Raw genomic sequence first — 144,179 nt, 5'->3', positions numbered from 1 at the left:
AGCCACTAGGACCCAACCAAGTAAACACAGAGACTTATATTGCTTACAGACTGTATGGCCGTGGCAGGCTTCTTGCTAACTGTTCTTATATCTTAAATTAATCCATTTCTATAAATCTATACCTTGCCACGTAGCTCGTAGCTTACTGGCATCTTCACATGCTGCTAGTCATGGCGGCGGTTGGCCTTCCACTTCCCAGAAGTCTTCTCCTCCTTGTCCCGCCTATACTTCCTCCTGCCTGACTACTGGCCAATTAGTGTTTTATTTACTAACCAATCAGAGCAACACATTTGCCATACAGAGCATCCCACAGCACACACACACACACACACACACACACACACACACACACACACAGGGGGTGAGGATAAACCAGGTAGCTTCAGATACTAACTGTATTAACTGCCATGAAGGCAGTAATAGAGGGGAATGATAAATGAGTAATTGAGAGGGAGAAAGAAGAGGGCTTTAAATGAGACTTTTAAGGGATAGTGTCACCTCTAAAAACTGAAAGAGGAGAGGGAGCCAGTCATGAGAATCTCCAGGAAAGGGACAGCAAAGCCAGAAAGAGCTTGATCTGCTCCAAAATAGGAGAGAAGTTGGCTCCATTATTGTGAGCGGGGAGACAGGGAAGATGTCGCTAAAGAAGTAAGCAAGGGTCAGGCTGTGTAGGACCTTCGTAGCCATGGAAACGAGGACTTGTAAGGAGGGGAATGACGTGATCTGATTTATGGTTTTTAAAGTCCAGTCAGGCTGCTCAGTAGAAAACAGATTCAGCGGTGTCCTCATGGAAACAAAGGCCAGTGAGCTGTGGCTACAGTCCAGGCAAGTGAAGACAGAGCCTAGATCCTGAGCCATGGGTGTGGACCTGAGCAGACATGGGCAGACTTTTATAATTGTTTTGGGTGCTAGGCTGTGCTAGAGAATTAGATGTGGGGCACAAATGAAAATGGATGCAAGGTTTGGACTTGGATCATGGTGCCATAACCTGAACAGACATCCCATATTTTAATTGTGTTCAAGAATAATGTAGCAATGGTGTGTGGTGAGAGGCAGGAGCCAGGGGAGGAAAAGGTGAGTCAGAGAGAAAGGAAGCAAAGTCAACCAGGAGGCTACCGCAAAGGTTTCTGGGAGCATTATAAGTCCATTTGAAATGTGTGGCCATGAAGTTCAGGCAAAGCCAAGCAGCCCAGACATGAGGTGCTCTCCTGTAATTTTCCGTTGTGTGGGAGCATGTGATGGCCTGGTCCAGCTACCAAGGAAGGTCTTTGTTGATAGGTAAAGTAGGAAAGAAAAAGAGTCGGGAACATTTGAACTTGTGTAATCAGAATCACAAGATGTGGAACCTACACAGGATCAGAAAATAAAGGAAGGATACTGAAGAAGCTGACAGATAATTTAAGTAAGACAATAGATCAGAATGGCCCTATGCAATATGGAAGCCATACTTTGGCCATAGAGCACTCGACAGGTAGAGGCCTGAACTGAAATGAGTCTAGTATAAAGTGTACATGTTTTTTAAAGGCAGCATGAAACATGAAGACATAAAACATACCATTGATAATTTTTATATTGATTATGTATCAGCACAATTATATTTATATCTACTGGGCTCAATAAAACAGACGATGAAAAATAATTGTAATGGATCATTTCATACACCCTAATGTTCTTGGAAACTTGTAACCAACCGTGGTGACTTCTGTTTCCACTGGGCAAGGACAAGCTACAGGTGTCCCTGCATCAGGAAAATGTCTCGAGGAGAGGTATGTAAGTGAGAAACGCAGACTTCGGATTTCAGAGGCTGTCTAGTTAACATCATTGGCAAGTATGGCTACAGGAAAGGGTGGCAGGAGTGTTGTGAAGAAAATCATGAGTGGGTGGGAAGGCCAGTGAGTGGAGATGCCAACAAGATGGATGAGTTATCCTCAGGAATGTGGAAAGCACTGGACATGATGGGAATAGTATAGTGGAATGGTGGCCAGGCAGTCTGGAGTGTTTGATGGTTGAAAGGATGGGAGCTGGTTACTTTGAAGAGACACTGTTGGCACTGTTGCCTTCCAGTCTAATCAGGCCACACAGCAACTGAGCACTTGAAGTCCAGCTGATCTGAACTGAGGTCTGCCCCACCCCCACCCCACCCCACGCCGAGGCTCTCACTTGGAAAGTTCCCAGGGTTATTTAAAGTAAAAGAAAGGTGAGAGTTTTAAAAGCAAATGGGGAGCTGGGGTGCATGAGGTGGGAGGGAAAAAAGGACCTTACACTTAGGCTAGAGGTCTACTGCCTAAAGAGGAAATGTAAGAAGATGCTTGGAGAAAGAACTGAATTTAAGGGGTGAGGGAGCAGGGCGGGGGAGGCTCTGGAATGGGAATTCTGGAAAGTACTGAGAGATTGATGGAAGCCGGATGTGGGAGACACGGAAGGACTGGTGCGGTCAGGGGCATGGAGAGCTGCATCCAGTCTGATGGCAAATGCTCCGGAAGACTGCCTCCTGGGCATGCGCAGTGAGATCACCTGTGTGTGGCCTGAGAGGCCAGGCCCTAGAAGCCAAGAGCCTGTCAACAGATGCCACCGCTTGGTCTCAGTGTGATAGCATGGAAGGAGGAGACAGTCTCTGCTGCTCTCGCTGATTCTGAGAGCTACTGTAAGGTTAACTGTTGTTAATATTTTTTTAAAGGGTGATTATATAATGAGAAGTGCTGGGGGTAATTAGAACTTGGGGTGCTGCTGCTGTTGTGAAGATGGGAGAGCTTTCCATTAAATAGGTCAGGCAGGAGAGAGACTGGATATGACGAGTGAGAATGCCTATGGATATGCCGGGAAAATGCTGCTGAGGGAGCCCTTAGGAATGCTTACTCAGGACAATTTGCTCCCATCGAGATCTGGCTGCTTGGTGATACAGTTTTAATGATGAATGTTGAAGAGTTGATGCACCCAAAAGAATTCTGAGGAATCTATACTAGTTAAGTAGTTAATGAGGCCACCAACAAGAATGAAACAGGTTATGTACTGCACTCACCACATACTTTTATATTTCTTTCTTTGCCTTTGTTTGGGATTTGTTTGTTTGTGTGTTTGTTTGTTTGTTTGTGGGAGATGATCTCATGTAGTCCAGGCTAGCCTCCAACTTCCCATGTAGCTGAGGATGACTTTGAACTCCTGATCTTCCCGCTGCCACCTCCCAAGTTCTGAGATTACAGGTGTGTGCCACCATGCCTGGTTTCTATGGTGCTAGAGATTGAGTACAGGGCATTGTGCATGCTAGGCAAGCACTCTACCAACCGAGTCACATGCCTAGCCCATCATTACATGGTTCTATGATTTTATCATTTCTATTATGTGCACATATTATTTTTATAGGCAGAAATATACATAGCATGTAATTTGAAGTTATGCATTTCCCAAACAGGAAAAAATATATGTATAATATTTGAAACTACATATAAATCCTTTAAAACTCCACATAAAAGGGTTTGAGTTTGAAATATAAGAGTTGGCAAGCTCCCTGTAAAGCCTAGTGTATCAGTCAGGGTTCTCTAGAGGAACAAAACCAATAGAATATACACAATTACAGAAGGGGATTTATTACATTGCTTCCCCAGGCAGAGGCTGGATAGTCCCACAGTGGCCCTCTACAGGCTAGAGAGCCAGGAAACCAGGAGCTGCCCAGACTAAGAAGCTGGAAGCTTCAAAACTAGAGAGACCAAAAGTAAAACTCAATGCAACAAAAAGTGCAATGCCAGAGACCTGGAGAGGAGTAGCCTGTGTAGCCAAAGACACTGAGATGTCTGCAGCTGATGCCTCAGCCAGGACACCTGCTTGTGTGTCCCAGAGAGCTTTCTGCTTCCATCTTCTGACCCATCCAGGCTCCTCAGCTTACTGGATGGAACCACTATCTCTGGAGACAGTCTCACAGACACCAGAAAGTGTGCTTACCCATTTCCTAGGCTTTTCTCAGTACAATCAAGCTAACAACTACAGTAACCTTCAGGCCAGCTAGTACATATTTGAGGCTTTACTGGCCGCACAGTCTGTGCTGCTGCTACTCAACTCTGCCACTGAAATGGAAGTAACCATAGCCAGAGCGTGAACTCATGAGCATTGTTGCAAGCTGATAAAAGTTCATAATTTTTTCAAAAAGAGGCATTTGATGGTTTGAAAGAAAATGGCCCCCCAAAGGAGTGGCACTATTAGGAGGTGTGACCTTGTTGGAGGAAGTGTATCACTGAGGGGGCAGGCTTTGAGGTTTCTTTGTTCAAGCTTCCCTCAGTGTGACAATCAGTTGACTTCCTGTTGCCTCCAAGATGTAGCACTCTCAACTCTTCCTCCAACACCACATCTGCCTTCGTGCTGCCATGCTCTCCACCATGATGATACAGGACAGAACCTCTAAAACTGTAAGCAAGCCACCCCAATTAAATGTTTTCTTTTGAGTTGCCATGGTCATGGTGTCTCTTCCCAGCAATAGAAAACCCTAAGACAAGACAGCAAGCTCGTTTATCCAACCAGCTGTTATTTCTCGATCTTCCAAGTGGTGGGTGCACAACATGAAACAGTAGCCAGGGGAAGAGAAGTAAAGAGACAAAGCCACCGGTGTTCTCCCATCTGCTCAGAGTATTTTCATAAAACACCAGGTGCGGTTGTGCTATAAGCTACAATTTTAAAGAGCACAAAGAGGTTAAAAAAGCAATGTGGAAGGGCTGGAGAGGTGGCTCAGCTGTTAAAAGCACTGGCTGTTCTTGCAGGATCCCGGTTCAGTTCTAGCAACCACATAGAGGCTCACAATTGTCTGTAACTCCAGTTCCAGGAGATTCAACACTTTCTTCTGGCCTCTGAGGACCATCAAGCACACACATGGTGCATATGCATACATGCAGGAAAATACACATATACATAACAACAGATAAATAGATGAAAGTTTGAGGTCAATGGCACCATGATTTCAGACAGCCTGGAGTGACAGGTGATACCATAAAATTAGCTTTGGAGCTCCCTCAAGCCCAAAGCAAGAGGGAAACAAGACTCTTCCAATATCCTGTGAGCACATTAGAGGAAAAGTCTCAGTTTAACGTCCATCACCTTTAATAAGAGCCCTGGAGGCCACCTCAAGGGCCAGGACTAGCACTGTTCCTTCCCTACCAGACTCCTAGCACTGGCACCACAGTTCTCAAAAGATATGACTGAGTAAACAAAGTCCATCCTTCATCTAGGACTAATTTATCCTCCTGGGTTTTTTAAGGGATTTGAGAGCTGGATATACAATCCAGAGCATTGTGCATGGCAGATATGTGCTCCATACTCTCAGCTTTTTTTTAAATATTTATTTATTTTTCTTTTTATCTTTTTTTTATTCTTCTCCCATATAATACATCCCAGATGCAGCCTCTCCTCCCTCAACTCTTCCCAGCTCCCCACACACACCTCTCTTCTCCCCCAGATCCTCCATTTCCCTTCAAAAAAGAACAGGCTTCCCAGGGATGTCAAACGAACATGGCTTAACAAGATGCAATAAGACTAGGCACAAATCGTTATATCAAGACTGGACAAGGCAACCCAGTAGGAGGAAAAGGGTCTCTCTCAAGAGCAGGCAAAGGAGTCTTTGAAGCAGTCCCCACTTCCACTGCCAGGAGTCCCACAACAATTCCAAGCTAAATAACCACAGCATGTATGCAGAGGATCTAGCACACACCCATGCCCTTCAGTCTCTTGATCTTCTCAGCTTTTAATCTCACACCCTTCCAGCATTCTTGAACATCTGGACACAGTGAGGGTCTCTTCCCAAATCTAGCATGAAAAAAAATAAAGTAAAAAACATTTTCTTTCTCCCCAAGGAAAGAAGTTTTAAAGTTCTAAGATAAAAGGTCCATAAATGTGCTGAGTAGAATTCTAAGATCTCAAGATGCTCTTTTCAGAGCCTAGGGCCGTAAAGAAGGTAAGACACCATTCCCGTGAGTGTATTCCTTACACGGTTAAAGAGGTCTTTGTCACTGTCTCTATCTGTCACCTTTTCTATCAACTGACTTTGAATGAATCAAAAGGTAGATTATCTGTGGGGCTGATATAGTCACATGACATAATCACGTGAAGAACTTAGTGTTTTCTCAAGCTACATTCAGAAAGGTAAGTCATAGGTTCAAAGAATAAGAAAGATTGAATGTCCCACCAATGGTTTTGTATATGCAGTGCCTATGAATAAGAACCAGAGAATGGGAGCCTGCAGGTGACAAGGACCCTGGGTGGCAGGCAGCAAGATAACTGGGAGCTCGGTCCTACACTCACAAGCAACTCCCAACAACAGAGTGAGCTTAGCTCTGATTTTTTTTTCTCTAACATCCCTCTAGATATGAGCTCCGGGGAAGCAACCTTACAAGGCCCTAAGCAGGAAATTTAGCTGTGTCCACCCCAAACTCCAATCTACCAAACTGTAAGGTCTTAACTGGGTGTTTTCATGAAGTTTGTGATAACTTGTCCCACAGCAATTGAAGTTACTGCCATCAATCCCCGTCTAATGGGTAGAAAGACACAGGATTCCCAGAAAGTAAAAGTTTCCCATACTGGAGCACAACGATGAGACTTCACAAGGCAGGGCATGTCTGTCCCAGACTCGATGTCCACTCATAAACTTGCATCCTCGAAGGTGGTCTCATTCCTTTGTAAGCCCCCTTCGCATGAGACAAAACTGAGAGCCAATCTGTAGCCATGCCTGGGAGGAGAAGACTTAGAAGAAAGGACACAGAGACAGGCAGTATTATGAGACAGGGAATAAATGCTAAGAAATGAGCCACTGGGGTCTCTAAAAAGCCAGAGAGGAGCCTGGGCCCCAGCAGTGATGCTGACACTCTCTAAATTCCCAGATACTCTGCAGTACTTAGCACACCACAGGGTAATTATATAGACTAAATGTCCCCAGGCCACACAAGCCGCATCGCACAAATGAGGTCGCATCAGCATTTATATCCATAATTAGCTATCTCAGATCTCTTCTTATTGACTGAGTTAGTTTAGGTCACGGGATAGATTGCTGGAACAGAGAGGCCCAAATACATAGTGGTTCAAGCAGAATAGGAATTCCTTTTTCTCTCATATAACATCACAGGAAGGGATAGTGTGGTCCTAGGCAGGGAGTCAGCTCCTCTCCATAGGGTCCCTCAAGGATTCAGGTTTCTATTAACTTGTTCCACTTTCCTGTGTGGTACTGTTTTTACCCTTATCAGGGCTCATGTACCATCACCACCACCAAGTCCGCATTCAGCCCCCTGAGATGGAGAGGAAAGGACATAGAAAACAATGTTTACTCTGAAATAAGTGACCTGTCACTTCTGCCCACATTCCATTGACAGCTATGGTCACTCTAGCTGCAAGAGAGGCTGGGAAATGTAGTTGTCTCTAATAGTCTAAAGAGTCCTTGTTTTGGTTTAGGTATGAGATATCCCTCAGAGGGGCCTACCTATGTCCTGAAGGGTTGGCTCCACAATTTATGCCATGGGGAGGTACTGGAAAGTTTTGAAGGTAAAGCCTAGCCAGAGGAAGCAGGTCACTAAGGGCTGTTTCCATTGGGGTCCCTTCTCTGTCTTTCTATATCCTGGCCATGGTGATATGCTCTCCTCCCATAATGGACTTAAATGCCTCAAACTAAAATACATTCTTCATCTCCTTTTTATGCCATGTTTTGATCTCTTTGACAAACCTGACTAATGTGGTCCTATTACTCAGAAAAAGGAGAGAGGTGATTTTTAGGGCAATAAGGAGTCTCTGCCATATAGAGCACCAACACAAGGTTTGTTGGGAGTCTCTGAAAGATATTCCACATGTGTGTGGACAGCTCCAGGGTAGCATGGACCCAGCCCAGTTGTGTCTGCTCCATCACTGTTCTGGGGAACTATGCCAGGTAGAAGCTGTTCCCTGGGCTCCAGGTCTGTGACCATCTTCATTGTGACACTTCAAATGGAGCCAGAGGCAAGGATTTGGTGCCAGTAGATGATCTGAGAGGGGATTTCAAGAAGGAGGAATTAGAGGGAGAATGAGAAGGAAAGGAGGAAGAGCCAATGAATCCTGTGTAATTGACATTGGTCTATTTTCTGTTGCTGTAATGAAATACCTGAGACTAGGTAATTGGTAGAGAATAGAGATTTATTAAGCTCATAATTTGAAAAGTTGGGTAGTCCAAGAGCATGGTGCTGGCATCTGCTTGGCATCTGGCAGGAGTCTGCGTCTTGCATCCTAAGGTGCTAAGACAGAACAACTGAATTAGCTTGAGTTTTATGATGCTTAGTGCTCAGTGTCACCTTGACAAAAATCTAGAACAACCTGGCAGCAGAGTCCCTGGGCACGCCTGTGGGCTTATCCTGATTATGCTAAATGAAGTGGGAAGACCAGCCCACTGTGGGTGGCACCACCCCCTAGGCTGGGCGTCTTAGACTATGTAAGAATGGGAAAGAGTGCTGAACACCAGCATGCACCCGGAAAACAGTTGCTCTGCTCTTCTGACCTCAGATGCAATGTGACCAATGGCTTCAAGCTCCTGCTACCTTGAATTCCCCAACAGGATGAGTTGTGTCTTGAACTGGGAGCTAAAAATAAAACCTTTCTCTCTTGGGTTGCTCAGCTCTTCATATTTTATCACAAGAAAAGAAACTAAAACAGGCCTCCTTTGCCCTTCTCATGAAGCCACTGTTGCCGTGGAGGGAGGAACCCCAGCCCCAGGACTTCCTCTAGCCCTGATATCTCAAAGCCCCATGTTTAAACACCATGAACACAAACGCTAGAAAAGGCCCAACTTGTGGACTTTTGAAGGACACATTCAAACCACAGCATGACAGATTGCCAATTTGAGCAAAAGGGACTCAAATACTCAGGGATACTTTGTGTCCTTCTGGAAAACAAAAGACTGAGAAATGTATCTCCAATAAACACACTCCACTGCTTGAGGGAGTGCCTGAGCAGTCTGCCTGCTCCCTGCCCAAGAGTGAAGGCAGAAAGGCAGAGAGATAAGGCAGGCACTTGAGGGGGGATGCTGTCAGCTGGCATAAGGACCACCTACCATTTCTGCTGCTAAAATCTGAAGGGCCAAGGGGTGCAGCATGAAACACCAAAAGTAACAGAGAGAATCATGCATAGAACCAAAGTGACAGAAATGTGAAGAGTGTCCCTCACATCTACACATACCCAGTCTACGGGCTGGGCTGGAAATAAATCATCTTTTCTCTGATCCTAGAAATGAATCCTTAAGGTTAATTTATCAGGGTCAATGAGGTGGCTCAGAGGGTAAGGGTACTTGCCACCAAGCCTGACAACCTGAGTTCACATGTAGAAGGAGAGAACCAACTCCCAAAAATTGTCTTCTAAACTCCACACTCAGCGTGCCGTGGTACATGCACACATCCACATATAGCTACATAAATAAATGTAGTAGGGAAAATGACCTCCCCATAATTCTCTTGCTCTCACGCATCCCATTCACACGAACAATGCCAGGGGGTTCCTAGACTCTGTGTCTAATCTTAGCTGAACATTCACTACTCAACCCCCAAAGTCAGGTTACCCTTTAATGTGTCTTGTGCAAACTAAGCAAACTAAGCAAGAAACAGTATGGACTCTTGATAAACACTAACTAGAGTTATTTTTCACTCAAGTGTTTGTGACCACTGTTAGCTACCACAAAGCAAAGGGTGTGTAACAGAAAAGCTGATACTGGGGGCTCCAGACATAGCTCAGTAGTAGAACGTGTGCTTAGCAGGTGTGCGGCCCGGGCTTCAGTTCATGTCACACAAATAGAAAAAGAAAGCTAGCATTATTTTGGACTGAGGTCCAAGATTTCATTTATCAAATGGTGGAGCCAAGATTTAACCCCAAATTCAGGCAAACTGGTTCCCAGTCAATAGACTAAGCTTCCATGACCTGTACCCCTCTAGGGGTGTTTGCTGGTGGATTTTACTTATAATAAAAGAATTGTGGGCATAACCCTAATGTGAAGGGCCAAGGAAGAATGCTTGGGAGTGACAGGGTCACTCCCCTACCCATTAGCCCCTACTCCAAGCAAAACCTGACCCTGAGCACTGCAGACACCACCTTGCCAGTTACCACAGTCAAGTGCTCCCAACAGATGGAGACTGAGTGGCAGGGATGAGGCTGGGCCTCTGCAAACACTGAATAATGGTGCCAGAGTTTGAGAGCCTTGGAATGAGCTATTTCAGCTTGGTTAGCTTTTTAGGGCATTGCGAAGAAATTAGATGTGGAGGGGGCAGGTGCAGCAGGGAGCAGCCGCTGGGTCTGGAAGGCTGCCATACCACCTGCGATGGGAGAGAGCCGAGGCGGAAGCTCATTAACCATCCCCGGATCATTACCTCCTGCTCCCCAGGGGCACAATCACTGAGTGTGGACTTTCAGTTCTAGAGGTCTCTCTTCAAGGGTCCCTGTGGGCTGGAAGCAGGGCTCTCTTCCCAAGAAGGGATGGTGCAAGGGATGGCAGAGAGAGCCATTGGTAATTACTGGTTGGCAGGGTAACAAAGCCTGGTGTTTCCTGTAAATATTGTCTGCCCAGCTGGGGAAACTGAGGCTGGGGCTCAGAGGGGTAAATTAACTTTTCTAGAGCATACAGTTTGAAAGTGGCAAAGGCAGAGATCCAAGAAATTCCTCTGGGTCCCCAGACCATAGTATTAACTGTTACACTGGCTGGGGTCTTATAGAATAGATTACAATGGTTCCTGTAGCCAGTGAGGGTATCCAGGAATGGGCAGAACTACCCTCCACTGCAGGAAGAGACAGGAGGGTGAGTGACGCGGGAAAGCCGGTCAGGGTGTGGGGCTTATGGCAGGAGGCATTGGTGGTCCTTGTTCAGTAAGTAAATCCATTCATCTGTGTTCATGGAGCGTCTCTATTTGCCAGGCCCTGGAGATGGGGAGCTGAGGGCCACTGAGTCCCAGCTCTTATGGAGAAGGTAGGAGACAGTGTTAAATTCTGTGCCAATAACCTCAGAGGGTGCCGAGAAGGAAACAGACACGCAAGATGACACACCCTGGGAAGGTCCTGCAGGGGGGTGACCAGTGTCTGGAGGCTATATGGTGAGTGGTTACCCCAGGAAAGATGCAGGGAACTGGCCATCAAGACAGGGACCAGCCAGAGCCCCAACGCAAGAACCAACTGGATGCTTTGAGATCTGAACAGAGGCCTCTAGGGAATCTGAAGTTACTAAAATGAGAAGCATCAAGTGGATGGGCAGTCCCTTTGTCACTGCCCACCCCAAGACCAGATGTCCCTTCTCTGCCTCCTCTGCCTCTGTCTCCCTCCCACCCCAGGGGTTGAACCCAGACCTCTGTGAGGCAAGTGTTCTACCTCTGAGCTACATCCCAGTCCTGTTTCTGATTTTTTTTTTTTTTTTTTTTTTTTTTTTGGTTTTTCGAGACAGGGTTTCTCTGTGTAGCTTTGCGCCTTTCCTGGAACTCGCTTTGTAGACCAGGCTGGCCTTGAACTCACAGAGATCCGCCTGCCTCTGCCTCCCAAGTGCTGGGATTAAAGGCGTGCGCCACCACCGCCCGGCTCTGTTTCTGATTTTTTTATTTTGAGTCAGAGTTCCTGAGTTGCTCAGGCTTTGAACTCACTGTAGCGCGGGAACTGCTTGAACTTCCTGCCTCGGCCTCCTGAGTGGAGGCCGAAGTTCTAAGTTTCTTGACCAGGTTTGCTGAGCCATCTCTGAACTTCAGACGCCTTGTATAGGTCTGGACACAAAGCTGGTGTTTAACTGGACAGTCTTTCCTACTCACTCCTCAATGGCAATGTGGTGACTGTGGGCAAAGTTTGAGTGCCAGCCCCTCTGGCCACCCTGGAGTCAAAAAGTTACACATAGCTTCCAACGAGATGAGAGCCACAGTCTAGCCAGGCTTTGCTCTGGGTAGGAGGTTGTTAGAGTCTTTACTTGCCTACAGCTCCAGAAATCAGCAGAATTCTGGGCCCTCTTCTGCGTAGACCGTTAGCTCTCAACCTGTGGGTCGGGACCCCTTTGTCAACCCTCTGTCTCCAAAAATATTTACATTATGATTCATAACAGTAGCCAAATTATAGTTATGAAGTAGCAATGAAATAGTTTTTATGGTTGGTGTCAGCACAACATGAGGAACTGTCTTAAAGGGTCCCAGCATTGAGAAGGCTGAGGACCGCTGTTCTAGACTCTTCTCTCAGAGCCTGGCTCACTTACACAGCTCTCTTGAACCCTGTGCTCTGGGAATCCTTCCCTGATCAGTCCACCTTTAGCTCCAGCAACTTCACCTCCCTCCTGCGTCACTTTTCTGCATTCCATCTCACTGTCCCTTTCTGTTTACGTTTTTCTGCATTCCATCTCACTGTCCCTTTCTGTTTACGTTTTTCTGCATTCCATCTCACTGTCCCATTCTGTTTACGTTTTTCTGCATTCCATCTCACTGTCCCTTTCTGTTTACGTTTTTCTGCATTCCATCTCACTGTCCCATTCTGTTTACGTTTTTCTGCATTCCATCTCACTGTCCCTTTCTGTTTACGTTTTTCTGCATTCCATCTCACTGTCCCATTCTGTTTACACTTTTCTGCATTCCATCTCACTGTCCCTTTCTGTTTACGTTTTTCTGCATTCCATCTCACTGTCCCTTTCTGTTTACGTTTTTCTGCATTCCATCTCACTGTCCCTTTCTGTTTACGTTTTTCTGCATTCCATCTCACTGTCCCATTCTGTTTACACTTTTCTGCATTCCATCTCACTGTCCCATTCTGTTTACGTTTTTCTGCATTCCATCTCACTGTCCCATTCTGTTTACGTTTTTCTGCATTCCATCTCACTGTCCCATTCTGTTTACGTTTTTCTGCATTCCATCTCACTGTCCCATTCTGTTTACACATTTCCCTTGCTGGCTTCCTGCTCTGCATCACAAGAACATACGCTCCACAAGCAATGGTATTTGTTGCAGAAAAAAACGAATAAATGAATGAATGAATGACATCGGAGCAATGTAACTTCTCATGGAACAAGAGCTAAATCATACTGTGTCCCCCCAATGAAACTGTTCTCATTTCAATAATCATATCCAACATTTGCTGGCTAGCATTTCTAGAAGAAAGCCATTTCAAAGAGTACACTAAGTTTTTAAGCTTCTGCCTTGTCATTTTTAATTCCTCTTGGAGGGTCTGGGGACATGCTGATCTTTCAGAGTTTGCAGCCTTAAACAGGGTTGTGGCTTTCCGTGTGCAGGCTTCATCTATGGAACAGAGCCATCTAGTGAAAACCTCAAGCTCCATCGCCTACATATTTGTAACTTTCCTTTTAAAAGGCTGAGTTTAAATTAAAGTTCAGTCTTTTGTGTGAAAATGACTAGAGTGTAGACGCTTGGGAAGTCTCGGTGCCTAAGCCACAGATCCCACAGTGGGAAGTCCTGGGCTCCTAGTTATAAAGGCTCAATTGATTTAAAGTTGGTTTCCATCTGGATATGAGGTTTTAGCTGAGGTGCTCGAGGGCCACATGCATAGTATCTTTCAAATTTTCTCAGCAGGGGTTTAAAATCCTGAAATGATGAGTAGTTGAATATGAGAAGATGAGGGACACCCCATATAAGCAGCATGCTGCCTGTTCCTTCAGTCCTTGATAACACCCTGCTCCTCCACCCCCTCCACTCAGTAACAGCTACTCAGCAGGAGACTAAAGGCCCAGGACTCTTAGGACAATACACTATCCTATAGCCTCATCTTTTTCACATGATTGCTCAGAACTGAGCACATGACCTATGCCTGACCAATCAACAGACAGTATCCCACTGGCAGTGACCAGAAGCCCTCATAAGTCCCAAATCAAATCTCATTGAACTGTGACTAAATCAGTCACCATGGCCAGGAGCTTATGGGTCATTGTTGGACAGACTTGATCTATGCTCTCCTCCAGAGTCAGAGAGAGGTGGTCCCACTTGGATGTAATGATTGGAGGCTTGTTTCCTGACTCATGAGTTCATGTTCTACTTTCCCTTAAGTGCCTGAGAATCACAAGCTTTATTTATTTATTTGTTCATTGAGATGGGGGTCTCACTATGTAGCCTGGGCTACTCTAGAATTCAGAATCCTCCTGCTTCAGCCTACCAGGTACTGGGATTGCAGGTGTGTGTCACCAGCCCTGGGTGCATGACAGATTGTTGTCAAGGCCTCCTGAGACCAGCATCACCACTTCTGAGCATGGATAAAAGTAGGTACATCAGTATTTGATTTTTGGCTATTTCATTCAGTGGCTTTGAACCTTGGAAACAGTATTTAATATTCTGTGCCGCTGTTCTTCTGAAAATGGGTATGGCATTCATTTCTACCTAATGAAGCTGTTAGGAGAGTAAATGAATGTAAGACAGTGTCTGGTAGGAGTATATCTGTCACCTTCATTTGAATCTTAACAATCATTCTCTTGGGGAGATCATTCTTGAATGCTATGGTTTGGGTGGAGTCTAGTGCAAGTCACCTGGTTATTCCAGGACTGAATAGAAGGAGTGAGCACAGTGAAGTGGGAAGGGCTGAAATTAACCAGAAAGATGTGAGTGAAATGGAAATGAAATGAATGGTGTAGCCAGCCAGTGGGGAAGAAGTGGCGGAACATGTGTTAGAGTGGTGTGTAAGAGGAGATGGTGGAGGAGCGTGAGTTAGAGTGGTGTGGAAGAGGAGATGGTGGAGCATGAGCTAGAGTGGTGTGGAAGAGGAGATGGTGGAGGAACATGAGTTAGAGTGGTGTGGAAGAGGAGATGGTGGAGGAGCATGAGTTAGAGTGGTGTGGAAGAGGAGATGGTGGAGGAGCATGAGTTAGAGTGGTGTGGAAGAGGAGATGGTGGAGGAGCATGAGCTAGAGTGGTGTGGAAGAGGAGATGGTGGAGCATGAGTTAGAGTGGTGTGGAAGAGGAGATGGTGGAGCATGAGTTAGAGTGGTGTGGAAGAGGAGATGGTGGAGCATGAGTTAGAGTGGTGTGGAAGAGGAGATGGTGGAGGAGCATGAGCTAGAGTGGTGTGGAAGAGGAGATGGTGGAGGAGGATGAGTTAGAGTGGTGTGGAAGAGGAGATGGTGGAGGAACATGAGTTAGAGTGGTGTGGAAGAGGAGATGGTGGAGGAGCATGAGCTAGAGTGGTGTGGAAGAGGAGATGGTGGAGGAGGATGAGTTAGAGTGGTGTGGAAGAGGAGATGGTGGAGGAACATGAGTTAGAGTGGTGTGGAAGAGGAGATGGTGGAGCATGAGTTAGAGTGGTGTGGAAGAGGAGATGGTGGAGCATGAGTTAGAGTGGTGTGGAAGAGGAGATGGTGGAGGATGAGTTAGAGTGGTGTGGAAGAGGAGATGGTGGAGGAACATGAGTTAGAGTGGTGTGGAAGAGGAGATGGTGGAGGAGCATGAGCTAGAGTGGTGTGGGAGAGGAGATGGTGGAGCATGAGTTAGAGTGGTGTGGAAGAGGAGATGGTGGAGCATGAGTTAGAGTGGTGTGGAAGAGGAGATGGTGGAGGAGCATGAGTTAGAGTGGTGTGGAAGAGGAGATGGTGGAGGAGGATGAGTTAGAGTGGTGTGGGAGAGGAGATGGTGGAGGAACATGAGTTAGAGTGGTGTGGGAGAGGAGATGGTGGTCAGTGGAATGGAGGAAAGAAAGGAAAACTGGCACAGTGGGGTAGGACATGATGGGGCCAGCCTCCTAACAGAACATGGGTTCTCCCACTACAGGCATTTGGTAAACATGGCATCAGATAGAGGCCTCAAGGTTGTCCTCCTCAGTAAGACCAATAAGAAGTTCCAGAAGGACAGGGCACTGTCCTGTTACAAGTATGAGTGCTTGCGCACATAAAGCTCACCTGGCCTCTACTCAACCTGTATAAAGAACATCTCTTAGGATCCACTAAGACCCTGAACATCCAGCGGAGCCCTCAGTAGAGTACATGTTGCCCATGAAAACTTTCCAGCTTATCAAGGACAGAATCCACAGTGTGTCGTTTGGTGAAGGTCAATACAGGTTAGGATAATGGCAGCTGGATGACTTTTCCTCATCATCCACAATTTCCACAGCCCTGATTTAGACTATTTTGAAGATAGTCTGACAACTGGAAGGAGAAGCAGACTCAACGGCAGAATCTCAGGGAAAAACGTACCTATAGATAAAGGCTTGCTACTCCATAGACACACCTCGGGACACCTCATCCCATTCCTTCTCCCTAACAAGGATCAAGATAACCAGAGCAAAGCTTAGATAAGATTCCTTGGGTCTCTGGTAATCTGTAGAGTTGTTGGTTCCCTAATGACTCTTGTGGCTGAGCAGAGCTTTGGCTGGTGGGTAAGTGCTGTGAGGCACATAGCAAGCAGGGCCATTTCCTCCTGGGACTATTACAACTAACAGAAGTGATCCCACAGCATAAGCACCTGAGAAGTAGATATGATGCTCCATAGATCTAAGCAGATCAGGGGAGGATGCTTCAGCCTTAACACAGGGAGAGGATACAGTATAGAGAAGAAGTGATGGTACCCCTTTTTATCATCAGGTTTCTGCCTCTCTCTCCATCCATTGCTTCTGATTTTCTGTGCTTATTCCATTCTAAGACACAGTATCTTGATGTGGTTGGGAAAGGAGCACTCAGAATGTTTTTGTCAGTGGTCCTCTTTGAACAAAAGACTCTCTTAATATCCATGTTAATTCTTCTAAAAACAGAATTTGGGGGGACTCTATATAAATACACAGCAATGTGATAACCAAGAACTGGACATTGGCACAATTCTCCATTCTTTGGAGACCCTACAGTTTACATGTTTTAGTGTCCTGTGCACGCAAGCCTACAACATACATTGATTTGTGTGACCAACAGTATAGTCAATATCTATCCCCATAGAGCCCCAGTGCTGCCTTTCACATCCACGGGCCCCTGCCTCCTCCTGAGCTCTCCTCTCAGTAGCCACCATTCTTCCATCCTCCATTTCTGACATATCAAAAATGTTGCATAATAAGAATGATGCACCATGAAGCCTCCATAGACTGACATGGGTTTTTTGCACTCAGCATAACTTCCTTGGAACTCAGCCTAGTCGTTAAACATGTTGGTACCTTGCTCCTTACTTGTTTAGGTTGCTGAATGGGAATTCACAGTGCTGATGACAGTGTGGATGGTCCACAGTCCATTTAACTATTTGCCTATGGAGACCATTTGGATTGTTTCCAATTAGGAGCTTTATAAATGAAACTGCTATGAACATTTTTTTTCGAGACAGGGTTTCTCTGCGTAGTTTTGATGCCTGTCCTGGATCTTGCTTTGTAGGCCAGGTTGGCCTTGAACTCATAGAGATATGCCTGGCTCTGCCTCCTGAGTGCTAGGATTAAAAGCATGTGCCACCACCGCCTGGCTCTGTTATGAACATTCTTACACAGGATTTTGTGTGAGCATCAATCTACACCTCTCTGGGGAAAAAGAAAATGGGACACTTGTGATTTTGTAGGAAATTGTCATCCCCTTTTTGAGAGCATGTCATTCTATTTTGCCACGAGCAATGACCAATGTTCCTTGGCCCTCCACACCCTCAACAGCATTTAGTGTTATCACACTATCTTGTATTTTGACCATAACAATAGATGTGTAGCGTCATCTCATTGATACCTAGTTTGCATTTCCCAATGACTAATGATGTTGAATATCTTCTCACAAACCTTTGCAAGGAAATTAATCTTGAGATCATTTTCCCATCTAATAGACGGAGGGTTAAAAACTAGGATAATAATACTTACTGTACAGAGGTGATGGGTGAGTTCTAGAAAAGAACACACTGTATGACTCTCCAAGAAACACTAGGAGCTGGGGAGATGCTCCGTGGGGAAAGCACTGACTATGCCAACACAAGGGCCTACATTCAAACCCTCAGAACCCACAGAAGAGCCAAGTGCAGCTGTGCTTGCCTAGAACTGCAGCGCTGGGGAGCAAGGATACAAGGCTCCCTGGGGCTCGTGAGCAAGCCAGCCTATCAGAACAGTGAGCTTCAGGTTCAGAGAGAGCTAAAGGACCCTGCCTCAAAAAACTCTCTAAGATGGAGAGAGGTTAAGGAAAGACATGCTGATGTCACCCTTTGGCTGCACATGCACCCACACAGACGGGCAGAGGGGAGTGAAGAGGTATGAACTGTAACTAGTTTGGGCATGGTGGGCAGGGCACACCTATCATCCCAGCATTAACAATAGGATCATGAGTAGCTATGGGGAGGGGTTCCTATAAGAAACATTGCTAGTCCTGTAGAGAAAGGTAAAAAAAGAAAAGGTGCAAAATCTAACAGAACCCCACCCCACTACTGCTGAGAATCCTCTCCCTACACCTCACTGTATTCTCACTATACTATAGGAAGAATATCATTACTTAATATTACAGGGTTTCCACAAGGATGAGACAGGTAAAGACTTGGGAAGAATTAACCCAGGTGAGTGTTCAGTTCTCTATTCCCTGGTATTTAGTCTATCAGAGGCTCCAATTAATCCTTGTTCTCTGTATTAGTTACTTTTCAAAATACGTGACAGAAGCAGCTTCCGCAAGGAAGCACTTACTTTGGCTCACATTGCAGGGGATGCAGCCCACCGTGCCAGAGCGGGTGTGGCACTGGGTGGCTGAGTGTGCAGCAATAGGCACCTGCTGCACAGCTTGCTCATACCTTTGCAAATCAGGAAATAGTGAACTCAGACCAGAAATGGGTCAGGCTGTCACTACTTCTGGCAGCCATGCCTCTCATCTCAAAGGTTCCATCCACAACCTCTCAAAACACCACGAGCTGGGGACCAAGTACTCAAACACACAGCCACTTTCACACCCAAACTATAACTGCCCAGCTGATATTTCCTGTCTCTCCAGCCATCAACCTCCAGTCACCAGAGCCTCTGCTGGGACAGAGCGTGGAACCCCAGAGATAACTGTTCCTTCAAGGATCATTGTTCCATCAGGGTGCCCCACTGTTTCCAGAGAAGAAACAAAGGGCTTGGCTGTGGATCAGGGTGAGATCACATTTATCTGAGAAGCTTCCAAATGAAAACCAACATTTGTACTTATTGCATTTCACCTCCAAATTTGATTACATTCCTCTCCTGCTGTAAATCTGCCTTCCTTTCTGCCAGCTTATTATTAAAGCCAGGATGGAACTGGTGGAGTGATACGTAAAATTTCCATCTTGGCTTTGACATTCCAGGAAGTTACGAACCAATTACAGCTGCTGAGCCCGGGGCCCTGATGAATCGCAGAGCACAGCAAGGGATGGAAGAGGCCAGGACCTGGAGGGAGGAGGACAGTGAGTTAGGAAACACCGGCCAATTAAATAAGACCATCCATTTTAATCTGCGTGTCTTGCTTTATATTCTCTGTAAACAGAAATGTGAATGGGTCTTGTGCATTTATGTGAGTGTGGTGGTGGTGGTGGGGGGGTCTTGAAGACAATGCAGACCTTTAAAATGGTTTCACAATCTGAAAATTCTGAAATTTGAAATATCCCAGGAAAGAAACAAACAATATGATGACTTGCCCGAGTGTCAGCAGTTCTCATGTAGATGTCAACAAAAAGCCACTGACACATACTTTGGGGTTTGTGGGTCTAATGATACCAGTTCCAGCTCTGGGAACAGACTGACACCTCTGTGGTTGGGCTCTGGCATCACCTTCAGGAAGGGCCTGAGCTTGACCAAAGTGCAAGAAACTTTGTCGTGCCTCTGCTCCCTCATCAGACAACAAGCACAACAGCCTGTTTCTGCTGACTAAAGACTGAAACACATAATGTCATCAAGATGGCAAGCACGGGGCTCAGCCAGGTGTTCAATGGTGTTTGGACAGGGAACCCCTGGTTGGATAAATGGCCCCAGACACCTAGTTCAAATAGACTCAAATTAATCATGCCTGCCTTCCTGAAGAGGGCTTAGCTTCCAAGACAGTCAGTTGAATTTGACTTTCTCTGATGAGCTTGCTTGTGTTCCTCTCCTGTGGGCAAACGCGCAAAGGAATTCAGTACCATGGCCAGCCGGGTTACTGACATGTAGCCCCTTCTCTGGCCACCTGCAGCACCTGCTTTTCAGCTCATGGTTCAAAGACATTCTGCAAGCTGTAAATTTGATTTAGTGCCAGGCCACAATCCTATGGCTCTGGCTCTCATCATAGAGGTCCTTTAATTCCAAGTTCTTATTTCATGTCTCCAGTTTGGGGCAGGACTTCCTGCTCTGTCTGTAGGCGAGATGCTGGGGTGGGAAGAGTGAAGCGGGAGCGCCATGGATGGAGAACTGACGTAAGTTCTCACCATGTTGGGTGAGGCAAAGAGACAAGTGGGAGCGTGCCTAACACAGTCAATGGCCAGGAAAGTCAAGACCAGAAAGAAGCAACGTGCAATGGGTGAATCAGTGTGGTTCAAGAACAAAACCATGAGCAGTAAGTGGACACAGCACATCCTTCCTGGGACAAGAGACATTCAGGAGAAGATATGCCATTTCAAAGGATCTGAGACAACCCACCAACATGCTCATCTAGGAAGCAGGAGCAAGAAACAGAACAAGGCTCAGTTTAGTGGGTGAGGAAGAGTGTGGCAAACAGGTAAACATTTGTTTATCTTTCCCCTCCCTCCATCAATCTCACCTAGGATATGGGGAGTAGAATTCTAGCAAAAGTAGTTCTGATTATGAGCACCATGGGGGTTCCCAAGAGAGAGGAAAGCCTCGGGGTGTTCTCTCATTCCGTTCTTACATTTCTCACACTACAACAATGGCTGGGAGGACAGGACAAAACTGTATGTGCCTAGGGGAGAGATCTCTAATGAGTCATAGGATGTACCTGGGAGAGTCTCAGAAGATGTGCTAGCTGGTTGGGGGGGAAGGGGGAGTCCAGGTCTTGGTCTTCAATCCAAAAAAGACAGAAAGCAATAGCCAGGCACAGCATACCTCTGCTTGGCAGCAGTCAACACCTGCTAATTCATTTGCAACATTTGACTCCTAGGAACACCTGCTCCTCTGGTCCCTGTGCATCTGATGTTGTCCTTGAAACCAGAATACCAGCTTCCCAGGGAGGAGAGAGCAACAAAAGCAGCTGTCAGAAGTCCCAACTGACCCTCCCTCCCCCTCCCAGCTATGTACCTTTGCTGGAGAGGGCCAATGCACAGGCTGCTTCCTTCCTCCTTCCCCCCACACCTGAGGTTCTATGTGGCCTGTGTTCTGAGAGATCAGATTGGGGCTTCAGGCCAGAGGAAGGAATCGCTGCTTGATTCTCTGATTCTTTACACTCCTGCTTCTAAATCTAGACTAAGTCATATCGGGAAAGGTTTCCTAATTGTCCCTATATCTCTGTTTCTCAAAACATGGCCTCGGGGGAGCAGCCCCTGGGATCTTCCTTGAAATGCCAGCTCTTAGCTCCATCCCAAGCCTACTGAAACTGGGCTGGAGTTAGGGGCCAGTCTCTGAACAAACCCTCGTGGACTGAAGCTCCATGAAAAATCCATATCTGTCTGACAGTCTCCAGACTGATCAATTGATTAGAACTTAGCAGGTATGAAGACTGGGGAGATGGCTCAGGAAAGTGCTTACCACACAGGCATGAGGTCCTGAGTTCACTACCCAGAACCCACATTAGAAGTCAGGTGTGCTGTGTGCACTTGTAATCCAGGTGCTGGGGAGGCATACGCAGGAAAATCCCTGGAACTCACTGCCAACCAGCCTAGTCTAATTGATGAGCCCCGATGTCTAATGAGAGCCTCTCTCAAACAAATCAAATCAAATCAAATTGTCTGCTCCTGAGGACTGACACCAAGGCTGACCTCTGATACCCACACCCACACATGCACATCAGAACTTAGTAATTATGGAAAGTCTGGATGTTGCAGATCAAGAGATAAAATTATCTTGGGCTATCTTTAATTCTCTGAAATGCCACTTATCAACCACGTTTTTTCAGAAAGTTTTGAGAATTTCATGCAATGTATTTTAATCATAGTCACCCCTCCCCCAACTCCTCCAAAACCCACCAATCCCCTCCTCTAACAACCCAATTTTGTCTTCTTTTTCTTATTTTTTAAGACTCAAGTCCAGTATGTGCTACCTACATACTGTCTTATATGTGGCCATCCACTGGAATGTGGTTGACCTACCAGTGGCCATTGAAGAAAATGGGCTCTCTCCCTCCCAGCAACTATCAAATACCAATAGATCCTCAGGTAGGGGGTGGGACTCTAGGCTGGAGCTTGCTCAAGTTTTGTGTATACTGCCACAACCACCTTGAGTTCACATGTACGGCACTGTTTGGTCTGGAACAGACTGTTTCAGAGCTTCTGGGTCTTAAATTCTTCAGAAATGATCCCTAAACCTTGGCGGGGGTAGGGAAGGTGGAGAGGGTGGGGGGTAGGGAGGATGGAAGGGTAATACAAGTGTCTCCACCTTGGCAGAGAGGGGGTGGTGACACAAGTGTCCTATTTAGGGCTGAGCACTCCACAGTCTCTCATTCTTTGTACCTTTTGCCAACTGTGACTCTCTGTGTTAATCACTGTACTGTAAAAAGACACTTCCCCAATGAGGGTATAGAGATGGATAGAATGATAAGTCGTTAGGATTTGGTTTAGTACTAAGCCCATTCGTAGTCAAGGTTCTCTAAAGGAACAGAACTGATAGAATGGATAGATAGATAGATAGATAGATAGATAGATAGATAGATAGATAGATGAATAGATGATAGATAGATGGGGATTTATTTTATTGACTTACAGTTTGTGGTCCAACAATGGCCATCTCACATTATAAAAGCCAAGAATCCAGTTGTTGTTCAGTCTATGAGACTAGATATCCCAGCAGTCTCCATCTGATGCTGGAGGCCTTGAGGGTTCTTAAAGAGCTGCTGGTCTTCAGCCTATGCTGGAATCCTGAGGAAGTTGGATCTAATATTGGTGAAGGAACACAGCAGCAATGAACATGATAAACAGACATCTCTGTATGATGTAGAGTCCTTTGGGTATATGCCCAAGAGTGATATAACTAGATCACATGGTGGGTCTTTCTAGTTTTTGAGGAACCGTCACACTGATTTCCATAGTGGCTGTACCAGTCTGCAATCCACTAACAGTTAATAAGTGTTCCACTTTCCCCACACCCACACCAGCATTTGCTGTCATTTGGGTTTGCTCTTGTTTATCTTAGCCATTTTGAGTGGGGTAAGATGAAATCTCAAATTAGTCTTATTTGCATTTCCCTGATGGCCAAGGATGTTGAACAGTTTAATAGTGTTGCTCAGCCATTTGTATTGCACCTTTTGAGAACTCCCTGTTTAGTTCCATGCCCCAGTTTTTAACTGTGTTCTTTGTTTTCTTGATGTTTAGTTTTCCTTTTGGCTCTCAGGTAAAAACCTTTTCAATGTATTCATTTAACAAACCTCTAGTTTCCACCAAGCCCAAAGTAAGAATGTCTTCAGATGGTATCTGAGACCCATACAGAAATCTCTCTGCTTAGCTGTGACTTGCCTGTCTGATGTCCCAACCAAGGGTTTCTGGTAAATGTACTGATGTATAACTTTATTTTCTTCTGTGACTAAGGAAACTGCATGTAATCTCCCTCAGCAGAACGGGTCATGAGGGCAAATTAAATCCATTTCCTGGGCCGTGGTCACTCATATGTGGCTCAAAATAAACTCTCTTCCTCCCTTTAGAGCAAGCCCTGTGTCTGCAAGGACATCCTCCCCAGGTGATTTGGAAGCACACTGCAATGGGAGAACATCTTTCTACAGGAGCGACAGAAAAAGGAGAGCTAGACCAGCACTCCGATTGGTCACCCTGACTGATGGTCTCCACTTTAGAGCAGTGGTTCTCAACCTTCCTAATGCTGTGACCCCTTAATACAGTTCCTCATGTTGTGGTGATCCAACCATAAGATTATTTTCATTGTTATTTCATAACTATAATTTTGCTACTGTTATTAATTGTAATGTAAATATCTGATATGCAGATGGTCTTAGGTGACCCCTATAAAAGGGTTGTTCACACCTCCCCCAAAGGGTCACAACCCACAGGTTGAGAACCACTGCCTTAGAAGTTTGTCCTGTTGGTGACCCTAGCTGGTAGTCTTGTAGATTAGGGCCATATTTTTTTCCTACAACAAAGAATTTATATTTGAACAATCTTTCACGTGCATCTTCATCAACCCACACAAGGATTTCTCCATAACACATTCTTAGAAATAGAAATGCTAGAGTGGATAATGTACACAGTGAGATGTTAATATGCATGCAAAATGGACTTGCTGAAAGGGCGCATCAACTGGCATTCCCAGCCTAGGAGATGAAGAGCCGTGCCCCACCTGCCAGCCTCTCCAGCATAAACTAAGTATTCTCAGGGTTCTCATTTGCTCTTCCAATCTGAAAGGTGGAGATGATGCTGTGTGTTGATTTGCATTTCTTTCAGTGGGACCCTGAGCACCTTTTCTTATGGAGATCAGCTGTTTCATTACTGCTTTCTGGTTATCTTTGTTTGCAACAATCGGGGATGCCTGACTGTAATTCTGAAAAGAGAGAAAAGGGGAGAAAACACTACCCCCTCTCTCCTGTGAAACACAATCGTTCTAAGGACACAGAAGTTTGGAGATCGCATGTAGGGTGAGAGGTTTGCACAGAGTAATGACATTCCAGAGCAGGGGACATAGAGTGCTACAACTGCAGAAGTCCCAGACAAACCCTGGTGAGGTGTCACTGCGTTGAATGATTTGATCAGGGCACAAAACAAGACCAACCTCTTGTTGGGGCTCCCAAACCACTGACCCCCAGCCCAGACTTCCCTCTTTGGTTCAGGAACCTGTCCTACAAACACAGAGATATTAGGTTTGAGTAGCTGCTGCCTCCGTCTGTCTCTCCCAACTAGATAAGAAGCTCCACCAGGCAGTGGTGGCTCAGCCTTTAATCCCAGCACTCAGGAGACAGAGGCAGGTGGATCTCTGTGAGTTCGAGGCCAGCCTGGGCTACAGAGTGAGTTCCAGGAAAGGTGCAAAGCTACACAGAGAAACCCTGTCTCAGAAAAAAAAAAAAAAAAAAAGAAGAAGCTTCTTTGCTCATGGCCTTCGGCACACAGCCTTATCACTGATCCTGGCAGAGGTGGTACCTAGATTTGGACCAAATATGTCACCACAGGGTTGAGGAGAGAGCAGAGCCAACACTACAGCAGCCACAGGTGCCTAATGCACAGGAAACGGAAAGTTATCCAACAATAAACCTGCACACACAAACCCGACACACCCACACATTCACACACCTCAGACTAAATGTACTTGTGTCCACTCACCCCATGACAATGGCTTTTCCAGTGTAATCTACTTTCAGCTACCATGGATTTTGGAGTGGGTAGACTAAACTCTAATCACCCTGTCTCATTACCTTTGAGCCTTATTACATCGGAAAATAGATCTTTCTAACCAGTGTTCTCCCTGACCGTGTGTGTGTGTGTGTGTGTGTGTGTGTGTGTGTGTGTGTGTGTGTGTGTAAATGCATGTGAATATACAGGTACACACACCATATTAAAGCCAGAGGAGAATGTTGGATATCTTCTTCTATTGCTCTTATTCCCACTGAACTGGAAGCTGCCTGGTTGGCTTAGGCTGTCTGGCCAGCAAGCATCCAGGATCCATCTCCACCATAGACTGCTGGGGTTACAGTCACTTTCAGCCATGCTTGGCTTTTCTACATAGGTTCTAGGGAGTTGAGCTCGGCTCTCATGGTTGCACAGTGAGTACTCTTGCCCACTGAACCATCTCCCTGATCCCATTCTCATCTCATAAATGGAGCCAATTCCACAGCCAGTTGGGACCTGTCAAGAACATAACAAAGGACAACAAAGAGGGTTGGTCATCCTTTCTCTCATGAGGGTAAGAGCCAGAACCTGGACAGAATGCCACAATTGCCACAAGATACAAAATTCCATCCACTTCCGGGCTGTGAACCATCACCATGACATCCAGTGGGAGCTAAATACACTACATGCTCTCTCCCTCAAGCCCCTAGCTCTAGCCCAAGGCTGAGTGTACTGAAACAGAGTCCCATGTTCTGTGTGATAATGGCTGTGTCTACCTATATTGTGCAAATTCACACAAAGACACTGTAGTGGCTGGATGTAAGTCCTGGTGTTACTGTGGCCCTTCTGGTCTCTCCTGTCCCTTAGGACATAGAGACCAAGGACTTTCCATGGGCTTACTTCAACAGGGCATCTGAAGGGCAGACCTTTTACTCTATGAATCATAAATTACTTGCAAAATTCAAAGCTGCTTCCTGATGGTGTGGGGGTCTCTGTGAGTCAGGACACAAGGCAGATAGACTTCCATTGAAGAAAGTGCTTGACCATCACTGTGGATTCAGGAGCACCCAGATGGGGTTATTCACAAGGCCAGTTTCTGCCTCCCAAACTGAAACGCCTTCACCCTGCTTTGGCCTTCTGCCTTTAGAGATCACCAGAGCTCAGCTGTGGAGTACTCAGGGAGGTCTCCGGGCCAGGCACCAATCTTCTCTCAGCCCAACTGAGAGAAGAATGCCAAGTGCCCGCTTTACTCCCAACCCTACAAATATCCAACCCAAGGGAGAGCCCGTCTACTATATTCTGAGATAATTTAGATTTATTTAAATTAAAAAAACAATTCTGCAGCCATGAAGCTGCAGAGAGAAATGAGGTGTGAATGACTCCATAGAATAGGCGAAAGCCATGGCTCAGGAAAGAAAGAAATCAAGAAGGGGACTTGAAGTCTGGACACTCAGTCGGCTGGGTAAGCACTTGACAGGCAAGGACCAGAAGCGAGGTCTCCGAGACCATGTGACCAGGATGGATGGCTCTTATTTGTATTTTCTGTGTTGAACTGAATGAGTGATTCTGGAGGGAGAAGAGTTGCTAGCAATTAAACTGCACTATGCTGATACAGAGCTCTGTGATAGGTCGGTGAGATGTCTCTGAGGGAGGGACACTTACCAATAAGGCTGATGACCTGAGTTCAGTACTTGGGACCCACACGGTGGAAGGAGATAACTGACTCCTACAAGTTGTTTTCTGACTGCCATATATATCTCACACACACACACACACACACACACACACACACACACACACACACACACACCAGTGACTGCTCACCCAACAAGACTGTGGAGTAATTCTGCAGCTTTCACAGTATGGACTGTTCCTCTCAGAAAGGTATCAGCCCTGATAGCCCTGTGAGGCCCTTTAACCTGCTCACAGTGCCACAAATATAGCTCTGCCCTACCGCACCCCAAAATGTAAAGGTCGTATGGGCTCCTGGGGCCCCTGGTTGGCCATTCTGCAAGCTGGTATGTAGGATCTTTCCTAGGCCAAGTGATCCCGGGATGATTCACCTGCCTCTGTCCTCTGGAAATCTCACTTGCTTTGTTTCCTGAAGCAGCAGATCACAAACACAGGGGGAACCAAGAGTCAGACTGCAGATATCAGCAGAGGCAGTTAGTGTGGGGTTCCAGTGTGGAGAGACCCAAGGCTTGAATTCCAAGGAGGCAGAAGATATTGTGGTCCTAGATGAAAAGAGAAGATGTGGGGCTTGGGGGCAATGTTGAGTCTGTAAGAATAAGGACCTGATTCAGATATCCCAGCACCCACATAAAAAGCCAGGTGTGGATGCTCACACTTGTAACCAAAGTGAGCAGATCATTGGAGAACTCTGACTGGCCAGCCTAGAAATGATGTACTGAAGTAGAAGATGTGGTGACAAAAATGAGGTAGAGAGAGACTGAGGAAGACGTCAGATATCACCCTCTGACCTTCATATATGAACATACATGAGAGAGAGGGGGGGGAGGGAGCAAAAATTGGTGTGTGGGGTTTTCTATCCACAGCAATGTTTCTGATGGGAATTTTTCCACATGTGACAACTATCTCAAGTTGTGACCCATCCCACGGTCACCGTCTTAGTTTGCTTTCTTTTCCTGGGATAAACACCAGGACCAAAAGTAACTTGGGGCGGAAAGTGTTTATTTGGCTTACATGTCCTGATTACAGTCCATCATGAATAAAAGTCAGGGCAGGAACTCAAGGCGGGTACTCGGGGGCAGGAACTGAAGCAGAGACCATGGAGGAAGACTGCTTACTGGCTTGCTCTCCATGGCTTGCTCAGTTTGCTTTCACTTATACCACCTAGGACCACTTGCCTAAGAGTGGCACTGCCCACAGTGGACTGGGCCCTCTCACATCAATCATTAATTAAGAAAACGCCCGCACTGACTCGATGAAGGCCCACCCTCCCTTCACTGTTTGTCAAGACATTGGCCTGGGAACCAAACTGAGCCAATTCCTGACCAGCCTTGGGCAACCATGGCTTCACCTTAGTTCACGGCTCCTTTGACTGTTCTATGCCCCATATAACACCCTAGACTGGTCAGGAGCAGTTTTGTCCAGAACTTACAGTTGTCTGCCAGTCCTCTCTCTCTCTCTCTCTACACACACACACACACACACACACACACACACACACACACACACACACACACATACACACACACGAGGAACAAAAGCACTGTGTGAGTTAGGACAACAGCTCTGCCTGTAAGAGACCCAGCATCAGGGGATATTTAAAAGTAAGGTATTCCTTTCTCTGTCATGAACAGGCCAGCTGGTGGCTAGCAGGGTGGCTGTGTGACAATTGAAATGTCAGCCTCCCTCTGTCTTGCTCCTCCTGCCTTGCTGGGTGGCTCCAACTCTGTGACCCCAGGAGGCTGCTCCAGATAACAGCATCGTGTCTGCCCCATGGACAGTAGAAAATGTGAAAGTGGGACAGGAATCCTGCTTTACCTGTGGAGTCGTAACTCAGAAGGCACACACATTGCTGCTCCCCATAGCCCACGGGCTAGACCTAGATTCGTGGCCACACCTGGATAGCAGCAAGGTTGTTTATGGTAGTTAGAGTCAGCAGCACCCTCACGGTGTTGAAGATGTTTTGTGAATGGTGGAGCCATTCATATCTTGTATGGTTTGGTGACTGATGAATGGAGAAGGAAAATATGGTACAAATGTACAGTGGAATACTTAGCCATGAAAAGATGAAATCTGTTTCTATGTTGGATCTGGAATGTTCCTCAAAGGCTAATGTGTTCAAGGCTTGGTCCACAGCATGTGGTGCTACTTGGAGGTGGTGGAACCTTTAGGAGGAGGGCCCTGGTAGAAGTAAGTTAGGTCACTGGGGATGCGCGCCTGAAGAAGTACTGAGCTCTCAGGCCCTTCCTGTTTCTCTCTCACTTCCTGAATACCACAAGGTAAGCCGCTCCCTTCCTCATGTGCTTCCCCATGAGAGCCTGTCTCCTCACAGGCCCAAAAGCAATAGGCCAATCGCATGGACTAGAAACTCGGAAGCTGCGAGCTGAAATAATCTGTGCTCTTTGATTACCTCAGATGTTTTGTCACAGGAACAAGAAGCAGACACACACACCCGCTTCTCTCGGCAACACGGCTGGGAACTGCAGGCTCTTGTGTTAGATGGAATAAACCAGGCACAGAACACAAACACTGTCATTGGCGTACAAGCGAGGAGTCCAAAAACATTAGTCCTGTAGAAGATGAGTGTGGAGTGGTGGGTTTTGTTTAAAAGGCTGGGAGGGTTGAAGGGAAAAGAAACTTGGCCAGGGTACTAAGTTTAGCCAGGAGAAGTAAGTTCTGCAGTGTTACTGTATCCAAAGAAAGACGGCTGTAGATAATGCTAAGTTGTAGCAGGCTTTCTAGAACCGTCAGCCCCCAAATCACGACACAGAGACGTATTATTCATTATGAATGCTCAACCTTAACTTATGCTTGTCCCACGGGTCTTATTACTTAATTTAACCTGTTTCTCTTCATCTACACTTGCCTCGGGGCTTTTTACCTTTCTTTCTCTCTTTCTTTCTTTCTTTCTTTCTTTCTTTCTTTCTTTCTTTCTTTCTTTCTTTCTTTCTGTCTGTCTGTCTGTCCTACACCATGTATGGCTGCTGGCTGCTGCCTGGCTGGCTGGTCCCAGGTGTCTCCCTCTCTTCCTCCCTTGTTCTCTTCTCTCCAGCCTAGATTCCTCCTCCTACTTATTCTCTCTGCCCACCAGCCCCACCTGCCCCTCTGCTGTCTAGCCATTGGCCACTCAGCTTTTTATTAGACCAGTCAGGTGCCTGAGGCAGGAAAGGCAACACATCTTCACATAGCTAAACAAATGCAGCATAAACAAATGTAACACATCTCTGCCTATTTAAAGTAATATTCCACAACACTAAGTAGTGTGCATTTCAAAAATGATGATGGAAATTCTTTGTTCTTACCCCAGATGGTGAGTATTATGGACTCGTCCTAATTTGGAGATTATACAATGTATAAAAACATCACATGGCACTGCATAAGCATGAATAATCACTATAGCACAATTAGAAAGATAACTAAATAGGAAGTTTTAAAAACAACATGGGTTAAAAAAAACAGGCCTAGTGGTATGTACTTATAATCCAGTGCCTTGGAGAAGACAGGAGGTCCCCTGGGGCTCACTACTTGGTGAGCACCAAAACAATGAGAGACCATGTGCCAAAATAACAAGCTTGACCTCTGCCCTCTACATTCATTCCCACATGCAAGAACAGGTACCCACATCGACACATGCATACACGAATGCACACATACATATACATGATGCACCTGATGACAGGTTGGGAAATTTCTAAGAAAGGCAGCTGTCCTGAGTTCAAAAGTGCTTCATAGGCTGGCATTTGCTGTGGTAACCCCCAAAGGCCTCAGTCTAGTACCCCATGAATCAGGCTGCAATCTCATTTTTACCTAACACAAGGACTCACTTTCCAGGGGCAGACTCTCATGAAACTAAGCTGGTGCTTATGTCATAGCTCTGAAATATCCACCGACAGTGAGGAACACAATTGCTTAGTCAGCTCATCCTTGCTATCAAGCAAGGCACATGAGAAGCCACATGATGATAAGTTTGTGGATTAAAAATAAAACAGAACAAAATGAGTTTGATTAACTTCAAATATGGTGGCCATGATGAGCTCCACCAAGGCCAGGGCTCTGACTCTACACTGGGCTGCTGATTGTTACTGAGGCTTGGGAGAGAAAAGATGCTCCAAGCAAAACCCACTGTCTTTCTATTGAAAGAGCTTTGCCCTCAAGTCTAAACTTTTTGGCTCATTCTAGAGACAGTCCAAAGCCCCACTCAGAAGTAATGTCGCCCCCCCCCCCTCCCTCTAGGATTAATCCTTGCTCTTGTGAAGGATACGGAGGTTGTAACTGTCAACTTACTTATCACATGACAGGTCTTAGATTAGTTAAGAGACAAACAGCTGGGCATGTTTGTAAGACAAGAAGATAACACCCTAAAGGGCCTGGCTCTGTCCCATGGGCTAGGACCCCGGGATGAATAAAAAGAAGAAAGCAAGCTGGGTACCAGCACCTGTCTGCTTCCTGACTGGACTCAATGTGACCAGCTGGCTCAGGCTCCCAACAAGGGTCAAGAGTGTAGAGCCTGAATGATACTGGAAGAGCCAGGAAGGTTCTGTGTCACCTGGCCCCGTCCAGGATGGTTCCACCCATGGACCACAGCTTTCATGGTAAAACAGCACCAACAATCCCGTATGTCTGAATCCAAAGGGCTTCATAACCTTTTGACCATGACCATGAAGATCAGGAAGCAAGAGTGGGGTGCTGTGGCTGTCACCCAAAGTACCACACTTTGGTCGCAACACTTAGGCCTCCCTTGAGAGGTCCCCTCTTTAGTGCTCATAGCCTTAGGAAAGAGGAGCAACTTCTTGACTACCGCCATTGATGGGATGTCATAGACACATGGTGCCTCTAAGAGCCATGTGACCACTACAGAGGGAGAGTTCTCTGAGAGTGAGGCCAACACACAGGAAAGCAGAGTCAAAGGTGAAGGCGACAGATTCCTCTGAACAGCATTATAGCACCTCACTCTAGCCGCACCTTGCAGTAGATCCATCCAGTCTAGATTTTTCTATTACCTAAACCTGGTGATCTCATCTTGCTCAAGCCAGATTAAGTTGGGTTCTCTGATCCTTGAAACTCCAAAGGCCTACTTAGAGTGGAACTATGTCCAGACCCTACCCCTTGACACTGCCCATTCCATGCCTGCTCGGCAGGGTTTGGTTTTTAAGGCAGGATCTTGCTATAGCCAGGCAGGTTCAAAATCACAATCTTCCTACCTCAGTCTCTTGGGGCCTGAGATTACAGGTGTGTGCCACTCTTCTAGGCTACATCAACTGTTACAGAGGAGGAGACACCAAGAGGAAATAAAGGAAAAGGAACCTGAGTTGTCCCCTGTGCGTCCCCAGGGGCCTGGGCAGGAGTCCTGGCTACAGGGATTTAGCAACGGATGGTGTCTTTATCCCTGAGTCCCGTGTGTGACTACGACACCCCAGCAGGTCTTTAAGCAGTTGCAGCAAAGCAATGCCTCCCCCAAAGAGTCTGAAGTTATTTTCAAATCCTCAAAGCTGAGCCAGCAGGGGGATTTTATTAGACATATTTACTCTATAATCCAGCATCTCACAAGGCATCCCGAAGTTTCATTTAAGCTGCTTTTCCCTCCCAGGCAGAATTCTCACGGTGGCTCTTAGACATAAAAAGATAAAACATAAAATAAATAAATAGATAACACCCACAATTCCCTGTCACTCTTGTCCAAACCAGCTTAGCAAACAGGCTCCTGTCTGAGCTCCATCTCACCCTCTTCATCTAGCCGATGGATGCACCTGCCTTCTGCCTCTTCCTCTCGTTCTGAGCTGAGCCTTCTTGAGACTGAGTCTTCATCCACCACCATCAAAGCTTGGGATCATCATGGCTCCAGGTCTTCAGTTCAGGGCAAAAGTGCACTCCTATGTCTCCATTTTCTGAACCTTTATAATGGTTCCTTACTGGACTGCAGCTTAAATGGCTCACCACATGTCCAATCACAATAGAACCTTTCACCATTGGCTTGCCTAACTCTCTCAGCCCTAGTTAAATGTTGTTTTTCATTGAGTAGGTTACACAGTGACGTGACTGGCACTGAGGAGAATGAGCAAGGGAACTGAACCTGGGCTCCCTTTCTGTTGCCCTCCTTATCACTTGGGGCCAAGCATGGAGGCAGAGCCTCTGAAACAGTGTTGGGGAAAGGATTTGAGAAATGACTTCACATCAGATCTTGGAGAAGGAGAGGGGGTTTAACTGTGACTCACAGGAAATGATGCTGCCTTGTAGCTGTCCTAAGAAGGTGCTGGTTCTCAGTGTTTAAAGTTATTTCAGCAGTTAAGAGTGCTTGTTGCCCTTCTAGAGGGCCTGAGTTAGGTTCCCAGCACCCACATGGAGTGACTCACAACTGTCTGAAACTTTAGGCCAGGAGGATATGCCACCTCTGGCCTCCGAGGGCACCTTACTCCTGTGCACATACTCACACTCAGATACACGTGGTTAACAATAATAAAACTGAATCTTTACATCGAAATTAAAAGCTATGTTAGCTGGGGAGGGTGGTACCTGCTGTAATTCCAGCACTTGGGAGGTTGAGGCAGGAGGACTGTTAAGTCTAAGTCCGGCACAGGCTCTGCGACAAGACCATGTCTGAAATCAGAGCAGAGATGGAGTCTGACTCCTCTCTTTCTCTCCAAGCCCCTCTCTGTAGCATGACTTTCAAAGGAGGTGGGAGAGGAAGAGGGGACTTGATGGGTTATTTTGTTTTTTAAAGAGAGGACACAAAGTTGAGAAGATGTGTGGAAATGGGGAGTGAAAGAAGAGGAAAAAGAAGAGGAGAAGGAAAAGGAAAGGGAGGAGGAGGAGGAGGAGGAGGAGGAGGAGGAGGAGGAGGAGGAGGAGGAGGAAGAGGAATACCTTCCCTTTTGGAGATAGAGTTGCGAGGGCAGAACACAGAATGAGCCTCAGCTTCCTTTCCTAAGTGCTGGTTCCTCTAAAAGACAAAATTGTGAAAGAGAGGGACATTTGCATCAGCATTGTGAAAGGGTGCTTTACAGTACAGAAGAGAAAGCTGAACCAAGTGATATCTCTGACAGAAGGAGGGAGGGAGGGAGGGAGGGAGGGAGAGAGAGAGAGAGAGAGAGAGAGAGAGAGAGAGAGAGAGAGAGAGAGAGGGGGAGAGAGAGAGAGAGAGAACAGGGAATGACCAGGGTGTCACTGGCCCCAATCAGCTTGGAAACGCTGTAGGATTCTGGGGATGCCTTTGGCTTCTTGAGGTTGACAACAATCCAGGAGACATTCCTGGGAGAAGAGGAGGGAAGAGAAGTGAGAAAGGATTATAGCATCGATTGGCCAAGGTCACATGGTTCACCAACTGGCCAGAATGAGCAGGAAGGATCCTCCAGCAAGATCCACTGCAGAACCCTTTCAGTCATCTAACTTCCTCACAGGAAAGTCATTGTTCTTTCCTTGGCCTTCACATCTGAGAGCCTCATTTGATTCTAACATTTTGTATTCACCAAACTTTCAAGGCACATACATTTTAGATCTTGAGGGCTGCGTCAAACCACCCACTGAAGAACGCCAATTTACACTGCCCTCTTCTCATACCTTACATTGAATCTCTCTGTTTGCTCCCCCACCGCAGGGGAGTTAAACTTTCCAGAGACGCATCTATTTTATTTTATTGATTTAAAGTTCTGCTTCTTGATTTGATTAATCAATCCTGCTGGCTTTTTGCTTCGTGATTAATGTGCAACTCTTATCTGCATTAATTGCTTCCTCCCTCTGTACTTTCATTCTGCTGTTCATTTTCTACCTATTTTGACTTCTTAATTCAATTATTTTCCATTTTTAAACATGTAGGTATGCTTATTTTAGTAACAGCATTTTTAGATTATAGATTTCTTTAAATATCATACAATTTTTATACAGGGTCCCATTGTCTTAAATATCCAAATAGTCCACCATGGAAGTATTGATTTCCACTTTAATAAAAAGCATATTTTATGTTATTTAATTTCCAAGCAGCCATCATCTATCTTCAGCCATGCTCTTGCTATTTAATGTGCTCAGAAGTAACATTAATACATTCTTTTCTGGACTTTTTTATTTTTGAGATTATAATGTAATTACATCATTTCTCTCTTCCCTTTCCTCCCTCCAAAGCCTCCCATATACCCCTCCTCGCTCTCTTTCAAATTTATGGCCTTTGTTTTCATTATTTGTCATGGTGTGATGGTGTGTGTGTGTGTGTGTGTGTGTGTGTGTGTGTGTGTGTGTGTCCCCTAAATATAACCTTCTCGGTCTCTATAATGTTACTCATACGTATGTTTTCAGGGCTGACTATTTAGTATCAGATAACCACTTGGTGTGCTCTTCCCTGAGGAAGACTATCTCTCCCACTCTCACCATTCCTTAGTTTCCTGTAGTTTATATTGGGTTGAGGCTGGGCTTTCCCCCCAGCCACAGGCCATGTCTATTGTCCTTGTTCAGATCACATTTGGGCAGTTGTGTTGGTGAAACATTATAGGCACAGCTTCTGACATTACTAGGAGACACGCTCTCACAGCAAACTCCCTGATCCTCTGTCTCTTACAGTCTTCCTATCCCCTCTTCTGCATGGTTCCCTGAGTCTTAGAAGCAGAAGCTGTTTTGTAGATGTACCCACTGGGACTGGGCCTTTGTAAAAAGTCTTCATTGGGAAAATTGTTATGGATTTCTCTGTAAACGGGTACAGATACTAAATTAGTCAGAATAGGGCAAGTATAGCCACAATAACAACCAACTTAAAAAATGACAGTGGCTCAAATAACAAAGATTAATCCTGCTTGCGGTCCCTGTTCACAGAGGACAAGATGGAGATTCTCATTACAGTCACCCAGGGACTGACAGTGCACCTCAGCACAAACACCTCCATATTCAGAGAAGAAAGAGCCTGGCACGTAAAGTCACTTCTACATCCATCTCATTAATCAAAGAAAACTCAGATGCATGACTTAGGCAGAGTATAGAGGCCTGATCCTGCAAAAGGAGGTTCTTTTTTTTTTTTTTTTTTTTTTTTTTTTTTTTGGTTTTTGGTTTTTTGAGACAGGGTTTCTCTATATAGCTTTGCGCCTTTCCTGGAACTCACTATGTAGTCCAGGCTGGCCTCGAACTCACAGAGATCCGCCTGGCTCTGCCTCCCGAGTGCTGGGATTTAAAAAAGGAGGTTCTTGAGACTGTGCACAGTGGATGTTTCTGCAAGATTGTGGCGATGCATCCTACTAAATTCTAGGGACTGTCTGGCAGTGTTAGTTGTGACCCACTCCATTCAATTTCCAGTCCCTTGCTTCTTATCCAGAAGTGACCACTGAGACTTAAACACAAGTAGAATCTGGGGCTAGCCACACACCTCAGTGGGTTGAGGTGCTTGCTACCAAGGCTGACAACCTGGGTTTGGTCCCCAGGATCCGTATGGTAGAAGAACTGGTTTCTGTAAACTGTGTACTTCACCCATGCATGGTAGGATGTATGTCTTCATACACCTACACAAAATAAAATGTCACTTTAAAATATTTTCAATAAGTGGAAATGATTGGGGTTCCTGGGGGTACTTTACTTGTTTGATATTGAGGCTGCTTCGCCTCCCTGTGGGAAGAAAGCCAGGAGAATCTTTCAACTGTTTGCCTTGACTTGCTGAGCTTCTAAACCAATACCCAAAGTGTCTACTCCCAGATTCTTGTATGAAGAAAAAGTAAACTCATGTTTGCACAAAGCACCGTGACTGGGCCTCTCATGTTCATCTGAAAGCATTTCCACCTGATAAAAGAACTCAGTGTGTAAACAAGACATACAATTCCCATCTTCAGTGAATAACAATCCTTTGGAGGTATTCTGTGGATGACTCAAAAGAATGCTAAATACACACCTGTAACTACAGAGCCGAGTGTCTATGCCTCCAGCTTACCACTGATGCATTAAAAATATGAAACCAGATTCCTAGAGTGTGGCAGTTGTTGAACTGGGTGACTGGCAAATAATGAACTATTGTGCTTTCTATTTATATGTGAAATTTTTCTATAAAAATACATCATTCATTTTCTTTACAAAATATAGTTTTCCAATAAAACGTTTTATCAAAGCTGTATCCATACCAACCCTATTTTAGCCACCTTTCTGCATTGTTATTGATTCATTACTGTGTTTTAAAATACCTTTTAACAATCGAGGTATAATTCACCCACTTAAAGTGTACAGTTTGTTACAGTTTTTAGTGTAGTCACAAAGTTGTGAAGATGTCACTTGTCTTAGGGCTCCTATCGCTGTGATGAAACACCATGACCAAAGCAACTCGGGGAGGAAAGGGTTTATTCAGCTTATGCCTCCACATCACAGTTCATCATCAAAGGAAGTCAGGACAGGAACTCAAGCAGGCCAGGAACCTGGAGGCAGGAGCTGATGCAGAGGCCATGGAGGGGCGCTGCTTACTGGCTTGTTCCTCATGGTTTGCTCAGCCTGCTTTCTTATAGAACCCAGGACCACCAGCCCAGGGATGGCACCACCCACCATGGCTAGGCCCTCCCCCATTGAGAAAATGTCCTACAGGCTTGCCTATAGCCTAATCTTATGGAGACATTTTCTCAGTTGAGGCTCCCTCCTCTTTGATGACTCTAGCTTGTGTCAAGCTGACATAAAACTAGCCAGTACAACTGATCCCTTGTCAACTTGACACAAACACATTACTATTAAGTCACAATCCTTCCTTTCTTGTTTATCCCCAAGATGACACATCAATATCATACCACAACATAAAACACTTTACAAACTTAAAAAGACCCAGTCTTTACAAATTCAAACTCTTTAAAATTCAATCCTTTTAAAATTCAAAGTCTCTTTTAAAACCTAAAATCTCTTTTAAAATTCAGTCTCTCAACTGTGGGATCCTGTAAAATCAAAAATGAATTAAATGCAGCCTTACTTCAAGAGGGAAGAATCAGAGCACAGTCACAATCTGAACAAAGCAGAACCGGACTCCAACAGTGTAAATAACCCAATGTCCAATATCTGAGATCCACTCACGATCTTCTACACTCCTCCAAGGGGCTTGGGTCACTTCTCCGGCTCCTCCCTCTGCAGCACACAGAGCTTGTCTTCAAGGCTCTGGCTGGCTCCACTCCACTGCTGCTGCTGCTCTTGGTGGTCCTCCCACAACACTGGCACCTTCAAAAAGCTGGGATCTTCTGTGGTAGCTGGGCTGCACTTTCATCAATAGTCTCTCCTAAGCTCTCTTCATAGCTCCAAGCCTCAACTGCTCTGCATGACCCCATCAATCCAATATCTTTAACTGTCCCTGAGGCTGCACTTTCACCAATGGCCTTTCCTGGCCTTGCATAGTGCCAAGCCTCAGCTGCTCTCCAGGACCCCTTCATGCCTTCAAAACTAATACTACCTGAGTGACTCTTAACACTACCAAGTTTGGCTGCCAGCTGGAGGTACAACCTTGGTTGCCTCTGGAATACAGCTTCTAAATGCTGACTCTCAGGAAACACTTCCCAGAAGATTTTACCTCAATGATGCTGGTCTTGTAAATCTCTGCTAATTTCTTAGCTCCAGCTAAGCATCATCAATTGTCCCAGTAACTCAAAGATTTCATTTCAATGGTGCTGGTCTCTTGTTAATCACGACCGACTCTTTAGCCCCAGCTGGTCAGAATAACAGGATCTAAATTCAAAATAGCAAACAGTCCTAATAGAGTCTTGAAATTTCCCCCTGAAACTTCACAAAGCCTGGCTTCCATCTCTGGACTGCTTATCTTCCAAGATCCTGTAGAACATCTCACTGAGTTCCCAATACCCAATGGCTCTTCTAGCCCAAAGTTCCAAAGTCCTTCCACAATCCTCCCTAAAACATGGTCAGGTCTGTCACAGCAATACCCCCACTACACTGGTACCAAATTGTCTTAGTCAGGGTTTCCATTGCTGTGATGAAACACCATGACCAAAGCAACTCAGATTGGAAAGGGTTTATTCAGCTTATGCTTCCATATCACAGTTCATCATCAAAGGAAATCAGGACAGGAACTCAAGCAGGGCAGGAACCTGAAGGCAGGAGCTGATGCAGGGGCCATGGAGGGGTGCTGCTTACTGGCTTGCTCCTTATGGCTTGTTCAGTCTGCTTTCTTATAGACCCCAAGACACCAGCCCAGCGATGGCACCACCCGTAAAAGGCTAATTAAGAAAATACCCTACTCTGCCCCTTGCCTGGTCAGCACAGTAGAGCTAACCCCGTTGGCAGAGGCACGGATGAGAAAGCCCTGATTGTGTGAGAGTGGGATAGCTGCCATATCCCCTTATCATGTGTGTGGTGAGGGTGAGGAAAAGATGCCCTCTTCTCCTTGCTCTTGCCTCCTGTGGTGGACATGGGAAATGACCCTTCCCCTTACCAGCTGCAGTACTCAGGAAAGTGGACTGTGTACCTCAGCTGGTAGTCAGTAGAGCTGACTCTGTTGGTGGAGGTGTGGGTGACCCAGCCCCGAAGTTGTGAGCATGAGAGAGCTGTCCCCATTACTCATCTGTCATGATGTGGTGGCACGGGTGGGGGAGAGATGTTCCTGGCTCCCACCCATCAATGTATAAGGCAAGTGGAAGAGCTGACCCTGAGGTCCTAAGAGCAGGAGAGCTGTCCCTGCCTCTCATCACCTGCAGCACTTGGAAGAGTGTCCCCTACACCTCACCTGGGCAACACAGTAGAGCTGACCCTGGGGATGTATGTGTGGGAGAGACCCTGAGGACACAAAGAACTGGCCCCGCCCCTTACTCATGGCTGCAAGGGGTGAACTAGCCAGGGTAATGCTGGAGAGCTCACCCTGGTGGCGAAGACAGGGGAGAGCTGGAGGGCTGACCAACCCTGCAACTATCCAGGCCCAGAACTAGGGTTATGTGTTGGCCCACCCCAACATCCACCCCATCTGTGACCTGCAGGAGCACAGGGGTAGGGGGTAGAGGGGTGGGGATGGGGTCAGTCCAGTGGACCCAGGTTTGCAGGATCTCCACAGCACAGGACAGACAGCAATGGGATGTCCAGGAAGAGTCCAAGTGAGGGCCCAGCATAGATGGTGTAGCAGAGACCAGGGGCCTTGAATCAGACCAATGATTCTTTGCGATGAACACCTGCATGTAAAAATGTATGGATAAAGGGGTTTACTGTGTGACTCACCGTCACACTGCAGCGTCCATGACGAAAATTTCCCCTTTTTCCTGTTTTTTGTGTTTTTGTTTTTGACATTTTTTTCTCTTAAAATTTATTTTGTTTTATTTTGGGGCATGGGAAGGGAGATAGGTAGGATCAGAATGCATGGTGTGAATAACAAAAAGAATAAATAAAAAGAAAGTTAAAAAAAGAAAAAATGCCCTAAAGGCTTGCCTAAAGCTGGACCTTATGGAGGCATTTCCTCAATTGTGGCTTCCTCCTCTCTGATGACTCCAGCTTGTGTCAAGTTGACATAAAACTAGCCAGCACACAACTCTACTCTATTTTTGAGTGTTTTCATTACCCACAAGAGACCCTGTGTGTTGGGACTGGAGAGATGGCTCAGTGGTTAAGAACTCATACTGCTCTTGCAGAGGACCTGAAGTCGGTTCCCATCACCCACACAGCAGCTCACAACCATTCTAGTTCCAGGGGATCTGACCGCCTCTTCTGTCCTCCTCAGCCTCCTGCACTCACAAACCAGCACATGCACATGGGCACACTTAATTAAAAATAAATAAATAAAACATTTAAAAAAAACTAACCTGCATCCCTTAGAAATACACCCTCTCCCCCTCACAGCCCTCTGTGACCACTGACATTTTGTCCCTGGGTCTGCCTGGCTACAGATTCATCAGTTTTCAGTCTGTTGACCTTTCTCCATTGTTTTCCCATTCTCTGCTTCACTAATTTCTGATTTCTACTGTTCATCTCAGCTTGCTTTTGACTTAGTATGCTATTTCCCATATCTTGGATGAAAGATTGTGATTTTGATATGAAATCTCTTCTGTTTTATCTCTTATATTTTCATTTAATTATTGTTTATTTCTTTTGTTGTTAATGCTGATTTGAGACAGGATCTCATCTGATCCACAGCAATCCTCCTGCCTCAGCCTCCTAAATGCTGGGATGAAGATGTGAACCACCACACGCAGCTTTCTTCTTTTAAAAACATGGGTGTTCACAGGCAAAGCTTTCTGTTTTAGCAACATTTCACATATTATGTACATTGCCCCAACTTTTCACTGATCTCAAAGGATGTTGCAACTTCCTGTGGTCTTGTAATTTACCTATTCAGTGTGGAGGAGTGTGCTATTTAGTTCCCACATATTTGTGAAATCTCCAAATTTCTGTTATTGATTTAAAATTTTTTTAAAATTACACTGGGGGTGGGCGGGGTGCACAGGCCATGGCATGTCTGTGGAGGTCAGAAGACAACTTTCAGGAGCTCATTCTCTCCTGCCACCACGTGGGTCTCCCAGCTGGAACTCAGGCTGCAAGGCTTCAAAGCAAAATCTTCTTACCTGCTGAGCCACCCACTAGGTGAGGTGTCTGGGTTCGGTTTGTTTTTGATTGGTTATTCGTATTTTGGCCAGGGTCTCACTAACAAAGCTTGCTGTCTTGAAGTTGTAATTTCCTATCTTGTTCTTGTTCTCACAGGGATTCAGAGATTATAGCTGTGTACCAACTCACCCTTCTGTTACCAACTTCTAATCATGCCACTATGGTGAGAATATATCCTATGAGTCCAATCTCTTTAAACACTTTACAGGGTGCTGTGTGTTCTCTACTAGAGAACACCCCTGTGCGAATGGGAGAACACGGACCCTGCTATTGCTGGGTGGAGTGTTTCACAGCTGCCTATTAGAGGCTAACTCCAGAAGACTACCTCTAAATCTAGCAGTCGAGATCAACAGTGTTCTCACACTTCAGTTTCCATATTGATCTTCTATCTAGTTGTTCCATTCATCACAGAAAGTGGAGTATTGATGGTGCCCTTATTACCCTGATTTGGGCAGTACACAATGCTTACCTATATTGAAATGTCACATTGGACCCCAGGGGGAAAAATGCACAACTCTTGTCAATCAAAATAAAACTTTGCAAAGACAGGATACTAAAGTCTCCAAATCATTTTTGTTGAATTACCTATTGCATTTCCAGTTTGCTCCATGTCTAGGCCATGCACTTGGGGGCTCTGTGGGCAGGTGACTACATGATTGGCACACTCTCCAGCTGGGTCAGTCCTCTCACCTGGATGTCTCCCAGACTCTGCCTTCTGTGTGAAAGTCTATGGCGGATCTGTCAATCTTGCTGCTCCAGCTTTCTTCCTATCCTCCTCCTGTCTGATGACTTCCACCTCACATCCGTCTTTGAGTCCAAAGCATCTCCTGTCAACAGAGCCATATGTTTCTCATCCAGCCTTACAGTCTGGGTCCTTGTGTTCTTCTTGGATTCTCTACTCCGTTAACTTTTATGGATACAGCTAAAACCACAGATTCCCTGAATGTTAACTTCCTTGTTTTGTTTCGTTTTTCTGGAAAAGTTCCCTCAAAGAAGCCACTTAGACGTAGGTGGCATTTGCTCTTGGATGTTTGGGAGCCTTTGTCTTTTATCTTTATGCAGAACATATAGTTTGACAGATATACACTCTACGGTCATTATCCTCCTCCTCCAAATGCTGAGCCTTTTGGTAGTCAGCACGCTGGGAGCAATAACAGACCACATCACCACTTGTTCCTTTAACTGTCTCTCACACACCACCTAATTGAGCTTGCTTTGCTTTGTTTTAGTGTTTGAGGCAGAGTCTCGTGCAGCCCAGGCTGGCCTCACAGTCGCTGTGTAGTTGAAGATGAACTTGATTTTCCGATCCCCCTACTTCCCCCTCCCAAGCACTGGAGTTGCAGGCACATGTAGAAACCATCTGTTTCCTGCAATTCTGGGGACCAAATCCAGGGCATCATGTCCAAGAGGCAAGGACGCTACCAACTAAGCCACATCCCTAGCCCCTTGTTTTATTTTTTGATACAGTGTCTTGGTGTGTACCTCACACTGGCCTCAAGCCTGAGATGCTCCTGCTTCCAACATTGACATACTGGGATCACCGGCCATGCTCTGCTTGGCTACCTAAATGTGTATATCAGCCAATGTAGACTTAAACACTAGCCGTACTTACCTAACTCAAATGCTCACCTGGTTTAGTGGTGTATTTAGAACTTATCACAGTCTACACAGGATGTCCACACAGAACTACAGGGTTTCACAAAAGTAAGGTCAAGAAAGGTCAATGCCAGTCGCCAAAAATGGGCTTCATTAGCAGTCCTTTGCATTGATGGACTGTGAGTCCAAAATAGAAGGGAATGCCACATGTCAGACCATTGGACTGTTTATTTAACTGACTTCAGTCACAGAAAATTGAGGGACATATGTCCTTTGGAGTACAGCCCATTCTCCGAGTCAGTCTGTGAAAAAAGCCTTTCTCACTTTATTAGTTCATAATGCCCTGTCCAATTAGCTACCTGGAAGGATAGATGGCCGCTCTCTACCACTCTCTAGAATATCCATCCATGCTTGGAAGTTCAGGGCACATCCCTCTGGCTGCTCTGCCCCTCACTGGTTTAACAAATGCTGTGAGGCTTCTGGATTGTGGTTATCTGAATGCAAATGACCCCCATAGGCCCACAGGGAGTGGCATTAGGAGGTATGGCCTTGTTGAAGTGGGTGTGGCCTTGTTGGAGGAAGTATGTCACTGGGGTGTGCTTTGGGGTTTCAAATGTCCAAGCCAGGCCCAGTGGGCCTTTCTCTTCCTGCTATATTTGGATTCAGATGTAGAACTCTCAGCTCCTTCTCCAGCACCACATCTGCCTGCCTGCTGCCATGCTTCATACCATGGTGGTAATGGACTAAACCTCTGAACTATAAGCCAGCCATGATTAAATGTTTTCTTTTACAAGAAGGTGGTCATGATGTGGTTATGGGTCTCTTCACAGCAATAGAAACCCTAAGACATGTTAGAGTTGGGTGACTTCTTTCATCAAACCTTCGGTCAGCATCTTCTCAAGGATCTGTCTCAGTCGGCTGCTGCCTTGGGGGTTGGAGTGTGGCTCTGTCTCTTGCTTAGAGCTTTCCCTTTCATTTACGTTAGAACAGTTCAATGAGCTACTGGAGGACAAGTATCAGACGCATGGATGAAAGTCATCACGTGCCCTGTGAAACCTTTTCTCCAGCTTATTTCTTTGTAGTTCCATCAGGCCGGAAAGTCAAATATAAGAATTAAAACAGTGCTAGAGCTCTTCCCCATTACATAGAGAACAGATACTGATAGCTGATACTCTAACTTTTTTTTCAAATAAACCTAAACAAGGTAGAAAATACAAATATTTTTCTGTTAATCATGTGAGTCAAGGTGGTGACTTGACTAGTATCTTTCTCTCTACTTGACTGTAAGCGACAGTCCCAGTTAGTTTGGGCTCTCTACTTGAGACGACCTGCAGTCACCTGAGAAGGGAGTCTCGACTGAGGGATTGCCCAGGGTAGGCTGGCCTGTGGGCATGTCTTGATTGCTAATTGATGTAGAGGGGCCTACCCTACCTGTGGGCAGCACCATTCCCTGGGCTGCTGGTCATGGGCTGTAGAGAATACTAGCTAGGCAAAAAGTGAGCCAGCAAGCAGCATTCCTCCATGGTTTCTACTTCAAGTTTCTACCCTGATTTCCCTCGGTGAGGAACTATGAACTGGATCATGTTTAAGACAGATAAATCACCACCCCACCCCCACTTTTGGTCCGAGGGTTTTATCACATCAACAGAAAGGGAACTAGAAGAGCTCCATAATGGCAAAGAACACACCTGTTTCGCCATATCTTCATATCCTTTACCACCTCCTCAGTGTCCAGCATACAGGGAGTAGTCCATAAAGACCTGCTGAATGAATGAAAAACTCTTTGAGAAAATACTGGGTAGCCAGGTAGCATCTACAAGGAGATGGAGGCTTTTATTGGCACTGTAGTTCTGAGTTCTGACCACAAGAACTGGGCCTGGAGGGGCCGCAGATCATTATTAACTGCTAACAACAGAAAGCGAAGGGGCCAAGGACTCACATTCTGTGTCCCCACCCTGGTGACACACTGAAACCTTGAGCCAGCAGAGAAAAAACCCACAGGTACCATAGAGTCAACAGAATGTGCAAAGCCATGGCTATGGGAAACGCCTTAAATCAGAGGTGCCTGATGCTTATGGTTTGATCTGAAATGTCTCCACAGCTTTCATTTGAATGCTTGGTCCACAGGGAAGGGTGCCCAACCTGTGGCCCAGAGATCACATGCAGCCCCAGATAGCTATGAGTACAGCCCAACACAAAATTATCAGTCATGAAGATTCTTCTGTGGTTTATTTTATTTTGTTGTAATTTTTTGTAATCCGGTTGCATGGTTCTTGAGTGTGAACTTTGGCGATGACACCATCCTATCACAATGTCAACAGGTTGAACATCCCACCTAGCAGGACCCTGTGTAGCTCTCAGGAGGTGGTGGAAACAGGTCACTCTGAGAGAACTTTTCACGGTTATATCCACCCTTGTTCCCACTCCACATGAGGTACTTCCACCACATGCTCCTACACTGTGAGCTCCTTCCTCCATGCTTCCCTTGCTGTGGAGGGCAGAGAGCTCCCTGAAACAATGAGCCCAAACCAACCGTTCTTTCTTTCAGTTGTTTCTATCTGGTACTTTGGTCACAGTGGAGTAAAAGTTACTAATGCAGGACTGGAGAGACATTTGACAGCAGAGGTGAAGGGGGCTGAACTGGTTACAGAATCAGAAAACACCTTAGTGGAATCTAAGATCCATCAGGTAGCAAAATTTCTCCTATTCATTTCTCTCCCTTCCCCCTGCCACTCCCTACCTCCTTCTCCCTTCTCTTCCCGGAATTCTGGAGGGTGATAAAAATGAGTGTCAGATGAAGCATAGATGAGACACGCACAGGCTGTGCTACAAAATAGCCAGTGATATGGTAATGTAAATCAAATAATTAGCTTTTAGTTTTCCTCTTCGGTCCAAAAGGGCACAGTCCAGAGCTGCAGGGCTGCACTGCCCACCCACCCCCGACAGGTGCCTTCCATTGCTGCCCTGGGCAGTTTCTCCGGGTATCAAGAACTGGGGAAGAGAGGAGGTGGAGGACAAACTGCTTCCCTCTTAAAGACACAATCTGGAATTTGTCCGGAGAACTTCCTCTTACATCTTACTGGCTGGAATGTATGGGTGACACTACTGACCTGTAAGGAGTCTAGGAACTGGGGCCTCTAGTTGGGTAAAGAGTGGAAGGTGAAAGATGAGATCATTAATGCAGAGAAGTCAACGTGTCCCCAATGCCTCCTTCACACTTTCTGAGTATTAACAAAAGGTCCTATTTCATAGGCCAGAGGAAGAAGCAGGATGCCCACCCCCCTTCTGCAGAGTCCTTCTGGATCGCACATCACTGTCCTCCATCCTCCATTACTGTTGTCTATCCCTCCTGTGAGAGCCTCTGCCTCTGCCATCACCTCCTCCCGTACTTGATGGGACTGCATTCCAAAACCCAAACAGAGGTGCCAGCAGGGAGAAGCAGGGGTTTCAGCCCGAACCTGCTCACTGGACCCACGGCATTAACCAGGCTTCTCTGCAGACCAATTCGATCAGAACCTCCCAATTCAAGTTCTGTAATTTAAAGTTTGTGTTTATTTTTCTTTGTGTACATGTGTGCTTGTCTGTATGTGCACGACACACATACAGGTCCCCTTGGAGGCCAGAAGAGGGTGTTGGATCCCCTTGGACTGGACTTACAGGACTGTGAGATACCAACATGGGTGCTGGACCCTCTTCTCCAGCCCCAAGGTTCTGTCAGTTTTCATTCCCAACGGAATTCTAATGTGTCAGAGGAAAGATTCCTGAGGTACTCACATTAAAAAAAAAATACAACTAAATTTCTGCTGTGGGATGGTCTGTATGTCAAATGTGTTGCTGATTGGTCAATAAATAAATCACTGATTGGCCCGTGGCCAGGCAGGAAGTATAGGCGGGACAAGAAGGAGAATAGGGCTGGGAAGTGGAAAGCTGAGTCAGGGAGACACTGCCAGCCGCCATCAGGATAAGGAAGATGTAAAGTACCGGTAAGCCACAAGCCACGTGGCAAGGTATAGATTAATAGAAATGGATTAATTTAAGCTGTAAGAACAGTTAGCAAGAAGCCTGCCACGGCCATACAGTTTGAAACCAATATAAGTCTCTGTGTTTACTTGATCGGGTTTGAGCGGCTTGGGACTGGCGGGTGAGAGAGATTTGCCCTGACTGTGGGCCAGACAGGAAAACTCTAGCAACAAATGGCGTCCAACGTGGTGGCAAGAGTTTCCACCTAAAAACTGAGAAAAAAGATTCTAAAACGGAGCTAAAAACAGCTTCCTAATTGTCTCTCTCAAATGAGCGGCAGCTGCCGGTTTGAGCTACTGGCGGGTTGCTGGCGTGCGCGCTCGACTTGCAGTATGGCGGGAATGAGGCCTCTGCAAGTGGCACATTAAGCTACATTGTGGATTTAGCCTTTGCTAGTACAAAACAAAAACAGAGGTTTCTGGGCTACACGCTGCTTGGATAAAAGCATAGACCCACGATGGCTCCCAGAGCTGGCGGTTAGCATACTGCCGCCATGTTGGGAAGCTGAGGTGGGCGGAGCCAGCAGCCACAGCTGCTGCAGCTTAAAGCAATAGATTCACAATAAAACAGATTCAGATGTAAGAGTTTAAAATGTGTATAAAATATACGTAGGCTTGAAAGATATTAAAAAGCTAATATATGCAGTTACAGAAACAAATACATAGTTTTAAAAAATAAAGTCTTTAAAGAGACAGTAAAATTAATATAAAAAATAAGCCACGTAGAGATGACTATTACACAGAGAGTCTGGATTGTGTTGTCTTTGGGATTCTTAACTACAGAGAGATATTTGATTGTAAAGAAAGCTGAGTTAAACCAGTATGTATATTTTAAAGATACTTTGACTTCAAAATTTGGATGTAAGGATATGTTGCTTTGGAAAAGAGTCTCTTTTGTTTCCACAGAAAGCCAGAGGCTATGGATTTGCTCAAGATTAAGACACATCAGGTTTGACCAGCCAAGACCACCTGAAAGGTCTCCGATGACACCATGGCCCAGATGATCCAACATCCAGAACCGTTTCAAGGCAACTGGCTCAGATGATACAGCCTCACGGACTACTCCATGATCCTAAAATTTTCTTTGTTTCCCCAGAAGATACAGCGCCCCCCTCCAGCAGGAAGTAGTAAGAGAAGCTACGCCCAAATTCCCAACTATACCAAGCTGACTTTGGAGATGTATAAAGGTTAAAACCTTCCTTTTTAAGAAAAGAAAAGGGGAGGTGCTGTGGGATGGTCTGTATGTCAAATGTGTTGCTGATTGGTCAATAAATAAATCACTGATTGGCCCGTGGCCAGGCAGGAAGTATAGGCGGGACAAGAAGGAGAATAGGGCTGGGAAGTGGAAAGCTGAGTCAGGGAGACACTGCCAGCCACCATCAGGATAAGGAAGATGTAAAGTACCGGTAAGCCACAAGCCACGTGGCAAGGTATAGATTAATAGAAATGGATTAATTTAAGCTGTAAGAACAGTTAGCAAGAAGCCTGCCACGGCCATACAGTTTGAAACCAATATAAGTCTCTGTGTTTACTTGATCGGGTTTGAGCGGCTTGGGACTGGCGGGTGAGAGAGATTTGCCCTGACTGTGGGCCAGACAGGAAAACTCTAGCAACAATTTCCACAAAGGACATAAAAGGGTTGTTCCTTTTTATTTCAAGAGGGGAGTGCTTTGCTTCGCATTGGTAGACGTGAGGGCTGATCATCTAATAAACTTTGTATCGTATGTACTATGTTCATCCTTGATAAGGAAGGGAGGTGGGAGGGCTTTGTGTTTCTGGGTAGGTCTTTGGAAGAGGGTGTGTGTGTGTGTGTGTGTGTGTGTGTGTGTGTGTGTGTGTGTGTAAGCCAGAAGTCAATGTCAGGTGTCCTCAATCTATCTCCACCTATTTTCCAAGACAGGTCCCTCACTAAGTCTGGAGCTCCTCAGCTCAGCTAGATTGGCTTGCCAGTTAAGCCCCAGGTTCCCACCCACTTAGGCCTCCCAGCAGTGTGACTCCAGGCACGTGCTCCATACTGCTTTTGTGTTTATGTGAGTGCTGGGGACCCAAACTGAGGTCCTCATGCTTGTATGGCAAACACTTTGCTACGGGATCCATCTTCCTAGCCAGATGGTGTAGACGTCTCCCCAAACCTTTCCCAAGTCAACAAAACCCCAATTCTCTCCTCAAAGCTCCAGTCTTACGACTTTTCAATCCTGCACTAGGCTAAGTCTCTGTGTGGTATGTCCCTTCTTTAACCACTCACCTTGGATAAAGACTATGGTAATACCTAATCCAATTAATACATTTGTCTTGGTATTCTACATAATGAAACAGAACCACAAAACTGATAATTTGCTTCAGGTCACAAAATGCTAAGGCTGGGATTTGAACACAGAGTGCCAGGCCTCAGGCTCCATGACTCCAGCCACTGTGCCAGAGCATTCCTTATGCAAGAATTGGGTGGCTCCTTCAAATTCTATGACCTGAGAAGAGGAGGGATACAAAACTGCATCGTTTGGCGCAATGCTTTGTGGGGCATCTAAAGACGCTGAGAAGTTTAGACTCGACATCCCAAGGTCTGAAGTCACAGGTGATGCTTAGCTCCACCCAGTTCCACCTGTTCCTCAGGGGATTCTACTCTGGAGCCCCCAAAACATCCCTGCACCGGTGTGATTCTGAGAAGGGGCTTCCTTCTGCCTTTTTTTTTTCTGTACACAGACAGCTCAGCAAACACAAGCCACCCATCTGTGACCACAAGGGCTTCGGCTCTCGCCTGCAGGCGGGCAGCAAGGTCCTGGCACACAGACGGAGTGGCTGCCCAGGGGCAGGGCTCTCTGCCCTCAGCCCAGAGGGAGAGGCTAGCTGCTGAGGCCCATTAACCCCGACACGGGGGCTCAGGGAGGCTTGTTGGAGGAACACGAGAGTAGCCGTTAAGTAGAAAGCACTGTGGGCGTCACCCTTTTGTTATTCCTTATCTGCACTGTCACTCTGACAAGCTTTACCTGACACAGGGGCATTAATTTTTTATGCTACCCGGCTGCAGACACGTGGATTAGATTGGGGCTCTGATGAATGGAATTCGGATACAGCTGGGAGTCCAGAGATGCCAGGCTACAGGTCACATCATGCTCCACCTCAGCCTCTTGTCCCCAAGACGCTGCTGGCTGCTCTTTACATGCGCTCCCGTAGCTCCACAGAGCCAGAGGTGAGTGCTGAGGAGAGGGACTGCAATATCCTCGGCTGGTAACAGGAAAGTTGATTAAGAAAAATTCACTCCCTCTATCTGGCTGCTGATCTCCTGTTTATCTTCATTTGAGCCATCCTGGGTAGATGTGTTTTAATTGCAAGCTACTTCCATTCTTTTTCCGGAAGCAGGCAGGGCATACATTATAAAATAAATAAATGATTAAGAAACATCTAATTATTGTTATTAGTTTCTTACTTGGAGGGACTTCCAAGCTGCTGCTTATTAAAGTCATTCATCAAGGAGCCACCGTGCCCTTTCCAGAGGCACTGCTCCCAGGACCAACATGGGACTGGCTGTCTTGGGCTGCACGTGAGGCTTAATAAACATGGGCAATATTGATGGCTGCGAATTCCTCCCTCAGCCTAAGCTCCAGCATGATGGATTGATGCTTCCTAAACATGGAGACTATTTCTCCGGCCATTCATCAACCCCACCACAAATACAGGTGTCAGCCTGAGCCCACGTCAGACTCTAACCACCTCCCCCAAGCACAGGGAGAGAAGCCTGCATTTCCCACCCGGGGACCTCATCAATTTTTCATGCACCGCAGTCCCTTGACTTGTTAAATATTTATAACAATGTCATTATTTACCAAACAAGCTACCCAGCTGTGTCAGAGCCCCCCAGAGAAAGACTGGGAGTATGGAGAAGGGCCCTTCCTCTGAAGAAGCTTCTGGGTAAGGGTGGTTGGGCCCGGCAGGCAGGTCTCTCTGTCTTCCTCCCAATATGTGTCCTGTGGAACCTCTAAGACCTGGGGACAGGTGATCACAGGATGGTGGTTAGCCTCCAACTGGAGGCCACAGTACTGAAACTAAGGGGAGAGCAGTTGAGTCACAGCTGTTCCTACCAAGGACCCACCTGGCTCCTGGGGCTGTCACACTGACCTTACTGTCCCCAGATCTATCCTTCAATCATTCTTCCCTAGGACAGCACTGTTGTGTGAACTTTCCTGGCTGTGGAAGAAGATAAACCTGAGGACGGCAAAGAATCCCAGTCATTCCGCAAGGCTTCCCTGAGTGCTAACAGGGCAGGAACTAGAATGACATGATGTGGTTGCCTCTCCAAAGTGTCCCCTCCAGGTGCCTTCATGACAAATCCCATCCCCTAGTGAGAATGCCAGACACTTCCTTCACCTTGCTTGCTATTCCGCTATAGGCGCTAGACCAACAGTTCTCAACCTGTGGGTCCCAGCCCCTGTGGGGGTGTCAGATAACCCTCTCACAGGAGTCACCTAAGACCATCCTGCATATCAGATGTCTACATTACAATTAATAACACTAGTAAAATCACAGTTATGAAGTAGCAATGAAAATAATGTTATGGTTGGGGTCACCACAACATGAGGAACTGTACTAAAGGGTTGCACCATTAGGAAGGTTGAGGAAACATGAGCGTGATCCAGATCCTGCTCAGTGGGAAGGGAAGGCAGACTCTTAGAGAGCTGGTTCCACTCTGAGAAACATTTTACTTCCTTGTGGGTGAGGAGATGGGAAGGAGTTAGAGGAGGGAAGACTGCGACCAGTGTGTATTGTATGAAAAAAAGTTTGGTTTTCCTTTTTTTTCTCTTTTTTGAGAGAAAAAGAAAAATGAAAAACCTAGAAGAAAGGTCCTACTTTTCTCATCTGGGTGTTGTCACATTTTCAGAACTATGGCAGTCACTCAGGACAGATTTGAAGACAAAGCCACTAGGAGGAGCAGAGAGAAACATAAATCCCTCAGTCCTTGAGGACAGAGGTGAAGGAGCATGCTTCCTGGTACCTGCCATACCTCTGGGCTTCGAATGAAGACAGGTTTGGTTTGGTTTGGTTTCTTTTATTGAAAACAGGTTTTTTTAATAGAATATTTTCCCCATCCCTAACCCCTCCCAGTTCTTCCCCATCTCCTCCCCCCCCCAAAAAAAGCAAGCATCTAAAGAATAATAATAAAATACATTTTTTAAAAAGACAAATCAGAATAGGACAAAGCAACCAAATAAGGAAAAAGTACCAAAGAAAAAACACAAAAAATACAGATAGACACAGAAATACACACATTTGCACCCACGGGAATCCCTTAAAAAACACAAAACCAGAAGCTATAAAATATTTGCAAAGGACTTGTAAGGTGTGAAAAAAAAAATCCCTAACTTAACATTATGAGACAAAGACTTCTAAAGATGCCATTGAGTTCATCTTGTGTTGGCCATCTGGTGCTGGGCATGGGGCCTGCCCTTAAGAGTGACGTGTTTCTCCAGTGAGACAACTCCTTTGGAGAAAACTAGTTTTTCTTTCTTTTCTTTCTTGTTTTTGTTTTGTTTTGTTTTTCAAGACAGGGTTTCTCTGTGTGAGAGCCCTGACTGTCCTGTAACTCGCTCTGTAGACCAGGCTGGCCTTGAACTCACAGAGATCTGCCTGTCTCTGCCTCCGAAGTGCTGGGATTAAAGGCGTGCGCCACCACCGCCTAGCTGAAAAAAAACTAACTTTTTACTTGTGAGATAGCTTCTCGGTTAGGGAGGGGGCATGTGTCCACTTCTCCAGCTCTAGGACCCCTTCTGGTGCTGTCCCGTGCAGGCCCTGTGCATGCTGCCTCAGTGTCTGTGAGTTCATACATGTGCCAGCCCTATTGTGTCTAGAAGGCCTTGATTCCTTGATGTCCTCCATCCCCTCTGGCTCTTTCCACCTCCTCTTCTGTGAAGTTCCCTGAGCTCTGAGAGAAGGGATTTGATGGAGACATCCCTTTTAGGTCCAAGTATTCCAAGGTTGAAAAGAGGCTTTTAAGCTTGTCCTTTACCCTTCAGAATGCCATGTTAATAAAAAAAGCATCATAGGCAAGATCCACACAATGGATGATGAGTCCAAGATCTGAGGGAAAATGGGATGTTTGCATGGCCAAGCTATATAATACTGATGAAAGAGAAGCTAGCCATTTCATAATAATGGAACTCACCAAATGGTCATGGTCATGATAAATGCCATGTTATGCCTTCAGAAGCACCAAGCAAAGCACTCTGCTTCTATGGGATTCTCTCCTTAAAATGCAGAACCTTAATCAGTTCATGAGAATATATGAGACAAGCCCTAATTTGAAGGAAATCTTGTACAAGTGGCTTAGACACTTCAAATGTCAAGGTCATGAAAGATTGAGAAACCACAAGACAACTAGCTATGTCATGGTATCAGAGATGGGTTCCTAGACACCTAAAATTAAAAAATAAAAAAGACATTTAGGTGTGTTGTGGAATATTACTTTAACTTGGCAAAGATGTGTTACATTTGTTTATACTGCAGAATATTACTTTAACTGTGTAAAGGTGTGTTACTTTTGTTTCTGTTGCCTTTGTTAATGACATAAAAATAAACACATTTGTTTATGCTGCATTTGTTTAATTATGTAAAGATGTGTTGATGTTTCACCTTGCCTGCCTAAGGCACCTGATTGGTGTAATAAAAAGCTGATGGCCAGTAGCTAGGCAAGAGAGGAATAGACGGGGCTGGCAGGCAGAGGGAATAAGTAGGAGTTGAAATCTAGGCTCTCAAGGAAGAAGAGAACAAGGGAGAAAGAGAGGAACATGCCCAGGGTCAGAAGCCAGGCAGCTGCCAGCCAGCCATGGAGAAGCAGTGAAAGTAAGATATACAGAAGTAAGAAAGGTAAAAAGCCCCAAGACAAAATGTAGATGACGAGAAACAGGTTAAGTTATAAGAGCTAGCAAGAAACGAGCCTAAGCTAAGGTCAAGCATTCAAAACTAATAAGTCTCTGTATCATTTGGGAGCTGGTTGATGGAGCCAAAAGAAAAAGCCTGGTACACAGGTGAAATCCAACTGGAGTCTGTATTACAACAAAGTTAATGTCTGGCTTTGACCTTTGTACTGTGGTTGGGTAGGCTGCCCCCAGGGGAAGCATAGCAAAAGATAGGAGAGAAATCACTGAATAATTTTTACATCTTTGGGGGAAATCTGAATGTTTCTTTACTATTAAAAAAAAGATACACTCAAGAATACCCTCTAAATTCTGTTACCAAATTGTACAAACTTCATTAACTTCTGGATTTGCTGTAGTAGAAATTCTCGGGGATTACACAGGAGAGGGTTGTCTTGAGTCTTGAAGGAATCCCCTTCTGGAAACCATATCACCACATATACTTGTATATGTTACTACATTTTCCTATTTGTCAAGTACTGGTGTGACAGATGAGTAAAATCACAAGCTTTGAAATAAAACAGTTCAGATTTGGTTCCTAGCCCAGATCTAACATGCATTGTCCCTGTGCCTTGCCATTATTTAATCTCTCTGGGCCTCTGCATAAAACTAAAATAACGGAAACCTTCCTTGGTTAGACAGTCAGTTACCTATTGTTAAAGACCTCTGCAATGGCACTTACCAGGGGACAAATGATCAGTGTTTGTGGTAACTACATCCCACTGTTAAAGTCAGTGAACAAATCAACAATTTCCAAGTCCACAAAGTCCTCTCAAATAAAACGCAGTGATGAGCTGAAACACACTGCAGAGTAGAGGCTTGGTGGTCCAAGGACTTGAGGTCTCTTTTGAGATGAGGAAGAACTTGCCATATGAACATCAGAGAGAATAGTGTCCTGGCAGAGAGAGCATCAAGGCCTTAGCCCCAGAAGCAAAAGGCAGATTCTATCAGGACTGATGAGAAGGGGTTCCAGGATCTGAGTCTTGGTGCTCCCCTAACTGCCCCGCCCCCTCATGATAAAGTCTAGTTCTGCATGCAAAGATATTAAGAGGGGGGGTCTTCATGGGGTGACCATCCCATGAACAGAGAGTCCTTATTAATGAGATACTAGTGTTATCAGACACTGAATATTTTATAACTAATACATTGAAGAAAATTGCCCTTATAACAAGTGACTAGCTTAGCTGGCTGGTGGTGGTACACACCTTTAGTCCCAGCATTCAGGAAGCAGAAGCAAGTGAATCTCTGTGAGTTCGAGGACAGCCTGGTCAGAGCCAGTTCTAAGACAGAAGGATACACAGAGAATGCCTATGTCAAAGAAACAAAAATTAAAAAAAAAAAAGGAAAAGTAATGTTGCTTCTTTATCCTTTCTACACGAAAGGACAAGTGATAGGAAATACCTAAAAAAAAAAAAAAACCCTCTTATCACTGTATCTGCTGATGCCTTGATCTTCCTAACATCCAGAACTAGAAGTGAAACATTGCTAGTGTTTATAAATTACTTAGCTTAAGGCATTTTGTTATAGTATCAGGGATGGACTGAGCCAGATAGGGTTGGGTAAGTAGACAGATGTAGATGGAGACACAGGACCTTGGACCAGAGACCATGACAACTGGAATATAGGTTCATCGGTAGAGACAGAGGAGAGACTTGGCACACAATACATAATTAGGGAAGAGGAACTGGATGGAGCCCACACATAGCTTAGCTATAAAGAAGAGATTTCAAAGAAGAGCAGCATCAAGGATTTTCAGGAAGGAGGGTGTTATTTACAGAGACAGAAAGGCTATGGTCTAATAGTGTGTGGAGTGTTTTGGTATAGACATCCACAGTTTTAAAACACAAACTTACCTGGACTCGTTTCCTCGGGAAGCTGATCCAAGTAAAATCAACTGTTAGCATTTTCTATGTCTCTTGGAGAGGTGACTAAAAGATAAATTCTTCTAAGGAAAGGGTTTATTCTGTGGTGAGGATTCTGGCTTGCTCACTGATACACTTGGCAGGACTCCACATGTTCTTGTCAAGTGACCAATGGAATGAAAGTCCAGTCTACAGTCAATGACCTTAAGTATGTGGAGTCTTTTAACCATCAGATCAGTTCCCATCTTCCAGCCCAGGAATGAATGGTGTAGGTTTCCCTGGAGGGAGACACCAACACCATCCAGAGCCTCTGTGGTATGTTCTTACACACTGCTTAGCATAAAATCAAAAAACATGTCTCAGTGAGTAAAGTTCTTGCCACCAAGCCCGGGGACCTGAGAGAACACACAGGTGAAAGTTGTCCTGACCTCAAACATGTAGGAGCATGTCCCTGCCACCACCAAACCAATATAATGTGATATAAGAGAAAAAAGAAAGTGTGCCGAGAAGTGGGACAAAGGTTATAATAGAAGAAAATGCACATGTGACTAGATACCAGTGTCACAGACATAAACTTTCAGCTGACTGTGTCACGTATGGAAACCGGCAGCCAAGTGAGGAACAGTGCCCAACACCTAGACTCTATAAACAACCCATGGAACTGAAAAAAACCAGAACTGAAAAAGAAACCGAACACCAATCACCTAAATTAAATTGAAAACACAATGAGATCGTTTTAACGGCAAATTGGACATAGCTAGGGGTTGACAGGCTTTGCAAATGAAATAGAGGATGCCCGGTTTAACTTAATTCCAGACAAAGAAGAGAAGCTTGGTAGAAATATGCCCCATTCAAAACTTTAGACATTCTAAAATGTATCCACTGTTCATGTGAAGCTCCCATTTAATAGGATGCTTCTTCATTTACCTGGAAAGATCAAACCCAGCTAGAGAAGACTCATGCTGCTGGAAATATCCAGAATAAAGAATGAAGTTTTTAAAGGATGAACAAAAAATTCCCAGGAAGGAAACAAGTGAAAGAGACATTTGAGACTTGATGACAAGTCTAAGTCACATGAAGCTGGAGTCCTAGAAGACAAACACGTGTCAGAAGAGATACTTAAAGCAAAAATGGTGCTTCCAAGTCAGATTCTTGTTATGGGGAATAAAAAACAAGAAACCCGCACCTTTGTCCATCAGAAGAAAGCTGATGGAAAATGAACTCCTTCAAAGAGTCCAGGAAGAAGCACCCACCCCATATTGTCCAAACAATAAGACTGATCGCAGACTCACCAAGGAAAGAAGCCCATGGATATCTAAGAACATCATCTCCAACCCAGAGTTCCACCCCCAGTGACAATCCCCTTCAAAGCTAAAAGCAGGGTGGGGATGTAGCTTGGCGGTAGCGTTTGCCTCACACCCAAAAAGCTGGGAGTCCCACCCTCTATACACTGGGGAAGGGGCTGGAACCCGAACAATACACAGCTATAAACCAGGCAGACGGAGGAAGAGGACAGCAGATAAGCATGCAGAAAAGTGCCAAGTCGGGTGTGCTGAGAAGAGAGGAAGGTAAGTCATACTCTTGAGATGATGGCCAGGATGGGAGAGGAGAGGTGCGGCTCTGTGGGCCAACAAGGAGAGGGCTGGGGTAAGCAGAGATGGTTCTGTTGAGGACAAGCAGGGCTGTGACAGAATTGGTTTGCACGCTGGCTTAGTGTGTCTACTGCTCTGATAAAACACCATGACCAAAGCAACTTCGGGAGTTAAGAGTTTATTTCATCTTACAGCCCAAGAAAATCGTGGTAAGAACTCAAAGCAGGAACCTGGAGGCAAGAACTGATGCAGAGGCCATGGAAGAGTGCTACTTATTGGCTTGCTCAGTCTGCTTTCTTATACAACCCAGGACCACCTGCCCAGGGGGTGGCATCACCCATAATAAGCTTGGCCCTAGGGAATTAATCACTAATTAAGAAAATGATCCTCAGACTTGCCTACAGGCCAATATGGCAGAAGTATATTTTCTCTTTTCCAAAATGAAGCCTGTGTTAAGTTGACATAAAATTTAGCCAGAACATGTCAGTAATCGGGAGATGTATCCAACTAAATGGTTTTCTTTCTCTTTCTTTTTCTTTCTTTCTTTCTTTCTTTCTTTCTTTCTTTCTTTCTTTCTTTCTTTCTTTCTTTCTTTCTTTCTTTTTTTCTTTCTTCCTTCCTTCCTCCTTCCCTCCCTCCCTCCCTTCCTTCCTTTCTTTCTTTTTCTTTTTAATATAGAGATATGTTTTCAATTAGAAAACAGAAGATCATTGCTGCTGTTTGGTCCTTTGTCATGCCTAAAGCAGATACCCCTCAGTCAAAAGGTTAACTGTCTTTTAATGAAAAAACATACATGGATCAATAAAAACAAACAATTTCCTCTTTAAAAATAGAAAGACATTTCTAAACAAATAAGAACCGAGAGAATGCACCATTAACACAGGCTTAAAAAAATACTGACAGGAATTCTTCGGGCAGAAGAAACCAACCCCAGGGTGAACTGTCGAAGAGCAATGGAAGTAAATGTCCAGATAACCTAAGTGAAGACTGACTCTACAATGTTAGTACTGTTAAAGGCACACAGAAGTGGAATAGCAAACGTCCAGATAACCTAAGTGAAGACTGACCCTACAATGTTAGTACTGTTAAAGGCACACAGAAGTGGACTAGCAAATGGTCAGAAAGGGTAAGAGAATGAAAGTGCTCTGCAGCCCTGAGGGGTGAAAAATACTAAAGTATCGTTTCTCAGGCTCTCCTAAGTCCAGGTCGCTGACAGCCAGCACACGCTGGTCATCTCAGCATTGGGGTTGCAGTGTTGGAAGAGTTGGAAGTCAGCATGCAGTACATGGCGAGAGCCTGTCTTTAGTAATGAAATGGCAGCTGAAGTCAAAGGAGGGAATAGGTTTGGAGTAGGAGGCCAGTTTGGGGCAGAGTAAGAACAGGGCCAGCTGAACTATCTGCGGTGCAAACCAGAGGACCTGTTTGTATCTGCAGCATCCAAGTGAAAATCCAAGTGGGGTGGGGCACATCTGGAACCCCAGCATCGGAAAGCCAGAGACAGAAAGATCCCTAGAGCTTGTTGGCCAGCTAACCTAGCCAAACCAGTAAGAGACTGTCTTGAAAAACAAGGTGGAGAGCAACTGAGAAGGCTACCCGACGACAACCTCTGGCCCCCTCAGACGAGCACACACATGTCCAACCACACGCACATGTACACTGACACATGAACACACACAAATACACCTATACATGCACAAATGCTTGGAGTTTTAAAAGCGTAAGAAGAGAGTCTAAAGCAGATGGTATAGAAGATGGAAGGGTGGAAGGGAGGTAGAGGGCAATGAAGTCACTTATAAAAAGCAAACAATTGAAAATAAAGCAGGTAATACAACTATCAAAGAAACAGTAAGATAACAGATAAAACCAAATACACTAGTAATTAAGTGTAAACATATACAACACTCCATTAACCAAATACCTCCTCATGTAGACATCACAATTTACATTCCACAGGGGAAGACTCCCAGGCACAGAGAAGTTGAATAACTTGTCCTGAGTGTCCGACCCTTAAGTCACAGCTGCAGGGCTCAAGCCCAGAAGCCAGCCTCCTCTGCACAGTTCCTCCCTACCCTCCTGCACCCCCACCACTCTAGGTCACCCCTCCTGCAGCCTGCACCCAGATTCCTGCAGCAAGCTCCTAACTCACTTCTCAGGTACCACACTGTTGTCATGGTGACTGCGCAATGGCACAAATCTCCCCTGGATCTCATCTCTTCCCCCAAATTAAACTGCTCCTGATTGTCATTTACTTTGGAACAAAGGTAGCAAGTCATATGAGGTCCCTTTAGATGGTCACTCCTCCCTCTTCCCACTGCTTTTTGCCCTACAAGCCAGGAAGGGCCTCCTGGGGCTTCTAGAAAGTAGTTTCCCTTGGGTGGAATGAGAGCTATCCTGCAAGGCCTCCAGGGTTAGCCCCTCCTCTGTCGCTATGGTTACAGTGACAGTAACCACTCACTGAACCTTTCTCTATGTCCAGTACAGTGGGACAGGCTTAGAAAGCATCATTCCCCTTTAGCCTTCATAACTGCACCCCCTAGACAGGAAGGTTCACTCAGACAAGTCAGTTAGCCCAGTAGTTCAGGGACTCACCACCAGGTGCCCTCCTTTAAGAGGAAAAAGAGTAAGCAAATGGAGCAGGCCACCTCCCTGCATCTCCCTCAAACATGCATAGCCAGCTGATTGAGTGACACACAGAACATAAGGTACAGAGGAGGTAGATTGTATCATGGACTGCAAGTCTGAGAGGATGGTCCAGGAGGGCTCTGAAGCAAGGTCATATTTGGGATATGGTGTGAGGATGAGGAAATGAACCTTCTGGGTGTCCCAAAGCTAGTAGGCAGAATGCCTTGTGGAATAGCATGGAGGGTGGTGCTGAAACATGACATTCATTACTTTGACCCTGTGACTATATCCTATTGCTGGGCCACAGAGATAATGCTACAAGAAGAGATCTGAACTCTGCCTTGGAATGATAGAAAAGTGTCATCTTCCCCCCATGTGTATAAACCAGACTGTTGAGACCCATCTGCAGTCTTCACACCACAATGTCTGGAGGCCTACTCTAGGAACTGGAAAGTGGATCTGAGTCTCTATGGATTTTTCATAAACAAAGGGGAAACCTAAGAAATACCACATGCCTGGTCTTAACTAAACACTGAAGTCTCAAATGACCTTCGATTCAGGAAGATGGGAAGGCTGGGGAGTTGGTGCTAAGCTTGAGAGCACTTGCTCTTGCAGAGGACCAGGTTCAATTTTCAGACTCACATGGTGGCTCACAACCATCTGTAACTTCAGTTCCAAGGGGATCTTCCTATCTCAGTGGGTACCAGGCAGGCACATGGCGCACAAACATACGTGTAGGCAAAACATTCATACACACAAAATAATAAATAAATTCAAATTTGAAAAAGAAAAGTGGAGCTGTTTAAACCAAAAGAGAAGCACAAATTAATGACATAGCCATGCAAACTACAAATAACAGCGTGATAGCCACTAGACTACATATGGAAAATTTGTTGCTGAGAGGAGATCCCTTGTTCTCCCTGTGTAGTGAATGTTGACCGAGAGAGGAAAATGTGATGGTGAGCCATGATCTCAAGACAGAATCCCAAAGGACTCTGCATGAGGTAGACCTACCCACCAGATCAAAGTCCTGGACAACCCACAAGGAGATGCCTAAAAAAGGGGAAGAGCCGCAGGCAAGAACCAAACATCTGCTGAAGTCCGGAGTCCACCTGGGGAAGGGGCACAGACTTGGGGTGACAGGTTTTTCAGCCACTTTCTGCTGGCTTAGGCCACAAATTTCTTATGGGGGCTTTACTACACAGGACAAATGGACCAGGTCAAGGGGCTTTGCCACACCTTTGCTTTCTTCAGGAAGACTTCAGAGGCTAAAATGTGTTTGTAGACAGCTGAGCATTCAAGTATTTGAAAATAATCCTCCAAATTTAGTGGAGGCAAAGCGGTCTTTAAATATTTGTGCAAATATTAAATCTATATATTTTGTGATACATGAACATTTGCATACATAATGAAACCTCTTTAGTAAACAGTGTGCAATGGTTAAGCTAAAGGGAAGTTTACCACTCCAAACCTGAGGATATTAAGTGCTGTCTTGGATGGTCCTGGCATGTGGTCTGCCCCAATCCTGCAAGGCCTGCTTTCATGGCACTCACTTCTCTGGGAGAAAAGGCTAGCTTGACTGTTTACAAGATGAGGAAGGCCTGCTCAGAGATGCTGTTCTCCATCATCCCAGGCATTTCCACCCTCAGATGAGAAGTTAAAAACTGGTAAGCTGGACTTTTAAAATACACTGGAGAATGCTGAGCTCTATTGCCCCCAAGTGGTCATAAGTGATACAACACCCCACTAGAGAGTTCTGTCTTTGTGGGCAAGACAGCTAGAAAACAAAAAAAACAACCAACCAACCAACCAAACAAGAAAACAAACAAACAAACAAAAACCTCAGGAGATGGTTAAAAGCCAGGTACTGGGAGGCTGGAGAGATGCTCAGTGATTAAGAGCACTGGCTACTCTTCCAGAGGACTTGGGTGGAGTTCCCAGCAGCCACACAGTGAATCATAGCCATTAGCAACTCCAGGGGATCCAAAAATAATTTTCTAGCCTCCCCCTAGGCACTAAGCCAGGCACAAGTGGTGCACTTACACACATGCAAGCAAAACACTCATACACATAAAATAAAAAATAAAGCAGGTGCTATGTGTATAAGGGGTGAGAGAAGGCTGAGGTCTTTCCTTATACTACTTATGCTACAATTTCCTCCAAACCAAAGAGGAATAATGAAGACATTCTGTTGGAAGTGAGGCAGAACGTGAACTTTCTTGCCCGGCTACGTAGCTCAGGACAAACAGTATCTTATCTCTCATAATCAATGACTGGGAACACTGAACAAGTATGTATGGGATCTCTTTACATAGTAATCGCACAGGGAGTTGGCCAGACTGCATGGTAGTATCCTATAACTTGATGTTTTTACCTGAAACGCCGCAATTTTAAAGAACTTTGTTGTACAAATCGATGCAGTACAAATACTAGTCAACATTTAAAAAAAAATGATTTGGCAAGGGGGAGAAAAGAGAAGTATGTCTTGAAGAAGGCATCATGTAATAAATTTATTATGTTTTGTTACATTTTCCAGTTTTCTCTTAATTCCAATTGTATACTATATAACCAACTGCTGTCTCAGAAATAAAATGTTTTAAACATAAAAATATAAATTCTGCTTCTTAAAAGTGCATACACCTGGAATAATAAAATATACAAATAAATAACAGAAGGCAGTGACACACCTCATGCACTTGGCCTAAAATAATTTAAAATGTAGGGAACATTTTCTTCCAGCCTGCAGGAAAGATACTCTGCCATCCTTTTACTGAAAAATTTATACAGCGCTCACTACTGGCTCATGAATGACACCAAAGCATTTTGTTTACAGTGATATGACATGCAGCTTTTAAGACAACCAGAGAAATAAACGCCGCTGTAAATACACAAAAGAATCAAGAAACCATTTTGGTAATGGGGCCTGAATTCATTTTTAACCAGTGGTGAGAGGCACAGTCGGTGAGCAGACCTACACAGGACATAAACGCCTACAGGAAAGACCGACAGAGCCGCAAGGGCAGAAACACAGTCCCCCAGTCTGGAATAGCACCTAGGAAAGTTCATGCTGCATGTTCACAGCAGCAGAGAGCTTGACTCTGGGAGGCTGTGCCAAAGCTGTTCCAGCTCTGATTTTTCCTAATATCCTTACTCCTTAAAATATGGACCATGTCACATAAACTGTCTCTTTTTGTAGGCAGCCTGATGCTCAATGGGATGAGGCCACACAGCACAGTAGATTATTTTGAAGATGGTATAGTGCACCTAGCTCACCACGGATTAAAACCAAATGTCATGTGCCTCTGCAGGTAACATATACTGCCAAATTCCTGGATAAGTATTTATTTATTTTTTTAAATTACATGAACAAATAGCAATGAGAGCTCCAAAATAATTCAAATAAAATGTTTCACATTTGTTTTTAAACTGAAAAGGACTCCTCAGCTACGTTCTGAGTAGGAAAGGCCTAGGGTGGAGTGCAATCTGAGCAGGAGGCCCAGTGCAACCTGTGGCTTGCACTACTGTGCGGTCAAAGCAGAGAAGGGTTTGCAAGGCTAGACAGGTAGCTTCCTACCGTCTTCTGACACATTCTCTAACCTGGAGTCACTTCTCCTCCTGCATGGGTCTCAGCCACACAGCAGAATTTGGAGAGAGGCTCTGGAAATGAATTTGGACCCCTTCGGGCACTGTGCCTGCCACCAAGATCATCCCCAGAAAGGCAAAGTGACATACCACCCATAAAATGCTCCACAGGCCCAAATCAGGCCTTGAAGTCAGAAAGCTCCTGTCCCCTGAATTTCAAGCAGGGGATTTACACCTTCTTTTAATTTTCTTGTCCAACACAACTAGAATTCCTCCTGAGTACTTTGCATGGCAGTGATGAGTCTTACCATAAACTGTTGGCAAACGATGGTGTACCATATCCTTCTCAATTCTACTGCAACTAGGAGAGAAAGTCACGGGACCCAACCAGTGCTAACTGGCACTAAAGCCTGGAAGAGGCCCAGGCATTCCAAGTCCCTTGATGATCCTAGTGACCTCAGGTGAATCATCCAGAAGAGGCCTGGAGATAGTGTATGTATGAGATTTGAAGACACCTTTCACATACACTATGAGCCTATTGTCCCTGTCCCTGCCCCATAGGAAACAATGGTTTTAAATGAATGGAAGATGGATCTAGACCTGAATCCACTGTACAACACTATCATACATTCCACATCCTTAATCTTACTGAGACCAGTGGGTGGGAAGACCCAGAGCCTTCCTAAACAGCTCCAAGTCTCTACAAAAGCATTTAAAAATTGTTAGCACTATGTGAAGCCACATCTCTCCTTGTGATGAAGGACACTAGAAGATATAAAAAATTAAAATCTATAGAAAATGGCAGGTTATTTCTTAGAACAAAATACTTTAGGAAAGTCTTCAGACTAAATACAATATATACACCAGTGTATGTTCAACATATCCAATCCACTCCTGCTTGCAAAATACTATTTTATACACAATCTCACCAATGATCAAAAAGATTGGCAGAGAAATAGACACAAAGCAACCTAAAATTCACATTCATGCTCACCTACACTGATGATTAAGCCACATTTTAAAAATTACAAATTCAAAAATAGAGCTCCAGAATCTGAGTTGTCTTTTTCCTTTTTTAAAACTCAACGTTTAGTGTAGTTTCTCTGTATACTTTTAATCAGTTGCTTGCATAGGTAGTATGAGCATGCTTTCTGGGGTAAATGGAGGGCATGCAAAACTGCTTTCTTTACTTGGGGGTAAAATGATCGGTCATGCTCAAAAGGCAGCTACAAAAAAAACAATTTGGGGTCTGATCAAAGGGCAGCATGAGACACCGAGCATTGATTGAAATAAAAGTATTAATTATGTCCCACCTGAAAGGTGCAGTCAGTTGAACAGCAATGAACCTTTTATAAAATTCAAGCAAGAGCAGCCTGCATACTAGCAGCTAAGTTGTTTTTATATTAGGCACTGGTATGTCAGCAAATTTTGCCCTTCTCAACTCCAAAATATAAGTATCAATGCACCTCCAAACTGTGTTTTATTGAAACTGTGCTTATGATTTTCATTCTAGTTCAAAAGTCCAACCCGGAACACTAATGACCTTTGTATTCAATGGCAATCTATACAGAAAACTGTAACTTCAGCTATTTAGTAATCTATCAAAATGAAATGTGATGCCATGTGTCCATCTACTTAAAGAGGGTTTATTTGAAGTGAGCTTTGTTTACAACTCTTTAATCCATATTCCCTTAAGCTGCCACTACTGCTCCCTTGACAAACCATTCCTATTTGTTTTATTACAGTTAGAGGGTAACAATGCATCCCATCCCTCAGCAATCTCCATTCCACCTCATACAAACACAGAGGGCTGATTCTAATGCAGCGTGACTAGTTACTAGATTTTACCTCTACACAGTAGACAGCTCAGTCTGAACCAGTGGCCAGAAGACCACAATGTCTCCAGAGATAAACAAGGACACTTTTGGTTTCCAGACAAAACCTCAAGAGAATCTCAGGCCTTAGCCGACCAGAATCCATTTGGTGTTTCTGCTGAAGACTATCACTCCATGGCAGGTCCTGTTTGCTCTGGTGTCTCCCAGGACTCCTCAACTATAGCAGACTGCTGAAGCTTTCTGTTTACCTCTGTATGCAAAGCAGGTCCAAATGAATTGAATGAATGAATGATTAAATAAGGATTACATGTGTTCAAGTCAACCTCAGATCTCTGCACAATTGTGGCACAGCACAGATATACCACATTGCTCTATTGGTCTGGCATGGCACTACTTACTCTCAGGCATAAGAAAATACAAAAGGGGTTGGCAAGGGTCTTAAGTGACAAGAGCATCATCTAAAGAGACATGAAGGCAAGGTGGAAGGCTGACTTAAGGAATGGTGTAGCCTCATACACAGGATGTTTACAGGAAAAGAGAGCAAGGATAAAAAGGGGTCTTATTTAACACTAAAAAAAATTACTATTGCATCACTCTGTTGGTTGGTGCTGTGTGCCTGCTGGGAATGACTGCCCTAAGCAGGCTCAGTGGGTTGCCAAGCAGAAACTCAGGCCTACCGTCTGAGCAGATGATTTTGACCCCAAAGCACACATATGTTCACTGTATCCAAATCACTGGGAAGAGACTGTAATAACCAAGTCCTTAACCCTGCCACAGAACTGAATGAACCAAGTAACAACACTCGGGTAAGCTATGTCACTTCAGACAATGCCTTGAAAGCAGCCTTTCCTGGGTCTTAAACACACCCCAGTAGTCAGGAATTAGATTTCATTTTTTCCCAACCTCACAAGCATGACAGCTTCATAGCCTAGACAATGCCATATGTCCTGACTTTTTTCTAGTAAATTAAATATGAAATAAGGACTAAACTCCATATATGTGTGTATGTGTGTACACGTGCACACACACACACAGAGCTTTTCAATTTTATTATATTATAGAAATTGTATTTCTAGATCCCATGGAAAAGTAAAGAGACTTGTAGAGGATTTTTTTTTTTTTTTAAGCAAACATGATACTTGTGGGAGGGAGGATCCATTCCTACTGCATTCAAGAATAAAACTATGAAGTACTGTGAAAATTAAACTAATTTCTATTCATCTTAATTATGGCAAAACAGCTTGTTATTAAAATCCTTTGTCTTATCACACTCTAATTCTAAGACCATTTCAGAGGCTCAAATCACACAAACACTCAGTTCCTGATACTGATGGCCTCACATTTACTGCTTTTTCAGATAAGAAAACAAGACTGGTGGCTAAACACTAATGAGGCTTACCTTGTGCCACTGAACAATGATGACATGCAAAGGTAGCTGTCACCTCAGTCACATCAAGGCAGGCCAGAGAGCCTCAATGCTTTGGGAAGCCACAAAGGGGGACGGACAGAGAAGCAGCCAGTACGGGTCTGAGTGCAGTGGGCACTGGCTCACACACACTGGATTACATGGAGCACTGTGGTAACGTGCACGAGGTTGAACACCTAAGCCTCAAATACCACAAGGGCTGAAAATCCCAGCCACCCTGACCCTGCAAGCTACCAGCTAATGTCCACATTAGCAGCAAAATAAACTTAAGTAATCTACTGGAAATACTTGCCAAGAGGTATTCATTAAAAAAACAAAAAACAAAAACAGGACAGTGCAGAAATCAAAACTGCATGCACATATGCACTGCAGTCGCTTCACAGAAATACTGAAAAGGAGTTTGTATGGACCTGGAAACCATGAGCCTCAGTATTTAATAACACATAAACTCAACATGCTATACTTAATGACAAAGTGACAACAAATGCTGCTCTGAGAATCAAGACCATGATTCTCTTGATGCTAAAAAAAAAAAAGAGGATACTAAAAAACTGGGCTGGAAAGTATTTCCAAGTGATTTCCTCAAAGCTTGGAAAACTGTTTTACCTGTGAGAATTCAGTGAGGTTTCCCTTTTCACATACAATAATGTAATTTGCAACTACATGCCAGAGGGAACATATGCCAGACTCTGCTTGAGTTCTTGGTCTGAGATGGGCTCTCCAGAACAGAGTAGACATAAAAGAGTTACTGAAAAGCAGTCAAAGGGAAGATTGACAGGCAGGATCCAAAGTGCACATGCAATGCTTTGTCGCACCTCATGTCAACACACCTCATGTCAGTGGCTCTCGGCAGCAGGCAACTTCTTTCTTTCCCAAGCAATAAGACAAGGCAGTAAGCATGCACACAAGGGGCAGTATGAGAGCCTCAACTTGTAACAGAAAAAAGCAACATCAGGGAAGGAAAATGGTATCAACTCTGGCTTCCAGCTTGGGATAAAATTTTTTTCTGGTTACCTTTCAAAGACATTAACTGTTCTGCTATAGTTTAAAATTCCAATGGCCTTACCCAGCAAATTTAGAATGAAAAAAAAATATTAGTGACTGGATTTCTGACTATTCAAACTTTGCCAGATCTTAGAACATATCCAAGGAGTCAAGACAGGCTAGGGTATGCATATCACTGCAGATGTGGAGGCAACAAAAGATTTTATGTCTACCTCTGAACCCTCTACCTATGGCAGTAGGAGAAAGGACAGTCTCCACCTCCCCGCATGTCACCTTCCTCTTGAACCCATTTATTAGTAATGTACATCCATCCTATACTAGCTGAGTATGTATACCTGAGAAACATTAGTGTTAAGATATTGCCCTTACAAAAACTGATAGATGGGCCCAAGCGCAGAAAGCAAGTTTTCCCTCAGTTTATTTTGCTGTTAGCGTCACAGTTTTTGTTTTTTAAGCTCCTGATGCCACTCAACAATCTACATGAAGATAAATTCTGCTCAGATGAAACCCAAGTCAAACAGTTCGTCTGTCTACACACTGATAGCTTAATTAGTTCACAGGTTTCCAAATCTTAGTGTCCAGTGAAAGTGTTAGAGTTCTCTAGAAAGAAATAGGTACAATTGCTAAAGGGACTATCCAGATTATTTTCTACAGTTATTCCAATTAGCTTGGTATCAATGCTTTGCCTATGGCTGTTATTTGGTTCAATGGCAGAATAAGGCGACACTTTTAACAATTTGAATTACACACACACACACTCATACTCTCTCACACAGTCAGGCACATGACCCAAAAACAAAAACAAAAACAAAATAAAAGCATAGAGAGCTTTGGTGGGAAGGGAGGAGTTCTAAATAAATAAACATCTGTACAGATAGAACACCCGGATTGCAGAAGATCACTGAGGTTTTTGAGAAGGCCGTGCAGAGGTTTGCATGCTGGAAGATAGCTTTTTGGAGCCTTTCTCGGTGGCCAGCCTGCTACTGGGAGACAAGGGAACTCCGGAATCTAGCTGGGAAGACTTGGATCTGCGAGCAGATAGCAAGGAATGTTTAGCAGAAGCAGGGTCCTTGGAGACAAGCTGTTCTTTCCCAACTGCATTTGTGTTTGGCTGCTGTGAGCCTGGGGGCTGATGGCCTTTTTCTGCCTTGTCATCTGTGGTATTCTTACTGACAGATTTGACAGAGGAGCTCCCACCAGCCTTTTTGGACAGCAAGGTTGTCTTGCCAAGATCAGTGGACCGCCGGGTTTCCTTCTGTCTCAAGGCTGACTTGAAGAAGGACAGTCCCTTATCTTCAGACTTGCTGTCCCTCTTCAACCCAGAGCGCACACTTGTGCTCGGTGAGCGCAGGCTGGCCATGGAGGAGCTCCGCACGTGTTTGCCATCGACTCTGCTGTCCCCTGCTCTGGCCTGATTCACCCGTGGGGAGCTGGGTTTGGAGGTGGAGGTGGAGGAGACACTGGCTCTGTCAGAACCTAAGCTCTGTCTGGAACCCTCTCTACTCAAGCTCCGGTCAGAAGTCCTGCTCTTCCCAGAAGGGTAGGAGCCCCTGGTGCCAGGGCCTGGGGCTTTTTTGGCAGATATGGAGGAAGAGGAGTAAGTGAAGGCAGAAGCAGACTTTTGTTTCTGTGGTGAAGGAGAAGACATGGATTCCTGGGACCTGGGGGACGATTCTTTTTTGGGTTGGGTAGAGGCAGGGGATGAATGCCTCCCACTGGCCCTGGAAGAATCTGCTTTGCTCCGACAGCGGGCAGGTTTCATGGAAACCTTCACAGGAACAGGTGAAGAAGGGGATGGACTTGAAAGAGAAGATTCCTGGCTGGCCAAGGCTGGCCTCCCCTTCCGCATGCTCTTCTCTGGCTCAGAAGTGCCTTTGGAATTAGGGGGTCTCTTTGTTGTGCTCTCTGGCTTCTTTGTGAGGGAGTCTGGGTGGCTGGGAGGTTTCACCTCTTTGACTGGAGAGCTGTCAACAGAGTCACTCTGGTCCACATAAGCAATCTGGTTGTTATTATCAAAAGGATCAGAGATGGGGGGCAAGCAATCCCCTTGTGCTAGATTTTTGCTTGGTGTGTCTACCACACTGGAGTTCAATTTTCGAGAGTCTGACTCATCTTTGAACACACCTTCCATGACAGCCAGTGGGGCCCGGCCCACAGCCTTGTGCTCTCGTCTATTGTGACTGTCACTTGGTTCCTGGTGGCTACCAGAAAGGTTCCGTAGACTACCGAAGCAAGAAATGGAGACTTTGTCATCACCTGCTTCCCCAATCCTTTCAAGGGTGGAGGCAGATCCATGGATCGGGGAGTCCCCTGAGAAGCGAGAAGGAGAACTGGAGCGCATCTGTAGCTTGGCAGACAGGGACCAAGAAGGCCGCATGCAATTTTCATTGACCGCCAAGGGGCTGGTGACAGAAGATCTGGAGGACAGGCTTTGTCGCTGCACACTTCTCACGAATGGTCGAGTAGAAAAGCCTCCTGCACAGCAGAGAAAATTCTGTCAGGCTAAACCAACAAAAACACTTAGTAACACCTTAAGACACTAGAGAGAGAGCGAGGGCAAGCCTGGTGGAACAACAGGACCATGACCTTCAAAGCTGGCCTGTTTGCTAGAGTCAAGGATAGCTGTGTGCTTTCAACCTTTTAAAGACCAGTTCCCTTATCCACAAAATAGGGTCATGCTAACGCTAAAGTCAGCCAAATGTTCTCCACCTACTTCATCCTACATCAGGGTCAGCATGCCTTCTGGAAAGACCTAGTCAGTCTGTCAGGCTGTTCAGGCAACTGTTTAGCTCTGTGACCTTACCGTAAAAGTAGCCACAGGTGGCATACAATTAAACACGGATGGCTATGTTCCAAAATCTATGGAAAAACCAGCCATCCATATGTGGCCTCCAGCTATAGTCAGCTGACCATTGGTCTAATTAGAGAATTAAATAAAATCTTAGAAGTCTGTGTCCAGCAAGGATCCTGGCACTCACAGATGTTCACTAAACATGGGATGCTAACTCATCTCCTTCATCTTCCTGAAGGACACCTGGGACTCACAGAACAAACTCCTTGCCCAAAATGACACAAGACCCATTACCCTCATTGCACTCCCTGTTGAAGTAAGTCTGTAACAGGTAACAATGAAAGGGTATTAGTGGAAAGAACTAGAGCCTTGGATATTATTATACATACTACCTTGAATGACTGGTAGACTAGTATTTCCAAAGGTTTAAACCTTCCCAAGATAATTCCAAACTGAATTCTGTATACATTTATAACTGTAGCTATGGCCTTTGTGACTTCTAAGAGTCAGGTTCTGTTCTATGTGATCACTCTGAGCAGGGCTAAATGATGATGATGCTTAAGAAGATATTGACTTCACCAACTAGACTGTTTAAAAATAGATTAAGGCAAGCTACTCCTGGGTTTATTGTTAAAACAACAGCAAATTCCAAGTTTACAGGGCTGTGGTGAAAATAACATCCACCTAAATAAGCATAGGTTCAGTAGTCAGCTTTTCCCAAAATACCAGAAAGGAGAAAGGGCTTAGCAACCATAGTCCAACATACTCCTGCTTCACGAGGAAAAGAAGTAAAATGCCAAAGCAGGTCAAGTCAGAGCCTGCCCCAGCTCTCCTATTTGACTTCTTTCCAACTACCTTCCAGTGTGGCTCCATTTCATTTTCTCAGATTTATCCATCACCCCTAGAAGCAGATTAAAGAAACTGAAATATTGGCAGCAAAGTGAATCTCTCTGGAAGATGAGTCACTGTCTTCATTACAGAAGTTGAGCTCACCCTCTCCCCCTTCCAGCTCTTAGTACTTAGGCTGCCAATCCATCCCATACCACCTGGGGTTCCTGGTAGTACTAAGGGCTATCCTGTCAAGGCTCAAGCCTAAGTGAGAGGTACCAAGAAAAATAAATAAATAAATAAACAAAATGCACTTCAATATTTAATCAGATTTTCCCCAGTATTGATACTGTGACTATGTTTAGAGTAGAGGTCAAGCTGACCTAATGGTGTCCTCACTGAACTGAGAACAGCAACTCTACATGAAGCAGTCTCAGACAAGGTAGATGTCTCTGGGTCCTTACAGTCATTCTGCAAATTTTAACAAAAAGTATTTATTACTAAAAGAGCTGAAGATCTAATCTGTACATTGGAATATAAAAGTGGGAAATAATGAAGTAGAAGGAGAAAGCCCTGAGTCACAGCGAAGCCACAATTCAGTTATGCAACTCCACTCTCTTGAGTTCTACAAACTCCTTGGAAAAAGACTTTGTTCCTAAGCCTGCGGAAACTGTGCTTTGTTTATGAGTTGTCATTTTGCAAATCTGACACCAAGACCCACACCCACCATCGTCCTCACTCCTTTCTCCTGTCATCTCCACAGACTCAGAGAGTGAGGCCAAGGAGGTGCGTCTGGAGGAGGCTGCAGAGGTCACGCTGGCTTGCTTGCTCCCTGGGAGCCGGCTCACCCAGTGCTCACACAGAGAAGAACTTGTGGAACCTGCAGAAAAGAGGATGGGTCCTGAGGTCAGCCAGGGTCCTGCACTGCACACATCCTATCAAGTTAAGCTGCCAGTCAAGCCAGAGACTTGTGTCCTCATTCCAGAGTTAAGACAAACTCCCACAGCTGAGTATCTCTAGCAAAAACGAAGAAATTTCAAGCAATTCCTACATACAGGAAAGTTGTAGAAACAAAATGCAAATATAGAATAAATGTTTCCAAAAGCAATACCTAATCCTGGCAAGGGAAGAGTAGAACAAGGACACACAGCCACTCACTCTACAAGGGACTCGCTAAGCACAAGCTCTAAGCACTGGCAGTACTACCGAATCACCCAGAGAAAGGGCAGTAATACAGACATTGTTTCACTTAGCTTCAATGTCTTTTGGACATTTTAAAGCCATTTTATAATACTAATGATACATGCACGCACGCACCAGCACACACACACACACACACACACACACACACACACACACACACACACACACACACACACACAGAGTCGGGGATACGAATGTGCTCTATGTCCATCAGTCCTATCAATTCCAGGGGTACCTTTAAATATATGTTAGTGCAATAGTGTTCTTGAAATTGACTACATGAAGCAGCACTGCCTTAAACAGACCTAAAGAGACCGTCATTTTTAGCACATCTCAGATTCTGGAATGGCCCAAGAGTACCAGAGTGCCCTCTTCCAGCCACCTTGTAGGCCTTGTCTCCTAGCAGGGGGTTGCTCTGCTTGAGAAACACTTCCTTTCAGTTGTTTTAAGCAGATCCCTGTAGAGGCCTGGAAAGGTACATAGGTCACCACTCCCTGCCTCTCCTATTGATTATATTACCACATTTCAAGCTATTTTCTTAAAGCCATAGTCTGCAGTAAGAAGCATGCATCTTCCTCTCATTTGGATTATCTATAGCTGCATCCATGTTTTGTGTGGGACTCATGTCTATACTGACTAACATAATAGGCTGCATCTCATCAGCAAAATTCAGCCAGGCAGTGGTGGCACACACCTTTAATCTCAGCACTTAGGAGGCAGAGGCACATAGATCTCTGTGAGTTCGAGGCCAGCCTGATCTACAGAGTGAGTTCCAGGATGAGCTCCAAAGCTACACAGAGAAACCCTACCTCAAAAAAACAGACAGACAGACAGACAAAAAAACAAACAAACAAACAAACAAAAAAAAACAACTAAGCCCTCAATCAGTTAACAGCAGTCAATTCTTCCCCTAACAGAATAATCTTATGGAAGAAAAATAACTCTTCCTTTCTTTCTTCCTTCCTAATGGTCCTTTACTGTTTACAGAATGCTTTCACATACCTTCACCAACAGTAAACAACCAGCAATCCCATTGGGTGGATGTTATCAGATGGGACATGTTCCAAGATAGTCCAAACAAATGTCAGAACAGCACCTCAGGCTGCTAACACTATTCCTCCAGGCACTTCACCAACAAGGAAATTATGAGTGGTTTGGCTAGGCTCTGCCCCACCTCTATGTGAGCTCTGCTGGTCCATGATAGTTCAGTATCCACCCAAACTTCCTTAGCTGAAATCATATTAGTTCCCAGATTAAGTGGAAGTGTGAAAATTAATCTCATCAACGAAGCCTTCTGAGACATCATCTGGACCAAGAATTATAACCTCCTGCTCTGGGAAAACACACCAAGAACCAGGTTACCTGCCACTGAGCTATTGGCCGACCATGATGGGATGGCTGTCCGCCTCTGGTAGAAAAGTATGTAAGCTGTCTGTGTGCACACCTCATCTTCTGACAGCTGCTGCACATCGCTGTCATCGAAGCAATACCAGAGACCGTCCACGGAGTTCTTACAGTACGCTGCCAAAAAGAGCCCACCGTCAGCACCAGCAAGGCCACACCAGGCACTCTACCCACATACTTTATACTATATATACCCTTTATAGTTCACGTTTATAATTAATTCAATAGCATTTTAAACTGCCCATAGTAACAGAAAGAGATTAAGGAAAAAAACAAATCCAAATTTCATATCACACCTAGGCAGAATGTTCCAAGAAATTCCTAAGTATTCCAATTTCATAACTATTTCATCTCAGAAAACTCATTACACTTCTAAGTATAAGTAGGTCTCAACCAGTGACAATTTTGTCCTGCTAGAGACACTTTGCAATGAAGGGAAACACTTTGATTGTCACAACTAGGTGGGTTGGGGGTGGAGGTCAACAAGCATCTAGTGGGTAGAGGCCAGGCATGTCCACAATACATAGGGAACATTCTACAACACAGAATATCCAGTTTCATTGTCAAAAGGCAGGGTAAAGACTTTGATTTTTGTGTTTACTAATGACATAAAATATGAACAACCACCAACTAATATTTAAGACTTACCATAATCTAAACATCTCATTTAATCCTGAGATTTTTTATTCCTACAAATTTACACAGGCTCAGAAAGACTCCTTATGGGGCTGGGGACATAGCTTAGCTGGTAAAGTGCTTACCAGGCAAAGGTGAGGACCTGAGTTCAATCCCCACCACCCAGCCTAGCCAAATCAGCAAGTCCCAAGCCCCAGAAAGCCTGTCTTTAAGAACAACAAACAAACAAAAAAACAGCAACAAGAAACCAAAACACAAAGTAGGTAGGTGTACCTGAGGAAGACACCTGACCTCACACACTCCACAAATACATCCATATTATCCTACACACAAAGACTGCCTAGCACACAGTTGTGCAGCTGGTGGAGGATGAGTATATGGCATTTGGGGTTTATCTAATCCTTTGGCTTGTTCTCAAAGCCCTACTGTACCCCACCCTTTTCCTTCAGGGGAAGACTAAATGATCCGGAAGTTCCCTGCAAACCTGAGCACACAGAACTCGAGAATACATACATGGAGCCTTCTCCCCAGTTTCAACTCTAAGCCTGAGATAGAAATAAAGAAGAATTAAGTACTATGAAGAAAAACAAAAAATCAGAACCAGTAAGAGCCAATAAAAACATAGCTCAGTTATTAGAATATGTGCTTAGTGTGCCCAAGAACCTGGGTTCGATCACAAGCACCATACCTATGCCAAAACCTTGAGGTCATGAGGCTAAGTCATACTATTAGGCTGGATCAAGGGATCTTATAAACCTTATCCAGAAAAGCAAATTATTATCACACTTCTTAAAATACCCATTTACTGAACACAGATGGGTGCTGGAATATTCAGTAAATGCTGACACAGACTTAGTTAGCCCTCAAAGACAGGGCACATACAATCCTGACAGGCACCACGAGTGACACCCTCGTTAGGCCACTTCACTTTCCAAGTGTGGAACCACAGAGATGAAAAGGGACCCAGGTGAGGAACTGTTCCTAGCTAGACAGGTCCCAAAAGAGAAGCAAAGACTCTGAATGTGGGAGAGACATCAGGTGCAGCTACCAAACCAGAGAGTGAAAAGGAGACACACACAACAAATGGAGTCATAGCAACAGCACCAGCTGGGCCAATGGTGTCAGGCCAGGCTAACACACAAAGGGCCCATCTGGGGAGGAGGCTGCTATTCTGGAGAGGTAAGTGGGAGCAGAACTGCACAGGGACATGCCCACCAAGAGACAGAATAACCTTGCTCTAATTCAGTCTGTTTCCTTTCAGGATGGTCTGTTCTCGACTGTGGCATGGAAAGGCCACATAGTAACTTACTAATAAGCAAACTATTTATTTCTAATTCTACTTGCTTTTCTCCCGAACACTGCCTTCCAAAGTGTTTTCTAGGCCAGTGCTACTCAAGTTATGGCTCAGAACCTGGCATTTGTCCACAAAAGGAGGCACCAAAACAAAGATAAGCATTCAAAAACATCTAGCAATATGATACTGCTGTAACATTTGTATTGTATTTTTACAAAACTGGCTTATGAAGGATTGGAAATGCTAAAATAGAAAATATCAAGGCCTTTATCACAGATAGTTTGAGAGTCTCTTTTCTAGAATCCTTGTACAAGTTAGCCATATACGCACTATGCAATTACAGCAAGAATGCATCAAAGACATTCTAGTGAAAACTTACAAACAGAGTATCGTCAGCTAAATACATGCTGTGAGGTGGCTCAGCAGGGAAAGGTACTTACAGCCTATTCGATCCCTAGGTCCCACATGATGGAAAGATAGAACCAACTCCCTCACACATGTTGTCCTCTGACATCTACAAGCATTGCCACCCCCAAAGACAAAGAAATAAATATAATTTAAAAAAAAAAAAAGGTCATGTAATGCCAAGGGTTGTTTTCTCTAAATTGTAACTGTAAACATTTAGAGATAAGCAATGGATTGCCTTAAGAACAGAAAAGGAGGGACCTGGGGAGATGGCTCTGCATGGTACATAATGGTAACCCTATCGAGTCAGGCTGATGCTCAATGGACAGCCCAGCCTAAATTGGCAAGCTTCAGGCCAGTAAGAAATTGTTTCAAAACAAAGTAGACAAAGCCTAAGGAACAACACCCAAGGCTGTCCTCTGGCCTTCAAACTCAAACCCAAATACACACACAGAACAGGAAAGAGGAAATAATATAGACCAGTGACTCTCAACCTGTGAGTCGGGACCCCTTTTACAGGGGTCACCTAAGACCACAGAAAACACAGACATTTACATTACAATTTGTAACAGTAGTAATATCACAGTAATGAAGTAGCAACAAAAATAATTTTATGGTTGGGGGTCACCACAACATGAGGAACTTAGCATTAGGAAGGTTGAGAACCACTGACAGAGACTATGTGAGTACCTCCTAGGGAAGGGCCAATGAGCAGACACACTCACTTCTGCTCATCACTGTGCTTCATGGGCCTAAGTAAAGTTATTTGGCCAAGTTCTTAGATGGGTCTACAATCACACCCAAGCTCCTTTTACTAAGTCACACTGCTTCTGAGGTTTTCAAGTAGTTTCCAAAGTCTGTTCTAAATAAAGAACAACATGATATTCTGAAACCTAGTACTGTCCTATTTTCCCTAACAATTCCTTGCCTAGGTAGTATATAAGTCCCTAATTTGAAAATGACTTCTTTACCAAAGCTGAAACAGTGTAAATATCAACCAGAAATGCTGGCAAAGATGTTAATACAGTGAGTAGCTAGTAGATTTCAATTACATCTAAGTCCTTTTCCATTCTAAGAGTAAAGAATAATTTCATGACTCAGCATCCAAGAACATAGACATTACTAGTAATGTTAGAAAAGCAAATATCCAACTAGAAATACAATCATCACACAAGTGGCTGTTATAAAAATATATAAAACAACAAACATTGCATTGCCATCTAAATAGTGTTTGGAGTTCGAGGCCAGCCCGGTCTCCAAAGCGAGTTCCAGGAAAGGCGCAAAGCTACGCAGAGAAACCCTGTCTCGAAAAAACCAAAAAAAAAAACAAGGTAAAACATATTTAAGCTATTAATATCTTATGTGAAGCGAAAGCACCTTAGGAGCCCCTTTTCTCCTTGCAAATACTTCCCAGACAAGCAGAAGCCAAACTGTTCTGTCATGAACACACCAGGAGGCTGGGTCGTTCCTCTCAAAAACAGCTGCTGCCAGCAGAGTTAAACTACAAGGGTTTCAAGAATGAGCGATTATAGCTAGTCATCTTCCTATCCTGACTGGAAGAGAGCATGCAAGGTTGGGAAGGCCAATCGTCACTATTACCTTGCCAATACACAGGGGAATTGGTGGCTAACTGCTAGAAGAATCTACAAGGAGTCATCAACATTAGATTAAAAGTTAAAAAAAGAAAACAATCTATGTTTAACAATGGGAATAGTTACTAGTCAAGTCACTTAACAGAAATATGTTCTGAGAAACACAATGTTAGACAATTTGTCATTAGAACATCAGTATAACTACACAAGCTATGATGTCACCGTATCATTAAGCAATATCATCTTTACTGTAAAGATGTGGCTCTCACTCTGAGCCCACACGGTACTATTGCACAAACAGGTTGCCAATCTCAGGCAGCGTTTCCTCCCCTCCCCTGGGTTCATCTCCACTACCACTTACTACACACATGGCAGTGTCCTTAAATTTTATTTCTAGCTACATCTCTACCTACTTGTTCCTACTCCTAGAAGATACACAGTGGGATTTCGTCATCTGTGATATGAATAGAGTCTATTGCAAGCTAACTACAAAGTGTTTAATATTTACAAGTGAAACATACCAGTAGTCACATCAGTATAAAAGAGCAAATGTATCAAAGTATTACTATGGACGAACCTTATAAATGTTACGCTCAATAAAATGAAGCGGCTACAAAGAACTAATAATACTGTGTGGTCCCATGTACAAGAGGTACCTAGAGTAATAAGTTCATCAAGACAGAGTATGGTGGCTGTCAGAGGCTGGAGGAAGGGGAGCATGGAAATTACTGTTTAATGAGTTTCTGTTAGAGAAGATGAAAAGTTTTGGAAATGGATAGAGATGTGGCTATACAACAATGTGTCCTCAATGCCACCAAAATGGACACTTAATACTGACTAAAATGCTAAGTTTAATTATGTATATTTTAACCATGATTTTTTTTTAATGTTAATAACCTTTATCTGGATATGCCTGATAAGCCCATTTCACAATAGCATCCTTTCCACCTCTCTCTAGACTTCTTATGCTGACCACAGGTGCTTTTATAATGCAAAAGTAAATTTACCCTTAAAAGAATAAAGACATCATGAAAGTGGCTCATGACCATTTTAAGTTAGGGAGATGCTAGAGCCTCAAAAGCATCACATAGCTATAATGGGGAGGCACGCTGGGTAAACAAGAGTGGCTCCTCAGCCGTCTTGTGCAAACATTCTCCCATCAGGTCTGCTCACTACTGGATGAATGAACTCAGAAGGAAGAAGGTTCATGTATTTGATCTTGGACAGAGATCTGGAGGATGAAGCTGCTCTCAGAGCTGGCAAAAGGCACACTGGAAGAGAAAGGGAGGTTCAAAAGCTACAAGCAAACAGCCTGAAGGAAGCGTCAGCACAGACACGCGGCCTCTCGCACTGCAGACCTGTGTAGTGCCCCCCTTGCATGGTGCCATGATGATTGCACACAGCATACAGGTCATAGATGTAGTCCTCAGGGTCCCTCCCGAGTCCATAGGGCCGTCTCCATGGGGACCAATGAGATGGCAAGCTCCAGCTGCTCTGGCTTCTCTTAACCACATGAGGTGTCATATCCAGGCCAGTCAAGGGGAACTTGACCATGTTCTGAAGTTTCATACGCCTGTCTCCTTCCTGTTGCAAGAAGAAAAACAAGTTCTGATGACATTTTAATGCAAGCAGATGAAAGTTCAGTTTAGCATGAAATGTGGGCCCTGTCAGTTCAATCACTTTGAATCACCTATCTGATGTTTCCCAAGACACATTAAAAGGGAAATAGACTAATAATATTAACTCTGTACAGCAACAAGCTTTAGTACTACCTAAAGTAGAACAGTGAGAAGCAGCATGTAGGGGAAAATGAATCTCCCGATTTTCATTTATTTATCTCTCAAAGCTTTTGTTTTGGGGTGGGAGGCAAGCTTAGAAGAAAAGTGACAATTTCTTTTCACTCTGTGAAGTGCCTGAAGATAATAGAGTACAGCCATGTAAAGGGCAAACCCCAACACCTAGCCCAGGAGAAGAATTCAATAAGCACTGATCCTTCCCTCCTCACTTCTCCAACTAGCACATTTACTTGGCTGAACTTAACTAGTTAGCCAACAATCTTGAATAATCTGTATTTTCCATTAAACCCTTTGGAATATCCTTAGAACCTAAAAATCTGTTGAATGAATATTATTGCATGTTTTCAATGTCCAGGAGAACATTTAGCAAACTAATCAGACATGGATGTGACAATCGCAATGATTTATGATGGATCTACTAAGGAACAATACACGTTCATAGGAGAAAAGCTTCTGAATGAGAGCCAGACTTATTCCTGGTGAAGAGGGAAGCACTGAGGCTTGCAGGAAGGAAGTGATGTCACCAGAATTGTGAGTGAAGAACTGTGAGCAGTGTGTACAACATGCCAGGAAGGGCAGAGCTACAGAGGCTAAGAAATCAATTAAAAGACTGCAACTGCAACTGCAACCGCCTGAACAATAACAGAAAGTCATTTAGTGGTAGGTGACAGCAATCAGGAGGAGACACACAAGGACTCCCCGGAAAAGCCATCAATCTGCACAAGTGGCGACCTAGATAAGACAAGAAGGAATGCCAAAGAGAACACTGCCGTTTGGAGTCTGGGATTCTGGAAGGAAAAGGGAAGGAAATTAGTTAGCATTAGGGGAGGAAGACAGAGAAGGCTGGACTGAAGTTTCAATTTCCTACCTGCAGAGCCCAAGCTGGACACCCAAGCCAAGTGCCATGCTTCATTACCCAGAAGCCTAGTCTGGAGGAGTCCCCTAAGTCCTACCTCGGTGCTCAGAAAACCCCGGCCGTGGACTGGCTGTGTCACCCTTGTTCCATCTTACGTCTTCACAGCTCCCCCTCCCTCCCTGCTGCTACACCTCTGCTCCTCCTTAGTCGGCAGCAGCCTCATGCTGCCCACAACCCTTGCAAACTCCCACCCGCTAACCTCCCAACAGCTGACAGGTCACGTCACCACACACTTTGGCAACTGCTGCTTCTGTCCAAAGCTCTTCACTGAAAGCTGACTCTGCCCTCACGGGTATGCTTGGACAACTGCTCTCTACCCGCCTTTCTCTTCCATCTTAGCTCCCACCACTCATCTTCTGGAGTGTGCCACCCCACTGTCCTGCTTTCAGCCTCTTCACGGCCCAGGCTCAGCATAAACTGCTTACTCTGTCACATAAAGTCCTGCTTCTCCTCATCTAGCAAACAGCTGCTCGTTTTTCTCACAAACTCTCTTAAATTCAGGCCACAAAGACTCACTACAGCTCACCTCTCATTAGATTCTCTTACAATGGGGCTGTCTAGGACATTCTTCACCTCAAGTTGTAGACAGATTTTTTGGGGAAAGTGACTCACAAAGCAGTACAACAAAAAGCTGGTATTTATATCTATTTATCACTCACCTACCCAACTATAGAACAGCTCCTTGAAGCAGGACAATACTGTTTATTACATCAGGTAGAAATAGAATTCTACCTGATCACTTCTCAACCCTAAAGTAAACACACTAAAATTTAAGGAAAACATTTACAAGTCTAAAGCAAATCCTTGAGAATAAAGTAAAACATGTGCATGAACTACATGAACTATAATTTTCAGGACTTAAAGGATCACAGGATAATCAAATTTTCCTTTAGAAAACATGACTATAGATAGGGTCAGTCAAACATGTGTGGAGACATTCAGACAGCATCAGTGGGTGAATCCAACAGGGTCACCAAAGAACCTACACAAGCCACCAACAGGAGTCAAGAGAAACAAGGTCATGCTAGTGTTCCCCAGTGACAGGATTTTCTCACCTGGCGGAATCTCTTGAGGTGTATAATAAGCACATCAGGCAGAGTCCACAGGCTTAATGTGATGCTCCCCTGTTGCAGCTGCTTGCAATGTGGGCACCGCCATGCATCATCTGGAGCAAGCTGGAAACAAGGAGCAGGACTTCCATTAGGTACCACATAATGAAAGTCTTTGTCATGGCAGACAGCTGAACTACTTTCTTGCCCAGGGCCTGGTATCACTCAGCATCTCTTTGGAAGCTGCACAGGAGGAGAGCCAATGGGATAACACAATGACAAGTAGCACCTGGCCAGTGTGGACACTGGATGAGTGCTAAACCTCCCTCCTCAAAGAAGAATGACCAAATGCTCTTGTTACAGAGGCACCCAAGCCCAGCATGCCACCAAATGCAACTTATCACCTTTGCATTAATATGGACTTTCTTGGTCTAGAACATCTTAGCTGAGCAAATCTCACTACTGCCAACCAAGGTGGAACAAAGGGGGCTACCCCAAGTCCCAAGTCCCTCCCATTTCCTTCTTCCTTTCACCCCACTTCCCTCCATTTCTGAGTCTGTCTTTTCTCCACACTAACTTCCATGAACACACTGTACTCCCAGTTCTCGCTCACTCTCCTCACTTCATGTGTCCTAACCATTCCCTCCTCCAGCAGCAATGAACTGCTCTAAGCAATCCTCCTCATACTGCTCTCAACAAGCTCTTCCAAACACCAGTCCAATACTCTATATCCAAATACAGCATCTCTAAATGAAAAAGCTAGGGACATGTCAACTTAGAAGTGTCAAATGCATGAAAAAGCCAGCCACAGAAGCAACATCCAACCTGGGATCGCACATGGGATGAGGTAAGAAAAGCCCTGGGAATGGAAGATAATTCCCACCAGAATGTAAGAGAAAGAGCCAAAGTCAGAAAAATTGGGGGACATGTCTGTTTTAAGAAGCCACCAGGATCTGAAGATGCACGCACCCCAAAACAAACAAACAAATGAAATATGGAAACCAGAAGCATTCCCTTCAGGTAAAGCCTAGAAAGAGTGGTGAGAATATGTAGTCATTAGTGCCATGCACCATGAGGTTGTCAAATGAAGCCTGAGCAGAGGCCACTGAGAACCTCAGAGACCAGTGTCCACACTTCAACTTAGACAACAAGAAGAGGCTTTGGGGGGACAAGAGGGCTGCCAACAGTAAATCTGGGTAGCAGAGAGGAGAAAGACCAGTCAGTAACTTAAAAGGGAAGCACAATTTTCATGATGCTGCAATTCTATCATGTTCACAGAAGACTGGTGGACAGAAGAGCTAACGAACAGGAATGATCAGAAAGTCAGATGAAAGGAGCCCAAACTATCATGCAGGAAGCCTGTGCACATCTCATGTGGCCTATTACTACTCCCTGTATGCGGCTACACAGTCTCCACACTTGTGTCAAAGTAGGTTCTGTCCGTTTAAATCCCAACACATTATAAGCAGACACTTCCATGAAATACAGTATTAATGTCATAACACATCTAATTACTCTGATAGTTTCTAAGACATTTTTCAGGTTCTGTACTGACTATAAATTGCTGGAAAGCTCCCAAGCCAGGCAATTGCACTCTGAGTATCCTTGGTCTATCAAGTCTTCCTGGCAATGAAGGAGCTAGCTCTGCAGACATGTGGACTTCCAGTCTGGTCTGCCCAGGTCTTCCTCATGGCAGGTCAAGATCACTCTCCTCAGCACTTCCCAACCTTTAGATCTTGTCTTTACATAAAATTAAGCCCAACATCTTACTCACAGGACAGTCAAAATGCCCCCAAATAACTATCAGACCCCCCACACACCTCAAGGCCTCCTTCATCAAAATATTCTTGGCTGTATCATGACTCCAGATGTACCATCCCCACCCTCTCTTCCACCTATGTCCCCGTGTGCCATCCTCACTAACAGTACATACACATCTGAAGTGAAGAAAAGAGCAGCACCAGCATCATCACAGTTTCTGGCAGTATTTCTAAAGCCTCCATGGACAGCACAACAATGGCTCACACCCACCTGAGCCTGAAGACAGCTGGACCCCAGACTATTGTCACACAACTGACTAAGTTCAACCTCCTCCTCTATACCTGTATTGTTTGTTATTTTTAACCCCATATTAAACTTCCGACCACGAACATATTCCAGGACATACTTACTGAGCACTTCCTATGTGCCAAGCACCACCTCTCTTGGATACAAAGGTATTTAGTAAGAGACAGAGTCAAGGCTCTCACTGGAGCTCACACTATCCTAACTCTCTGCCTTAGCTCTTGTGCCCCTGCCACACTGATTACACTTCTGTTCTCAACCATGTCAAGCTCCCTCCTACCCTAAGACCTTCACTTCCATGTACAGCTGTTTTCCTGTCTAGGGTATGAAGAACATGAAGGCAGAACCACTGTCTTGGTCACTGACAAGTATCAGAGCGCTTTGTTTAGGAGCCAACACACTATAGGTACTTGATAAATCTTTAAACGAATGAGCCTCTAGACTCTAGAGTCTAGAGCAACCTACCTTGCCAACACAAACTCCTCAATCCAGGGCAGTGAGCTGTTTTGTAGATCAAATGTAGCCATCAGTTCATCTGCTAACACCTAAGCTTTGTATTGTTTTCAAACAAACATCTCAAGTCAACTTTTGAACACCCAGTGAAAAAGACAGTGAATCAAGAGTCTTCAATCAACCAGCTTCAAAACCAACTGCTATTTTATAATTAAACTAAAAATTGATAACACATGTCCTTTGATAAACTATTTTTGAAGAACTTACTACAAACAGGTTGGGGGAGAGAACTCAGTGAGATTCTGAAAATTATTTCTTACACTATTTGAAGAAAATTACTATTTGTATGACCAAAGGACTTATTTCAGGCTAATTTCAGTCCCTATCAGACCTATCAAGAAAGGAAATGGGCACCAGGTCTTAAGTAGGCAAACTCCTTATAACAGAAGGCACTCAGGCAGCTGGAGCAATCATTCATTTTAAATGAGGTAAAATAGAAAAATCCTGAGGTAAAATCCTGAGGTCCTGGGGGCTGGAGAGATGGCTCAGTGGTTAGGAGCACTGACTCTTCTTCCAGAGGACCTAGGTTCAATTCCCAGCACCCACATGGCAGCTCACAACTGTCTGTAATTCCAGTTCCAGGGGATCTGACACCCATGGCAAAACACCAATGCACATAAAATAAAAATAAATAAATTAAAAAGAAAAAAAAAAAAGAACAAGGACCTGAGTTTAAAAAAAAAAAAAATCCTGTGGTGCCTAATTCCATATGGACAGGAACAAAGGGTGAACTAATGGTCAAAATTATAATCCCATTACAGTTTAATACAAGTGCTCCCCAAAGGTGCATGTACTGAATGTTTGGTCCCTACCTAGTAAGACTATTTTTGGAGGTACTGGAAACCTTGGGAAAGATCTGGCTGGAGGAAGAAGGTCACCCAAGGTGATCTTTGGGGTGTCTTTTCCCTGGTCCCTTCCTTCTCTCTCCTTGTTCCCTGCCAACCATGAGGCGAATAGCCTTCTCCTCCATATACTCCTATCTCCAGGATATTCTGTTTCATAACAGACCCAGAATTAACAAAGTAAAGGACTGTGGCCTGAAACCTTGAGCTAAAACAGATCTTTCCCTCTTCTGTTTATCTTGAGTATATCAGGTATTCTGTCACAGCCACACAAAGTCAGACTAACACAGGCCATGAAAAGGAAGACTAGATGAACTCTACACACTCTGGTCAAGATTTCCCATAGGCCTGGGCCCCACAGAGACTTATCCATCCACCTACCTGTCCATTCAACAGTTAAATATTTACTGAGTCCCTACTATAGGTAAACCATGAAACCAAGTTGTCCAGCACACTATGATCCAACATCACATGATATGTATGCTGCTCTGTACTGGAGCCACTGAGTACTTGAGATGGGGTTTATACAACTAAGGAACTTAATTTTTCATTTTACCTTATTTTACTGTAAACCTGTGTTTACAGGACATGTATATTAAATTGAGAAAAGTTGGGTTGTGTTGGTGGCCACAGCTGTAATTCCAGCACTCAAGAGGGAGAGATAGAGACCTGCCTTTGAAACCATCCTGGTCTACATAGCAAGTTTTAGACCAGCTAGGACTGTATCATGAGACCTTGATTCAAAAACAAAAACATAAAAACAAAACAAAAATGAAACAAAAAAACTGAAAAAAGTTTTCATTACTAAGGAAAATAATTTAAGACTTCCAAGCGGAAATGAACAAAAAATATATTAATCGTTAAAAATAAAATAATTATAAAGATTCATCTCTAGAGAACTCCAAATACTCAAAAATTTAAGTTACTCCTTGTTAAAGTCCTAAAGGGACTAATACTAAAAATGTAGAGTCTGTGGGAATGCAAATTCCTAGAGCATGGGCATGAGGAGTTTTCCTGGGCAGGACTAATCTCCTCACTGTCATCTTGCAGGTCCTCCAACTTACCCGTTCTTCTTTGGTGTAGAGTTGGAAACACTGGGATAAAGTGCAGGTTTGTGGCTGATGATGATGCTCCTTCTGCAGACGGACACTCTCTGCATCAGGGATATACTCATCTTCAGTGTTTACAAACAAGCTGCAATTCAGGGGAAAGGCAGCTTTCAGAGAATGTCTTATAAGACAGACACAGCAACAGCTTTTCAAAGTACTATGAATTCATAACCCAAAAGACCAATGCATAAGAATGTGGTAATTCAACTCTTTGACATTCCAAATATTCTTGGAAATTTCTTCATCTGCAAAGTTTATTTCAAGAGTTAACTTGGAGTTAGCTTTTCTCAAACTGTCCATGATTGCGCTTACTTTGTTTTAAATTATGTGTATGTATGTATATCTATGTGAGTATGCACGTGTGAGTATAGGTACCCGTGGGGGCCAGAGTGTCAGTTCTCCTACAGTTGGAGTTACAGGCTGTCGTTAGCCTCCTGACACAGGTGCAAAAATTGAACTTGGTACCTCTGCAAGAGTAGTATGTGCTATTAACCAGAGCTCGCTCTCGCTCTGTCCATGCTGCTTAAATCATTCATTCTTGTCCATGGTATCTAAGAACATGTACTTGATACAAGCTTACTAGTCTACAGCTGTACAACTTGAGCACACCCAATCCTGTCTGCTATAAGCCTACAAGAGCTGATGATCCTGTAACAAAAAGTCAAAGCAAATCAACATACACAGCAATTAATGAACAAATGGCTTTCCCTCAGCAGCAAGTACATTTTCTAAGGTTTTGAGCCTTGTAAAGAAGAATGCACTGCTTCCATAAAGGGTTAAACACACTTAAGCTATACTCAGTTAATGATAAGAATGGTATGTGACAGTTAAATTAAAAGACTGAAAACCAAACTCACAAGTCCTTGGTCTCCTTGTCCCACTCTACTACTAGTTTCACGTGAGCGGTGCCACCTTGTCCACAGGACTTCAATGCCCTAAAGAACGAGAGTGGAGCCACATAGTATTTTCTAAAAGAAAGACTTTACTTCAGTGTGATTATAGTCCATCTAGAATCTCGTAATTAAAGAAAATCTTAATAGTCCCCATCAGAAAGTCTTTAATCAGACCAATGTAGCCTCTGATTTTGTAACTAGTTTACAAGCAGAATGGAAAAATCCTTAAAACATTCAATATAGAAATAAGAGTGGAAGAAATTTAGTATCACCTTATAAGTTTGCTTATATTTGCAGGTATTATTTATTATCTCTCCAATTTTTGCCCAGTGTCTTACCCACACAGAGACTAGACTCAGTTTCCTGGAACAGTCTGCTCTCACACTTGCCCACCCCCACCCCCCTATGCCTACCTTGTGTCCATGTCAGCTCCCCTGTACCTTCTTCCTCCATAAACAGACACCAGTCAATTCACTGGTCATCGCCATTTTTTCTAGACATTCATCACTAATGGATAATATTACTCATCTTTTATCTTTTGTATGCTGTGCAATATTTTTAGATTATTTAGCTACTTTCATGTCAACCAAATAGTGACATTTGAAACAAGACTATGTTGTTAAAAAAAAAAAATGGTGGTGGGGGAGAATGAGAAAAGTGTCTCATACACCCCAAGTTTCAAATCCACCATGTTGCCAAGGCCAGCCTTCAAATCCTGATCTTCCTGTATTGGAATTATAGGCATGCACCACCATGACCAGTTTGTGTGTTTTTAAAAAGTATATGTTAAAAAAAATCATTACAATAAAAACAATGCAACTTTTCATATTTAATGTAGCCACATGTGGATAGTCTAGATACATATATCTGCTAGTACAATAGATAGTATAAAGATAATAGAATATTATGTATGAAATCACAGGAGTAGCAAAGTAGAGCACCTAATTCCATCAGAGGAAGAGGAACAATAAATATTTTCACAATAAAGGAATTAAGGACAGTGTCACATGTTCAAGCAATCATCAGTACAATAAACACAAAGGCAGGTGTTTGATGTAGTAGGGAGTGGGTTAGCAAAGAGACCTGACCAAAGAGAAGTAAAGAGTTCAAACTACGAGATATGGGCTTTACCTTCTAGACCACAAGTCACCAGGTAAGGGTAATGACTAGGGCATGACCAGAACATTAGCCTGGAACACTTCAATCTTCATGGATGAGAGTGTAATTTGTTTATCATTCATTTATGTATTTATTTATTTATGCATGCATACATACATATATGTGTGTTTGTGTGCATGTGTATGTATGTGTATTTTTTTTTAATCTTCCTAACATGAGCTACTTTAATTTCAAGAAAATTCATAGAATACTTCCATGCTGACTCGTTTTATGACAACTTGACACAAGCTAAAGTCAATGGAGAAAAGGAAGCCTCTTGAGAAAATGCCTCTATAAGACTGGGTTGCAGACAAGCCTGTTGGGTATTTTCTTAAATTAGTGATTGATGGGAGGGCCCAGCCCATTGTGGGTGAGGCCACCCTGGGCAGGTAGTCCTGGGTTCTATAAGTAAGCAGACTGAGCAAGCCATGGGGAGTAAGCCAGTAAGCAGCACTCCTCCACAGCCTCTGCATCAGCTCCTTCCTCCAGGTTCCTGCCCTATTCAAGTTCCTGTCCTGACTTCCTTAAATGATGAACAGTAACATGGAAGTGTAAGCCCTGCCAGACTTCTTTTTGGTCATGGTATTCATAACAGCAATAGTAACCCTGACTAGGACAACTTTGTACCCAGTATGAATCAAAAGTAAAACAAGTACTTAATTTATTTTTTTTATGTTTACTTGTTAGTTTTTTTAATTATTTTATTTTACATCCCGACCTCAGGTTCCCTGGACACCTCTCCTCCCAGTTACTCCCCGCATCCTCCTCTCTGCCCCCACCCCATCCACTCCTCCTCTGTTTCTGTTTACAACGGGGCAGGCCTCCATGAGTATCAGCAATGCATGGCATATCAAGTTGCTTAGTACTTAATTTCTCCATGAGCTTAAAGAACTTCAGACACCTACATGGAAATTATACCAGACATCAGACATCACAGTAAGTGTCACATAAGCACATGAGAGATTCCTGAAAATGGTTTTGTGTTTGTTTTTACCTTTCTACTGTCGGGTGGCACAAGGGCTGCTCTTCCTGAGGCAGCAAATAAGTTATTCCCACGACACTGACCACACGCAAACTGAATGGACACACCTATATCAAATGACAAATGAGAATTAGGCTGGATTTAATCAAGGGCATGTTTCACAGTGCATTTCCAAAACAGATCAGATACAGCAAGCAGCTCACCTTACAAAATACTCCTCCACTTTAAGTACAAGGCACTCAAATATAGCTTATTTATCAAGTATTTAAGCATTCCATTGCTTTCATTGAACACTAATTTAATGGTCTTCCATGGATACCTTCTTAACATGATATTTTTAAAATTTACAGAGAGAAGTTCTATAACATCTCAAGCTGCTGATCATATGCCAGCTGTACTAGACAGGCACCATAAAGGAATACATAGCAGTTGAAGGGAACTTTTGCAATGGCAACTCCTTTCAGAAACTGGGAGTAAATTCTAAGTCTTGAAAATCCCAACAAAAGCCATTTCACTGCACTGACTGCTGCTTCTGGGTAAAAAGCATGCTCTACTGGGACAGCAAAATGCTTACAAACCTGGATGCTGACAGTAGGCCTCAAGAAATACTTCATCTTCTCCAAGATCTCCTTCTGCAGAAGGTCCCATGCTACTGTCTTCTCTAGGTGTAGGACAAAAGGCAGTCCAAATCTACCACACAAACAAAAAGGTCACCTTAAAATACAGCAATTCTTTCAGAGCTGCAAGCCCTTATTCTTGGTCTTTTTAAATTGGATCACTATCTAACTTGTTTTAGGACAATTCTCAAACAGAAAAAAAACTAATAATGGTAATCTTGGAGGGAGATAACAAGGTCAGAAGAAATGCTTAGATCTCTCAGGTGAATAAATGTCCTCTGTGGAGCACGGTTAAGCAGCAAGGGGGCAAAGACAGTGAAGAAACACCAAAGTGGACAGGAGCATGACCAACCATGCACACCAAGTCAAACAGTGTCAGGAACAGGTAAGGCTAGAAGATCTAAGAAGCAGGCAGCCAAATCCTGGTACTGACAAGAGAGGCACTGGCAAGCAAGTGACAGCTGAATTCAGCTCCTAACTAGGACAGAAGCCAGCTGAGCTCTTCCAGGTTCCTACACCCCATACACTCAGAGACAGTATTGTAGTTCTCAGCCGTAGCTGCATCTGAAATCACCAAAGGAGCATCAAAAATGACTACTGTTGCTCAAGCCAGCTCCAGAGATTCTGATGAAGTCAATCTGGAATGTGATCTAGTACTGAGGCCTTTCTGAGAGACCTCAGGTAGTTCCAATATGAAGTTGAAGTTGAGGACCATTGTTCTGGCCTCAGCTTCATTCACACGCTACTTGTTCAAACCTATGTACTGATCCCCAAATGTGTCCTTCTCTTCACACCCAGATCTGTTGCAGACCATACTCCTTCAGCACAGAATGCACTGCACACCCTCCTTTGCTCTCTCCTACTCATCTGCATGATAACCTCCTTCCCCCATGAACCACAGCACTAGCTGCTGGGTTAGAAACACCACCTGACTCCATCCTTATGTGCTGGCTAGGTTTACATTAACTTGACACAAGCTAGATTCATTTTGCAAAAACGTCAATTGAGAAAATGCCCCCTCATATTGGTCTGCAAGGCATTTTCTTGATTAATGATTGATAAAGGAGGAACCAGCTCACTGTAGTCTTGAGCTGGTGGTCCTAGATAGGCGCCATAAGAAAGTAGGCTCAGAAAGCCATGGTAAGCATGGAGGAATGCTGCTTACTGACTTGCTTACCATGAGCAGTCAGAAATCTGGGAGTCAAAACTATCTCCAATTTCTCTGCTGCCCTCTTTAAGAATTCATGGGAACTATAGAATGTCTTCAAAGTAGCTTTATCACAAAAGCTTCACCTAATGATAACAGATGAGTATGTTTCAGAAGGACTCAGAGTTTTGTTTTGTTTTGTTTACTTGTTTACTCCCAGATTTCTGACTTAGAATGATGAATGAATAATGATGCCATTTGCCAACACAGAAAATATTGGAAGAGAAAGATAATGAGTTCAGTTGTGGACATAAGTCTAGAGATCATGTACCATCCAAAGAGATACGTTAAGACTTTTTTTTTTTTAAAGTTTTAAGATACAGGTTCAGCATTCTAATAAAAGCCTAATACACATAGGACATAAGCTCTGAAAATCTAAGCAAGCTTTTCTTTTCTTCTTTCTCCCCAGCCCCAAAAGACAAGGTTTCTTTGTGTAACCCTGGCTGTCCTGGAACTCACTCTGTAGACCAGGCTGGCCTTGAACTCACAAAGATCTGCCTGCCTCTGTCTCCCAAGTGCTGGGATTAAATGTGTGCACCACCACCACCCAGCTTAAGTGAGCATTAAAATAAGTGTCTTTCAAATTCTAACACCTAATTTTATAGCTTTTCCCTTATCAATCCAACAAACCAAACCAACTTATACCAAGATGCCTTGTGAATAACAGAATGGAAAATGAACTGCAGCTAGGCATAATGGCACCTGCCTGAAACTCCTGCATTTGGGAGCTGAGGCTAGAGGATCAGGAGTTCACGGGTAGCCTGGGATACACAAGTCTCTATCTCAAAACCAAAACAAAATTCCAATGGAAAGTAGATTTTTCATCCCTGCTTTCAAAAGATTTTTAAAGCATGTAGCCTCAAAAATGTCAGTACTTATGGGAAATAACCTGGTTCCGACCTTTTCCCCTGCTGCCCAGTGCAGGCCCGGTTACACACAAGCAGAACAATCTTGTCACTTGCCGCTCTCGGGGGCAAGTCCACTTTCCCTTGCTTTGCTGCTGTTGATGGTGGGGAAGACAGTCTGTGATGATCCAAACCAAATTTCAAGTGGTTTAAATTGTTGTTTAAGTGAATGCCTGAAACAGATTTTAAAAAAAAAAAAATGCTCAACTTAGCCCTTCAAGATTCTTTTCATTTATTCATTACAAAGAACAGAAATAGAACTAATAGGAAACTGTCATTATATAATTTAAACCACAATCAAAAATAGGGACAAACACTCTATTATGACATTACTCATCTAGCCATTAGGCTAGGCATCAGCATTCGTTTCCTTTAAAGTAGGCTTCCCTACCTTTAAAACTGGAAATTAGAATTCGCCATGAATCAAAGTCAGACAGGAAAACTGACTCAAAAGAAGGGCAAGTTTACTGGAATGACCAACAAATACGATTTAAAGTTAGATCCAGTAACCAGTAACCAAATGCATCCCAAAAGCAATGTAGACAACATTTGGAATGAGCTACAAGGTTTCACTTGAGTTTCTTGTCCCTGGTTATCATAACAAGAGATAAAACTGCACTTACTAGTCCAGAGCTGTTGTGAGAACATAACTAGAACAGATCAACCCACATTAGCAAGACAAAAAACGACTGACAAACAGCACAGATCCTCAGTGTTCTATAGCAGAGCTCCCTGTTACCAGAACCATCCATCCAGCTATTCAATACCTATCACAAGGCTCTGTAGTAGTCAATGGCAATATCTGCTAATTCCTTTACTCTTTCAACAGGATGTCACCTAGTGAAATGTACCCCCAACACCACCAATAATAACACTAGAAGAGGAAAACAGAACAGCTTATAGAAAAGCACTCACAGCAGAGTTCTGGCAGTAAGCTAAGTAGCCAGCAATCTAAGACTTGCTGTTAAGATGCAGCAGCATTATAATAATTTGAATGACAAGTACAAAGCTAATATCAAAATAAATTCCAGGTAGTTTAACAAAGCAATCACTAGAAATACAAAAACCTGAACTTTAACCAAGCTACTAGAGAGAATTACATATTTTAGGCATAAATACCACAAAGAAATCCCAAAGTAACAAGAGTAGGTATCACTTTATAGTCATTTTAAACTGTGATGTGGAAAAATAAAGATAACAGAACCAAATCTGAAACAACAAATTACCTCATTCCCAGGTTCTCGGCAAAGGTAAATGTGTGAAGTAATCAGGATTTCTAGTGAGATAAAGGGATGCTGGTCAACTGCTACAAAAATCCACTCTTCAAATCACAGCCCTGTGTCTCCTAATGGGATGGGACCATTAGGAGGGTCCTGGGGCCAGTGATTTAACCTCTCTAATTCACAGCTGTCATTCCCAGAGTGAGGAATATGGTGCTCTCACATGTTGCTACTAACTAGAGCACTCATAAGGTCTTTAAACCATAGTCTAACATATGCTTGCAAGTGATGTGCCTTTCAAGAGAGGCATGCTCTAGATAGAGTATAATGTTTAGATATGAGATTCATTAATGCATAGGAACTCAATGTGATAAAATAAACCCTAAGCAATCAAAGAGCAGGAACTGAACTGGAGGATTTTTCAGTTGAAAAATTACTAGCTGGACTCTTGCTGCATATTAGAAACTGTTAGGTATAAAAAGATGAACTATAACATGGCAGCACTCCAAAGAATGCCAGTCTAGACGGAAAGGCAGAGGAGACCAAATATATACACTAGATGAGAAGCAATGACTGGAGCTCTGCAATCCAGCAGAGTGAGTCAACATGTCCTTTATAAGGCCCATGTATTTGAAGTCTTGGTCCTCAGTTAAAAACACCACTAAGAAGCAGTGCAAACCAAGGATATAAGGCCTCCCTAGAGGAAGCAGTCACTGGGGACACTCTGACTCACTTACTTGCCTATCTTCGTGGTATCTGACTCTGTCCAAGTGTAATTTGTAATTAGTTACAAAAGAAGTCGGGCTATTCTTTCAGTTATACCTTTTTTTTTTCTTTTAAAGAATTAGTTTTGAGATTTCTCTCTTCTACTGTCTTTTTCTTAAATTTGTATTTCTATTTATCATTGAGCACAGGAACATAAATTCCTGTTGCAATGAGATACAGAAAAACAACAAAAAGGGAATAAAATATGAGAACAGTGATTTCTTAGAAGTAATGGTATGAAAGGAAAAACTCCACCTGACTAAATGGGAGGAAGGGCATCCAAGGATCCAAGTGCAAATTCATGGCAGATAGAAGAACCAAATAAAACAGTTGTTGCTAACATGTGAAAAAGAAGACGAAATCAGTCTTGCTCTCTGAGTAACTTGGGGAAGGACGTCTTTATAATGTGCTTAATAGCTTTCAAGAGTAAAGGAAAAGGAACAGAACAGAGATTAAAACACAAACACACATACACAACTAGAGAATTCAAGTAGTTTAAGACAAATTTGTACAAACTAGGGAGAAGAAGAGCTGGTGAGGTGGACCTCTGGGTAATGTAAAGGAATGTGAAGAAATTAGTACAAAAGGCAAGTGAAGGGTCAGATGTTCAATACACAGGAATCAGATTTGGGGTTCAGAAGGATCACTACTAGCGATTAAAAAAAAATAGAGATTTTTTTTGAACCCAAGAAAAACAAACAAAAGATAATAAAAATCTAAAAACACAACAGTATGTACACTTAATCACAATTTTTAAAATCGTATACTATCATGTAACACTCCAATGCCCACAGTGGTCAAATCTGCAAACTCAGGTGCATTATAGAGACGTGACCATTTACCTCTTTGACTGAGAATTCCTTCAGGCCTAAATATTTCTGGAGTCTCAAAGGCAAAAATGCAATCACTTTCATGAACCGTCTCCAGGTCATCTGTGTCACTAAAGGAACGATGGAACCCATCATAGTACATTTCCGTTAACACAATCTAAAAAATGGGGAAAATGTGAACAGTTGGGTAACTGGAAATTCAATATAAAATGACCTTCCAATCCTACCCTGACCTTCACAAGACCATTAGGTTGGTAATGCTCAGTGGGGGCTATTAGATGTCTTCTAGGACCACACTATTTGCTGGTAATGAGAGACTCTTAGAAGTATAATAGCTTCTGTGACTATGTAACAATACACTCTGAATCCAGAACTCTATGGCACTAAATCCAGAGTGCCTCCAAGTTTGGGGACAGGTTATAACAGAATGACTCATTCTTCTGTTTCACAGAAGGAAAAAGGAAACAGAGACCTGCCTAAGGTTCCACATGTTTTCAGTCTCATGGAGAGGGCAGACTACATCTGAATCTAAGATATTCCTTCATATCATTAAATACTCCTCTTTTCAGATTAAAAAAAAAAAAATGTCAAATGACCATGGCTATGTGTATTGGAACACATAAAATCAACTCAAATGCCCAATGACAGTAACTAGTTAAATGCAGCCCTATTGACTAGGAAAGCTACTAGAAAGGATGACACGCATATATCTGCATTATGAAGCCAAGCTCTAAGTAAACAAAAAGCAGCTAAGAATGATATGTGTAATAACTCTACTTTTAGAAAAGACTATAGAATTTTCCCAGAAAAAATCTAAAGACTACTATACAACACAGCACTAAAGGTAGTGACCTTCTTAGCACTGATACTGAAGATACTTTTAATTTCTAAGTTATATTTTTACAATGAAACAGAAAAACAAAAGACAGGGGAGAAAACAATGGCTACATTTATAGCTTATGCTGCAGGTTCAGCAATACTGCCCAATTCCAAAGAACTAGACTGGGCAGAGCAAGAGAAGGTTCCAGGCCCAGCCTGCCATCAACCAGCCCTGTGTCCTTAAACAGGGCCTTCTTCAACAGGATGAAAAGGCACCACTGGGCATCAACACTCCCCCTCCCCCATCACCACCTCAAGAGTCCCAACATTCAACAAGTTTGAGGTGAAAAGGCCGGAGGCCTGTTTTACAAATGACCCAGAAAAAAAAGAAAAAGAAAAATGTTCTTTGCACATTTCCTTCTAAGGAATTTTATGCTTATATTGTTTTTCTCCTGGTGAGCATGAAGTATAATTCACCTCTCCAGAAAGCTGAGGGCTAAAGCAAACTAGTAATTATATCACCAATGTATACCACATATGAAAAGAGTAGACAGCACTGAGGCTTTAAAGACACAGCTGCATTTGCCTTAGACACCGAGACCTCTCTCCTTTCTGCCCTCCCTCATCCTGGAGAGGAAAAAGAATCAAGCGGCAACCTAAAGTAAAGAAAATACCAACACCTCATCACTGTGCCAGTACTCAGCCTATGAAAATAAAAAAGATCTGCTACATTAAGGCAACACCGCTTTAAGTGTATTTGCCCAAATGGGGCCAAATGAGGCCAAAGAACAAAATACCTTTATTATTCAAGTGATTATATAGAAGCTTCCAAGAGCTACCCAGGGAAAAGCTATTTCACTGGTAAGTCATCCTTCCTTACAAATCCTAAGCAATGTTTTCTGTAATGTTTTTCCAATAAAAACTGTGTGTAAAATATATTAAGTCACCAACAAGCCGAAAGAATTTTTTGGTCAATTTAAACACACTGACTTATCAAAGATGTGATCCTCTTCCCCTTCCCCAAAAGGGAAAACCCAATTTTTCCCTAGTTAAACAAAAGACTTTGGTCTTCAGTAAGGAAACAAAACAGGGTGGCAGGTATAACTCAGGTATAGAGCACTTACTAGCAGTGGCAAGGCCCTGGGTTCAAACCCCAGTGCCTCAACAGGGGCCAGAAAAACAACACAATGAACATATACTATATACAGAACATCACACTGGCAAGGTGCCCATTCTCACCACCATAACAGGAGGGGATTCCTAAGCCTCTCTGTCAAACACCACAGTAGTGTGAAAGGTTAAGAAATTACACTTTACAAAGAAAGCCACAAGGTCTTGCATAAAACAGTTTTTCCTTTCATATATACAATTAATTGAAGCAGGCAAAGGTTTTCTATACACTGTATTCTTTGAGTCTGGATTTCCCCTATCCATCCATTCTCCCACAACATATTTGGCAGAAAATTGAAAAAGAAAAAAAAAAAATCCAGATAAGCAGAAAGCAATATTTTAGTGGCTCACGAGTAGTTGGTCTTAGCAGGTTCTTACCTGATCAGTAGGGATCTTTGTCTCCATAGACACGGCTTCCCGAAGTCTGGCAACAGTCCCAGACAGAGGCACAGCCACACCAATCCTCATGCAGTGGGAACATTTCCCTTGATACACTACAGTGACATAGAGAGGCCTGTACAGATCAAAGTCAGATCTTCTCATTAGTCACTTATTTTAGCTAAAATACAGAAGAAGTGAAACAAACCTAACCTGAAATCAACATAAAAACTAAAATGAGGCCTGAGACAGCTCAGTTGCCTAGCATGCACAGTCCTGCATCCCCCCAGTATGACGAAAACCACCAACAGTGGCATATGTCCACCACTGCAGCACTTGGAACCTAAAGACAGGAGAGTGAGAGGTCAAGGTCATTCTCAGTCACAGAAGTTTGAGACCAGACTGTGATACATGAGACTCTATCTAAAAACAAGAAAACTCTGCCCTTTTATGTGGAAGTCAAATGGGAAAAGTTCATTTAGACCTAACTAAAAACTACTAAACAAATCAAAAGATCTTTGAAAAAGCAATCTTCATAAAAATATTTCTCAAGTAACATATTCATAATTGGTTGTCTTTTTCTTCAAAACAGCCTAACTTCTGGAAACTCTGAAATAAGTACAAGGAGAGTCTCCAGAGAATCTAGGACTAGTGGTTTAAAAACAAAAACAAAACAAAAAACCATTATGGCATGGGTTCACCTGTATCATGTGCCTGCTCAGCCTGCATACTCAGACAGGCACTTAGCCTCAAGAATATAACAAGGCTTGTGTTCATTACCATTAAGTCTATTACTTAACTAAATAAGTAGAAGGCCTTAATAGAAGGCTACAGAGGAAGAAGTACTCCATCACAGCAAACTGTTAATTTTACACATACATTCTTACCTTGTGTGGGGTAGTGGAATTGGCAAAGAAATGCACAGGAAAGGGTCAAAAGTGTTGCTCTGTTTCTGACAATGAGGACATGTCAAAGAAGATCTTTGAAAACAAAAATGTAAAACATTCACGTCAGCTCACATAGAACTCCGTCAAGCAGACAGAACAAGAGGGAACAAACATGTCATTTGCTCCTACCTGTACTGGGCTTGAAAAAGTTCTTGTACAAAAGTGCTACACACAGGAAAAGATGGTCCCTCAGGCATCATATCAGCCTCTGATGGTGGCTTCAAAGAAGAAAAAAGAAGTACAATTCACAGGCCTAAAGTACCAATTCTAAAGTGTCACAAATACTCAACTTCCTTTATAAACCGTATATGGACCCCAGATGCTTCTGTAACATACTGTACGAAGGTAAACAGAACACAGCACACAGCCTGTAGGTCACATGGACTCATTCCCTCACAGACTACCACATTTCTCTAGCCTGTTATGCTGTGGGATGGTCTGTATGTCAAATGTGTTGCTGATTGGTCAATGAATAAATCACTGATTGGCAGTGGCCAGGCAGGAAGTATAGGCGGGACTAACAGAGGAAAATTGAGAGAACAGGAAGCTGGAGGGGGAGACACTGCCAGCCGCCATCAGGATAAGGAAGATGTAAAGTACCGGTAAGCCACAAACCACATGGCAAGGTATAGATTAATAGAAATGGATTAATTTAAGCTGTAAGAACAGTTAGCAAGAAGCCTGCCACAGCCATACAGTTTGTAACCAATATAAGTCTCTGTTTACTTGATCGGGTTTGAGCGGCTTGGGACTGGCGGGTGAGAGAGATTTGTCCTGACTGTGGGCCAAGCAGGAAAACTCTAGCAACACTGTTAGACTGGCCAGTTCTCCTCCCTAGAATGTTCCAATCTTCATCTTGATGCTTAATCAGTCTGCTTCACATTTTAACCTTTTCATGTCCCTAGCTACTAAGCATCTGCTACCACATGTAGAGAACATTGTACAGGATGTTAGCACACAAGAATAAGTAACACAGTGCCTGGCCTTTAGGGTGTCTTAATATGGTGACAGAGTCAACCATGTATACATGGTTATGACAGTACAGTGTTCAGGAACAAAAGGACCTTAAATCAGAATAATGCACTAACTTTCTAAAACTAGAAAATCTGAAATACAGAACGGACTGTCACAAACTTCAAATGCTCCACAGAAGTATTCTTCCTACTATGTAACCACTTTACCTATAATAATAAAGTTGTATGTGAAAAAGTTATATATGTGAATTGCTATGTTTCTCAGTAAAACCATTCTGGCCTCAGCTCCTATGCTCAAATCTAAGTCTAAGAGCAGAGGAATTCACAAATTTCCTTTTTGATTGTGTACTTGTTCTATTGATCTACACAGTATGTGTCTGACTGGTTCCCTTCATTAGACTGTAAGGTCTTTAGGTACAGTTGTCTTTTATCTACTTTGCCAGCACAATAAGCAGGTAAAATATCCCATAAAGTGCCCACTTAGTTTTATACTCACCCAGAGCTAGTCATTCTGCTTAATGCAACAGCCCTCAACAGAAGTTTGTGAGAAAACTTCCCTCTCTCCTTACCCCTTTCCCTGCTCCTTGACTGCCCTTGCAAGGAGTGAGTACATGTACTCACCTTCACAGGAGGCTGGCCACTCTGCTTTACAGCATGATTGAGGTCTTCATGAACTCGATCCAAAAGCCATAGCAGAAACTCCTGGGCATCATGCTGGGAATTTCCTCGATACTGCAGAGCATTCTTTGACACGATACTCTATGCAAGGAAATACATCAGCACAAACAGTTGTGAGTTCCTGGCTCTGAAGACAAACTATCATAATTCTGAATGAAGGGATACGAAATCTCAAGGGTATCCCAAAAAGATCACAGAAAAACAAACAAAACCAGAGAAATATCTTGATGAATGAAATTCAGTCAACAGTAAGGTACTAATGTCAACCTCTTACTTATGACATTGACATGAGATGTTAATGACAAGGAAACTAGTGTAGATTTTGAAAGGACTCTTAAGTTACTTTTGTTGACTTCTCTATAATTCTAAAATTATCCTAAGAATTATGTTTTAGAATACATTTTTTTATTAATAGAGCATTTGTACAAACTATGTGTCATAGGAGTAGAACACAAGATAGAGAATGAGTTGATGGACAGTGATGACATCTCAAGAGATGTCACTTAAGCCTTGAAGGGGTAGAGGCAGGGATCAAAGTGGGGGCAGCAACATGTTTAAACACAAAAAGTGTAAGAAAGTATGATGCTTTCAAGAAAGACCAAGAAGTTCAACAGACCTGCAAGAGCAGGTCTGCAAGGCAGAGCAAGAGGAATGAGTAAAGACAAGATAAGCTCAGGAAGGATTTTAAAAGCAAACTAAGGATGGCACAGGAAGCCAGGAAATGGTTCTAAGTGAACTGGTAAGACCATGTGCTGCCAAGAGAAGCTGGATACAACTATTCCAAAGTAAAAGGAGGTGTAATGGCCTGTTGGGATTGTTAGAAAAGAATGCATGCAAAACATTTTACATATAAGTGAGACAAATAAGCACTCCAACTTTAGCTATAAGTATTTCATTTGGAGTAGGGGGAGGGTGCACAGTGGTAAAGCAGTTATGAAACAAAATGAGGAAAGAAACAACAAGGATCTAAGGCAGCACCATGAAGGCACACATGAGAAGGCACACACTGTGAAGGCACACACTGTGAAGGCACACATGAGAAGGCACACACTGTGAAGGCACACATGAGAAGGCACACACTGTGAAGGCACACATGAGAAGGCACACACTGTGAAGGCACACATGAGAAGGCACACACTGTGAAGGCACACATGAGAAGGCACACACTGTGAAGGCACACATGAGAAGGCACACACTGTGAAGGCACACACCGAGAAGGCACACACTGTGAAGGCACACATGAGAAGGCACACACTGTGAAGGCACACATGAGAAGGCACACACTGTGAAGGCACACATGAGAAGGCACACATGAGAAGGCACACACCGTGAAGGCACACATGAGAAGGCACACACTGTGAAGGCACACATGAGAAGGCACACACCGTGAAGGCACACACTGTGAAGGCACACATGAGAAGGCACACATGAGAAGGCACACACTGTGAAGGCACACACTGTGAAGGCACACATGAGAAGGCACACATGAGAAGGCGCACACATGAGAAGGCACACACTGTGAAGGCACACACTGTGAAGGCACACACTGTGAAGGCACACATGAGAAGGCACACATGAGAAGGCACACACCGTGAAGGCACACATGAGAAGGCACACACCATGAAGGCACACATGAGAAGGCACACACCGTGAAGGCACACACTGTGAAGGCACACATGAGAAGGCACACATGAGAAGGCACACACTGTGAAGGCACACATGAGAAGGCACACACTGTGAAGGCACACATGAGAAGGCACACACCATGAAGGCACACACCGTGAAGGCACACACTGTGAAGGCACACATGAGAAGGCAAATTTGCAAGAGACTTAGAAATGTGTTAGAATCAATAGAATTTGTGACTCAATGGTAAAGAGTTAGGAAGTAGACCTCTCTATGCCACCCATGTCTTATCTGATGGTGACTTTCACCTACATCAAGACAAAGGGGGAGAGGAAAGAAGGTGATGAGTTCTCTTTCAAATCCACTGTGGCTGACATTCTGTAGAGTCACTAAGAGGAGGACAGGGCAGAAAACTGAGAAAATACACATCTGGGCTCAGTGCAAGGGTCCACACTAAAGACAGAGGTACAGAAGTCAACAGAGGGGTGACTACAATCACAAATACCACTGAGATTGCCCAGTGATGTTGCAAGACATTAAGCTAGAGGAGAAAACCCAGAAGACACACACATTTAGGCTTGGGAAGACATCAAAGGAGACCAAGAAAAAACTATTTGTGCTGTGGACAAGAGCATGGAGTTCAAAGAACCGAACGAAGAGTTTCATGAGGGAAATGACCTACTGGTATATTAAAGGTAGAGAATGACAAAATAAATGCAAACCAACCAACCACAAACTGGGGCCAGAGAGACAGCTCAGTAGTCATTTGCCATGAAAGCCTGGCAACATGAGCTTGATCCCCAAAACCCATGTAAAGGTTGGCAGAAACAGAGTTGTCCTCTGACCTCCACACACGTTATGATGTGTGCACATCCCCACACATGTTATGCAGGTGCATATGCAGAGAGAGAGAGAGAAAGAGAGAGAGAGAGAGAGAGAGAGAGCCAGAGAGAGAGAAAGTCACAAACTGCCTGCTATATTTCCAATTAAGAAAAATAATAAAGACTAAAAAAAAAAAAAAGAAAGAAACATTGTAATTTGATTGTGAAGAACTGTCACAGCTTGATGACAAAAAAACTGATTTATAAACTATCTTAAGATTCAGTTTGTGATGAAAAGTCAAAGATATATTAGAAATAATTCATGTGACACCAGCAAACAAGTGAGGGGAGTCAGGCATGGTGGCTCACATCTAATCTCAGCATTTGGGAGTCTGGGACAAGAGGATGACTATATGAGTTCAAGGCCAGCCTGGACTACAGAAACTGACCCTGCCTCGAAAAATAGTGGAGGGAGGACCTGATAACAAACAGGGCTAGAGGAATACACGGTGGATGCCATCTAGAAACATCATGCAGGGTGGGACAGGAACAGGACTGCCTTCACTACACTACCCAACTTCTCCCAGCAGAGGCCAGACTCCTTTCTTGGTCTTTATTTCTACCTCTTCCCTGGTGGTCTAGTGGTTAGGATTCAGCCCTCTCAATCTTTGCTTCTTCAGTGTCCCTGGACATCTCCACTGTGAAATGTGTTGACTTGTGGTCTTCTGTTCCTTCACTTACATCAGAACAAAGCCACTGCTATGTACAACAGAAGAATGAGATAGATTAAAAAAAAAAAATACCTAGAACATCTTTTGTAAGAAATATCACTGATACTAGCAATTAGACCAGTTGCTTACGGAGTATGGAAGAGAAATAGGTAGCTGGTGATACTAGGTCAGTGGAGCTAAAGAGAAATCCAGGAATATCATCAAGGTTTTCTATTTCTGACTTGGGTAATGATCAGGAACAAACCTGAAGATGAGAGACCACAGAGTTCTGAGCAAGCTGAGTTTGAGGTACCTACATTACCCCAAATAAGGCTGCTTAGGGTGCTCAGTAAAGATATCTAGGTGGGTGATTTAAATCTGAAAGGCATATGACTACCAAATGAGCAAACAGAACAACAAATGGGGTACCTAGTGAGAAATGCAGCCACCAGGCCAGAATCTTAACAAACATGAGCATAAGAAAAGGAAATAAGACTGGTCAAAGAAGTTGACACAAGCTGAACCAAAACAACTTCAAGGAGATCAAAGCAACAATGCAAAATACTACAGAAAAGTCATGTAACACAGACACTGGGATGCCCCATCTTCTGGGATGGCAAACAAAAGGGCCACTTGCCCATTTGATCTCAGTGAAGCAAATATCCATCACAAATGAGTAAAGCAGAAGAAAAGTTAGGAAAATGAACAGCTTCCACGGACTATCCTTCATATCCCAGAAGCTGAGTTGTGCAGGCAAAGAAAGAATCTGTGACTATCCAGAGAGGAACAGCTAATGGAAAGGAGAGCTCTGAAGACTATTCTTCAGCTCAAAGAGGAGCCATTCAAATAGTCGAGGAATTTGCCTTAAACAGATGAGGAGGGTGGGGGTCAGCCAACAGAAGCAAGCAAGCAATGGAAGTCCTAGACACTGATAGCTAACTATCATTACAGGGCAAGAAACCATTACCATCAGTTTGCTTTTCATGTTTTACTTCATGGAGGAAACAGAGAACACTACTAAGAGGTCTTACATGTCATGGGAGAAATAACAAGTCTAAAGCATGTAGCTAGGTCACAGCAACTGCCAAAAGCACAGTGAGCTTCTGATCTGATCACACTCTTGTTTTCTTCAGCTTGTGTATCCCAGAAACAAATTAACCAAAATCACAATCTTCACTATGTATCAATGCCGGGTCAATATTTCTTTATCAAGAATTGCATTGCTTGCTTATGCTTCTTACCACTAACACTTCAACTCATCTACACTCACCCACCAATCATTATGTACGAAGATACTGTGCTATGTTGTTTAGCAAGATAGGTATCAGGCAAGACTAAACAGGCAACTGAACTAATATAACCCTAACTAGGGTAAAATCCACACTGGGTCAACCCCACCCTCAATCACCATTATCACAAACTGAAGGAACTAAAGGAAAAGAAAATCCCACTGAACAAACACAAAAGCTCCTCTTTCTGCTGATTTTAGCCCCTCAACATGGTGACATCTCACCAAGGAGACACAGGGATCTATTTATCTTACCTCTTCCCCAGACTAAATGAAATACAGAATAATAGCCAGTTCTTTAGTGTGTGCCTCAGAAAAACGCAAGTGGAAGTCAGGGTCCTAAGTGCCATCATCCATCAGAGATGTCTGAGTCACTGAATGAGTGAGTAGGAAAGACCCTGATGGCCAAAATCTTTAACTGGCTCAACCCCTACAGCCCTGGCAAGCAATTTCATCATGTTCTGAGTCATACCTAACCCTACCTTGATTTTCTTTTAAGATTTTTTTCACTATTAAACCTTAATTTATTTGATGTCCTAAACTTAGTCACTATATTTTTTAAGTTTTTAATAGTTGATTATCACTATCATCTGCTGAATAACAGCATATTAAAGCATTAAAATTATGCAGTGCATTGCTTCTGTGAAAAATAAAACATGGACCTTCCTAAGCATAACCTCATATACATGTGTCTGCGTTATAGAATCTGGGTATTTCTGTTTGGAAAATACTATATTGAGTCTATTGGCTTAAGTCCTATACATCCTACTAGAATTAGACCAATTGTCTCCTCAGTTGATGATCCTTACAGACACTTACCAAATAAAAGTCAAAACACTTGCAAGACTCTAAGTTTCATAATAACCTCTTTTTAAAAAGGAACACTGCTTTTTCCCTTTGGAACAAAAATAATGAGTTAGGAACATAGCTCAGAAAAGAAAAATAAAGTCTACACTGGAGCTATACACCTCCAGACACAAGGTTCAATGAGGAGAAATCTTCACAGAGCCCTGCAAACAGGCAACAACTCATGTCCCAGGAAAGATACTGACTGGTCATAAACATTTTTTACCTGACCCCAAGACAAAGACAACACAGTAATGATGTTGATTTCCTCTCATGGGAAACAGGTATCACAATATTGGTCTGACATGACTCACTGATCAGAAGTTGGGCTACTCTTCTAGGGACAAAGTGGTTTGTAAGAGTCATCAAACCAATCACTATCTACTTTCTTTGCCAGAAGGAGAATAGAATTTATTTCCCAGAGGCCTGAGGAACTAGCACAGTAAGATGGCTCAGCAGGTAAGGCACTTGACACCAAGCCCGATATATCTGAGTATGATCCCTGAGATCCACATGCTAGAAGGAGAGAACTGATTCTCACTAGATGTCCTCTAACATCCACATCCAAAATTAGTAAATAGAAAAAAATCACAGAAGAATCAGAATAACTGTACAGGTTGAGCATTCCTAGTCCAAAATGTTCCAAAATCCAAAATTGTGTGTGTACACATACAAACATATTAGGTGGTATGTGTGTAGTATAGTATATATGCATTTATGTGCAGTGTGCATGCCTGGGCAGGTGCAAAGGCCACAAGATGTCAAATGTCCTGCCATGCTCTCCCCTATACCGCCCTCTCTCAAGACAGGGTCTCATGGTAGCCCTGCCGGATCACATAGCCCACTCTGGGCCTCAAATTCAGAGATCTGCCTGCCTCTGCCTCTCTAGTGCTGGGACTAAAAGTATTCACCACCACATCTGGCATCTTCCTTATTCTTTTGAGATGGGTTTTTACACTGAAATTAGGCTGGGAGCCAGCAAGCCCCAGAGATCCTTCTGTGTCCACCCCACATAGCATTAAGGTTACAGACACACACAGAGCTATGCCCAGCTTTTTACATGGATGCTGGGATCCAATCTCCTACCCTTACCCTCCTATGGAAAGCTCTATTATCTGCTGAACCTTCCTTCCAGTCCCCCAAAACCAGAAATTGTAAGTGCTGACATGACACTACAAGTGGAATATTTCACTCTTCCACTCTGGTGATGAGGCACAGATGCACTAAAAACACTGTATAAAATTCACTATGTGAACAAGGTATCTATGAAGCATAAATGAATTCGATGTTTGAGTCTGGTCCCATCCCCAAGATATCTCATTATATATACAAATATTCCAAAGTCCAAAACCAAATTTGAAACTCCAAACACTTCTCATCTCAGGTATTTCAGATTAGAGATACTCAACTTGTATCCACAATTTTAGGGAAAGAAATATATGAAAAGGTAGCATCTAGATTCACAGTAGTACCTAAAGTGAAATTTGGTTTCTACACTAACACTAGAAATAAGTAACCATTGTATTGAAAATGGTTCATCTTTTGAATCTGACTTTTGGGACAACTACTAAGTTAATGAAGAAAAAGCCTTAAGGGATGAGATTTATGCAAATGAGTGGGTACTATAAAACACATTCAAAGAGTGAGGAAACAGTGAGAAAAAGTACTCACCTACAGTCTGTCCTGCCTATCAGATGTGCTGGGGTAAGGGTGGCCTAGAGAGGGAGTAGCCAACCAATGACTGGTCTAGCCTAAAACCCATGCCAGGAGAGCAAGGTCACCCCTGACACTGCCTGGAACACCAGGACTCACAGGCTGGATGACCCAGAGACCTAGAATAGAACCAAACATGACTGGAGGGGGAAAATGTCAATGTAACAATGCCTAATGATATTCTGCTATACTCAGATTGGTGCCTAGCCCAATTGTCATCAGAGGAGCTTCATCCAGAACTAATGGAAATATGCAGACCCACAGCCAAACATTAGGTGGAGGTTGGGGAACCCTGCAGAAGAGAGGGAGAAAGGATTGTAGGAGCCAGAGGATTCAAGGACACAAGAAAACTCAGAGAATCAACTAACCTGGGCTCATAGGGGTGCACAGAGACTGAACCAACAAGCAGGGAGCCTGCATGGGACTGACCTAGGCACTCTTCATATATGTTATAGTTCTGTAGCTTGGATTGTCTCCATCTCTTTTACTGACTTTTGGGACCCTACTCCCCATACTGGGTCACCTTACCAAAACCTAATACATGGGGTGGTGCTTAGTCTTTTGCAACTTGATATGCCATGTTTTGTTGATACTCATGGGAGACCTGCCCTTTCCTTGACAGAAATGGAGGAGGAGAGTACTGGGGGGTGGAAAGACAGGGGGTTGAGAGGGCCTGGGAGGAAAGGAGGAAAGGGGAAACTGCAACCCGGATGTAAAATTAAAAAGGACAAAAGAAAAAGAATCTGCATGCTGTAAGAATAGGCTCTCCTGTGAAGGAGAAAGGAGAGGTTAAGTCTAGCAGAGTTATACAAAAGCCCCTAAAACTCTCAACTAGACTCTGAATTCATGATCTAGCTTTAAAACCATACATTCCTAGAGTGTGGTATCTCAGTACCATTTGCACTGAAGAACCAGGACCCCAGAAACAAACTGACTGAACCCAGATGTGGTATAAGGAATATCTAAGCTAAGCCAGGAAGATCCCCAAAATTGGGAGTGTAGAAATGAGGAAGGTAGAATGACCACTTCAACTATATAACTAAGACACAGGTGGCCCGAGCTAGGAGCCCGAATTGTGCCCTTCCTCAAAACAACTCCCTCACTTTACTGTAAGGCATGGCCCTCAGGCCACACCTCTCTTTTCTCTGCTGTTCCACCATCAACTGCAGAAACGGCAGTTTGTCAGTCAAGATTATGCAGTCCAGCTCTGCTGCTCACTAGCACAGAATCCCAATATCTAAAACAAATTTAAGACAAGAAGAGCTGCTGTGAAGATTAAAGACTGAGTGTGAAATTGCTTTGTAAATAATATGCCTCAACACACACACACACAGTATTTTCATGACTGTTTGTTTTTAATTCTTACAGGTGTCTTCCCTATATGTATACATGTATGCCTGGTGTCCATGAAGGCCAGAAGAGGGCATCAGATCCCCAGGGACTGGAGTTGCAAATGGTGTGAGGCACTATATGTGTGCTAGGAATTAAATCAGGGGTAAGAGGGACAGAAGGGCAGTCAATGCTCTTAGGCCCTGACTATCTTTCCAGTCCCATGCTCCCCCAAACCAGATGGCTATGCCTTATTCTTAAAGATAGAATGCCAAGAGTTAAAAAGTACTGATCTGATGGTAAGCACTAACATTCCTTGTAGTAGGAGCAGATACCAACAAAGTCATTGTCTGACCAGCCCCCTGGAATCTTCTAAAGCATGAATTATTTGTTTGTGGATGTACTGTTTGCTGCCATCTGAGCTTAACAACTGGAGGAAGAAGCAACAGATGTTCAGTGACTGGCCAGTTCCTCTAGGCACTGCCTCAGTGTGGGCACAGAACAATGGCTTCTACACAGACAAGAAACAATCACAGCACAACAAAAGACTCAAGATAACCCCATGTGCTCCCTGAAAAAATGTTTGTTATACAGGGAAAAAAATCATTTGAAGAACACTGAATGAACAATTAATAACAGAGCAAACAAGTATTTTTGAAGGAAGAGGCAACAGATGACATTATTTTACTCAATTTTCAATGACTTCTCTTCCACTACTATTAAAAAAAAGGTTTGGATTTTTTGTTTTGTTTTGAGTGTGTGGAGACTACGAGGTCATTGTTTTCCAGGGTTTTTCCTATAGGAAACAGCTGTGGGGACTATACAAACAGAGAACACTGCCCCATTTAGTAGCCCCGCATTGTGACAGGGGTATAAAGGGACAGGAAAAAACCATCAAACCACATACTAATACCAAAACAGAAGTGGCCGAGTCACAGCAAAAGCTTGAAGTACACAAAGGAAGATGTCAAACAATCCAGTGGAAACAAGCATCTATGTTACATCAACTGCATTTGGGTTAAGGTGTTTGTTCTGTGGGCAAACCAGAACTGGACTGGGCAGCTCCTTTCAACTTCAATGATTCTTGCACAGCTCCTGAAAATGCAGCACTCAACAGATACAGCATTAAAAATGGGTTTTGCCCAGGTTTCTAAAGTTCAAACATAAGTAAACTCACCTCTCACCTCCAAAACCATTTTCCACTTTAACAGTCTCGAAAAGTGCCACCCCAAGACACCTTGTCTCAAGAACCCTCCATATTATTTTCAACTCTCTCTCCTTCATTGTTCCCCCACAAACTGCCAAAAACTCTCAACTCACCTTGCAGTGCATACTCTGCACATGTTCAAGTCAGGAAAGGAGCTGGGGCCCAGGGGGAGGGGAGAGAGGGGAGGAGAGGAGAAGGGAGGAAAGGAAAGGAAAGGAAAGGGAAGAGTGAGTGCATGCAACCCTCCTCACGAGACTGCTTTTGGAAGCAGTGACACAAAGGCTTGTGTCCTGAGGCCAGCCATTCCATCTTCTGAGTTCTTCCCTGTTCTCTGCTACTGTACCATCAACTGCAGAAATGGCAGTTTGTCAGTCAAGTTTAAAGCCTCAAGTGAGGTCTGACCCAAGTCTACAACAGACCTGGCCATCATCAGCACATCCACACTGCTAACAGAGTCTAGTCTGCAAGCCGTCCTTAGCTGTGGCTTCCCCACTCGGTTCAGATTAACCAACAGTGTATACATTCCAAAAACCAGGAATGGGAACTTGATGCTGAGTAAGACGTAATCACTGCCCACACACACAAGGAACTGGGGTTTAAAAAAACAACAATGGGCTCAGAAATCTGAGTCCCCTTGCCTCTGGAATTGAGTTTCTGTTTTTTAACAGTTCATACAATGTAGGGATGATCTGGTTCCAGGAAGAATGTATGAATAAATGCATCTAATCCTGCTATCCTTTGGGGAACAGACGATTCATTACCTCAATTTCTTCTTAGTTATTAGCTGATGCAAGTTTTCTCACTGTATCGTTTATTAGTTTACAGTTTTGTTGAAGGCTACCGCATTTGTCAATGGCAGGCAAGTATTCAGTAGGTATAGTTCTCTGTCCAAAATTAATATAGATACTTAACATTGAAATTCACACAAAATAACTGTTTTTTAATTTGACAAAATGAGAACTTTTAAAGAAGAGCATGAGAATAAGCAATATTTGATATCAATAGAACTGATGAAACAATGTAAAATTCATAAATGCATCATCAAGTGCTAAAGAAGCTTTCTTTCTGTAGAGAAGCAGGATGATGATAAGGCTGGATGAGAACAATAGCATCAGTTAACACTTGCTGAACACTGCATGCAGGCCTCTTGCCAGGTTCTTCACTCACATATTCCAAAACAGGGGTAGGAAGGAGATATCCTGTCATCTCCACATTACAGATAAGGAAGTGAAGACCAGAAATGGAAGCCTCAAGGTCTCAAGGTAAGGAGAGGAGTGGGACTAGACACTAATTTCCCCGTCTACACTTAACCACTTACCACACCACACAAAACTTAGTATAAATCCCACATCACACAAGGTTTACCCAGGCAAACTACTAAATTACTAAAGAGAGATATATTTTGGAACATAAAAGGAAAAAGTATCAAAATCTGAGTAGACAGCATAACCAAGTAGGATTTATTCCTGCTGTGAAAGGAAGGTTCCACACACTACCAAGCAATGTGAAATACCTCACATAAACAAAATGAGGGAGGGGGGAGGCATGAGCATCTCAAATTGATACAGAAACATTTAACTCTTCCAATAAATTGGGGGGGGGGGACTACGTCAACAAACCAGGTACAAAAGGATACTTCTTCAAGAGAGGGGGTAATCACGTTCATACAGAAAGAAACATTTAACTCTTCCAATGAATTACTGGGGAAAACTACGTTTTTAATTATGATCAACACGGGAACTTGAAAGCAACTCCTCTAAGCTCAAGAAATAAGACAAGGATATCACTTTGCAATAAACTGGGGGAAAAAACTAAAGACATCAAAATTGGAAAGAGGCCAATCTCTCTCTGTTCACAAATGATGTCCCCTTTTGTGTAGAAAACTATAGATACCAGGAAAATCTGCTGTAACTAATAAATGAATTAGCAAAGATGCAGGATACAGAATCAACATACCAAAGTCAATTATATACTTTTATACACTATTAATAAACAATCCAAAAAAGAAATTAGCGTTCTTGTTATGCAGCTGAGAGTGTAGCTCTCAATACAGCGGCAGAAAACCCATTTAGTGTGGGAAAGGCCCTAGATCCAATCCCCAAATCAAAAAGAGCTATTCTACTTACAACCACATCATTTAGAATAAAATATCTAGAAACAGTTTTAATCAAGGAAGCAGAAAAAGACTGCACTGAGAGAAGAAACTGAGAGAAATAAAATATGATATAAATAAATGAAGTTCCCCTATTTTTTGTGGACTGAAAATTTAAGTATCATTACAATGATACTGCTACCCAATGCAATCTATAGGATGAATGCAATCCCTATCAAAATTCTACCACTTTTTTCCCCAGAAATATTAGTCCTTAAGTTTGCCAGGAGGTACTGGCGCATGCCTTTAACCCCAGCACTTGGGAGTTCCAGGACAGCCAGGGCTACACAGAGAAACCCCGTCTCCAAAAAAAAAAAAAAAAAACCAAATAAGTCCTTAAGTTCATACAAAATATCAAGAGACTCTGAAGCCAAAAGGATCTTGAAAAGCATAAAGGTGAAAGTATCACACCAGATTTTTGAACTCACTACATAACTATAGTAATCAAAACAGTGTGGCACTGACATTAAGACAAACACATAGAACAACAGAGTCAAATAGAGGTTGGACATATACATAAACACATAATCGAATTTCTGACAATGATGAGGAAAAGACAGTCTACCTCTAACGTGTGTCTCAAATCCAGCCCCATCTTCCTTCTCCGCCCTCCACTACTTTCACCAGGTCCATCACAAAGGCCTACTGACTAGTCTACCGACTTCTACTGTGTTCACTATTCAGCACCAGGAATGAGCATTTCATGTTTGAACACTATCATCTTAGAAACCAGTAGAAGCCAACCTTTGCTCAGAATGAAACCTAAGTATTTGACCTTGGCCTACAAGACCCAGTGAGACCTACCCTTTCCAGCCTCATCTGCCCTACTCTCCTGCCTCACTGCACTGCAAACAAGGCCTGTCAGACTTCTGAATGCACCTCCAGGTCTTTCCGGTAATATAACCTTTTGAGTCCTTTTTCCTCCCAACCCATCTGGCCAAATTCATTATTCTCACTCATGTACCTTATCTTCTTAGCTCTTAGAATTTAAAATTTCTTATCTGTCGATGTTCACTAGCTAATATCCACCTCCTCTCTGACAAGTTCTGAGAAGGGACTATGTAGTACCTTCTTTATTTTACCACTGCTGTATCATTGTGTTTAAACACTACATACCCAAAGACTAGCTAGTACAGTGTTAGGAACTCCAATTTGTAGAAGTGTTAACTGTTGACAATGAATTAAAAGATGAACCAGTCTTCTGCTTATAGTGCAGCTTACAATCCAGTTCTCTGAACTCTGACTCAACCTTCCATTAGTAGTTCAAAATAGCTTCCTTATAAACAGATAGGTCCTCTGAGGGCAAGAACCTTGTTCCATAATCTTTACACTAAATCTGCTACTCCCAACCTCTCACCTAAACTAGCTCCTTTAAACACAATAATTGAGCAGATGTGCTTGGGTTTAAGTCAGATGCCATGTTTTAAACATGAACCCCAAAGCTCCTGTTTTTGAAATGTAATCCCCAATACAAACACTGAGACCTTTAAGAGGCAATTGGGCATAAGGGCCCTGCCCTCAAGAATGGATAAATGTCATTATTACAGGAGTAGGTTCCTGATTAAAAAGACCAAGTTTACACCCCATTCTCACCCTCCTTCCTCACCCCATTGCAAACTCACAAGCTCTCAGTCTCCTGACCATTCATCTTCTGCCATAGGATGATGGAGAAAGAAGGCCTTTGTCAGATGCAGGCCCCTCAATGATGCAATTCCCAGTCTCCAAAATTTCAATAAACTTCTTTAGAAATCACCCAGTCTGTGGTATTATAATAGCAAAAAGAACCAGAACATCAGCAAACATGGAGTTCTACGATTGTCTGTGTATTTTATTCCCCAACTAGCCTCCTTTCCCGCTTCCTGCACCTGATAAGAAATGGTACCACCAGCTCATGCATTTAAAGAGTCGGAGAGGGTTGTTTTTAAGCAAGACTTCTGAAAGTACCTGAGCCTCAGGAGCAGTGGCACACATTCAGAGCTGGTTGCAGATGACCTTATTTTCACTACAATTCTGTACCAGTCTCAGAGGGAAAAAATGCTGCTTGTCTCAGCATGTCCACTAGGCCTGCTCAAGTGCTCCGCTGAGACCTGTTACGCCAGTGGCTGGGCTGATAAGGCCACTCCAGGCCCCAAACTCATGTTCTTGGTTACTGCAAACTTGGAAGGAGTCTGCAGAGCACTTCCAGCAGTAGATCACTCTGCTGTAGCTGCTCTTTGAGAGCGCGGTTTGAAAACTGAGGCTAAAATACTAATCTATCTCGGTTGAATGTGCCCATCCATTTGTCTTTTTTCACTTGCTACGAAAAGGACTGAGTACTAGAAACCAAAGGAATTCATATGAACCCAAACACCTATGCTCCTGGTAAAATTAAAGCTTGCTGATTCCCCCTTAAAACACCAGAATGAGTATTCAGATTTCAAAATCATTTACTTCACTGTTTTATAAAGAAAGCTGCTGACACAAGGGCTGAGTCTAAGTTTTACCCTCATGAGCAAGCTTGTGCACAGGCTCACACAAACACAAAGCTACAAGGTAAATAGGCTAGAGGCTGGGAAAGATAGGGAAATCTGTGCTGAAAACAGACAAAATGTTTCTCCACTTCACCACTACTGACATCTTAGGCTAAATCATGGGGGGAGGGGGGTTCACATTGTAGCATAGAGAATCCCTGAAATCTACCCACTAAATGCCAATAGCACTCTTACCCCATGTGGTATTACAACCAAGTATGTCTCCAAACATAGACAAACATCCCAGGGGATTGGAGGTATGTGGCACAAAAAAGGTAAAAATGTTCTGATTACAAACCAGTGTTTTAAGAACATGAAAAGATACATGTGAGAGAAAAAAAAAAAAGACACAGCCTGCACCTAGAAAAATTTCTTGAACCATATCAAAGTTAGGTCAGTCAATTTGTCATTCTAGCAAATGGAAACTCAACTTTCACAACCATAGTCCAACCAGAAGCAAAGCAAAGCAAAACAAACAGAAAAAACAAACACATTTACCTGGCAAGCTCCTTAAGCACAAATCAATGTGGTTAGGAGGTAGAAGGAGGAATTCTAACTGAAAACTTACAGAGAAACATGACTAACCTGGAAGATTTAATAGGATAATAATCACACTCAAATCTACAGTGAATACTTCTAGACCTTAAGGCAAAATCAAGGCGGCCAGTTGATTCTAACTCCTCTGCCAGCTCCAGTCAGGTGGTGGCTGCCTGGAGCCAAGAACTGAGCAGGACTCTGAGATTCAGTGAGCTGCTTAAAGACGAAAAATACACAAATTTTCCATGCTGGCCACAAACAGGCAAGAGGGCAGGGACAGACAGGCCTCGCATCTATCTTCAACTTCTCTTATGCTCAAAATAATATTCAGTAAAAAAAAGGGAAGAGGGAAAACCGATCCTCCACAGAGAGCAAGAGAAAGAAAGAGGGGGAAGAGGGGAGAGACAAAAGGAGGAGGAGGGAAGAGACAGGGAGAAAGGCAGAAAGAAAGACATGCTATCACTCTCCTACTTTATCAGCTCTGGTTCCCAGCTTCCATTGGATAAAGTCCAAACCAGCCCGCAAAGCCCTTCACGATTTCTTTACAACATGCTTCCCCAAGGTGGTCTGCACCACTATGACTGGCCAGGGTGCAACCACCTACTAATGTCTCACTGTTTCCCTAAAGCACATGCAATTTCACACTAGCCTTTATCACTTCCTGGCCCAGGAAACATGCGCCTCCTTTTCTGGGATGTCCTCTCATACGCTCCTTAGAACTCACTATTATTAGATAGTCAGCAGCAGCAGGCCTGAAAGCTTGTTAGAAAAGCAGACTGTGAGGCCCCACTCTCGCATATCAGAATTTGCTTTATAACAAGATCCTCAAGTGAACTATAAATGCGAGTCGAGTACAAGTTCAAGTGCAAGAGGAGCTCTCAGTGAACCTAAGTCCCACTGGATTCAATTGCAAGTGTCTGGCCCATGGTCGATGAGGTACTTCGGTGGACTGAGACCAACCCTACTCATCTTCTGTATCAAAGCAGGAAACCCAAACACCTGCTTCTAGACTCTGTGGCAGCTAACTAACGCAGGTATAGGCAGTGAAAGATGTCAGCAGAGGCCTGCTGGGGGCTCCTAAGAGAACATTTCTTTCTTTCTTGACTTCCTGTCGTCTTACTAGAACACAAGGTGCTGCAGGTGTCACTGTCAGGCAACCCTGAGGTAACAAACATGAGACTACAATCACAGTGACAGCTAAGGACAACAGAGTAGAACAGAATGATCTAGGTTAGCAATATAAATACAATGAAGCCTCTGGAACACCACAGAACCACCAGACTACTGTGTCAGCCTGTCCAACATTTCTACTTCACAACACTCTCATTAGCAAATGTTCCTTCTGATGGTGAATGCATGCCTGTCTGAGTAAACCGTTAGTAAAAGGGAGGTGAATTAATGAACACACAGTGAACTCTACTAAAGGTTCAGAAGACTACAGTGTTTCAAAAACAAGGACTCCAAGAATGTGTTTAACTTTGCCAAGTATGCCTCTAAAGTCTCTATTCTTCTAGAAGTATTGACCTGTTTCTGTTGGTAGCTTAATGGATGCAAAAGTGAGCACCACCTCATAAAGAGCAATGGGAACAACCTCGAAGAATATGCTCAACTTTGCCAAAGTATGCCTATCAATCAGTCCTGCACAGCTAGAATTACTAACCCATTTCTGCTCGCTCAGAGCTTGATGGGAAAGCACCTGCAATGTTTACATGCTAGGATGCTGACATACCAAACAACTGTGAACTTCACACTAGGCTTCTGCCCTGAAAACTCCCCCACTGTTGTGGCTACTCATGGGCTGTAAGCAAAGGAGAGGAGGCCTATAAAAACACCATTCTCCTAGTTTCCTACTTTGAGACCTCTAACATGAATCCTTATTTTGCCAGTTCTTATTTCAGACTAATATTTCGATTCAAAATTTCAAGATCAAACAGCAAAACACTTTTTCTTTGTAAGCACTATAAGCAAAAATGATTAAAAAGGGAGTGGTATGTAATAGCAGTGTTGCTCCTCAGCAAGAAGGCAGGATCTACCCAAAACAGACTCCTCAGCTACATCATCATTCGGTCCTGCAATCCAATCAGTACTTAGAGAAATGTATTTTAGAGAGAAACTTGATAGCACCGATGGAAAACCAGTACCACGTGCCATAAATAGAAGACAAATCAAAAAAAAATCCAATAAAAGCATAACCTTATTAAATTTAGCTACTATTGGGCTGACAAGATGGCTCAGCGGGTACACCTGACAACCTGAGTTCAAGCCCCAGAGCCTATATAAAGGTGACCCCACAACTTGTCCTCTGACCTCTACACAAATGACACACAGACACACAAAGAATTTTTTTTTGAATAAACATAATGTTGTCCACCAAAGTCTTTAAACTTGAAATGTGTTTTCTTACTTAAAAAGAAGAGGGAGTGGGGAGGTTGATTCAAGCACACAGAAGGCTGTCAGGAAGAACTCAAGCTGAGAGCCAGCATTGGGTTACATAGTGGACCCTGTATCCAAGAATAAGGAAGGCTGGTAGAACATGAGGGGGAGCCAGACATGTTATTTAAAAAAAAAAAAAAAAAAAAAAAAAAAGGCTAAATATCAAACTGGGGTGTTCTCCCAAGCATGAGGAAATAAAAAAGGGAATGGAAAGTAACTGATTTTTTTCACTGTTCGACATCCTTCTAGTTAATATCATACCCATGTCCCACCTCAAAGTACCTTTTTTACAATCTCCACTCATCTCCCTGTTCAACTTGCAGTAAGACCCCAACTCCTTAGGACAGCCCAAAAGACTGTTACCATCTGGACCTCGAAAACTCCTCTGCTCTCCGATTCCAGTCCCATCCTCTCACTACTTGGACAGCTCCAGCAGCAGCTGCAAACTAAGGCCAGGACCACCTCCCCCATCTGTTACGTCATCAGGTTCTGCCTTCTTCAAAGTACTATCTGACAACACCTGGTTAGTTTTACTTAAGAATGAAAAGAAAGAGCACTATGTGTGTAGGGCACTAGACAGAGCTGAAGTACTTTACTTAGCAGGTTGAACCCCCTAAAAGTGACCCAACTGGGTAATTTCATAGTGTCCAATGTAGCCTGTCAACTTGCTGTGAGTAGGTACCAAGCAAACAGGAGCACCAAGAGGCTCAGTAATTTGCTAGGAAAGAAGTAGCCGGATTCGAACCCTGCTGAATGCTCTCCCACCAATACCCGCTTCAAAAACTGAAGTTCCCATGAAGGCAGGGTCTTGCTCCTGGCAACATCCATCCCCAAGGCGGATCACAGGACCTGGCGCCTGGGTTCTGGGCGCTAGAAGACGACCAAGCTGAATGCGTGAATGGTGGGAGGAATGCGTTCCTTTGTCATCTGGGTTATCTTCCAGAACTCTCTGAGCATCCAGCGCAGAAATCCTCCCGGCCCGAAGAGGAGGAGCCCAAGAAGCGCCCGAGCTCCCGGGCCCCCGGGGCTCACCTTGAAGTCGCGGCTATGCTGCGGGGTGTACTCCAGCGTCCAGAGCGCCCGCACCAGGTGCGCCAGCTGCTCGGTGACCTCGCCCTGGCCGTGCGGGCCGCGACCCGCCGGCTGCTCCGGCTCGGGCTCCGGCTCCGGCCGGCCCACCCGGTACTGGCCCAGCGCCAGGTACTCGGCGAAGAGCTCGGTGTTGCTGAGGCACTGCAGCGTGGCGTTCATGAAGCACGTGTTGCCGTGGTTGCGGAGCCCCGCCACGCCGGGCACCGGCTCCGAAGCGCAGGCGGGCGGCGCGGGCGAGGCGGGCGGCGGCGGGCACGGCGGCGGCGGCGTAGGCGCGGAGGCCGGCCCGGGCGGGAAGCAGCTGCGGAGGCCGCCGCGGTCCGGGGCGGCGCCCTCGGAGCTGAGGTGCGAGAGCGTGGACAGCGTCTTGAGGACGCGGCTCATGAAGCTGCCCACCGAGCGCGCCGACGACGGCGACGAGGGCGCGGCCGGCCCGGGGCCCCCGGTGCCGCCACCGCCCCCGGCACGGCCGCTCCGGAACAGCCGCTTGCTGAACGAGCGCTTCTCCTTCCCGCCCGCCGCCACCGGCGGCCCGGGCCCCGGCGCCGTTACCTTGGACATGGCGGTAGCTGCCGACGCTCATCACCGCGCCTGTCCGCCCGGACCGCGACCCCGCCACGGCCGCCGCCGCATCCCGCCGCCCGCGCCTCACCCGGCCCGGGGGGGCTCCGAGCCCCACACCACCCCTGAGCGCCGCGGAGAGAGCGAGCGAGAGAGCGGCGGCCGAGGGGCGCGCGTGCGCCGCGCGGCCGCCCAATGGGCGGCTCACGTGACCCGCCCGGCTCGCAGCCCCGCCCCATGCTGAAGCTGTGCAGCCACCATGTTGACTGTGGGAACAGTGCTGTCCCTACAGCCCGACCGTAGGACTCCAGGCTCCGGGCGTGGTTCTGCGGTGTGAAGCCCGAGGCTGGCCATGTTTAGTGTGGGCATAGTCCCGTAAGCTTGGACAAGCGCGGGGTGGTGGATTTTAGGGGTGGGTCTCGGTCTTTGCTCGTCAAATGGAAGCAATCTAAAAAAAGTTCAGAAATCAAACTGTTCCTTGCCAGGTGGTGAAAGAGCTCATGGACGTAGCTTTGTCTTGTCCTAGGCAAGTTAGCCCCACTGGCTCCACTGCCGCGTATCACCCGAACGCGGTCACGGAGCCTGGCACATTCTGGTGGGCTTTTCTTCCAGGATGTACCTTGAGATCCCAGCAAACCAGTACTATTAGAATTACCTTACTGAAAAGTTTTGAAAAAAAAAAAAAATTAAAAAAAAACACAGCCTTTAAATCCACTGAGCTCTCTCATTCACTCACTCATTCATTCATCCATTCATTCATTCAATAAATAGCTACCGAACACTTAAACTATGTGCCAAAAACTGTACTAAACAAGAATGGAACTAACTGGATTTCCGCTTGCCTTCCTACAATTTACACTCTCAATGGATACTCATTCATAATAACCTCTGTATTCTACACGATATACCAAGCATGGAATACCTTCTTTAATCTTCAGTTCAATGCTTTTGATATCTCATTTCAACCCAAGTTTGATTCAAAGCCTTAACCTTGATCTTTAAACCAAGGGTCACAGACCCACTACTATCGCAGAGACCAGATAGGTCCTGACAATGAACAAAGGATCCTGGTGATCAGGTCATGCTTCATGTGACTTAGGAACACAAGAATTGTTGTGGACAGTGGCAAACTGCTAATTAACAATCTTCTAAAGGGATGGCTGCCACTCACCTCCAGTCAGTTGTTCACATGTGAGAATGAGGACTTAGTGTTGCCGGGTCATCTGATTTCTAGAGAGAAGGTGGGAATTCTATTTTTAAATGTTGGTTCAATTTGAAAAAGAAAAAAAATAGTGCCTGGGAGAACAGTGTGCATTAAGGGTGCCTTCTACTCAAAACCCACTGGTTTGTGACCTTCTCCTTGTATGTTCTCTTTGCTGAGAGACTAGCCTGTATCCTGGTTACTGCAGCATGGAGATATTAGGAAAGAAAGCCCATAACATTTTAAAAATAGAAAGGCCACCCTACACCCATTTCAAAGTTTTGACCCCTAGTTTTCTACCCAATAGTAAGTATGGTATCCTATACTGATGTTCTTGGTTTGCTCTGAATAAGCTAGAACCAACTCCACTTCTACCTCCTAATCAAAACATCTACCCTTAATGTATCTCAAGCTCCTTGCAACATCAGAAAGAAAGCCATCTAATGACAACCAAAGCTGAAGCCCATGGCCCTCCACCTTTGCACACACACTTGCTGTTCCTAGTGATTTGATCCTGATTGAGAACCTTTGCCCAAGCTAATCTACCCACTTCAGGTATCTTCCCTTGAACTTCCTCACTTAGTTCACCTCTCCTCATCCCTAAAATCTTACCTTTGGTGTAAACTCCTGGAGGTATCATTTCTGTAGACTCTCAGTACTTTTGGGCCACAGCGTTAACTTGACCCTATTGGAATTCAACACACAGTGAGTCACTATCTTGGTTACTGTTCTGTTGCTGGGAAGAGACACCATGACTACGGCAACTTATAAAAGAAAGTAGTTAACTGGGGACTTGCTTACAGTTTCAGAGAGTTAGTCCGTGATCATCACTGCAGGAAGCATTATAACAGCCAGGCAGGAACGACGCTGAAGCAGTAGCTGAGAGTTTACATCTCCTCCAAAAGCTGGAGGCAGAGAGAATGAGAGTGAGAACAAGAGTGTGTGTGTGCGCGCGCATGCATGAGAGAGAGACAGACAGACAGACAGACAGACAGAGACTGGGCTTAGTGTGGGCTTTTGGAAACTCAAAGCTTACCCTCGGTGACACACCTCCTCCAATAAGGAAACATCTCCTAATTCTTACTCAAAATGGAAACAGCTCCACTAATTAGGATCCAAGCATTCAAATTATATGAGCTTCTGGGGGTTATCTTTGTTCAAGCCACCACAGTCACTTCCAGTATACCGTAGGCTCAACCCACAAGACCTCACGCATCTTACTCATTTGGGATACTCAGTTAAGATCACTTATTCTACAGAGTATATCCAAATTACAAGTGAACTCCTGGAGGGATATCTGAGGACTGCTTTACAAGCTCCTCCTACTAGTCTAGGCATATTGGTCCCCAGGGACCCCCAAACCATCCAATCCCGGGCTTGTTCAGAACAGGCTTTGAGGAGTCCCTTGTTGGAGCACTAATCTATTGTTTGTTTTTGTCATATTTTATGTATTTTTATGCTTATGAGTGTTTTGTCTGAATGTATGTCTGTACATCACATATGTACAGTGTACTGTAAGGCCAGAAGAGGCTGTTAGATTCCCTGAGACTGGAGTCACAGACATTAGCTGCCCTGTGAGTACTGGGACTTGAACCCAGGAAGAGCAGCCAGCGTTCTTAACTACTGAGCCATCTCTCAACCCAATATGTTCTTTCTTTAAGACTTACTGGAAACATCATTCCATAATAAATATCCCACTGTCCCTCCCTTACACTAAAGCTAGAGAAACACAAATGAGAAACAAGAACACAGCAGGGAGTATCCTTGCCTATGCTTGGTTTATTCTTACAACTACCCTTGTGCTGAAACTCAGGTCAAGGAGCTTGGGCACGTTATAGACTGTCAAGCTTACCTTGGGGCAAGTTTATCTGGAAAACAATGGATGGAGAACACAGTTCACACCCAGGAGAAGATGCTGGGTTTATCATCTTTATCACGTCAGCAACTTGAATAAGAAAGAACCCAGATGGCATCACCACTTTTAGGAGTCAGAAGTCAGGGTTTGAACAAATTAACACTATTTAACACTGAAGAGATTTGGGGAAACGTCTGTTTCTTTGGGAATCAGCTTTTCATCTCTGGAAAGAGTGGATGCCTGTCTTCACATTTGTGTTGATATTCACATATTTGGTAATGTATTAAAGTGCCACATACTCTGCTGAGTAGCCAGGTAGTCAGCAATATATTTTAACAGACATGAAAAGAAGTGTGACGATTTTAGCTGGCATGGTAATGGCTCTTATTTGTAAAAATGAGATTGAATACAAGCTGGGCTTTTTAGCTCTTTGACATTCAAACCAACTTCCAGTTTGAGAAGGATACAAAATGAGGGGAGAAAACTCAAGCTTCTATCGTGAAAACAGAGCAAGGTTTGGGGGGAATATTTTCTTCCCACCCTATTAGCTAGAACCCAGGAAGGTGACCTAATAAAGACCAACCAGATGTGCCTCCCTGGACTTAGACTCTGGAAGTGTAGAAACAAGGTTAGTTGGAGATAACTAACCCCCATAGGTATGTGTTCATCAGTGTAGCATCAGTAAGGGATAATGTCAGGCATAGCTGCAGCTAGTGTCCATGTCCTGCTGGCTACATTAGTGACAAGTTCTTACTGGTGTCTGCCTCCCTGAGTTTCTGCCCAAGCCTGTTTCTCCAGCTCTGTTTTCTCTGTGAGCTAACCTGATAGGCTTCCTATAAATTCCTTTATTGCTGAAACCAGCTGGTGTCAGTTTCTTTTGTCTGTAATCAAGAAAATGACCAGCAGTACCTTTTAATTAGCAGTTCTTAAACTTATACTGGTGTGATTTACCCACATGTATTTGCATTTTTCTTTCCTTTTATAAGTGTTGGCTGACAACAGTAATTTGCATAGGAACTCTTGTTATTGATACTTCAGTTTTGTGAGAAGGTGTCTCATACTGTAGCCCAGGGTAGCCTGGACTTCATGGTGGTCCTCCTGTCTCAACTACCCGAATACTGGAATTACAGGTGTCTGTCACCACCTGTTTTGAATTGTTTTATTCTTTGTCTATTCTGTATCATTTAGTTACCTTACAACTGTGTTTACAGTATTTCCATATCACATATAATATTTGAATGTTTTAGGTATTCAAATGGGTCCATCTATAAAAATGATTATTGGTCATGCTTACAACTTTCCCCTCCCCTGAGATCACAAAGTTTTCTTGTGAGTGGTTCCCCTTCACTTTAATGTTAGAATTTCTGGAATTTGTGTACATGCATACATGCATACCCACCCCACCCCTCTCTCTCTTTCTCTCTCTCTCTCTCTCTCTCTCTCTCTCTCTCTCTCTCTCTCTCTCTCTGTTTGTGTGTGTGTGTGTGTGTGTGTGTGTGTGTGTGTGTGTATAAAATTCGATAGGGGTCTACTATGATTTAAATTACTTTTGACTTTCCAAAACTCATGTTGAGGTTGGGTTTCAGCACGGCTTTTTTGGAAGCAGGACCTGATGGGAAGGGTTTGGATTGTAGACATGAAGCCCACACAGGGATTGAGGACTTTCTCAGGTGAGTTCCTGCTTGCTCTTGTGAGACTGAATTAGTTACCATGACAGCAGGCTGTAATGAAGCAAGTTTGGACTCCCCAGCTTCCTTGGGCTTCTCTTCCACAACCCACTTGCTCTTCTGCTTTTTGTATCAGATTGAAGCAACAGAAGAGCCCTGCCAGAGACCCAAAACATATCTCAGACTTTCCAGGCTCCAGCAGAGCCCTGAGGCTGTGGTTCAGTCCATGAAGACCTGGGTTCAGGCTCCAGCAGAGCCCCAAGGCTGTGACTTAGTCCATGAAGACCTAGGTTCAGGCTCCAGCAGAGCCCCGAGGCTGTGGCTCAGTCCATGAAGACCTGAGTTCAATCCCCAGAGCCCCTAAACCGGGGATGTAAAGCAGTACACACCTGTAATCCCAAAAGTGGGGAGGTGGAGGCAGTAGGATCAAAAGTCAAGGTCATCCTCCACTACATAGTAAGTTCAAGGGCAGACTGAGTTAGACCCTATTTCAAAACAAACAAAATAAATCTCTTTTCTTTGTAATTTACCCAAACTCAAATGTTCTAACAACAGAAAAATTCTAGGACAAAATCTTACTTTTCCTCTATTCCACATGGCTCAGCACCATTTGAAAGAAAATGACATACCTCTCCCCATTGTTTTAAAACTCCACTTTCATCTCACTTAAACTCTCTTTACTTTTGGTGTCTTAGGGGAAAAGTGTTATATGCTATCTATATTCTATATTCCAAAGTTACAGAGATTTAGAATATATTGAAGTGTTTGCTAGGCTATCCTCCCCTAGTATTAGCAATTTGCTTAGCCTCTCAAATCAATTTAATCCTTTGGAGCCTAAGTTACGTAGATTAATTTAGGAAGAAGTCACATCATCCTAGTTTTTAACTTATTCGGGAATGAAGTCTGTCTTTTCCAAACCATTCAGGAGGACGGTGAGGATGCGGCTCATGGTGCGGCACTCACCCAGCATGTGCAATGCTCTAAGCTCCTTTTTTCTTTTCCTTATTTTTTTTTTGCATTATATGTACATATGTGGTGTGCATGTATGTGTACATTTTTTTTTTTTTTGGTTTTTCACGACAGGGTTTCTCTGTGTAGCTTTGGAGCCTATCCTAGAATTCACTCTGTAGACTAGCCTGGCCTCGAATTCACAGAGATCCGCCTGGCTCTGCCTCCTGAGTGCTGGGATTAAAGGCGTACACCACCACGCTCGGTGTGTGTATACATTTTTGCATGTATGTGGACTTGCACTGTGCAAATGCACATGATCATGCATGTGGAGGCTGATGAGTGCTCTCTTCAATCATTCTCCACCTTGCTCACTGAGGTAGCATCTCTAAATTGAACCAAAGCTCGTGATATCGCCAGTCTAACTAGCCAACTTGCTCCCGAGATTCCCCCATCTCCACCTTCCATGCATTGGAATTAGAAGCAGGCTGTCACGCCCACCCGGCATTTATGCGGTCTCTGAAGATCTTAATTCTGATCTTCAAATGTGCACAGCAAGTGCTTTGCTCCTCAGCCCAACCCCAAGTGCCAGCCCCAGCCAGCACTTTCCTCCCAGAAACTAGCATCCTAATAGGTCCCACACAATGTGAACGTGTTCCTATCTGTTTCTACTATACACTGGACACTTGTGTACTGTTTGTCAACATTTAAACAGCCGTCTTTGGTGAATTTGAGTTCTTTTTCATCATTTTCAGTTGACTCGGGTTTTTTAGGAATGCATACCAGTGCATTAGATAATAATCTCGCCTCTTCTTAAAGCCCATCTGTACCTTCCCCTTGTCTAATTGTCCTTCCAGAGTTCTGTTTGTAACAATAAAAAGAGTAGAAAAGCATTCATTGTTTCTGCCTTTAATGGCCATGCTCCCAGGACCTCACCATTAAGCTTGGGCTGATTTGGGGCTTGAGATATATATTATTTATTGCATTAAAGTGGTATCCATTTATTCCTACTCAGAAAGGGTCATTATCAGAAACGATCTTGAACTTTATCAAACACCTTCTGTGTGTTCACGAAAATGAGCTTGCACTCCCTTCTCCTTCAACCTTATCTGCCCATTAGAGGGCACAAGCAGCAGGTACGATAGCATGAGATGTCCCCCACAGGCTCGTGTGTGTGTGTGTGTGTGTGTGTGTGTGTGTGTGTGTGTGTGTGTGTGTGTGTGTGTTTGAACACCCGGTCCCCAGCTGGTGGCATTGCTTTGGGAAGTTACAGAACCTTGTGGACAGGGGCCCTAAACAAGGCCCCGCCCCAACATTGCTTCCGTCGGGTGTTAAGTCCCGGCCATGAGAACAGTAGCTAACACAGGAACAGTTTAAGTTGCTTTCACTAACGTGGCCTTGGGACTTCACTGGAAGCATGTACAGAACTGTCAGAAAGTTTTGAGAATCAGATTTGCAAATCCGAAGAAGAAAACCCAGGCAGGACGGAGCTCCAGAAAATGCTGCTTAAGATGCCATTGCTGGACAATGAAGGAAGTTGATGCCACCCAGACCAGTACTGCCGTTAGAGTAGTCACACTGCTGGACTCCGCTGCCACCATGAATGTCCTTAGCCGTCTGTCATTGTCTTTGGACTCTTGCTGCCAGAGCCCCATCACGAAAGCCCAAGGGAGAATCATTGTTTGGATAGGAGCGCTTTGGTCTGGTCCCTAGCAGCTGGACTTAGAGAAAGGAGTATTACATCCCTCCAGCCATCACAATAGAGAAAAGTTGCCTCCCCCGTCCAGTGAGGCTCCCTCAAGGGAAGAGTGCTCATTGTTGGAAAACCAAACTTGACCCACATCTACTACTTCTCATGTAGAGTGCCTTACTGATAACATTAAATATACTACTTTATCTTTTTATCATAATTTTATGTTCATATAAGAAAGCCAGCTTAGGCTGGAGATATCTCCCAAGATCAGCTGGTAAAGTATGCAGACACACACACACACACACACACACACACACACACACACACACACACACACATATGCACGCACGCACATGCACATGTACACAGGTGGGGGGCACTTTTCATGTCTGTGTGTATCTATGGAGGAGTGTCTGTCTACCATCCTTGGCAAGTTTCACTCGGGTTTGCTAGTTCTTTTTAACCAACTGTGAAGCATTCCTATTTTCTTTGGCTCTGAATCATTTAAATGACATATCTTCAAAGGCTCTGAGAATTCGCACAATTTATTTGATCGACCTGGCAGTTCTTTGAAATGTTTTCTAAATTTCTAGCCACCAATACTGCCATACCTAAATTTTCTTCTCCTTTGAGGTTAGTGTTAGTCCTTTCATTTCTTTCTTGAAAAACGTTCTAGATTCTCCAATTCATTAGTGAAAGCTCACAAAGAATTATTATTATTATTATTATTATTATTATTATTATTATTATTATTCTGTCATCTCTGCTGGCTCAAGGCCACAGCACTGAGTTAAACACATTCCTCCACTGGAGCTCTCGCTGGTGTCCTCAATTCATGTGCTTCTCTTTCCAAGTCCCGTCCTGAGCCTCACATTGCAGCGGGCGTGGCTGCTGTTCCCATCATCCTCTGGGAGCCTTCTGACTTTTCTTCATAGCTGGCCTCCAGCTCCTGCATGCTTTGCTTCCTTCTGGTAGTCAAACATGTCCCTCTCTTCTGAGTGCTGCCCGTAGGCTCCTGGCAAGCCAGGAGGGTGTGCATGGGGAGCCAAGTGATGCTTGTCTCCTGGGGATTCCCAGCCAATGGATACTGGGTGCAGGAATGTGGAAGCCATCTTCGTTGTCTCCAGTTGAGACAAGTTCAGAGGGATGGCTCGTGTTCCAGAGCTCTCTGCATGGTTAGGGTGCAGGGACTCTTTCCAGGGCCTTGCTCTAATCCTGTTGTCTTAGTTACGGTTTCCATTGCTGTGAAGAGACATTATGACCATGGCAGTTTTTATAAAGGAGAATGTTTCATCGAGGTGGCAGCTTACAGTTCAGAGGTTTAGTCCATTATCATCATGGTGGGAAGTGTGGCAGCATGCAGACAGGCGTGGTAACTGAGAGTCCTACATCTGGATAGTCCAGGCAGCAGGAAGAGAGAGTGACAAGGGGCCTGGTTGGGGCTCCTGAAACCCCAAAGCCAACCCCCAGTGACACAGTTCATCCAACAAGGCCCCAGCTATTCCATCAAAGACACACCTCCCAATAATGTCACTCCCTCCATTTTCATTCAAACTACCACACCCATCTTCCCTTGACATCTTTCTTGACCTTCTGCTCCCTCTCACCTTGTTAGAGCTTGGATCTGGAATGGCCTCCACAGAAGGACCGTGTTTTTTTGTTTGTATGTTTGTTTTTAGAGACAGGGTTTCTCTGTATAGCTTTGCGCCTTTCCTGGGACTCACTTGGTAGCCCAGGCTGGCCTCGAACTCACAGAGATTTGCCTGCCTCTGCCTCCCGAGTGCTGGGATTAAAGGCGTGCGCCGCCGCCGCCACCACCGCCCGGCAGGACCGTGTTTTAATGGTTGGCCCTCAGCTTGGCACTCTTGGTAAAAGGTCGAGTCTTTAAGAGGTAAGGCTGGGTGGGAGCATTTATATAACTGGATGCATGCCATTGAAGGAATCTGTGGGATGCCAGGGTTTCCACATCCCATCCCCTCATCTAATCACCACAAGGTGAGCAGTTTAGTTTTGCTACACCATGCACTCCCTGTCATGATGTGTTTTGCTGTAAGAGCCAACAGCCATGGACCAAAATCTCCAAAAGTGTGAGGCCAAATAAACTTTTCATCTTTTTATGTTAATTAGCTCAGGTAATTTGCTACAGTACTGGAAAGCTAATGTGGCCTCTTAGCAGTCTCTTCTGAGAGCTCTTCCTTAGCTAATCACTTAAGAATTCTCAACTCAGTGTCTGATTATAGAAAGCAAGTCTATGACAAAGATGATTCAATTTAGTCTTTGTCCTTTAAAATGGGCATACTGGCTAATAAATTACACCAGGATATTGTGGCATCTGGGTATAGTCACAGACAGGAAAAATGAAATCCTGAAGCATACAGACCATGAGAGCGATAATTCAATTGGGAGGTGCTGTGGGTCTGAATGTGTTTGTACCTTAAAAATTCATGATCTGCAATTTTATTATATCTTTATTAGTGTTGTCACGATGCCACAACACACATGTGGAAGTCAGAGAACAACTTGCAGAAGTAGATCCACCATGTGGGTCTGGGGAATTGAACCCGGGTCATCAGGTTTGCCAGCAAGCACCTTTACCTACTGAGACATCTTGCCAGCCCATATTTGAAACCATAATTTCCAAGTGATGATACTAGGAGGTGGGGCCTTTGTGAGATGATTGAGTCATTGAAAAAATTTCCAGAAGAGACCCTTCACTCCTTCCACCATGGGAAGATAACCTCTGTGAACCAAAGAAATGGCCCTTAGCAGGTACAGAGTCTACTGAGTACTTTGACCTTGGAGTTCTCAGGATCCAGAGCTCTCAGGAAGAAAGGTGTGTTGTTTGTGCATTGACTATAGCAGCTGAACCAGACTAAGATGAGGAAGATATCCCACACGCACTCAGAAAGCAGTATTCAATGTAGGAAAGAGGAGAAACGGTCAATCTGAGTTTTGAAGGCTCTATAGGAGTCTGCCAGCCAGGAAAGACAGTGTACAGATGGAATGTGAGAAGCAGAAGTCAGGTGGGCAAAAGTTTGCAGTTGCAAATAACATGTGGCTGCTGTGCTTTAGGAGTCAAAGTGTGGTGACACAGTCTTGTAGGGAATACATGGGCTGCAAAGAGGGTGCCGGAAGAAATTTAGATAAATAGAGCTTAAGCTTTAAGCTGTTTGTGCAGAGAGTGGATACAAATGGTACCAGAGGAAGTTAGTTTGCGCTGTTTGTACAGAGAATAGATACAAAGGATGGCTAAAAGCAAGTTAGCTTGGGTTGTTTGTATGGAGATTAAAGACAAATAGTGAGAAAGGAAGTTAGCTCAAGTTATTTATGCTAAAAACAGGAGATGATGTCAGGGCATAAACAACTTGTAAATAGGGTGATCTTTAAAAGGATTGGTTGGTTCCTTCATCCCCTCCTAGGGTTCTGAGGTTTTCTGGTATAAAAGAGGCTTACTGCCTATCAATAAACGAGTTCTTGCTTGACTTGACTCCCCACTGCGTCTGATTGTCTCTGGGTAAGAGGGAGGCTGGGGAACGGGCCGGGCCGAGCGGGTGCATATTTGCCTTTCCTGGGTTCCAAGCCACCTCTTCACAGGTGACCTAAGTTTCCAGTGGGGCAGGTCCCCACACAGTCTTCCACCTACCACTGCACTACTAGACCTGTCTAGCCACCAGAATTGTGGACTAAATAACCTCTTTTCTATATGCATAGTCATGGCCCAGCATCATGTATTTTGTTATAACAACACAAAATAAACTACAATAAGCATTATACTAATGTGAATTTCTTCACTTGTTTAAAAAGTATACCATGGTACAGTGGAATTCCAGTCACATTCTTGATGCTGTGAGGAAACACTCTGACCAAAAACAACTCAGGGGAGTGTGGTGGCTATTCTTGGTTGTCAGCTTGACTACGTTTGGAATTAACTAAAACCCAAAAGGCTGGGCAACTTTGTGAGGGTGTTTTTCTTAATTAAATCATTTGAAGTGAGAAGAACCACTTCTAATTCAGCTCTTTTGAGGTGTGAAGATCTACCTTTAATATGGACCATAACCTCTGCAGGCAGCCTATATAAAGGACAGGAAAGGAGGAAGCTCTCCCTCTTTGCCTGCTTGCTCTTGCCCCCAGTAGCAAGTCCATTCATTCACTGGCATTAGAGCCTACTTCTTCAGGTTCCCAGCATGTACTGAAGACAAGCTGAGACATTCAGTCTCATAGGCTGAACAACTACTGGATTCTTGGACCTCCCACGGGTAGACAGTCATTTTTGGATTAGCTGGACCATAGCCTGCAAGTCACTCTAATAAATCCTCTTTCTATATGTGTATAGATTCATTCTATAAGTTCTGTTCCTCTAGAGGACCCTGACTAATACATAGAGGAAAGAGTTTACTTCAGTCCATCATTGAGAGAAGTCTAGACCAGAACTCAAGCAGGAACTTGAAGCAGAAACCCTTCTTCCTGGCTGGTTCATGGGTTTATGCTTAGCTGGCTTTCTTATAGAGCCCAGGATCACCTTCCTAGGAAATGGTGCCACCCACAGTGGGCTAGGCCCTCCTACATTAATTATCAATCAAAACAATCCCCCACAGACATGCCCAAAGGCCACTCTGATCTAGAGGAGTCCCCATTTGAGGCTATCCTCTCAAGTTATTTTTATGCTGTGTCAGGTTGACAGTTAAAGCCCATTAGGACATATAGTTATGTGAGATCAATATTAGAGGAAGCTGAAAAAAGAAGACAAGAACTTGTTGTATTCTTTTTTACAAATTCTTCTTCAAATCTAAAATGATTGCAACATAAAAAGTCCATTATGGTGCATTTAAATTGGCCTTGTGCTGCCTGCCTATAATCTCAACTACTCAGGAGGCTGAGATAGGAAGATGACAAATTCAAGGCCAGTCTCCATTACAGATGGAGTTGAGGCCAGCCTGGGCATCTTATTGATACTCTGACTCAAAATTAAAAGTGAAAAGAGGGCAAAGATTTAACTTAGTGGCAGAATAATTGCCTAGAAAAAAGATACATTTAGCTGCCAGGCATAGTAGCAGGCACTGTAATTCCAGTACTTGAGAGTTAGAGGCAGGAGGATCAGGATTCCCAGGCAGCCTTAGCTATATAGCAGATTTGAATACAGTTCTGGCTACATGAGGTCCTGTTTTAAACAACAAAAAATAGTAAGTAAAACAGCATAAAGATAACATTTAATTTTAAAAAGAAGGGTGGACACCAAACTCTGTGGGGATAGCTCATGGAGCACTCATTCCTTGAGGACAACATCTCATCTTGGCACTTGCAAAGGTAACTGACATGTTTTGTGGGTATGAGGACACCCAGGTCTCTAAGACCACACAGGTCAGGAAGGAGGGGGAATGGAGTAAGAAGCCATAGAGGATGGATTCCTCCTGGTACTCCTGAAATCATCTCAGGAGTCAGGAATAACAGGATGCGCACATGGTCCTTCTAGAGTCTTCCAAAGATCCGACAGAATTCCATCTGCCTGAGAAACACTGAAACTCCACACGAAGAGAAAACATAAAACCTCTACTTTTTTTCTGCAAAAATAAGAACATTGTGAGAGTCATTTAAGTGTACACACTCAACAAACACTGGGGTGCTAACCTAGGTACCTGCTCAAGATCCTAGTATGCAGCTGTGAAATACAAAGTATTTTCCATCTTGATGATAAACAGCAGAAATAAGCAAATAAATAAATATGTAGTGTTATTTTAGGTGCTGGTAAGTGCTTTGAGGAAAAATAAAATCAAGGGCTGGAGAGATGGTTCATCAGTTAAGGTTGCTTGCTATACAAGCATAAAGACTAGAGTATAGATCCCAGCGCCCACATAACGCATCTGTAACACCAGCTCCAAGGGGGAAGTGGAGACAAGGATCACGAGGGCTTGCTGGCTTCCAGCCTAGCCGAACAAACATCAGCTCCATGTTCAGGGAGAGACTGCCTCAGAAGAATAGGTAGGAAAGTGACTGAGGAGGATACCTGATGTTCTTTTCTGGTTTCTGTGCCTACACACAGGCATACCCATCTACACACATACACACACACACACACACACACACACACACACACACACACACACACAAGTAAATGAGTAAGTCTTAACCAAAGCCAGTAAATTTTTTGTTTTTGTTTTTTTTTGTTTTTTTTTGGTTTTTCGAGACAGGGTTTCTCTGTGTAGCTTTGCGCCTTTCCTGGAACTCACTTGGTAGTCCAGGCTGGCCTCGAACTCACAGAGATCCGCCTGGCTCTGCCTCCCGAGTGCTGGGATTAAAGGCGTGCGCCACCACCGCCCGGCTTTTTTTTTTTTGTTTTTTTGGTTAAATTTTTTAAAGCTACTAAAAATAAATAGTAACACCAAGTATAGAGTATTGAAAAGATCTCTGTTGGGGGCACACTCAGACTGGAAACTGCTGTGGGAATCCGAACCACCACTATAGACAGAGGCAAGAGGAGGCCTGAGCTGGGAATGAGTCTGGCATCTTCCCGAAGAGCCAGCTAATCAGAGTGGATGCTGTGAGTTGGTCAGAGCAGAAGATAGCCCAAGTCAAGCAGCAGATGACTGAGGTGTCGGGTACAGCAGGATGGGGAGACGTGCAGAAAACTGAAATGCCAGCAGAAACACGTAGGGACTGTCAGTCACCACTCAGAGATGATGCGAAGGGCCAGGGCAAGTTGTCTGATTCAGAAGGGAGATTGGAGGATAGAGAAAGTTCTAGGAACACAATGTAAACATATACCCTTCCCTCTCCTCGACACCAAGATTTTACCATAATGAGAGGCAATTGAAAAGAATATATAAAGCCATAAAGGCAGGATGAAAGGAGAAGAGCCCAGTGATTGAGAGATTCCACAAGAGTCCATCAGAAGCAGAAAGTAGGCGACTGAGAGGTTCCACAAGAGTCCATCAGAAGCAGAAAGCAGGCGATTGAGAGATTCCACAAGAGTCCACCAGAAGTAGGTGGGGTAGATGGTTTAATCAGTGAAGTGCTTGCCTCAAAAGCATGAAGACCTGAGTTCCACATCCAGAACCTATTCGAAAATGCTGGATGGTGGCCATGCTCCTGTAGTCCTAGTGCTAGGTAGAGGCAGGTGGATTCCTGGAGCCAGCCAGCTTTGTCTAATTTTTGAGATCCAAACCAGTGACAGACTCTGTCTCAAAGGAGATGGATGGCATTTATGACACCCAAGGCTATCCTCTATTCTCCACATGTTCATGTACACAGGTACATGCACACTAATATATACACGTATGAATGTACACACACACACAAACACACACACATGTCTATAATAAAAAGAGAGGTCAAAGCCTCACATACAACGTGAAAAATCAGAATTTTATCAGACATTCAAAAACAAAACAATAGGCTAAACACAATGAAGTAATGCCCTCAAAATGATAATACTATTTACAGAAGAGAGACAGAGAGAGAGAGAGAGAGAGAGAGAGAGAGAGAGAGAGAGAGAGAGAGAGAGAGAGAGAGAGAGAGAGGGACACAGACAACATTCTAGAGTTCAAGTAGGAAAAGCTTAAGTGATGGCAGCCAGGTCTTGCTCAGCCACAGGAACGCGAAGCAAAGAACAGATGTGCAAACAGCTGCCAAGGGTCTTGGAAGGTGGTACCCAAGTGGGAGAGCCTTGGGAGCTGTCCTGGAGTCTCTGTGCTTTAACAGACTGGCAGGGTCTAGGGTAGGGCTAGTAAGGCAAGCTCCTTAGACTCATTATATTTTTTCAGTGCTGAGGGTCAAACCCAGGGCTGCTCAAAAGTGTTAGGCAAGTACTTCTGACACAAATAAGAGTGCATCAAAGAATTAATAGAGGCAGAATTACTTGCACAATATATACATGAAATACCCATATATATATATATATATATATATATATATATATATATATATATATATATATACTACACACACATACAAAAATATCTATAATAAAAAAGAGATCAACCAGCAGGAGGTGGTGGTGTACGCCTTTAATCGCAGCACTTAGGAGGCAAGGGCAGGTGGATCTCTGTGAGTTTGAGGCCAGCCTGGTCTACAGGGTGAGTTTCAGGACAGCCAGGACTAGGACTACACAGAGAAACCCTACCTTGAAAAACAAAACAAAACAAAAAAGAGGCCAATGACTCACATACACACAGTTAAAAATAACAAAAATAAATTATCATACTCACAGATGTTTCAAAACTAGTACATAGAAATTCTTGAGCATTCACTAAGCTTCTATAAACAGTAACATCTTATACAGTTAAAGCAAAATAGCTAAACCAGGAAATTTACATTAGTCAATATTGTTGACCAGACTCAGGTCTTATTTTATTTCCAGCAGTTTTTTTTCCTCCCCCCCCCTTTTTTTTCCCAGCAGTTTTTTAAGTAATTATTTTATTTAAAATTTTGTGTGTGTGTGTGTGTGTGTGTGTGTGTGTGTGTGTGTGTGTGTGTGTGTGGATATGCACACATTAGTGTGGGTACCCTTGTAGGACAAAGTTGTCAGGTTCCCTGGAGCTAGAGTTACAAGCAGTTGTGTGCTACCTGGTATGGGTGCTGGGAACCAAGCTTGGGTCCTCTGCATGAACAATAGATGCCCTTAACCACTGAGCCCCGGTTTTCACCAGTTTTAATATGCACATTGTGTGTGTGTGTGTGTGTGTGTGTGTGTGTGTGTGTGTGTGTGTGTGTGCTTTGTAAATATGTATAGATTCCTGTATCATTCCACAACCAAGACACAAAACTGGCTTGTCACCACAAAGAAATCCTTTTCTGTCTCATCCATTCCCTTCTTGACTCCATTCCTGGACCTTACAACAACCAATCTGTTCTTTTTCTCTGTGGTTCTTGTCAGAGGTCTGACCAGAAGTAGGATCTCCAGCAAGCACTTGAGTACCAAGAGGCAGAGATGGGCAATCCCCACATCAGACTGTCTAGCTAAACTAGCTGAATGGGAGCGCTCTGGATTCAAGTGAGACATCCTGCCTCAATATATAAGATGGAGCGCAATTGAGAAAGACTCCGGATGTTAATCTCTGTCTGCCATATATGCGCATGGGCATGTGCATTCATGTGTGCCCACATACATGAGAACACACACAGGCACACTACACACACGTATATACACACCAAAAGTGAGTGTCACATAAACGGAGACGTGGTTAGATAACCTTTAGAGCTGTGCCTCACCCCACTAAGCACCTTGCTCTTGAAGTCTGTCTGAGAGAGACCTGAAACAGTCTCAGGTTAGTGCTATTAAAGATGCTGTGAGCGTCGTTGTTCAGAAATTTGATTAAATGTACGTGTACATTTTTCTGCCCGGGGATATGAGTGCTGGATTTTGTGTTAAGTATGTGTATAGTCTCATAAGAGAATGACAAACTCTTTTCCAAGGTGTTTGATTATGTTATATTGCAATCAGCAATGTGTAGAGAGCACAGTCTCTCTCCATCTTTGCCTGGAAATAGTGTTTTAAAATATGTCCATCAATGCGATACATTTTCACTCTCCATGGCCTTAGTTCATCTCCCAGGAGTATTTGCTTTAACCACAACTAAACAGGGCTCTTTATGTTCAGAGATAAATGTAGTCTTTTGTTGTTGTTTTGTTTTTTGTTTTGTTTTGTTTTTTTGAGACAGGGTTTCTCTGTGTAACAGCCCTGGCTGTCCAGGAACTTGATTTGTAGACCAGCCTTGCTAGGAACTCAGAGATCCACCTGCCTCTGTCTTTGGAGTGCTGGGATTAAAGGTGTGCACCACCACACCTAGCTTAAATATAGTCTTAACTAATTGTATCCTGTGCAACATGGGGGTGAAAATCAATAGCATTATGGTCTAGAATCTTAAAGACAAAAAGGAGCCCCTACTAAGTATCTTGAGTTCAGTTAGAGGGGAAAAGAATCTAACCAGAATGATCTGAAAAAATCCTGGGATGTTTCACTTTAAATGGAAAAATATTTCATTTGTAACACATTCTCATGGGAAATTAGCAGCTGAGCAGGAGAAGGAAAGTGTCTGTAGATCAAGAAGAACTGGTGTGTTTTTCCCCTGAGAAAGACCATTCCTCCCACCCTCAGCTTCCCTTAACTGTCTCTCATTCTCTCTCTAGGGCTGAGGCCTCGTGAGCTCCCCTCATCCACCTTAGCATGTTCATGGACGATGTGGTTGTTCAGCTCATGTGTAGGCAGCCATGCTGGTGGGACTTCAAGGTAGCTTCTCTGACATTTCTAGGAGACACAATCCCCACCCCATCCCAAAAAAGTGTTCGGCTTTTTTGATGTTTGTTTGCTTTGCTTTGTTTTTGTTGGTTTGGTTTTTTTTTTTTGGGGGGGGCGTTGTTTGGTTGCTTGGTTTGGTTTGGGTTTTGGTTCTTTTTGTTGCTGTTTTTTGTTGTTGTTGTTTGTTTGTTTTTCAAGACAGGGTTTCTCTGTGTAGCCTTGACTGTCCTGGAACTCACTCTATAAACCAGGTTGAACTTTGAGATCCACCTGCCTCTGCCTCTCGAGTGCTGGAATTAGAGGTGTGTGCCATCGCATTCGGTTCGATTCTTTATTTTATTTTATTTTTTTAAAGAAAGGAGTATTGGAATTGTTACATGACTGTTGAAAATAGTAAGGCATCTCTAACCACAGTACTGAGAGCTGGGAGGATAGAGATGGATCCCTGAGGCTCAATAATCTGCTTTAATAAGAGACAGCAGTGACTGAGAAAGACATCTGAAATTGACCTCTAGCCTACACATGCATTTGCATACATATTCATGTGCACCCACATGCCTATGTGCTCACACACACACACATATATTACACACACACACACACACACACACACACACACACACACACACACGAATAAAGTACATCTTTCAGATCTCCATGGAAAGACGATGTAATTTGTAAGTGAACAAAAAAATAAAATTTCAGAAAAACATGAATCTGCTTAGGTAATAAAAATGTTATTTATATAACAACTTTTAAGTCTGAAATAATAGACAAAATTGTTAGTAATAAGGTAATTTGTATCCAAGCCACATGCTTATTAAGCAATACTTTGGTTTTGTCTGAATTGTTTAGCATTTTATAATGATTAATAGTATAAAGAAGTCAAGTACTGGAGGTGGAGAAATAGATGGCTTAAGTTCAATAACACTTGCTGTGCTTGCAGAGGACCTGGATTTGATCCCATCCCCACATGATGGCACAACCACCTGTAACTCCAGTTCCTGAGGCTCTGACGCCCTCTTCTGGCCTCCATGGGTACTGCATGCATGACGTGCCCAGACATACATGCAAGCAAAACACCCACATACATAAATATAAATAAATGAATGTCTGTAGAAAAGTAGATTTTGGGGAGTACATTTTAAAAATTCAAGTGAATTTCAATTTTTAAAACTAGATGGAAGCAACAATATGGTTTAGCGGTTAAAAATGTCTGCTGCACAAGCCTGAGATCCTTGGTCCCCAGAACCCATGTAAAGGTAGTAGGAAAGAACTGACTCCACAACGCTGTCCTCTGACATATACACACACCCTGTGGTTTATGCCCACCAACACACACAATTACAATAAAAAAAATTGAATCATAGAAAAGAGATAGTTGAGAAAACATTAAACAGAATATAGAACTCCCTTTTGACAATCTGGATTAATTGTTCCCTAAAAGATTACTTCAGAACACTTATAAAGCTCAACCACTTGTGAAGTAAACTGTTGGTCAAACCATAGAGTTTCATCAGCTCCATCAGGAGACAAATAACAAACCAGGGACTGTATACATAGTCATTTACATTACACATGCACATACTATGTATATTGACAAGACACATATATTGCCAATTAGTCAACTTCCCCCACCCCCAGTGCCAACCAACCAAATCACCTGCAATTGGATGAGTGTTTGACCCTTCCGAGTTAAGAAAGCCTGAGCCCAGCAGCCTCTGTTAGTGCTTTTCATAGCAATCACCCACTTTCCTTTCAACTGAGACGAACCCCTCAGTCACAGTCTCCTGTATGCCTACATCTTCCCACATCCTACATCCTCCCACCTTTCTCCCAACTACAACCTTCTCCTTGACCATCGTTTGCTCCATCTTCCTGTCCCCCTTTCCTGTTTCCACATTCTGCTGACCCCCCCTTGCTTTCTGATTCATCCTTCTTCCATGGGTCTACCTCCTCTAAGAGCGCCCAACATCTTTTTCTCCAGACTGTAACTACAGCCTCATGTAGCACACTGTGTCCTCAAATTTACTGTACAATTGAACCAAGTCTTTAACCCTCAGGTCTTTGGAGGGCACTTACCCAAACCATGGTAGTAGTTCTCTGACTACAAGTGAATAAAAGTGGAAATTCAAAGAAAGAAACCAGGGAAAGCCATAAATGTATAGAATAAATAAGCTTCTCCAAACAATCTAGATCAAAAAGAGAAACCACATTGGAAATTAGAAAATACTTTGAGATGAGTGAAAATAAATACATAGCACATTAAATGTAATGAGATGTAGCTCAGTTATTAGAAGAAAAGTTCATTAAAGAAAAGAAGATTGCAAATGAATATGTAATTGTCTACCCTAAGACACAAGGGAAGGAAGACTGGACCAGACATGTAGGGCTGTGTGGGCCATTGTGAGAACTGCAGCGTTTGTAAACCCTGACTATCTTCTCTCTCCTCACACCTGGAGGGGAAAAATCTAAGAGACGAGGAACAAGTCCAGTTGGCTTAAAGGAAACTAAACAAGAGCCAGCAAGACAGCTGAGAAGGTGATGACGCTTCCATCAAGCCTGAAGAACTGAGTTTGATCCCTGGGACACACATGGTGGAAAAGAGAATCTACCCCTGCAAGTCATTCTCTGACTGTGGTAGTTTGAATGTAATTGGCTCCCATAAGCTCATAGAGAGTGACACTATTAGGAGGCGTGGCTTATTGGAATAGGTATGGCCTTGTTGTAGGAACTGTGTCACTGTGGAGGTGGGCTTTGAGGTCTCATATAGGCTCAAGCCATGCCTCGTGTCTTAGACCACTTTCTTTTGCTTGTGTGTCAAGATGTAGGATTCTCAGCACTGCGTCTACCTGCATGCCACTATGCCACACCACGATGATAATGGACGAAACCTCTGAAAATGTAAGCCACCTCAATTAAATGTGTTTCCTTTGTAAAAGTTGCTGTGGTCATGGTGTCTCTTCACAGCAATAGAAACCCTACCTAAGACACTGACCTTCATGTATGTACTACACCACATATGACCACCATGCTGGTATGAATACACCAGCACATACATGAACACAAAATAATTTGAAAGAAAATTAGACAATAAAATCAGTACTCGCTGGGTGGTGGTGGTACATGCCTTTAATCCCAGCGCCTCGGGAGGCAGAGGCAGGTGTATCTCTTTAAGTTTGAGACCAGCCTAGTCTACAGAGCGAGCTCCAGGATAGGCTCCAAAGCTATACAGAGAAACCCTGTCTCAAAAAAAAACAAATTAAATAAATAAATAAAATCAGTACTTGTTATCCCCACAGTGCCCATATTTGCAAATTCTTTTTTTTTTTTTTTTGGTTTTTCGAGACAGGGTTTCTCTGTGTAGCTTTGCGCCTTTCCTGGAACTCACTTGGTAGCCCAGGCTGGCCTCGAACTCACAGAGATCCGCCTGGCTCTGCCTCCCGAGTGCTGGGATTAAAGGCGTGCGCCGCCACCACCGCCCGGCTGCAAATTCTTTTAATCACTGAAACTTAGTACAGAGGTACCCATAAGGAGGTGCACAGAGCAGCACATATCTGAGTAGTCCATCATATATTCTCCTGACCAAGGTCAAATGTGGGGACATCTTGTCGTCAGCTCTCATACTATAAGCGAATACTCCTTTTTTTGTAGTCTCATTAATGCCACTGTTTTCCAGTTTCTATCCATCCCCGCTCTATGGGAAAAAAAATGGTACTGAAGTGCACCTAAAAGACAATGATGGTGTTTCTTACCAAGACAATATACAAACGTATTCAGGCATGCGTTATGCTCTTGTTAGTCGAGTTCAATGTAAACACATCCACTGTATGTAGTCATGCATGGATTAGTTGATGAGAATGTTTCACCAGAGGCTCCCAGCAACCAAGTTCTATGTTTCACCTGGGAGAGATCATTCAGTATTGGCTAATTCTACGTATGGCAACTCGATGGGTCATTAAATAACATGGAGAGTTAAGAATTGATCGCTCATTTCTAGTTATAAAGGCAGCTTAACTGTGGCTGACTGTATCTGTAGTGACTTGATAGGCTGGCTGGAGCATGTCACCTTAGCTCCTTCGTCCTTCTTGCTGAATCCACCTTCAGATTGTGAATGGCGTTTTGTGGTGACCAGCAACCCTTTAGAGACTTCCTGCATAGAAGTTCCTAGAAGCTGGAACAGGCAGTGGCTGCTGTCCACGGTCCTGACTGCCTAAAGCCAGCTTCTTGCCAGAGAAGCAGCAATCACATGCACACGTGAATCTAAGGACCCCAGTCCAGGACTAGTGAGATGACTCGGCAGGAAAAGACACCTACTTCCTGATGACCTGAGTTTGAGCCCTGGGGACCACATGGCAGAAGGTTAAATCAATTCCGAAAATTGTCATCTGACCTCCACACATGTACCACGACATGTAAGTGTCCCCACATACTAAATAAATAAGGGGCTAGAGCGACACCTCAGTGGTTCAGAGAACTTGCTGCTCTTCCAGAGGACCTGGGTTCACAACTTACAACTGTCTGTAACTTTAGATCCAGGGGATCTGATGTCCTCTTCATCCGGCCTCCATAGGTACCAGGTACACATGTGGTGTATAGACATACAAGCAGGGAAAACATCCATATATATAATAAAACACTTTAAAAATTAAAGACCCTGGTCCTGACTCCCCAGTAATCAGTTTCCAAAAGAGACTTATTCAAAGAGGAGGCTGGAAGAGATAAACTTGTTCTCATCCTAAAGGCACAAGATGATGTCCTCAAGAACCAAAGGCCATTTGTTCTAGAGCAAGGAAGATCCCAGCTTGGAAGCAAGCTTCTTTATCTGACAGAGTCCCCACACTTGTGCCTAAGTCTGTGTCTTCTAAGATATCTTAGATATCTCTATGTTGCTTCTGATTCTCTGGAAGCTTTAGACACCCTGCTATTTCTTGCAATAACCTTGAGACCCTGAACTCCTGTACTGACCCTGAAACTCAATAACTATTGCAAAAGGAAGTTTCAAGCGGTATTGATCTTAGGGAAGGTGATCCATCAGATCAGAGAAGCCGGGGAATAAAAGATCTCATGAAACAGTTGATGTTTGTGAATGCCAAAAGCAAAAGTGGGGAAACTGAGTCAGAGAGATGGCTCAGCAAGAAAAGGCACTTGCTGCCAAACCTGATGAGCCAATTTTAATTCCCAAGATCTGCTGTGGGATGGTCTGTATGTCAAGTGTGTTGCTGATTGGTTAATAAATAAATCACTGATTGGCCAGTGGCCAGGCAGGAAGTATAGGCAGGGCAAGGAGGAGAATAAAGCTGAGAAGTGGAAGGCTGAGTCAGAGAGACACTGCCAGCCGCCATGATGAGAAACAGCATGTGAAGCCACGGTAAGCCACGAGCCATGTGGCAAGGTATAGATGAATGGAAATAGATTAATTTAAGCTGTAAGAACAGTTAGCAAGAAGCCTGCCACGGCCATACAGTTTGTAACCAATATAAGTCTCTGTGTTTACTTGGTTGGGTCTGAGTGGCTGTGGGACTGGCAGGTGACAGACATTTGTCCTGATCGTGGGCCAGGCAGGAAAACTCGAGCTACAAAGATCCATATGGTGGAAGGAGAGAACCTATTTCTGAAAGTTGTCTTCTGACACCCACATGTGCACTGTGGCTAGCATATGCCTTCCTGCACACACACACACACACACACACACACACACACACACACACACACACACACACACCTAGCAAATAAAAATGCATAGGCTCATATATTTGAATGTTTGGTCACTGGTTGGTAGAACTATCTGGGAATGATTGGGAGGTGTGGTCTTTTTGGTAAAGGTGTGTGTGTTACTGGAGTGGGCTTTGAAGTTTCAAAAGCCTGTGCCATTCCCAGTTAGCTATTTCTGCCTCAGTTGCTGGGTCGAGATGTGCGTTCTTGGCCACTGCTCCAGCACCAGGCTTTCCTACCTGCTTCCATGCTCCTCACCATGATGGTCATGGACTCTCCTCTGAAACTTTAGCCCCATAAACTCTTTTTTCTATAAGTTCCCACAGTCGTAGTGTCTTGTAACAATAAAAAAGTAACTAAGATACCTTTTCATTGAACCCTTTAATTTTTTAAAATTAATTTATTTCTTTATTGTGTTTGTAGCCTGGAACTTGTTGTGTAATTCAGGGTGGCCTTAGATTCATGATGGTTCTCTTGCCACAGCCTCCCAAATGCTGGATTACAGGTGTGACCCACTCTGCCTAGCTAACATATATCCAGTTTAACAAAACAACATAACAAAGATGGGCAAAACCACTTGTACACCTATATTGAGAAATAACCTCTTTTGAACATATATACTCTTTAATACATGCATGTTTTAACACATACTGACATGATAGCTATACACAATCTACTATTATTATGGTCTATATACCATTTTACACCTCTGCTGTTTTAACTGTCCCTTTTTGTTTTATGAACTACACTGATGGAGTACATTGACATGGAAAACTCTCATTAGTAGGAATTTATTTTGAGGACATAATTAAAGATACACACAAGACTTTATACTAAGAATAATTTATATTAGTGAATATTTAGAGACAATAAACTGAGTAAGATAATCATTCGATGGGCTTAAGCACATGTGCATAGTGAGGAAAGTTGCCCACCATATATGGAGAGATGAAAAACATCTCAATGCTATAATGTGTAATGTCATTTTAAAAAAAATGACATTACAGCCTGTGTAACATCATTTAAAAAAACTCAAAACATTTAAAACAGTGTACATTTAAAACTTTCAGGCTGAAGAGATGGCTCAGATGCACTACTCTTGTAGAGGACCCAAATTTGATTTCCAGCACACACATCCCGTGGTTTTCAGCTGCCTATAACACCAAGGGATTCAATGCCTTCTTTGGGCTTCTGCAGGCACCTGGATTCATGTGCACATGCTCACACGCAGACACACACACACACATACACACACACACACACACACACACACACACACACACACACACACACACGTAACATGAACTGCTAAACAGTCTTATTAATAAAAAACCTGCTGAAAGATCAGAGAAACAGAATAAGCCACAGCCAACCTCACCTCGCCAACTCCTCAGCTAATCTAGTTTCTTCAGACTGAAAGCCTCTGAGTCCTCACTTCAATGGATTTCAGCTGAACTGCTGCTAAAAAGCCTCTAATTCCTGGTCCTCACGCCTATATACCTTTCTGCTTCCTGCCATCACTTCCTGGGATTAAAGGCGTGTGTCCGTCCCAAGCAGAGGCATGAGATCTCAAGTGCTGGGATTAAAAGTGTGTGCCACCATGCCTGGCTCTGTTCCCAGTGTGGCCTTGAACCCTCAGATCCAGTGCCACCACTGCCTGGCCTCTATATTTAATCTAGTGGCTGTTCTGTTCTCTGATCCCCAGATAACTTTCATTGGGGTGCACAAACAAAATATCACCACACACATAATTAAAAATAATTATTTTAAAATTAAATAACGAAACACCCATCACATGCATGTATGTGCAATATATACCCAAAACGTGTGTGTATGTATATATATATATATATATATATATATATATATATATATGTCAAATAATAATTGTCTTAGAGTTTCTATTGTGATAAAACACCGTGACCAAAAGTAACTTGGAGAGAAAAGAGTTTATTTCAACTCACATTTCTAGATAACAGTCCATCACTAGGGAAATCAGGGCAAGAACTCGAGCAGGGCAGGGACTTGGAGTTAAGAGTTAATGCAGAGGCCATGGAGGAGTGCTGCTGACTTGCTTGCTCCCTATGGGATACTCGACTGGCTTTCTTATAGCATGGAGGACCATCAATCCAGGGGTGGCACCACCC

General features: G+C 43.8%; 1 protein-coding gene across 1 annotated transcript; it reads right to left on the bottom strand.

The window, feature by feature from the left end:
* Positions 1–62,549: 62,549 nt before the first annotated feature.
* Usp31 (ubiquitin specific peptidase 31) lies at positions 62,550–118,829 on the bottom strand. Its single transcript, XM_052761551.1, has 16 exons — positions 118,102–118,829; positions 99,841–99,978; positions 98,375–98,463; positions 98,186–98,278; positions 97,299–97,434; positions 94,944–95,088; positions 92,112–92,289; positions 89,966–90,077; positions 89,400–89,494; positions 87,212–87,289; positions 86,310–86,439; positions 81,833–81,952; positions 79,424–79,649; positions 74,097–74,255; positions 72,259–72,411; positions 62,550–70,387 (listed from the first exon to the last, which is right to left on the bottom strand). Exons 1-16 carry the CDS (start codon positions 118,720–118,722, stop codon positions 68,811–68,813), a joined length of 4,050 nt encoding a protein of 1,349 aa, XP_052617511.1. The 5' UTR covers positions 118,723–118,829; the 3' UTR covers positions 62,550–68,810.
* Positions 118,830–144,179: the final 25,350 nt, after the last annotated feature.

The sequence above is a fragment of the Peromyscus californicus genome, unplaced genomic scaffold (genome assembly GCF_007827085.1).
Source record: "Peromyscus californicus insignis strain IS unplaced genomic scaffold, ASM782708v3 Scaffold_4__1_contigs__length_199733344, whole genome shotgun sequence".
NCBI classification, from domain to species: Eukaryota; Metazoa; Chordata; class Mammalia; order Rodentia; family Cricetidae; genus Peromyscus; species Peromyscus californicus.
The sequence above is the reverse complement of the archived record's forward strand: the minus strand, read 5'-3'. Positions and strand labels throughout refer to the sequence as shown.

Bases quoted from the DNA above. Each gene is read 5' to 3' on its own strand.
- Usp31 (XM_052761551.1), bottom strand. From the start codon at position 118,722: ATGTCCAAGGTAACGGCGCCGGGGCCCGGGCCGCCGGTGGCGGCGGGC. The intron at 98,464-99,840 runs GTGAGTACATGT...TCTTCTTTGAAG, and splicing joins GTGGCCAGCCTCCTGTGAAG to CCACCATCAGAGGCTGATAT. The intron at 95,089-97,298 runs GTAAGAACCTGC...CCCATTTTTTAG, and splicing joins CAAAGATCCCTACTGATCAG to ATTGTGTTAACGGAAATGTA.